This window comes from Ornithorhynchus anatinus, chromosome 2 (genome assembly GCF_004115215.2).
Source record: "Ornithorhynchus anatinus isolate Pmale09 chromosome 2, mOrnAna1.pri.v4, whole genome shotgun sequence".
In the NCBI taxonomy this organism is placed as follows: domain Eukaryota; kingdom Metazoa; phylum Chordata; class Mammalia; order Monotremata; family Ornithorhynchidae; genus Ornithorhynchus; species Ornithorhynchus anatinus.
Window position 1 is genome coordinate 136,110,277 of NC_041729.1, and position 143,603 is coordinate 136,253,879.

The 143,603-nt window shown below is 50.0% G+C and overlaps 2 protein-coding genes and 2 non-coding genes across 6 annotated transcripts; 1 reads left to right on the plus strand and 3 right to left on the minus strand.

Annotated features, from left to right (window-relative positions):
• Nucleotides 1-668: 668 nt before the first annotated feature.
• On the minus strand, nucleotides 669-66,042 carry SEPTIN10 (septin 10). 3 transcript variants are annotated; one of them, XM_029055599.2, is made up of 12 exons: nucleotides 65,978-66,042; nucleotides 53,787-53,852; nucleotides 49,810-49,927; nucleotides 48,652-48,847; nucleotides 44,417-44,603; nucleotides 36,382-36,543; nucleotides 36,108-36,204; nucleotides 34,753-34,921; nucleotides 14,023-14,155; nucleotides 7,815-8,005; nucleotides 7,441-7,534; nucleotides 669-1,746 (listed from the first exon to the last, which is right to left on the minus strand). In XM_029055599.2, the coding sequence occupies exons 2-12, from the start codon at nucleotides 53,835-53,837 to the stop codon at nucleotides 1,669-1,671; spliced, it is 1,476 nt and encodes a 491-aa protein (XP_028911432.1). In that variant the 5' UTR covers nucleotides 53,838-53,852; nucleotides 65,978-66,042; the 3' UTR covers nucleotides 669-1,668. The 3 variants fall into 3 exon arrangements, with proteins under 3 accessions (XP_028911432.1, XP_039767142.1, XP_039767143.1); XM_039911208.1 differs by having other exon boundaries at nucleotides 7,383-7,534; XM_039911209.1 differs by lacking the exon at nucleotides 7,441-7,534 and having other exon boundaries at nucleotides 65,978-65,996.
• Nucleotides 17,042-17,179, minus strand: LOC114809322. The gene has a single exon (XR_003757109.1). It is a non-coding gene; the product is annotated as a small nucleolar RNA SNORA7 (small nucleolar RNA).
• Nucleotides 33,474-33,611, minus strand: LOC114809694. The gene has a single exon (XR_003757471.1). It is a non-coding gene; the product is annotated as a small nucleolar RNA SNORA7 (small nucleolar RNA).
• A 23,467-nt stretch (nucleotides 66,043-89,509) lies between the features above and the next one.
• Nucleotides 89,510-90,358, plus strand: SOWAHC (sosondowah ankyrin repeat domain family member C). The gene is made up of 2 exons (XM_029046579.1): nucleotides 89,510-89,591; nucleotides 89,673-90,358. The coding sequence occupies exons 1-2, from the start codon at nucleotides 89,510-89,512 to the stop codon at nucleotides 90,356-90,358; spliced, it is 768 nt and encodes a 255-aa protein (XP_028902412.1).
• Nucleotides 90,359-143,603: the final 53,245 nt, after the last annotated feature.

Genomic DNA, 143,603 nt, shown 5'->3' on the forward strand with positions numbered 1-143,603 from the left:
CCCAGAGGAGGACTGCCCCTTCCCTTTCCATCTCGACACTTGGGAAGGAATGGGAAAAGTTAAGATTGAAGTTCCCAATCACAGATGAGAAATTAAAAGCGATTTAGACATTAGAGTAAGTGGGAATATATATCTATAATAATAATAATAATAATAATGTACTTGTTAAGCGCTTACTAGGTGCCAAGCATTGTGCTAAGCTCTGGGGTAGATACAAGGTGATCAGGTTGTCCCACGTGGGGCTCACAGTCTTAATTCCCCCCTTTCCCTCTGCTGCTGCCCCCTCCCTTCCCCTCCCTTCAGCACTGTGCTCTTCCGCTCATTTGTATATATTTTTATTACCCTATTTATTTTGTTAATGAGATGTACATCACCTTGATTCTATTTATTGCTATTGTTTTAAGGAGATGTCCATCCCCTCGATTCTATTTATTGCTACTGTTTTCGTCTGTCCGTCTCCCCCGATTAGACTGTAAGCCCGTCAATGGGCAGGGACTGTATCTGTTGCCGATTTGTCCATTCCAAGCGCTTAGTACAGTGCTCTGCACATAGCAAGCACTCAATAAATACTATTGAATGAATGAATGAATTCCCATTTTCCAGTTGAGCTAACTGAGGCACAGAGAAGTGAAGTGACTTGCCCAAGGTCACACAGCAGACAATACATATATACATACATATATTTTTATTCAAGAGCTAAGTGTCATCTTTATTTCAAAAATATTCAAGTACAAAATAATGGGAAAATTACATCCTCCGAGGAACGCTTATTTAAGGAGAATTAGAAATCATTCAATCATTGGAATACTTCGAAGTAGAAAAAGCCCAAAATTAGGACTTGGGTTCAAGTTTTCTAGACTTCTATAATACTAAGGCATCGGTGCGCTTTAAAGTTTACCTGTGGAGGACTGATTGACGGGGGCGGAAAGAGCTACAGACGACATTTGAGGTGGTGCCTCCCAAAGGAATGATCATGGGCAGCTTCCAGGGGGACACAGTCACCAGCAAACGTGGCTTGCGTAGATTGGTGCGATTTCTTTTTTCCTTTTTGATTCGATCTTGTTATGTTTAGTTACAGAGATACTAGTTAGTAAAAAAATACAAGTAGCACAAAAGCAAACTATGATTGATATACTTCTATTACAAAAGCCTTGGGTTATGTCCCCTAGTTGGATAAACCTTCGATAAAAATACATTAAATATTGTTAATGATACTAATACAAGGTAAAAAACTCAGATATTTAATGTTTTTCCGGTATTTAGGAAATTCCAATCATGCTCCGGACGTGACATTAAATGGCATTTAGAGCGTTCAGCCAACGAAACGCGTCCGTCTTCAGAATCGTTTTCGTTCACAGTCTCTTGAATACGGAATATAATTCAGCGACCAAACCGTGAATGAGGGCTGGGTATTAATGGCACGGCGATTTCTCTTTGGTACGATGAGCTTCGGAGTGCCGGTAAATTCTTGAGGCCCTTAGATGATCGAAGAGCAACTCAAAGCAACGGTTTTAAAGAAACATCCATTAAAACGGAAAAGGCTAAGATCAGGAACTTACAACATCGGTGTTGACCTCTGAATGCATTTTTCCATAATTGGCAGCAGTAGATGGCCATGCACCAGAGAAAAATAGCACTCCCCCCCACAAAAAAAATCAAAGCATACTCTTAAATTTTTAATAACTTGCTAGTAATAACCATCGATGCTACATATATCTGGAACGTGTGTATTACATAAAGCCGGAACTGAAAGAGAAAAAAAAGCTGTTGGTTGTTTTGCACAGAGATGAAAAAAAAAACCAAAAAAAAATCACAAGAGGCTAAACACTACGTTTCATAAGATTTTGACACACAAATCAATTTTTGGAATTTTACAGGACTACAGAGGTTGACGAAGGTGTGTGACGGCCCGGCAGGCTACGCTCTGCACATAGGTAATGGGAAATGTCAGGAAATTTCTAAAGCAGGAAAACAACTCACTCCCAACGGCCCTCCCAGAAGGAAAGTTCTTTGGTGGGGCCCAAAATTACACTTCCAAATGCTGTCTGCCCAAGTACTGGGCCGGACAAACGGTTTCAAAATTACCAAAAGTGAAAGAAACTCCCCTTATTGCTCCTCTATGTTTACTGAAGCCGTTTTCACATTAGATGTGTTTGCACTCTACAGACTGCTCTCTGTACCTGGGTTCTGCAATCTACTCTCTGATATATATATATATGTAATAATGTTGGTATTTGTTAAGCGCTTACTATGTGCAGAGCACTGTTCTAAGCGCTGGGGTAGATCCAGGGTCATCAGGTTGTCCCACGTGAGGCTCACAGTTGATCCCCGTTTTCCAGATGAGGTAACTGAGGCACAGAGAAGCGAAGTGACTCGCCCACAGTCACACAGCTGACAAGTGGCAGAGCCGGGAGTCGAACCCATCACCTCTGACTCCGAAACCCGGGCTCTTTCCACTGAGCCACGCTGCTTCCCCTATGTGTGTGTGTGCATAGATATAAGCATATATAGATATATTTATATCTATCTATATATGCATATATATAGATAGATATACGTATATAATCATATATAGATAGATATAAATATATTTATCTATAAATACATATAAAGATAGATATCCGTATATCTATCTATATATGCATATATAGATAGATATAAATATATTTACCTATATATATGTAACTATATACATATATATCTAAATACATTCTGTGGTGACAACTAGTGGTCGTTTCTGATGTTTCTTGGTCGCATTTGAATAATAGTAGCAGGAAGAGTATTTCTTAATAATAATGACATTGGTGGCATTTGTTAAGCGTTTACTATATGTGCCAGGCACTGTACTAAGCGCTGGGATCTAGACAAGCAAATCAGGTTGGCTAAGGGCCCACTGTGGGCAGATCGCTGAACTAAGCGCTGAGAGAGAGAGTGCCGGATGAGAAGGAGCACGGCCTGGCGGAAACAGCTCAGGCCTGGAAGTCACAGGACCGGCCGGCTCTGCCGCTTAACTGTTGTGGGATCTTGGGCAAGTCACTTCACTGCTCTGTGCCTCAGTTTCCCCATCTGCTAAATGGGGATTCGATACCTGTTCTCTCTCCTATTTACTCTGTGATCCTCAGGTGGAACCTGATTAGATTCCTCCCCCGATTAGACCGTAAGCCCGTCAATGGGCAGGGACTGTCTCTATCTGTACATTTGTCCATTCCAAGCGCTTAGTACAGTGCTCTGCATGTAGTAAGCGCTCAATAAATACCGCTGAATGAATGAATGAATGATTCTGGAATGAATGATTGTCCCGTATCTGCCCCACCCCTGAGTACAGTGCTTGGTACATAGTGACTAACCATTACCACAGCTGTTAATTAGCTATGGCCCCGGCCCCTCGTCAGAAGCCCAGCAGAAGCCCCAAGGTGCTACAGTCTACGTCGATTTACGGTCGGCGCAGGGGTTCTCGCGGGGCTCCCATATCTAGTGTGGGCCGAGCCGGACCCTGGGGTCCGCCGTTACCATCCCACCATTCTTGGATTTGGCTCCTCCGAGGGTCTGGGAATCATTCATTCATTCAATCGTATTCATTGAGTGCTTACTATGTGCAGAGCACTGTACTAAGCGCTTGGAACGTACAAATCGGTAACGGATAGAGACGGTCCCTGCCCTTCGACGGGCTTACGGTCTAATCGGGGGAGACGGACAGACGAGTCATGGTTCTTCAGCTAGCCAGTCCCCACAGCCCAGGGGCTGTCTCCTAAACACTTCCTGGTCTGTGCTTTTTCCGCTAGGCCATACTGCTTCCCGAGGTTGATGTGGGAAAGCTTCGGGGACGGTTGATTTGGAATTTATTGGGGGACTTGATGTGAAAAATGGTGTAATATTGAATGAGGAGTGAAAACGTATGATTAGGTAGTGGAAAATAAAAAGTGAAATGAGAACAGCAGCAAACACTGATGGTATTGATGCCTGACTATATGTTTTGTTGTCTGTCTCCCCCTTTTAGACTGTGAGCCCGCCGTTGGGCAGCTATTGTCTCCATCTGGTGCCGAATCGTACCTTCCAAGCGCTTAGTACAGTGGTCTGCACACGGTAAGTGCTCAATAAATAGGAATGCATGAATGAATAAAGGTTTAAATACGCGTGCCATCCCCTGCCCTTGATAGCGAGCCTTCGAGTGACCAAGTTCCCTCACTGTTAACAGTCACCGGTTACAAACCAATACCTAGAATTTTCTTCGTTAAAAGGTACCTGTGACACTCTAGTTCCTGAGATGCAGCGTGGCCTAGGGGATGGAGCCCGGGCCTGGGAGTCGGAAGGACCAGGGTTCTAATCCCGGCTCCGCCACTTGCCCGCTGTGTGACCTCGGGCAAGTCGCTTTACCTCTCTGTGCCTCGGTTCCCTCATCTGGAAAATGGGGATTAAGACTGTGAGCCAACCTGATTACCTTGTATCTACCCCAGCATTTAGAACAGTGCCCTGGCACACAGTAAGCGCTTAGCAAATACCATTAAAAACTACAGATAGAGAAAAATAATATAGTAATTTTAATAGCATTTTTTAAGTGCTGACAATGTGCCAAGCACTGGGGAAATGTATCTGCACGTAGCTTAGTGGACAGAGAACAGGCCTAGGAGTCAGAAGGACTTGGGTTCTAATCCCAGCTCCGCCACATGTCTACTGTGTGACTTTGGGTAAGTCGCTTCACTTCTCTGGGCCAGTTCCCTCATCTGTAAAATGGGGATTAAGACTGTGAGCCCCAGGTGGGACGGGGTCCGTGTCCAACCTGTCTAACTGGTATCTACCCCAGCGCTTAGACCAGTGCATGGCACATAGTAAGCGCTTAACAAGTACCATAATTATTACGCTGATTCTGTTGGATCGGGCTCTCCTAGATGCTCAGTGCAGTGCGCTGCACATAGTAAGCGCTCAAAACACCACTGACTGAGTGATCATCAGGTGAGACGCCGACCCTGTCCCACAGTCTGCGAGAACAGAACAGTGTGCTCAGTGGAAAGAGCACGGGCTTTGGAGTCAGAGGTCATGGGTTCAAATCCCGGCTCGGCCGTTTGTCAGCTGTGTGGCTTTGGGCAGGTCACTTAACTTCTCAGTGCCTCAGTTACCTCATCTGTAAAATGGGGATGAAGACTGTGAGCCCCACGTGGGACAACCTGATTCCCTTGTGTCTACCCCAGCGCTTAGAACGGTGCTCGGCACATAGTAAGCGCTTAACAAATACCAACATTATTATTATTACTATTATTATTACACACCGAAGCTCAAATTAGGTCCAGGAATAAATTTCCGGCCCTCGGCCCTAATTTACAACCGGGGGCTGGAGCCGCCATGACCTCGCTGACTGCTCTACTTCCATGGGTAGGTCTCCTGGGGCCCGACCGGGCCCACCCCTGGTAATTCCCCAGGTGGAATGAGAATCAGTCTTCACGGCCTCCTGAATAGAGCACAGGCCTGGGAGTCAGAAGGACCTGGGTTCCAATCTGGACCCCGCCATCTGTCCGCCATGTGACCTCGGACAAGTCACTTCACTTCTTTCATCTGGAAAATGGGGCTTGAGATCAGGAGGACCTGGGTTCCAATCTGGACCCCGCCACTTGTCCGCCGTGTGACCTCAGACAAGTCGCTTCTCTCATCTGGGAAATGGGGATTGAGATCGTGAGCCCCACGTGGGACAGGGACTGTGTCCAACTTGATTAACTTGTATCCACCCCAGCGCTTAGTACAGTGCCTGGCACACAGTAAGCGCTCAACAAATGCCACAGGCTTAGTGGCAAGAGCCCGGGCTTGGTCGTGGGTTCTAATCCCGGCTCCGCCACCTGTCAGCTGTGTGACTTTGGGCAAGTCACTTCACTTCTCAGTGCCTCAGTTACCTCAACTGTAAAATGGGGATTAAGACCGTGAGCCCTTTGTGGGACAGGGACTGTGTCCAACTTGATTAACTTGTATCCACCCCAGCGCTTAGTACAGTGCCTGGCACACAGTAAGCGCTCAACTAATGCCACAGGCTTAGTGGCAAGAGCCCGGGCTTGGTCTTGGGTTCTAATCCCGGCTCCGCCACCTGTCAGCTGTGTGACTTTGGGCAAGTCACTTCACTTCTCAGTTACCTTAACTGTAAAATGGGGATGAAGACTGTGAGCCCCACGTGGGATAACCTGATGACCTTGTATCCACCCCAGCGCTTAGAACAGTGCTCGGCACCTAGTAAGCGCTTAACAAATACCAATATTATTATTATTCCCAGCGGACCCCAGCTTCCCCTGTCTGGATCCTCTCTCCTCCCGGGCACCTCCCTGGCTCTCTCCCTTTCCGGTTGTGCTCCAGTTGAAGACACCAGGTGAATAACTGACATCCTAAACCAGAGAACTTTCCCCGGGGGGAGGACGTGGGGAGAAATTTCCGCTTCAACTCTGGGCCGGCTAACCTGCTGTTCCGTCACCAGGCGAGAGAAGGAAAGTGCTCTCGGACTCGGAAAGAACTCTCACTCACACAATATGGACAGATGAACTGTGCCTTTCATTTTAAAACGAAACCGAGTGCGAAACGCCTACGTTCCGTAAATAAAATACGACTTCTGTTTCATTCACGTAGCGAACGTGATGCGAACCAACAGGGACGGAAACAAAAAGGCCTTTCGTTACAATCTGCACACAGGCCGTCAATAAATATCACCCCGCTGATTGACGACAAGATGATATCAATTTTCTGTTGCAATGCATTAACGGCACCCGTTGCTAAGGTGACAATCCGAATAATTAAACCTTTTCTTTTTTAAAATGAAAGGTCTTGGAATTCGCGATGCATATTGTACGCTCCCAAGTACAGTGCTTTGAACATAGTAAATGCTCAATCAATACGACTGAATGATGAACGGTATTAAACGTACGCTTTTAAAATTCCACGTCAGAATAAACCATCTGTAATCACTCCCTCCCCTCTAAAAATACTCAAAGGTTTTGAAAGCCAGGAGACGAACGATGGATATTCAAATATGCCAGTGGCCCATCCCACTTAAGGCGAGAACTGGGGAATCTTTTTTTAAGTGCATTTAGTTCAAACTCTTGGGATTTTAAGCAATCTCTCAGGAGAGAGAGATTCCCCCGGGGCCGAGGCTCAGCGGCTGAGGACGGAGAGCCTGGGTTCCCGGCTGGAGTACGTTTCGGCGGGGTAGGGTTGGCACAGATCCGGACGGGGAATGGATAGGCGCGTAACGAAATCGGGGCACTACAGTCTTCCAGAAGAAGCACAGAGGCAGACGCACGGGAAGAGCGAAAGAGACGACAGAAGGAAGCCTTAATCTACACAGAGAAGGTAGCTAATTTCATTCTATAACACTGGAAACTCAGTGGTAACATACCCAAACCGCTAAGCCTCACCAGTTTCCTCCAAATGCTACTCCTGGCCGCCCCCAAATGAGACTCTGGCCCTCTCTACCTTCTCTTTCTCTGCCTCTTTATGTCCGTGAATGTCCACCATTTCACAGGCTCTGACATCAAAGCACAGGAGTTCGAATCGAAAGCCCGGATCCCTTATTGGAATAAAAAACAACCTCAGAGATTTAGTGACAGCAGACTCTAACGAGACTCTACGGTTAATCTTAAAACTACTAACGACTCTATACGGGTAATTTCGGATTCCTAAAAGCCCCGGCCATCAACGAGGTCTTCAGCCGGAACACCGGGTCAACTGGCGGTCTCGGGAGGCCGCGGTTTTCACAGAGCAACGCTCTCGAGGAGAGCTTGGGGCTCCCTGACCCGTTTCATCGACCGATAGCTACGCTACGTCTTCAGACCGAACTCCATACTTACTTCTTACGGTCTTTGTCCTTCTTTATACTGGCATTGGGAGTGCACGTAAAACTCTGGGCATGAAGCATTTCGGAGGCAGCTTTCTTTTTACTAAAGGCAAGGAGTTCGTCTTCCAGAAGTTTTCTTTTTTCCTCCAGCTTCATTCTTTCTTCTTGGTGGCGCCTCTTAAGATGCTCAAATTTGGCCTGTAGCTGTAAGACAAACCACACGAGAGCCTGCGCAAAGCCATTCGGCCTGAGATCTGACGGGGGCCACGACACACACGGGATAGAGCCCGGGGCCTGGGAGTCGGAAGGACCCGGGTTCTAGTCCCATCTCTGTCTGCTGTGTGACCTTGGACAAGTCACTTCACTTCTCTGGGCCTCAGTTAACTCCTCTGGAAAGTGGGGATTAAGTCTGTGAGCCCCCTGTGGGACAGGGACTGTGTCCGACTCAATTACCTTGTATTTGCCCCAGTGCTTAGTTCAGGGCCTGGCACACAGTAAGCGCTTAACAAATATGACAGTTATTATTATTATTATAGTTATTATTACTGTTATTATCATTACTTGGAGGCACTGGGGGAGGACTCTGCTCTCCTGTGGCCATCGATTGCCCCGTCTGTCCCGTCTCCATCATTGAATCGATCAATACTATGTATTGAACAGTACGTACTGAATGCAGAAGCAGCGTGGCTCAGTGGAAAGAGCCTGGGCTTCGGAGTCAGAGGTCATGGGTTCGACTCCCGGCTCTGCCACTTGTCAGCTGTGTGACTGTGGGCGAGTCACTTCACTTCTCTGTGCCTCAGTTACCTCGTCTGGAAAATGGGGATTAACTGTGAGCCTCACGTGGGACAACCCGATTACCCTGTATCTACCCCAGCGCTTAGAACAGTGCTCTGCACACAGTAAGCGCTTAACAAATACCAACGTCATCATTGAACGCTTCCTGTGTGGAGGGCATTCTACTGAGCACTTGCGAGAGAACAATGCTTAGACTGTGAGCCTGTTGTTGGGCAGGGGTTGTCTCTATCTGTTCCCGAATTGTACATTCCAAACGCTTAGTACAGTGCTCTGCACATAGTAAGCGCTCAAAAAACGCAATTGAGGAATGAACAATGCAACGAATTTGATAGACACGTTCCCAGCCCACAAGGAGCTTACAGCCTAGACGGGTTCCCGCCAGGAATCACTTAAGGGCTTCTCTCAGCATGGCCTAGTGGAAAAAGAGCGTGGGCCCGGGAGTCAGAGGCCCTGGGCTCTAAGCCCGGCTCTGTCTCTTGTCCGCTGTGTGACCTTGGGCAAGTCACTTAACATCCCTGTGCCTCGGTTCCCTCATCTGTCAAATGGGGATTAAGACTGTGAACCCCACATGGGGCTGTGTCCTACCTGATTACTCGGCATCTACCCCAGTGCTTAAGTAAAATGCCTGGCACATAGTAAATGCTTAACAAATACCATTTTTTAAAAACCAACACCAATCTGCTCCCCGGACTGACATTACCCGCCTCACAAATTCCCATCAGTCAGTGGTATTTACTGCGTGCCTACTGTGTACAAAACACTGTACTAGACGCTTGGGAAAGTACACTACGAGAGTTTCAACAATCTCTGTCCATATGTAGAGCAGTTTTTGTCAGCCGTAAGCCAATGTGAAGAAGCATTTCATTTGTTTTGAAACTACGACTTTCGAGCACTGACGGGTGTCTGCTCTGCCCTGCTGTGGGACTGGGTGAGCAACCATTTTGTTTATGACCTTAAGTTATTTTAATGTCTGCCTTCCCCCGCAGACGGTACCTCCTCGTGGACAGGGAACACGTCTACCCACTCTACTGGAATAATAAGAATGTTGGTATTTGTTAAGCGCTTACTATGTGCAGAGCACTGTTCTAAGTGCTGGGGTGGATACCGGGTCATCGGGTCGTCCCACGTGAGGCTCACAGTTAATCCCCATTTTACAGATGAGGTCATGGAGGCACAGAGAAGTGAAGTGACTTGCCCACAGCCACCCAGCTGACAAATGGCAGAGCGGGGATTCGAACCCATGACCTCTGACTCCCAACCCCGGGCTCTTTCCACTGAGCCACGCTGCTTCTCTACTTTCCCAAGAGGTCTGAACACAGCAAGCGCTCACTAAATATCTATCCCTGGGCAGTTAAGTGACTCGCCCACAGTCACACAGCTGACGAGTGGCAGAGCCGGGAGTCGAACTCATGACCTCTGACTCCGAAGCCCAGGCTCCGCCACTCGTCAGCTGTGTCTGTGGGCAAGTCACTTCACTTCTCTGGGCCTCAGTTCCCTCATCTGGAAAGTGGGGATGAAGGCTGTGAGCCCCACGTGGGACAACCTGATTCCCCTGTATCTACCCCAGCGCTGAGCACAGTGCTCGGCACATAGTAGGCGCTTAACAAATACCAACATTATTAATTACCACCGCTCGACTGATTGTCCATACACACACCGTCCCTGATTCTGTCCACGGCAATCAGCCTGCATCTTTCAGTGAGCTTTGCGGTGCAGTTCTCACAACTGACAGAAGATGCTATCCTAACCTAAGGAAAATCTACGCCTCAGGAAGAATTCCCTTTTTACCATTCAGTTACCCACCGGAATACCGGGAGTGTTCTCCTTGCCAAGACCAATTCAGTCGTCTCTATTGAGCGCTTACCGGGTGCAAAGCACTGTATTAAACGCTCAGCCTAGACCCTCCCCCTCCCCCACACCTTCACTACAATTCTAACAACCCACTCCTCAAAACGCAGCACCCGACCAGCGCTCGCCCGGCTAAAACCACCTTTAGTTTTCAGACGATGCCACCGGGCTTTTCAGATTCAATAGTGTTTAACTGAGCGCTTACTGTGTGCAGGGCAGTGTACTAAGTGCTTGGGGGAGTATGACGGAAGAGAGAAGCAGCGTGGCTTGGTGGAAAGAGCACGGGCTTGGGAGTCGGAGGACACGGGTTCCAGTCCCAGCTCTGCCATTCGTCTGCTGCGTGACTTTGGGCAAACCACTTTACTTCCCTGTGCCTCAGTTACCTCATCTGGAAAATGGGGATTGAGACTGCGAGCCCCACGGGGGACAACCTGATGACCTTGTATCTACCGCACCGCTTAGAACAGCGCTTGGCACATAGTAAGCACTTAAGAAATACCTTAATATTAATAATAATTATTATTATCATTATTATTAACAACTAACAGACACACTGCTGCCCACAATGAGCTCACAGTCTACAGGGGGATCGAAATGGATGTAGATTCTCTCTGCCTCTTCTGAGGGAGCGGTTTGCCATCACCTGAGAGGAGCATGCAATGGATTTGATCCCCACACCCTCGTGGTTGCTCTGCCGTCGTTCGGATTCTCCCTGGCAGAATCCCCCTTCCTTCATGATGGGATCTTGCTGTAATCCTTCCCCGTCCCCCCAAATTTAGAAATAATAATAATAATAATGTTGGTATTTGTTAAGCGCTTACTAGGTGCCGAGCACTGATCTAAGCGCTGGGGGAGATACAGGGTAATCAGGTCGTCCCACGTGAGGCTCACAGTTAATCCCCATTTTACAGATGAGATAACTGAGGCACAGAGAAGTGAAGTGAAATAATAATGATGGCGTTCGTTAAGCGCTTACTATGTGCGAAGCACTGTTCTAAGCTCTGGGGGGGGATACAAGGTGATCAGGTTGTCCCTCGTGGGGCTCACAGTCTTCATCCCCATTTGACAGAGGAGGTCACTGAGGCCCAGAGGAGTGAAACGACTTGCCCAAGGTCACACAGCTGACAAACGGCGGAGCCGGCATTAGAACCCATGACCTCCGACTCCCAAGCCCGGGCTCTTTCCACTGAGCCACGATTTTTAGAGATGCCATGCCATTTCTTCTTGTGTCAACTTTTGGGTCCCGTTACGCTAGAGCGCATTCGTGCTGGGGGCAAGAACGTTCCCCAATTCTCCCATCTTGTTATAGCCCCATCGTGTAATGAAAAACATACGGGCAAAATAAGGCCAGTGCTTCTATAACACCCATGTCTTCCCCTTGAAGAATCCTGAATTAAGGAAAATTCTTGTTTTAATAATATTAATAATAATTATGGTATCTGTTGAGCGCTTACTATGCGCCAAGCACTCACCCCATGTCTGGAGTCGCACACAAGCAGTGTTTCCCACACTTGCGCATCTCCTCTCACCCTCCCCCTTCATTGGCCATCGCCCCAGGAAACCCTGTCGACTCTAAGTTTCTTACAGGCAGGGATCGTGCCCACCAAATCTACCATATTATACTTTCCCAAGGATTCAGTACGAGCACCCTGACCCTCTCGACCGTAAGCTCGTTGTGGACAGGGAATGTGTCTGTTTCTTGTTGTGCTGTACTCTCCCGAGCGCTTAATCCAGTGTTCCGCCCGCAGGAAGCACTCAATAAATCTGACTGAACGACCGAACTAAAGGTTCACTAAATACGATTGTTTCGTTAGTCCCCTCCCAAGCCTCTGCCTCCTCCCTGGCCCCGATCTCAGCTTTGCCGGGGACGGGTAGGTGAAGGGGGAGGAGAGGAGATGGAGGGTGGTACTGCTGAGGTTAAGATTTAAATTTAAAAGTAAAACAGACTGCAAAATGAAAAGGGAAGGTGGTGGGGGGACCGGAGAAGCTGGGGTCAAAGGGGCTGCAAATTCTGGGCGCAGGAAAGCCGCTGGGGAAGAAGGAGCAGAATGAGAAGAACTTTACAGTAATATTTTGATTTACCTGTAGCATTCGGCAGTCATGTAGGAGCTGGTTCTGGATTGAATCCTAATCAACAATATTTACTTCTCTGGCCAAACATACCCCCGGGTACAACCATCCCCTTCAAAGCCCTGAGACACAAAACCCAGTTGTTCTGTGGACTGTGCCCGTACAATAAATATTTTTAGGAAGCACTTCAACGCTTTTTTTTTTTTTTAAGCAGAAATCTGGACTTTACACTTTGTAGAACAGCCACCTACAGTGAGGAACCTCAGAGAGACCTGAGGCTTTCTCTTTTAGGCGCCGAAAACCCAGTAAGATCGCTAAGGTCGGGGGCACTGACTCCAAGGGCTCAGTGGGGGCCATCGTGCCCCCCCCCCCACCCCAGGGGGGTACGCATGGCGCACTGGGCCTGGAAGTCAGCAGGTCATGGGTTCTAATCCCGGCTCTGCCACTTGTCTGCTCTGTGACCTGGGTCAACTCACTTACCTCCTTTGTGTTTCAGTTCCCTCCTCTGTAAAATGGGGAGCGAGACTGTGAGCCCCACGGGGGACAGGGATTGTGTCCGACCCAATTTGCTTGTATCCACCCAGCGCTTAGTACAGGGCCTGGCACATAGTAAGCGCTTAACAAAGACCACGATAGTGATTATTATTAGAAACGGGGATTACCCACGTTGTCTCTCTCTCGGAGTCAGAGAGAAGGCGGAGCTGGCCCAGGGCCCCAGACTTTGGCTAAGTCTTAACTTCAGCCTCAACCTGGAAAGAGGCACAGAGGGCCACCGCCCTGATCAGCACGTGCGTGTGAGTGTGTGCACTCATGCGCACAAGGCTGTTTCTGCGGATTTGCCTGACGAACATACACATTGGGGGGCAGGCTCCCCCCGAGTGCATGTGCTCAGGAAAAGCCGCGTGGCTTAGTGGCAAGAGCCCGGGCTTGGGAGTCAGAGGTGGTGGGTTCTAATCCTAGCTCCGCCACTGATCAGCTGTGTGACTTTGGGCAAGCCACTTCACTTCTCTGTGCCTCAGTTCCCTCATCTGGAAAATGGGGAGTAAGACCATGAGCCCCACATGGGACAACCTAATTACCTTGTATCTACCCTAGCGCTTAGAACAGTGTTCGGCACATAGTAAGCGCTTAACAAATATCATCATTCCTCCCCGTTCCCTGAGAACTCCCACTCCAACTCTACTTCGACCAGGGAGTCCTCCAAGTTCACCCTCAGGCTCAAAGTGAGGACATGGGTTCTAATCCCGGCTCCGCCACTTGTCTACTGTGTGACCTCAGGCAAGTCATTTAACTTCTCTGTGCCTCAGTTACCTCATCTGTAAAATGAGGATTAAAAGTGAGAGCCTCGCAAGGGACAATCTGATTACCCTGTATCTACCCCAGCACTTAGAACAGCGCTTAGCACATAACAAACCCATAATACCATAATTATTATTATTATTATTATTATTAAAAGCAGCAGACTGGAATAAAGCCACATGGAAGAGAACCAGAGCAGCCCGACTTACCTCTCTTTCAGCTTCTTTCAGTATTGCTTCTTTCTCCTTTACTCGCTGCACAAACATCTGCTTCATCTCCTCTTCCTTCCTCTGTCGCTCACCAAAGAACTCATGTCTCTTGGCTTGGTAGGTTTCCTGGAGACTAAACGATTTACAGTACGAAAACACGAAAATTAGAAAATTTTACTCTAAAATGAAAATATACGAAAACCAGTAAATTCCACCATAATGAGTACGCTATGAATCAGTATCCTTAAAGAAATAGAAGAATGCAATTGTGATCTATTGATGCCTATCTACTTGTTTAGTTTTGTTGTCTGTCTCCCCTCTTCTAGACCGTGGGTCCGTTGTTGGGTAGGGATTGTCTCTATCTGTTGCCGAATTGTACTTTCCAAGCGCTTAGTACGGTGTTCTGCACACAGTAAGCGCTCAATAAATACGATTGAATGAATGAATGTACTTCTCTGTGCCTCAGTTACCTCATCTGTAAAATGGGGGTGAAGACTGTGAGCTCCACTTGGGACACATACTTTGTATCTATTCCAGCGCTTAGACAGTGCCTGGCACATGTTAGCACTTAACAAATACCCTAAAAAAATCATATTAAAGGATTGAGGTTAGCAGAATGACTGAGGAGTGGACCGGACAGGTTCTAAAAGTCCTGTCACTGCTCAGTTGAAACTTGGGCAGCTAAAAGCATTTTGTGAAAATTTTGCATTCACTCTTTCCACTTGGCCACATTACTTCCCTCAGCTTAATATTTACATGTATTAAGTTTTTCTTTATCATAGATCACAATGTTTTATCTTGGTTTGGAGGCCCCAGCTTAGTTTACCCAAATACACCATCTTCCAAAATGCTGTCTTTAAGTAGCGTCCCCCATATCCCTAGTGTGGCTCTTGGGAATTCCTAACAGCTTCCTAAACGATGGTTTAAGAATCACGGAAAATACATCAAATCTTTATTAGGCTCAAACTGCATAATATGAATTGACTCACTGAATATTTCTGAGCCCAAAGGAGGTAAAATAGACTGGCTAGAACAGAAAAGATTATAGACTCAGAAAAATACATAAAAAGTTGGCTCACAAGTGAACTAAAAATGGAGGCCAGCTCTGAAAGCTGGGAGCCTCCTGTGGGCCAGGGACTATGTCCAATCTGATTAACTTATATCCCAGCGCTTGGAACAGTGTCTTTTTCCCCTGTAAGCTCCTTGTAGACGGAGAGTGTGTCTAGTAACTCTGTTATATTGTACTTTCCCAATTTTGGAGGAAATTACACCAGAATGGTCTCTGGAAGGCCAAATGACTCGACTGAAATTAGTATATTTTGGACACATAATCAGGAGGACTAATTCTCTGGAGAAGACACGAATGCTAGGAAAAGTCCAGAGAAAAGGTGGAAGAGGCGGATCGGCAGCTAGATGGATAGAGACCGTAACGACGATAACGGAAGGACTGTTAGGCTGAGGATTATGGCAGAGGACAGGACGTTCTCTGGAGAAAGTACATCCACGGAGTCACTATCTTGATGGCACTTAACAATAATAATAACAAGCCCTTAGAACAGACTCTGCACACAATAAGCGATCAGTCAATAGGATTGGTTGATTGTCCTTTAACACACCCTTAAACCTTTTGAAAAGCATACTTAGAACAGCTAAGGCGGTTGATTAAAAACAGATTATGTCTAAGCGATTAAAATCACCACACTCAGTGACCTCCACTGATGTTAAGTCTCGTGACCATTTTGATCGTAAGTAGATATTCTTGTGCTATGGGATCAAGCTGTCGATAGCAAAACCAGCCCTAAAATGTGAGAACGTCTTGAGAGGAAAAGTCACTGAACCAGAATTCCTATATCCATTCATTCAATCGTATTTATTGGGCGCTTACTGTCTGCAAAGTACTGTACTAAGCACTTGGGAGAGTAAGGTTTTGAAAGATCAAGTAGCCATTCTGGGGGCAACGGGACCCTGGAGATCTGCACAGCCTGAGAAAACAAACAGGAGGTCAGGACGTACCACAGAGCATGGCATCAGTGGAAAATGAGCAACTACTGTGTGCAGAACACTATATTCAGCGCTTCCATTCAGTGGAGCTGGTAGACGTGTTCTCTGTCCACATCGAGAAGCAGCCTGGCCGAGTGGAAAGAGCAGGGGCCTGGGAGGCAGAGGATCTGGCTTCTAATCCTGGTTTTGCCAATTGCTTTGTGTGTGACCTTGGTTAAGTCACTTACCTTCTCTGTGACTCACCTACCTCAACTGAAAAATGGGGATTAAATCCTCTTTCTTCCTACTTTGAGCCCCTCGTGGGGCAGGGACTGAGTCCAACCTAGTTATCTTGTACCCACCCCGGCATTTAGAATAATGTTTGATACACAGTAAGCAATTAGAAATGCCATAAAACAATAAAACAACTAAACAGCCCAGTTTACAACCTAGTGTTCAGGAAGAATGGGCAACCAGAGAGCCTGACTTCCTTTCTTCCTTCTCCTGAGGCCTGGAGGTACGACTGGTGTTGCAGAAACACCAGGGCAGCTGGGAGTTGGTTCACTTATTCTGAGAAGCCAAGATTACCTGGCCTCCCGACACACTTGGGGGTGGTCCCAGGACCCACACCGGGACCCCAACCTGAGTGGGCCAGAATCCTTAGCACCAACCACAGCTGGGATTGGTGCAGACAGCAGTTGACACACGCTCTGGAACCCCTTGGAGTTTGAGGGAAGTGGGACACCGATGTCCGTGGCAGACCCGCAGACTCTAAAATTGGAATTTGCCACTGGCCATGGGCTGAGACAATTGGCCTTGTCTTAAGCTTTCGCGTCGTCTCCGACCCACAGCGACTCCATGGCCACGTCTCTCCCAGAACACCCCACCTCCATCCGCAATCCTTCTGGTAGTGGATTCGGAGAGTTCTCTTGGTAAAAATGGGGAAGCGGTTCACCGTGGCCTCCTTCCGTGCAGTCAACTTGATTCTCCGCTCCCGACTCTCTCCCGTGCCGCTGCTGCTCAGCAGAGGTGAGCTTTGACTTGCAGCAGATTGTCTTCCGCTCGCTAGCCACTGGCCAAGCTAGGAAGGGAACGGGCAGGCCTCTGCTTGACCCTCCCTCTCGTAGTCGAGACTGGTAGAGGACTGGAAGCTCTCCAGGTACGACGCCGAGAGGGGAAACAATCGGCCTATGGGATGTTTTTTTCTTTGTGATAAAATAAGGCCTTTTAAGTGGACTTTTGAGGGGGGACAAAACGAGTTGGTTTGGGGGGGCGCTTTTAGAGAAGGTGACGTGATAACAGGACACAGACTTCAGAACGGCTGGTCTGCCTGCAAATTCTAGCAGGGGCCTCAATTTCTTTTTCTTTCAATAATCTCTGATCCCCCCCCGACTTCCTTTCTCTTCATGCTGCTCTCTTTTCTAGTCCCAGAGAGACCGATCAGGTGGACGGCGCTAGAACCCGGCAACAGACTGTCGGCGTGACCATCTGCCCTTCTCCCTCAAGTAATCTGACCCCGCTCTCTTCTGCCAGTCTTCACGGGCCACAGCGATAAGTTACGAATGGTTGAGCGTGAGACCCAATGATCCTGGTCCAACGAGCTTACCCTCGACACCAAGCAGGGTGTTGGGTGGAGGGTGAATGGCTAGGACTCATTCTGACACTTGGGTGGAGGGTGAATGGCTAGGACTCATTATGACACTTTCACTTTGCTGACTGCGAAGCCATCAATCAATGGTATTTCTCTACTGAGCACTTACTGTGTGCGCAGCACTGTATTAAGCGCTTGGGAGAATAAAACAGAGTAGGCTAAACGTGTTCCAATTTACAGCCTAGAAAGGAGTCAGACATTAATATAATAATTAATAATTTACAGATATATGCGCAGGTGCTGCGGAACTGGGGTTGGGGCAAAGACTAAATGCCTAAAGGTCACAGAACCAAGTGCATAAACAACAGAGTGGCCATCGTAGTCATTTTTTCATTCCTTCCTAATTTAATCCAGAGGAGTAGTTACACGTTAGGGTAAAGTGAGTTTAAAGAGATCCAAGAGGTGAGCGACAAAGCCAGTCTAAAGGATGACCAGGAAACAGAGTTCCACACCAACAAGGAAGGAGGGATTCAAATCTATCGACAGGCCCGCACGCTTTGTTCCTCTAGCTCAGCTTGCTCAGTGCCCTGATCTCGTCTATCTCGCTGCCGACCATTCCCACATCTCCCTCCTCCTCCATATAAACCAGACCACCACTCTGCCCATCTTCAAAGCCTTAGTGACACCACATCTCCTCCGAGAGGCCTTCCCTGACTAAGCCTTCTTTTCCCTGACACTCTCTCCCTCCTGCGTCATCTCCGAACTTAAATCTGCGTGCTTCGCGTTCACCCCACGCTCGGGCCCTCAGCACTTATTTATTCCGTAATATATTATATATAAAGGTCTGCCTCCCCCGATGACTCTAAGCTCACGGCGGGCATGGTACGTGTCTATCAACTCTGTTGTACTCTCCCAAACGCTCAGTACAGTGTTCTGCACAGAGTAAGGGCTCAATAAATACAATTGACCGATCTGGTGGGTCACTTACTGCAGCTCCAGCTCCATTTCCCTCTGCTGAAAGAGACTGAGGAAGACGTGAAGGAAGGGAATCTTAGCGGAGTGAAGAAGGTACCCTAGCGTGCTTCGCCTCTTCTGGGTCGGGCCCGCTTGGGCGCTCCGAAACCTCGTCACCATCCGCTGACCGCCATGGAGCGGAAGGGATAGGAGGGGGAGTGGATCCTCTAGACTGTAAGTTCACTGTGGGCAGGGAACATGGCTCAGTGGAAAGAGCCTGGGCTTCGGAGTCGGAGGTCATGGGTTCGACTCCCGGCTCTGCCACTTGGCAGCTGTGTGACTGTGGGCGAGTCACTTCACTTCTCTGTGCCTCAGTTCCCTCATCTGGAAAATGGGGATTAACTGTGAGCCTCACGTGGGACAACCTGATGACCCTGTATCTACCCCAGCGCTCAGAACAGTGGTCTGCACATAGTAAGCGCTTAACAAATACCAACATTATTATTATTACTGTTGTGTGTTGAACTCTCCCAAGTGCTTAGTACAGTGCTCGACACACAGTAAGCGCTCAACAGATGATTGATTGAATCTGTGAAAAACATAGAACATTGGGGATTTTTTTTCCATTTCCCGGATTAGAGTGAAGGGGGAAAAGGAAGGCGGGTAGCGCTGAGCGGTCTTGCCGACTAACGCTGGTTTAAACGTTTAATGTCGGACCGTTTCCACGTTCATCTTTTCTCTAAGACTGAGAGGCTCCTCGGGGGACTGTTCACTCCTTTTCCTCAATCCACCAAAAAATGGTGGTATTTGTTTAGCGCTTACTAGGTGCAAAGCACTGTTCTAAGCGCTGGTGGATACAAGGAGATCAGGTTGTCCCACGTGGGGCTCACAGTTTTAATCCCCATTTTACAGATGAGGTAACTGAGGCACAGAGAAGTGACTTGCCCAACACCATGTTCTCAGAACCCTAGTACAACGTCTTCCCGAGTGACGATGGAGGAATCTCTCTTCACGAACGACAGACAGGCGCGCCTTGATCCTGAGACCTCAGGACTGAGAGCGTGAGCAGAGCGTTGTTCATAATCTGGTGGCCCTCGCACTCTCTCGCCCCTGTCATTCAGTCAATCGTACTTATTGAGCGCGGACTGGGTGCGGAGCACTGTGGTAAGCGCCCGGGAGAGTACAATATAACGACAGACACATTCCAGTCGCGTTCCCGCTGGGATACAGATTGTCCCGAGCAAGTAATTCCCCCTGGGAGACGGATTGTCCAGAGCAAGTGAGCACGCAGGGGTGCAAACTCGGGCACGTACGTGCTAAGGAATTTTACAAGCAGGAGCTTTTCAATGTCGATATGTATACAGCGGGTATTGTTGCTGCTAAGGAATCTGTGAGGCTTGAGGGAAAAAGTAAAAAAAAAATCAAGGCTTGGGTACCTTCAGATGATTGTGATTCAAGAAGTACCCTGTGTTGGCATTCGGCCGACTCTCTCAATCAATCAGTGGCACTTTCTGAGCACTTACTGTGTGCGGAGCACTGTACTAAGTGATAAAAATGATCATGACGGTAAAGCAGCGTGGCTTAGTGGAAGGAGTACGGGCTCGGGAGCCAGAGGATGTGGGTTCTGATCCCAGCTCCGCCATTTGGGAAGCAGCGTGGAAAGAGCACGGGCTTGGGAGTCCGAGGTCATGGGTTCGAATCCCTGCTCTGCCACTTGGCAGCTGTGTGACTGTGGGCAAGTCACTTCACTTCTCTGGGCCTCAGTTCCCTCATCTGTAAAATGGGGATTAAGACTGTGAGCCTCGCGTGGGACAATCTGATTACCCTGTATTTACCCCAGTGCTTAGAACAGTGCTCTGCACATAGTAAGCGCTTAACAAATACCAGCATTATTATTATTATTTGTCTGCTGTGTGACTTTGGGCAAACCACTTCACCTCTCTGGGCCTCAGCCACCTCATCTGTAAAATGGGGATTAAGACCGTGAGCCCAACCTGATTACCTGGTATCTACCCCAGTGCTTACCACAGTGCCTGGCACATAGTAAGCGCTTAGCAAATACCATAATGATTATGATTATTATTTAAGTGCTTACTACGGTCTACGCATTGTACTAAGTGCTGGGTAGGTTACATGCAAATCAAATTGGATACAGTCCCCATCCCATGTGGAGCTCACAATCTCAATCCCCATTTTGCAGAGGAGGTGACTGAAGCCTAGAGAAGTGAAGTGACTTGCCCAAGGTCACACAGAGAGACAAGTGGCGGAGCCGGAATTAGAACCCATGACTTTCTGACTCCCAGGCGCTTTGGGAAAGTACAGTACAATAGAGTTGGTAGATGTGATCCCTGCCCACTAGAAGCTTATTTGGGAAGCAGCACAACCTAGTGGAAAGAGCACAGGCCTGGGAGTCAGAGGACCTGGGTTCTAATTCCGCCTCCAACACTTACCTGCTGTGCGACCTTGAGCAAATCTCTTCTCTGCGCCTCAGTTCCCTCATCTGCAAAACGGGGATCCAATACCTGCTGATACCGTGAGGCCCACGTGGGTCTTGATTATCTCGTATCTACCCCAGCGCTTAGTACAGTGCTTGGCACATAGTTAGTGCTTAACAAATACCATCATAATTACTATTATTGGATGCCCAGTATGATTCTAAGCACCTGGGAGGGTAAAATCGAGGAGGTAGCCCTCGAGGAGCTTACGACTGGGTAGGGACACGCCTACATACCCCCAGGTAATAGCAGGAAGACATTTTAACCTCAGGGCCAAACATTTTACCTAATCAGACAGCATTTGGATTCCACAGGCAACCCATCTTCCCTCGTTTTCCACTAGCGTGTGTTCCCCATTCATTTATTCCCTTTAGGGACACTGTTTAATGCCTCATTTCACTTTGGCCTCTCTGCTAGAGGTGCTCCGCGATTGTTAGTGATGCTGATGATCTAGAACAGCCCCCCGGAACTTTCCAGAAGCCCGGTGCCCTATTTCAGGTAAATGGTCACGGCAGGAGTAGCTTAGTAACTTAGAGAAGGGGGATGTGGCGGGGGAGAACAGAACCCCCTTTGCGTGGCTCAGTGGAAAGAGCCCGAGCTTGGGAGTCAGAGGTCATGGGTTCGAATCCCAGCTCCGCCACTTGTCAGCTGTGTGATTGTGGGCAAGTCACTTCACTTCTCTGGGCCTAAGTTCCCTCATCTGTAAAATGGGGATTAACTGTGAGCCTCATGTGGCACAACTTGATTACCCTGTATCTGCCTCAGCGCTTGGAACAGTGCTCTGCACATAGTAAATGCTTAACAAATACCAGCATCATTATTATTATTATTGTTACATTGTCATCAGCTCTAGTGCTCCCTTGGGCATGACTACTGCTAGTCGAGGAGGAAGAGGAGGAGGAAAAGGAAGTGGAGGAGGAAGAAGAGGAGGAAAAGGAGGAGGAGAAAGAAGAGGAGGAGTTGGAAATAGTTCCACCTCCAGGTTCAGCCCAGTAACCCTGACGCCAGCCCGTCAACTGACAGACAGCATTTTGGCCCCGTCTTTTTCCTCTCCTGGAGGCCGGCAGGATGCCCAGATCCTCTGGACTGTGAACTCCTTGTGGGCTACCAATTCTGTCATGTTGGACTCTCCCAAGCGCTTACTAAATACACAATTGATCGATTCTTCAACTCGATTGCTAACCTTATCCGCTGTACCGTAAGCTCCTCAAGGGCAGGCTCCTTTTCCACCACGGTACTGTACCCTCCCAAGTGCTTAGGACAGTGCTCTGCACATTTGGAGAAGCAGCGTGGCTCAGTGGAGAGAGCACGGGCTTTGGAGTCAGAGGTCATGGGTTCAAATCCCGTCTCTGCCACTTGTCAGCTGTGTGACCGTGGGCAAGTCACTTAACTTCTCTGTGCCTCAGTTACCTCCTCTGTAAAATGGGGATGAAGACTGTGAGCCCCACGTGGGACAACCTGATTCCCCTGTGTCAACTCCAGCGCTTAGAACAGTGCTCTGCACATAGTAAGCGCTTAAAAAATACCAACATTATTAAGGTAAGGGCTCAATGAATACCACTGGTTGACGGGTTGATTGTTTGGACGCCTTCGAGTCTGAGCAGACTGTCAGGGGGATATAGGGACCGGTACCGAGCTGTATATCGCTGTCAAGATGCCAGACCGTGACAGCCACCAAGAAGAGTCCGGGCCAAGGGAGCTCTTCCTGGGCAGGCAACAGTCCTAACGACTCTGTCCTATTGTTATAATGTACTTTCCCAAGCGTTTAGTACAGTGCTCTGCACACAGTAAGGGCTCAATAAATACAACTGAATGATTGCGGGAGCACAAGAATGGAATCTTGCAGGCACCTCAAATGTTATTCGGTCCTTGCTTCGGAACAGGTGGATCTTACTTTGTTCTGGAGGGTTTCTTCTCTTTTTACTCCCCAGTTTTTTCCTTTGGTAATAAAGCTATATTCCTTAACAGAAGTCAGTGAATCCTATTTATTGAGTGCTCTACTGTGTGCAGAGCACTGTACTGAGTGGTTGGGAGAGCATAATACAAAAAAGTTGGTAGACAGGGTCTCTGCCCACAAGGAGCTTGCAGTCTAAGGGAACGTTATGATGGGAACGTTAGAATATTACTTTAATATTAGGATAACTGGGAACATAGCCTTCTTTGATTCAAGTCAAACATCCTTTTGAATTTCCTTTCTTTTACGAAAACTTTCAGTAATACCCTACTGAAGGATTCTCCAAATGACAAAGTAGTGAGGAAAGACTGGCTTTGCATCTTCCCCGATGGTATTTTTAATATTTAAATGGTTAAGCAATTATGAAGTACCATTTGTATTTTGTACCTTGAGTACATTGTTGATTTTTAAACCAATCCATGTCACTAGTACAATGTTTAGTTAAGGGAGGCAGCACTGAATCCCAAACAAGCTCCACGTTTGCTGGGTTTTCAGAGTTTATTCTGTAGTTATTTTTGACTGTGTTTGCTTATAATGTACTTGCTTTTTTAAACAAGACCATGACTGCTGCATTAAAAATCTAGGTGCTGCCATCTTGGAATGATCACCAAAATAACCACAATCAGGAAGATTAATTTAAGCTTATAAGAACAGTGTTTTGTTTTTAATTAATGATGGTTATGATCTTAATGATGGTGTTTGTTAAGGGCTTACTATGTGTCGAGCACTGTTCTAAGCGCTGGGGTAGATACAAGGTAAGTAGATTGTCCCACGTGGGGCTCACAGTCTTAATCTCCATTTTACAGATGAGGGAACTGAGCTGCAGAGACGTTAAGTGACTTGCCCAAAGTCACACAGCTGACAAGTGGTGGAGTGGGATTAGAGCCCACTACCTCTGACTCCCAAGCCCGGGCTCTTTCCACTAAGCCACGCTGCTTCACATAAACAGTACTTGGGGGAAAAAAGGCATTTCAAAAAAAGAAAAGGGGGGATGCTGGAATATTTTTGTTTTTAATTTTCCTACATTTCAATATTTTTCTAAAAAAGCCATTTCATACAAAAAAAGTAAAGGGGAGGAGAGCTGGAATACATCTCTTTTTGGTTTTAATTTTCTTGCAATAGAATCTTTTTCTGTCAAAAGATAGGTGTGAGCTCTTTTCTGTAATAAGAAAAAGATGTAATACTTTTAGCAACTGGATATTAGGTTGGTCCCAAGAATGTCAGGGACAGTACGGAAGAACAAGAAGTTTCATAATAATAATAATAATAATGTTGGTATTTGTTAAGCGCTTACTATGTGCAGAGCACTGTTCTAAGCGCTGGGGGAGATACAGGGTAATCGGGTTGTCCCACGTGAGGCTCACAGTTAATCCCTATTTTACAGATGAGGTCACTGAGGCCCAGAGAAGTGAAGTGACTCGCCCACAGTCACACAGCTGACAAATGGCAGAGCTGGGATTCGAACTCATGACCTCTGACTCCCAAGCCCGGGTTCTTGCCACTGAGCCATGCTGCTTCTCATACCATCGGGAGTAGCACTTTCCTCTAAACAGTGAATCAAAAAGGCGACAAGAGAAATCTAGAGCTAAAAACATACAACATACACCAGGCACAAAAAAATTTAAGACACTTAAACCTGTCAGGTTTTAAGTTCTTAAATGACTGCTACTTCCAAAGATTGTTACCATTCAAGCTTACCTGTAGAGGAGAGGTATGAAAAACTCACTTGACATGTTTATCCAGTCATTTCTCACTAAGTGGTGAAATGGGTAAGCATGGGAGGGCCACTGACTGATTAGGCTAAATAGGCACTATTAACCAGGTGAAGGGCTTCAAGGAAATCATTTAAATGAGCAGCACGCTACATAAAATGAATTTCCAAGGTCTTAAAACTACAGTTTACATTAGTGTTTATCAATCCTTAATCTATCAGCTGTTCCATGGCAGCAAATTTAAGTTAAAAAATATTCACTTTCAAGGAAGATAAATATTGACAAGTCCATTTAAACCTCTAAGTGCAGAGGACTCCGGGAGCACAGAACAGAAGAGAGACAGGGAGGGAGGGAAGACTATCTGATTCTGAACCAATGTCCTACCACATGTCTTCACCACCCAACTAGAGGTAATCTGAGTGGGACAGATTTCTTGATTTGGACAATGCCGGCCCCAAAGCCTTTTCATCGCCTGGAATTAGGCGAAAAAGGGAAGAGAAGAAAAAGACAAGGACAATCTCACACACACACCCAAAATTGATTTCCTCTGATAGCTTGAATCTCCTCCATGATTAAATCTAAAAAGGGCTTATAACGAGTGGAATGCAATGACCCTTACCCTGTTCCCCCTTTGGTAAAGTCCCAAGAACCAGCGTAAAAGGTAAGAACGACAGAAGAATAGAAGGGGAGAAAAAGATGCCAAAGTTTGCTGTCTGTAACCTCTCGTGCAGAAGAGTACCCCAGCCAAAAACAACGACAACAAAACCTTTGATGAGTTGGTGTACAAAAAATCAATTGTACAAAATAAATCCATATTCAATTAATCCTTATAAAGTTTTCTTTTTTCTGGTATTTGTTAAGCATTTATTATGTGCCAGGCACTGTTATAAGTGCTGGGGTAATCAGATTGGACACAGTCCCTGTCCCACATGGGGCTCACAGTCTTAATTCCTATTTTACACATGAGGTAACTGAGGCACAGAGAAGTGAAGTAACTTTCTTCTTCGTGGAGGTGTAATTATGAAATAATAATAATAATAATAATAATGGTATTTGTTAAGTGCTTATTCTATGCCAGGGACTGTTCTAAGTGCTGGGATAGATACGAGGTTATCAGGTTGCCCCATGTGAGGCTCACAGTTTTAATCCCCATTTTATAGGTGAGGGAACTGAGGCACAGAGAAGTTAGTGACTTGCCCAAAGTCACACAGCTGACAGGTGGCAGGGTCAGGACCAGAACTCACATCCTCTGACTCCTAAACCCATGCTCTTTCCACTCAGCCAAGGTGACAGGGAAAGAGGAAAGGACGATGGGGAGCGCTCAAGGAGAGTGTGGGGGAACAGAGGAAGGAAAGAGGCAGGATTTGGGTAGGAAGCGCTTAGTACAGTGCTCTGCACACAGTAAGCACTTAATATCGATGAATGAATGAAGAGGGAGAAGTGTGGGGAGAAAAGGGAGGAGGGAGAGAGGTTAGGGGGAGAGAGGGAGAGAGAGAAACAGGTCCTGTTTTTTTTTCCCTCTCTTATTTGGGAAGGTCACAGACAGGTGTCACAGCTACAAAAGAATCATGTTTCCACATTAAATAAAACCGTTAAAGGTGTTAGGGGTAAATATGCAAAACCTCTGCTGGCACTCGGCTAGAGGGGGAATAATAATAATGTTGGTATTTATTAAGCGCTTACTATGTGCAGAGCCCTGTTCTAAGTACTGGGGTAGATACAGGGTAATCAGGTTGTCCCACATGAGGAAGAGGAGGGGGAAAGGGAAACATGGAAAAGAACAGGCTCAGGGGAGTACGTTTCAGAGAGGACGAGACCAGATAAATCCCAGGAGGGCTGCTTGTGATCAGTCTATGAATTGTAGTTATTAAGCCCTCACTCTGTGCAGAGTCCTGTAAATGGGGGATTGAGGGGAGGGCGAAGGAAGGGAGAGAGGTAACTACTTGGAATGAAATGCTTCCTTCCCCTCACTGGGGAACTGCACAATTCTCGCCGCTGCTGTAGGCCTCACAGCCTGTTAGGCCCCATTTTAGCATCCTGGCCTCAGGAAGGCAGGGGGATAAGGGAAGAGAGGGGCGTTTGGGGGGGCAGCGGCCTTGGGGACGCCAAGAAGATGGGCAGTTTTCAGCTCTCCGGCTCTTCCTGGGCTACTGCAGGCCAGGATGAGGGCCGAGACTTCCTCCTTTTTCGTCCTTGGGGTGACACCTGACCTGGGGCTGCTCTTGACTCCAACCTGGGCGTCCGGGTGGGTGAACCAGTCCCTTCCCTGTCCAACTTGACGGGCCCATAGCGTACCTGATAGGGAAGCAGCATGGTGTAATGAATAGAGCATGGGCCTGGGAGTCAGAAGGTCATGGGTTCTAATCCCAGCTCCGCCACTTGGCTGCTATGTGACCTTGGGCAAGTCAATTCACTTCTCTGGCCCTCAGCTACTTCATCTGTAAAATGGGGATCGAGACCGTGAGCCCCACGTGGGACAGGGACTGTGTCCAACCCGATTTGCTTGTATCCATCCTAATGCTTAGTACAGTGCCTGGCACATAGTAAGCGCTCAATAAATATCATAACTAAGATGAATACAAATGAATAAATTATGCCTGTGAATATAACTGCGGTGGGGCTGAGGGTGGGGGGAACTAAAGTATTCAAAGCATACAGCTCTAAGTGCATAGGTGATGCAGGAGGGAGAATTGGAGATTCATTCCTTCATTCAATAGTATTTATTGAGCGCTTACTATGTGCAGAGCACTGTACTAAGCGCTTGGAATGTACAAATCGGTAACAGATACAGTCCCTGCCCTTTGATGGGCTTACAGTCTAATCGGGGGAGATGGACAGACAAGAACAACAGCAATAAATAGAATCCAGGGGATGAACGTCTCATTAAAACAATAGCAAATAAATAGAATCTAGGTGATGTACATCTCATTAACAAAATAAATAGGGTAATGAAAATATATACAGTTGAGCGGAAGAGTACAGTGCTGAGGGGAGGGGAAGGAAGAGGAGGAGGAGCGGAGGGAAAGGGGGGAAAAGAGGGCTTAACTGAGGAGAGGTCGGGGGGGGGGGTAGAGGGGAAGCAGAGGGAGCAGAGGGAAAAGGGGAGCTCAGTGTGGGAAGGCCTCTTGGAGGAGGTGAGCTTTAGGTAGGGTTTTGAAGAGGGGAAGAGAATTAATTTGGCGGAGGTGAGGAGGGAGGGCGTTCCAGGACCACGGGAGAATGTGGCCCAGGGGTCGACGGCGGGATAGGTGATAGGAGATGAACAGGACTGGCCTATTGCCCGGATTAATGTCCACAGCGTGAGCAGAGGAAGCGTCTGGGGTGGTGAGGAGAAATTCCCGATATTCCAGCTGGGTTGCGATTGTCTTAGAACCTGCTGATCTCGTTCCCCAGTAAAGCTGAGGACGAAATGTCCTGTCCTACGATTCCTGGGAACCAGCTCAAGGCGCCTCTTTATCCCAAGAAATATAAATCATGGGGATGGAGGCTCCCCCTTCCCTCCTACTGCCCACTGTTGTTTGACAAGAGCCCGCACTGACCCATCTGGGAGGCAGGGAGGGAGCCAAGAAAGAGAATCTGGTTAATTAATTAGTAAGACCATTTCACTGAACCCTACATTCCTGGTGGGGCTTTTGGTTAAGGAATTTTAGCTATTCTCCCTAATCTCTCAGGATTTAAATTAGCTGTGATCTTTTTATTAGCTCTCGCAGTCTTAAAGTTGTTTTTCTAGGAAACATTCCTCGTTTCCTAAGACTCCCTCCCTCGCCTTCTCCTCCCTGTGAAAATCCGTTCCACCTAAGACCTCACCGATTAATCGCCAACACCTCGAATCTTATCACTCCTCCCCATAGGACTTAGGTGTTTATTCTCAGCCCGATGTACCTCCGGTTTTACATTCAGTTATTTATGCTGCTTTTCTATCATGGCATATTTGTTCGGTTTCTTTCCTGATCATTGTTCTCCCTGCTGTTCCCAGGATTGGCGAATATTTGGCCTGTCCGTCTCCCTCAGACTGCAGGCTTCTTGTTGCAAGGAACGTGTCTTTATGCTTCTGTCACACTTTCCCATGTCCTTCGTCCCGTGAAGGCATTTTCCTTCACTTCTTTTTCTCTCTTTTAACCCCGCATTCGGTCAGTCACCAAATTCTGGTGGTTCTTTCTCGGCGACATCTCCAGAATCCATCCCTTCTTCTTCGATACAAACTGTTTCACCATGCAAGTCCAAGCTCTCGTCGTACCCTGACTCACCTACCGCATCAGCCTCTTGGCAGACTTCCCTATCTCTAGTCTCACCCCTCTTTCATTCGATCGCCCATATCATAGTACTAAGCACTGAGGTGGATAAAAGCAAATCGGGTTGGACACAGTCCCTGTCCCATGTGGGGCTCACAGTCTCAATTCTCAATTTACTTCCTGTGGCCCAAGAGAAGTGACTTGTCCAAGGTCACTAAGCAGACAAGTGCAGAGCTGGAATTAGAACCCATGACCTTCTGACTCCCAGGCCCGTGCTCTATCCACTATGCCAAGGTACTTCTCGTGTAATGACTGATTTGTCATGTAATGTCAACTAATGTCTGACTTCCCCTCTAGACAAGTTCCTTGTGAGCAAAGAACGTGTCTACCAACTCTGTTATGCTGTACTCTCCCAAGTGTTTAGTACAGTGCTCTGTACCCAGTAAGAGCTAAATACCACTCACTGCCCTCTCCTCTGATCAGGAACACAATTTCCCCTCCCTTACTGACCCCCATGCCCACTACCTGCCACGTCTCTTTTACCCTTAGAACTCCCTCCTTAAACCCTCAGTGCCCCCATGCCCTTCCTCAGCCCTAATTCATTCATTCAATAGTATTTATTGAGTGCTTACTATGTGCACAGCACTGTACAAAGCTCTTGGAATGTACAATTCGGCAACAGAGAGAGACAATCCCTGCCCATTTATGGGCTTACAGTCTAACTGGGGGAGACAGACGGACGTAAACAAGACAACTTAAACAAGATAAATAGAATCAAGGGGGTGTACAGCTCATTAACAAAATAAATAGGGTAATAAGGCACCAACAGGTGTGAACTCCCCCAGATCTTCCCCTCACCTCCCTGGCTCCCTCTTACTCTCTTGACCCCCACTCTCTCATCCTTCCCGGCCGTCTTAAAAAACCTCCCAAAAGGTTTCAAAATCTACCTCACCCTCCCATGCCTCCGACCCCATCTCTCTGCCCCTTAACTCAAACAACTGGGGCTACCCTTTTTCCCTCCCTGACCATCATCTTTAAGAGTTCATTCTGATGGCTCCTTCCCCACTGCTTTCAAACATGCCCACGTGTCCCGTAGCCTGACAAAAAAAACAACCCACTTTACACTCCATCATGCCATCCAGCTACTGCCCCCATTTCTCATCTACAATTCCGGTCCGAGCTCCTCGAATGGGTTCTTTGCACCAGTTGCCTCCAATTCCTCTCCCTTCAACTCCCTCGTTGACGATCTATAATCCGGCTTCCACACCTTCCACTCTAGTAAAACTGCTCTCTCAAAATTTGCCAATGAACTCCTCCTCGCCAAATCTAACAGATTCTACTTCATCCTAATCCTCCTTGACCGCTCAGTGACCCTCTGGCTCAGTGAACCAGACTTTTCTCCTGGAAAACCCATCTAACCTTAGTTTCTCTGACACTGTCCTCGTTCTCCTCCCAGCATTTTGGCCAATCCTTCTCAGCCTCTCACCAACTCTTCCTCTGCCTCCCACTCCTTAACTTGTTAGGTCTGGGTTCCCTTCTTACGAGAAGCAGCGTGGCTCAGTGGAAAGAGCACGATCTTAGGAGTCAGAGGTCGTGGGTTCTAATCCTGGCTCAGCCCCTTGTCAGCTGTGTGACTGTGGGCAAGTCACTTAACTTCTCTGTGCCTCAGTTACCTCATCTGGAAAATGGGGATTAAGACTATGAGTCCTGCATGGGACCTGATTACCCTGTATCTACCCCAGTGCTTAGAACAGTGCTCGGCACATAGTAAGCGCTTAACAAATACCTTCTATTTTACATCTCCACCCATTTCCTTGTGGAGTTCCTTCACTCTCTCACAGCTTCAACCACCACCTCTCCACAGATGACTCCCATATCCACCTCCCTAGGCCCGACCTCTGTCCTCCTCTGCAATTTCACACCTTCTCCTGCCTCCAGGACATCTCTCCGTGGATGTCCCACCGACACCCGCCAGCTCAACAGGTCCAAAACCCAACTCACCTTCCCTCCCATCACTGTTGAAAACACTGCTGTCCTCCCCTGTCTCTCATGCCTGCCACTTTAGCATTATCCTTCACTTCCTTCTCTCAGAAGCAGCGTGGCTCAGTGGAAAGAGCCCAGGTTTGGGAGTCAGAGGTTGTGGGTGCTAATCCCGTCTCCACCACTTGTCAGCTGTGTGACTTTGGTCAAGTCACTTAACTTCTCTGTGCCTCAGATACCTCATCTGGAAAATGGGGATTAAGACTGTGAGTCCCACATGGGACAATCTGATTACCTTGTATGCCTCCCCCCATTGGTGCTTAGAACAGTGCTTGGCACATAGTAAGCGCTTAACAAATGTCATTATTTTTTTTAACCCCATATTCAGTCAGTCACCAAATCCTGGCAGTGCTTTCTTGGCAACATCTCCAGAATCCATCCCTTCCTCTTCGATACAAACTGTTTTACCATGCTAGTCCAAGCTCTCGTCGTACTCTGACTCAACTACCTCATCAGCTCCTTGGCAGACTTCCCTACCTCTAGTCTCTCCCTTCTTTCATCCAATAGCCCATATCGTTTTTCTAAAACATCGTTTTGCGCGTGTCTCTCCATCCCTCAGAAACCTCCAGCGGTCGCCCATTCCTCTCCGCATGAAGCAGAAACTCCGCACCACTGGCTTTAAGGCAGTGACCGGCTCTCTCCCCACTACTTACCCCCGCTCTCTCTCACTGCACTCCAGCTGGCTTGCTTTGCTCTTCTCACGCCAAACAACACACTATGTCTCATTTGTACCTCTCATCGCGACCCTTTTGCTCACACCCTCCCTTCCGTCTGGAACTCCCTGCTCCTTCACATCCAGCAGACTTTAGCTCTTCCCGTTTTCAAGGCCCTTCTGAAATCACCTCTCTTCCAGAAGGCCTCTGTGAATAATCTCTCATCCCCCTCCAATTGCCGCTTCATCACTTCCATGTCACCTGAGCACCTGTGAACTCACCCCTTAGCAGCCCCCTAATAATAATATTGGTATTTGTTAAGCACTTACTACGTGCAGAGCACCGTTCTAAGCGCTGGGGTAGATACAGGGTAATCAGGTTGTCCCACGTGAGGCTCGCAGTCTTAATCCCCATTTTACAGATGAGGTCACTGAGGCACAGAAAAGTGAAGTGACTTGCCCAAGGTCACAGAGCTGACAAGTGGCAGATCTGGGACTCGAATCCATGACCTCTGACTCCGAAGCTCAGTGCTGTTTCCACTGAGCCACGCTGCTTCTCTACAGTACATATCATTAAAATCTTTTGCATCCCCTCTCCTGTGAATTTTAGTGCCCAATTCCCCCTTGGATTGTAAATTCCTTGAGGACTGAGATGTGCACATCAACTCTCCTGTACTTGCCCAAGCAGTGTGGCCTAGTGGGTAGAGCACCGGCCTGGAAGTCAGAAAGACCTGGGTACTAATCCCGGCTCCTCCACTTGTTCACTGTGTGGCCTCGGGCAAATTACTTAGCTTCTCTGTACCTCCGTTATCTCCACTGTAAAACTGGGATTAAGACTGTGACCTCTATGTGGGATAAGGTCTGTGTCCAGCCCGATTACCTTGTATCTACCCCAGCATTTAGTACAGTGTCTCACACATAGTAAGCGCTTAACAAATATCATCAAAAAATTGGTATCGTGCTGTGTACAGAGTAAGCATACTATAAATACTGCTAATAGGTTGATTTGGATCCTACAATTACTGCCATCACCTCACGCAAGAGTCTAGATTATTCTCAATTTTTCCAGTCTACTTGGTCAAAGTTGCAGGAGGATTCAATACTTAGTTGGAGTTGAGCTCACCCACACCTGAAGAGAGACAACGACAGAAGAATGTCACTGTTCATTGGTGTATTGTACTTTCCCAAGTGCCTAGTAGAAGCAGCGTGGCTCAGTGGAAAGCGCCCGGGCTTGGGAGTCAGAGGTCATGGGTTCGAATCCCAGCTCTGCCATTTGTCAGCTGTGTAACTGTGGGAAAGTCACTTCACTTCTCTGGGCCTCAGTTACCTCATCTGTAAAATGGGGATTAAGATTGTGAGCCTCACGTGGGACAACCTGATTACCCTGTATCTACCCCAGTGCTTAGAACAGTGCTCTGCACGTAGTAAGCGCTTAACAAATACCAACATTATTATTAGTGGTAGTAGTACAGTGTTCTGCACCCAGTAAGCACTCAATAAATATGACCAAATGAACAAATGAATACAACACGCCACTTGATTTTGGTGACTTCTTACAGGACATAAAGCAGTCCTACACAACTATATATTCTGCCCGCCCAGCTTTAGCAAGGATTTTGTGAGGCCTAGCAGGGAGGCGGTGGCAAGAAAAGGAAGAGTCTTGGTGCTTTAGTAATCTTATCTTATCTAACGTCAGGCCACGGACACATCCGTCCCACAACGCCCCGTTCTCCACCTGCAATTGTTCTGGTAGTGTACCCGTAGAGTTTTCTTGGTAAAAATATAGAAGTGGTTTACCATCGCCGCCTTCCGCCGCTGCCGCCCAGCACGGGTGAGTTTTGACTTGTAGGAGATTGCCTTCCACTCACTAGCCACTGGCCAAGCTAGGAATGGAATGGACAGGCCTCTCCTTGACTCTCCCTCCCGCAGCCGAGACTGGTAGAGGACTGGAAACTCTCCAAGTGTGACCCTGAGAGGAGCGCTTTAGTAGTAGTGATAATAATTGTGGTATTTATTAAGCGCCACATTGCCCTGACTTGCTCCCTTTGCTCTTTCCCCCTCCCAGCCCCACAGCACTTATGTACATATCTGTCATTTTATTGATTTGTATTGATGTCTGTCTCCCCGGCTCTCGACTGTAAGCTCCAAGTGGATGGGGAACGTCACTGTTCATTGATATCACTGTTCACTGTTCTGCACCCAGTAAGCACGCAATAAAAATGACCGAATGAACGAATGAATACAAGTAAATCGGGTTGGACACAATCCCTAACCCACATGCGGCTCATAGTCTCAAGTCCCATTTTACAGATGAGGTAACCGAGGCCCAGAGGAAAGGAAGTGACTTGCTCAAGGTCACACAGCAGACAGGTGGTGGAGCCGGGCTTAGAACCCATTACCTTCTGACTTTTAGACTGTGATACTGTTGTTGGGCAGGGGTTGCCTCTATCTGTTGCCGAAGTGTACATTCCAAGTTCTTCGTAGAGTGCTCTGCACACAGTAAGCGCTCAATAAATGCGATTGAATGAATGAATGAATGACTCCCGGGCCCGTGCTCTACCCACTACACCACACTGCTTCTGACACTGCTAGTAGATGAAAGCTTTGGATACACCAAACTCCCCCCATTGCTTCACAGGTGGAAATGAGGGGCCCGGGAGTCAGAGGACTTGGGTTCTAAACTTGGCTCTGCCACTTACCCGCTGTGTGACCTTGGGTAAGTCGCTTCACTGGGCCTCAGCTCCCTCATCTGAAAAATGGGGATTCAAAACCTGTTCTCCCTCTTACTTAGACTGCAAGTCCCATGTGGGTCCTGATTATCTTGAATCTACCCTAGCGCTTACTGCAGGGCTTGGCACAGAGTAAGAGCTTAACAAATTCATTCAATAGTATTTATTGAGTGCTATGTGCAGAGCACTGTACTAAGCGCTTGGAATGTACAAATTGGAAACTGATAGAGACAAATGTCACAGTAATTATTATTATTATATAGAGACGCCAATGGAGGGGGCGACCGTTTTCTCCACTGCCATTTCCTGATTCAACTGGCATGGGACTGAGGCTCCGTGGAGAGAGCAGTGAAATCTTTCTTGCACGTTCCTAGAGAAAGGGGCGTCTTACCTGACTGGTTTGTTCTCTGGACCTAGGTCTTTGAAGCCCATCTCCTCCAGTTTGCAGCGCCTGTAGAGCTCATAATGCCGAGCGTGTGTTTGTTCTCGCAGATCTTCCATATTGGTGCAGATGAGCATTTCCCGGAGCTTTACAAAGTCACAATGGTTTTCATTTTCCACTAGTCCCAAAAAAGAAAAACATGTGAGGAGAGGGGCCGCCAATACACAGAGGAGAAAGAGAAACAGCGGGTCCTAGTGGAAAGAGCATGAGCCTGGGAGTCAGAGAACCTGGGTTCTAATCCCGGCTTGTCTGCTGTGTGATCTTGGGCAGTCACTTCACTTCTCTGAGCCTCATTTCCCTCATCTGTAAAAGGGGGATGAAGACTGTGAGCCCCATGTAGGATAGGCACAGTATCTGACCTGAATACCTTGTATCTACCCCAGCACTTTGTACAGTGTACATTTAAGCACATCGTAAGGGCTTAAATACCATTTAAAAAATAATAAAAATGACCATTCTCTCAATGTACATCAGAAATGGACTGCTCGTTTTCCAGTTGCTAAGCAACCAGCGGACTCGTTTCTGAATTACAGCAACATACTCTACCTATATAAAAACATGCCCTTCCAGGCCTGCTCAGCTACATCCGGCTTCTTCAATGCCCTACGTGGAGGGACTTGTGAATTTAGTCAGACCAACCAGCAGGCATTCTCAAGCTCCATGAACTCTGCATTGAAATGAAAAGGTCCATGGCCAGCTTCAAAAGCACCACGCCGAATACGCGAGGGTGTACATTAGGGCCATCTTAAGTCAGACGCCTCTGGAAAACGACCCCGAGCCGGGATCCAGCCTAAATTCCTCTTGTTAAAATGGCAGCAAGGGCATCGTTCAGTGCCGGGGTGGTCACATAGTCAGCGGCAGCAATCTCTGCCCTCCCCTCAAACATCTCCGACCACTAGGAATGTACCCTCGAGGCGCTGGCCAGACTTGCAATGCCCACAGTCCCTCTGCAGGACGATGTACACAACTCTTAATGCACTCACGTTTCCCTCACAGAGAACTCTCACAAAGTTTTGAACCCGTCTCTTCTGACGGCACATGGTAGGATGTGTTCAGAGCTAGCTACAAATCGCAATAAACATCATCTCAAGTGAAAACAGAAATGGGGTTCTGATTTTCCCCTGACAGTTACTCAGGTCGGGCACTGGGGGAGATGGGAGGAAAAATGGAAAAGGTTCATTCGCAGTCACAAATGGCTTCCATGAAAACGACTGAATGGAAGTGAGGTGCTTGGTTTCCAGCGGATACACTGGAGGTAAAACAATCGTTCACTTGCTTGTGAAAAATCCTTGACCAACGCTTACCTTGAACGATGCCCCAAGGATACTGACGTGCTTTCACCATTTTATTTCCAATTTTTACCTCCTCCATGCAGCCCACAACTGCAAATGGCAAGTGTCCCTGGAAAGTAACCAAACAATCATTCCAACCACCAGAAAAGCACATACTCTGTCAAAATTCCCAAATGATAATAGGTGCGAGTCAAAGACTATTACGACTGCCCCTCCTTGAGGGAACATTTTAAAATCCAGTGCTTATTCCAACTGCCTTTGCTCAGACAAAACGGTAAAACCTTACATTCATCGAGGAGTTGATTTTGGAAATAGTTTCATCATCCGTTGGGAACTGGTATATCTGGACTCCATTGTTAACCAATTCGCTCATGAGCTTGATCTTAAACTTCTGCAATTCCGTTTTTGAAATGGTGTCGGCTTTGGCAATCACTGGGATAATATTGACCTGTTGACAATTGATGCCATAAAATACATTTGCCGTTAATCCCGGGCCTGTGGTTTCATATCCAAAAAGCCAGCCAGCCGCAATGCTAACAAAAGTACATATCCCAGATGATGGGTGATCCTTAATAAAATAACTTCTTGGGGTGATATCTTGTAGCAAATCACTGCTTCCTGCAAAGTCCTCTCAGTTGTTCTTGAAAAAGAACTGGAGCTCCCCACCTAAGGCTCAGTGTTGTTACCTGAAGAAGTCTATTTTTTGGTTCAGAGAAGGAAAATCAAAACAGTAATGGGGTTGGAGAAGTGTCCATGTGCTTACTCAGGTGTGACCTTGGGCAAGTCACTATATTTCTCCATACCTCAGTTACCTCATCTAAAAAGTTCGTGAGCCCCTTGTGGGACGTGGATGGTGTCCAACTAAGTCCCAGCACTTAGTACATTGCCTGACAGTAAGCACTTACACCACTAAAAGAAGAAAATAATGAGGAGACTGAAAATATGAAGTCCCTGCAATCTAGAAAGTCAAAAGTTATGCCCTTTTCATAATAAAAATAATAATTATATTAATAATGATATTTATTAAGCACTTACTATGTGCAAAACACGGCACTAAGCCGTGCACTGGGTTTGGTACACTATAAGCAGATTGGATTTGGCCTCTGTCATAATCTAAGAGGAAGAGAGAACAGGCATTGAATTCTCATTTTACAGATGAGGTAACAGGCCCAGAGAAGTTAAGTGACTTGCCCAAGGTCGCACAAACAGCAAGTGGCAGACCCAGGTGCTCTGGCTCCCAGGCCTGTGCTCTATCCATCAGGCCAGACTGCTTCTCCTGGCAACATGGATCTCAAATCCCAAAGCCTCAGGGTAAGAGGGCCCCCACTGAAGCCTGAGGTCGGGAGGTTCAAATCAAACAGGGGAAAAACCTCTTCACACAAGAAGTTGTGCATCCCGTTGGAAGAAGGGTTTGGAGGAAAAAAAAAAACATACATAAGAGGTCCACAAGGGGTTTGAGAGGGGACTTTAGAAGCCTCAGTGACAGTTTAGATGGATTCACAGATGAATCCTCTAAAGGTTACCAGAGGAGAAAGTTAAGGATAGTAGATTCAAAATGATCAGTGAATTTCAAGGAGGGCAATGTTTGGACTCTTCATTCTAGCTTCCTTTAATGGGGTGGTTAGAGATAGATCATTAGAGTGGGAATATCGATGATCTGATCCCACATGGCAAGACGTAAACTTGGTATCTGGAGTCCGATTTTTAAACAGTTTCCGTTTAAGGTTAGCACAAACCTCACATCCCGTACCCTTCCCCCCGAATCAGAGGCAAAACTGGAAATGTTGGCTTTAGCTTGGCAGGTACAGAAGTAGCCTTCTCCTTTTTTGTTCATCTTGCCAGAATGTTTGTTCAAATAAAAACTTGGGCCCAGCAGATTCTAATTTCACCGTCAAGAGCACTACTATCACTTGCTAGACACAATTCTGGGAATGCAAATCAGGACAACTGTTACTATTCTTGGTTCCTCGCAACTACTGATTTATTTGAGGCTTTGAATTAGTTCACATCTCTGTGCCTCGATAATGATAGTAAAATGGTATTTACTGTGTGCAGCCTTGGTGCCATCTGCTCTCTCAATCACCCCACATATCCAATCCGTCACCAAAGCCTGCCGGTCTCACCTTCACAACATCGCCAAGATCGGCCCTTTCCTCTCCATCCAAACTGCTATCGTGTTAGTACAATCACTCATCCTATCCTGACTGGATTACTGCATCAGCTTCTTTTCTGACCCCCCAACCTCCTGTCTTTCCCCACTTCAGTCATTACTTCACTCTGCTGCCCGGATTCTCTTTCGATAGGTACGTTCTGGGCGTGTCACTTCCCTCCTCAAAAGTCTCGTGGTTGCCTATTAACCTTATCAAGCAAAAACTCCTCACTATTGGCTTCAAAGCTCTCCATCTCCTTGGTCCCCTCCTACCTCACCTTCCTTCTCTCCCTCTACATCCCAGCTCACACACTCCACTCCTCTGGTGCGAACCTTCTCACTGGGCCTCGTTCTCACCTGTCCCGCTGTCGACCCCTGGCCCACGTCCTACCTCTGACCTGGAACGTCCTCCCTCCTCAAATCCGCCAAACAATTACATGTCCCCCCTTCAGAGCCCTACGGAAGACTCACCTCCTCCAAGAGGCCTTTCCAGCTAAGGCCCCCTTTTCTTCAGCTCCCCCTTCCCTCTCCATCGCCCTGACTCGCTCCCTTTGCTCTACCCTCCTCCCTGCCCACAGCACTTGGGTACATATGTACATATCTATAATTCTATTTATGTATATTAATGCCTGTTTACTTGTTTTGATGAGTATATGTTTGTAATTATATTTATATTGATGCTACTGATGCCCGTTTAATTGTTTTGATGTCCGTCTCCCCCCTTCTAGACTGTGAGCCTGTTGCTGGGCAGGGATTGTCTCTACTGCTGAACTGCACTTTGCAAGTGCTTAGTACAGTGCTCAATAAATACGATTAAATGAATGAATGAACTAAGCACTTGGGAGAGAATGATATAACGTAGTTAGTAGATACCATCCCTGAGGTAATTGAGGCACAGAGAAGTTAAGTGACTTGCCCAAAGTCACACAGCAGACAAGTGGTAGAGATGGGATTAGAACCCAGGTCCTTCTGACTTCCAGGCCCAGGGTGTATCCACTAGGCCATGCTGCTTCTCTCAGGACCGCGCTAAGTAAGGCGCCTGGCATACAGGAAGCACTTAACAAATACTATAAAAATACAACAGATAGAAAAATCGATCCGTTTCAAAGTTCAGATTCCATATTATTCCACTCCCAAGTCCTTTTAAGTTGACTTGTAAAATCTTGTGTGCTTTTCACAAGGCTAAAGAGGGGGAAAGATGCAGCCACGGACTGGCAATCATGGGAACTGCTGCAGCCTGGAGCGAGTGTTTCGGCTTGCACGAAACCACTCTTATTTTGTTTAAAAAACGAAAGTCAATTACTGTCTGGGCACCACCTCCAAACCAAACAGAAGGCAAAGAGGCAAACCAGACAACAACTACTTCCAGACGTTGATATCACTTTCCTAAGCTATGTGCTCTCCTTTTGCCCACTTTCCTCCAACCTATAATTCCGATTTTAGAATTACACAGAGTTGCACTCTCACTGGGGCTTATTTAATCCTACCTCTTCTCTTTTATCAGTGACCTGCCAGGGTTTATTTTTGACATTTTCAGGTAGTATAATTCAAATTCAAAATTTAAATAATATACATTGTCAGATCAGAGAAAAAGGTTAAACACAACTAAGCTTAAAACTAGTAGTGTTTAAAACGGTGCTTGACAAAATGAGCCCTTAAATACCACTGTAATAATAATGATAATACTAATAATGAGTGTAGTATTTCTTAAGCGCTTACTATGAGCCAAGCACTGTGCTGGAGTACAGAAGATAACCAGGTCCCTTATGGGGATCACAGTCTAAGAAGGAGGGAGAACAGGTATTCAATCCCCGTTTTAGAGATAACGACATTAGAGAAAATCCAAACCAGAGGAAATCAGCTTGGCCTAGTTCATAGAGCACGGGCCTGGGAGTCAACAGACCTGGGTTCTAATCAATCAATTGTATTTATTGAGCGCTTACTGTGTGCAGAGCACCATACAAAGAGCTTGGAAGAGTATAACACGATATAACAGACACATTCCCTGCCCACGACGAGTTTACGGTCTTAAATCCTGGCTCCGCCATATGTCTGTATTGTGACTTTAGGTTGGTCACTTAACTTCTCTGTGCTTCATCCGGTAATTTAGACTGTGAGTCCTACATGGGACACAGACTGTAACCCACCTGATTAGCTTGCGTCTATCCGAGCACTTAGTAATAATAATAATAATTGTGGTATTTGTTAAGTGCTTATTATGTGCCAGACACTGTACTAAGCCCTGGGGTAGATAGAAGGTAATCAGGGCTGTACACAGTCAGTGGTCTGGTGCATAATAAATGCTTAACAAACACCACTTAAAAAAAAAAAGGCTCAGTTCTGGGTCCTTTCTATTGTCCATCTACACCCGCCTACTCCCTCGGAGAACTCATTCGCTCCCATGGCTTCTACCACCTTCTCTAGGCAGATGACTCCCAAATCGACCATTCCAGCCCCGGTCCCTCCACTTCTCTGCAATCTCTCACATCCTCCTGCCTTCGAGACATCTCTACTTGAACATTCCACTGACACCACAAGCTTAACATGCTGATCCAGGCACTTCTCATATCCTGCCTCGACTATTACTTCCTCGCTGACTTCCCCGCCTCTTATCTTTCTCCGAAGCCAGTCTGTACTTCCCCCTCGGCTGCCCGGATCACCGTCCTAAATAACCGCTCAGTTCACCTCTCCCCTCTCCTCAAAAACCTCCAATGGCTATCCGCCTTCACTGCCGCAAACCAAAACTCCTTCCAATCTGATTTAAAGCACTCTCCCCCAGACTCAGTCCCACAGCACTTATGTACAGATCTGTATACACAGCACGAGACTGGGAGGCAAAAGGACCTGTGATCTAATCCCGGTTCGGCCACTTGTCTGCTGTGTGACCTTGGACAAGTCACCATTTCTCTGTGCCTTGGTTACCTCATCGGTAGAATGGGGATTAAGACTGTGAGTCTTGTGTGGGACAGGGACTATGTCCAACGTGATAAACTTGTATATAAGCTAGTGCTTAGTACAGTGGCCGGCATAAAGTGAGCGCTTAACAAATACTATTAAAAAACCAACCAAAAAAAACAATCCCTTAAACATGGGCAGAAGTAGAAACCTGTCGACCCTGGGCAATAAAGAGAAACACGCACAGTGGGAAACATTCCCCACAAAATGGATCAGCTGAAGTAGGAGAATTATATGAAACCGAAGTACTTAAATCTCTTGATTTCTCTTCTAAAATGTAACCCGATTCTGAAGATATGAGAACAGAAATTTACTTTGTTAATCAGTGGTATTCATTGAGCGCTTACTATGTGCAGAGCACTGTACTGAGGGCTTGGGAGAGTACAACAGAGCAAAATTAGCAGACACGTTCCCTGCCCATAACGAGTTTACAGTAGATCTAATGAGCCACAAGAAGACTAAAACTTTGCCTGAACAGTTGTAACAATTGCAATCCAACTACCGAAACTGAATTGCTTCATCTGGGGCTGAAGTGGCTGTGAGGCCCTTTGGGAGTGGGAGAAGCCCAAACACCATGAGATTAAATCAGCAGGGCGAGGGACCAAGAAAAACACGGCAGTGACTACAAGAATTGTCTTCTAAAATCCCTTTGGCGCTCTGGGGTTCACGCAGATCAGCCAGGATCAGCCCTGCTGCTTCCCACCGGGTGATGCTAATTCCAATTAATAATTTTGGTACTAGTCAAGCGCTTACTATTTGCCAGGCACTGTAGTAAGCATCCGGAAGGATACAAGAAAATGAATTCTTTCATTCATTCAGTTGTATTTATCGACTGTGTGCAAAGCACCATACTAAGCGCTTGGGAGAGGACAATATAACAACAAACAGACATATTTGCTGCCCATAATGAGCTCACAGTCTAGAGGGGGCATCAGAGATTAATATACATATATAAATAAAGAAATAACCAACATAGATCTATAGACATGTAATGTGGAGCTGGGAGGGAGGATCAGGGAAGGGAGCAAGTCAGGGCAATGCAGAAGGGAGTGGAAGAAGAAGAGAGGAGGGTTTAATCAGGGAAGACTTCTTGGAGGAGATGTGCCTTCAATAAGGCTTTGCAGTGGGGGAGAGCAATTATCTGCCTGATAGGAGGGGGGGGGGGGTTCCAGCCAGACGTAGGATGTGGGCCAGAGGTCCGCAGCGAGTTAGACGAGACAGAGGTACAATGAGAAGGGTACCATTAGAGGAGGGAAGTGTGGGGGCTGGCGAAGGAGAGTAGCGAGGCGAGGTAAGAGGGACAGGGTGAGTAAGTGCTTTAAAGCCAATGGTGAGGAGTTTTTGTTTGATGTGGAGGTGGATGGGCAACCACTTGAGTTTCTTGAGGAGTGGGGAAGATGGTCTGAACATTTTTGAGGGAAAATGATCTGGGCAGCAGAATGGAGTATAGACTGGAGTGGGAGAGACAGGAGGCAGGGAGGTCAGCAAGGAGGCCGATATAAAAATCAAGGCAGGACAGGATAAGCGTTTGTACTAATGTGATAGCAGTTTGGATGGAGAGGAAGGGGTGGATTTCAGCATGTTGTGAAGGTAGAACTGAAAGGGCTTAGTGATGGCTTGAATACGTGGGTTGAACGAGAGAGAGGAGTCAAAGATAATGCCAAGGTTAGGGGCTCGTAAGACAGGAAGGATGGTGGTGTCATCAACAGTGACGGGAAAGTGAGCGGGAAGACAGGGTTTGGGTGGGAAGATGAGAAGTTCAGTTTCAGCCATATAAAGTTTGAGGTGACGGGAGGACATCCAAGTAGAGATGTCTTGAAGGCAGGAGGAGATGTGAACTGCGGCGAGGAAGAGAGACCAGGGCTGGAGGTGTAGATTTAGATGTCATCGGCACAGAGGCGGTAGTTGAAGCCAAGGGAGCGAATGAGTTTTCCAGGTGTAGATGGAGAAAATAAGGGGATCCAGAACTGAACGCTGAGGGACCCCCACAGTTAGGGGACGGGAGGCAAAGGACGAACGCTTGAAGGAGACTAGGCCACACTGCTTCCCTATACTGATCTACCACTCTTAAAAAAGAAACAAATTGAGATGGCAGCCTAATTTATGACTCAAGATCATTTAGTATGACCCAAAGTGATTTTTTTTCTTGATTATTCTTTGCCGAATGCCAGACCTGATCCTATACAAGTCTAATTCCACCACAAACCTCCTCCTCCTCGTTGAAAGTGGTGGAAAGTGAGAGTTGCGATCACCCTCGAGCACACGACCCATGTGAACAGCTTTCCTCTCCCACCCATTCCAATCTCCAATAAGTTGCCAACTCCTTCACTCACTTTAAGTAATGGCAAGAAGTCATCTGGAAATCAAACCTTAACTGCTTAAAGGAATCCAAGAATTAACACTCTTCCACCTCCCCCATCCCTACTCCATATGCTTTTAAGGATTAAAGTTCTTTTAAATATGCTTCTCAAAAGAGGAGGTCATGGTTGATACTTAACCAAGTTTAGGAGATATCTTATCACTGGGGAAGAAAACAAAAGAATGAGAAGCAGCGTGGCTTAGTGGAAAGAGCCCGGGCTTGGGAGTCAGAGGTCGTGGGTTCTAATCCCGGCTCTGCCACTCGTCAGCTGTGTGACTTTGGGCAAGTCACATCACTTCTCTGTGCCTCAGTGACCTCATCTGTAAAATGGGGATGAAGACTGTGAGCTCCACGTGGGACAACCTGGCTACCTTGTATCTCCCCCAGCGCTTAGAACAATGCTTGGCACATAGTAAGCGCTTAACAAATACCATCGTTATTATTATTGGCTAAATATAGCATTGCATTGACTTACTATTAGAAGACATTCATAATGAAAACTGTAGAAATGCAAACACTTGCACAGGAAGGAGCTTGGCCCAGTGGAAAGAGCACGGTCCCGGGAGGCAGAGGACCTGGGTTCTAATCCCGGCTCCGCCACTTGCTTGTGTGATCTTGGGCAAGTCACTTCACTGTACCTCAGTTTCCTCCACTGCAAAGCGAGGATTCAAACCCTGATCCTCCCTCCTACTTATGCTCTGAACCCCATGTCAGGCAGGGACTGTGTCCAACCTGATGAACGTGTATCTACCCCAGAGTTTAGAACAGAGTTGGACACAGAGTGAGAGCTTAATGCGATTAAAAAAAAATAAAGCAAGAAACAGAGTGGCCAACCACTTTTCTTCTTCCAAGTCTTACCTTGCTGTCAAGAGCCTTCATGGTTAAGAGATCAAGTGTCTTAAGAGAATGGCCAGTAGGTGAAAGAAAGTAAAGGCAGGCATGGATGCGTGTATCGTGGTAGTTATAAAGAGATCGCTTAATCTTCAGTTCTTCTTGCAGGTAGGCCTCAAACTGTGCATCTATGTAGTCAACTATCGGCAGATAGCTGGCAAAAAGAGAGAAGAGAATTGCTCAGCGACAAATACAACACAGGGAGTCTACTTCATTAGAGAAAGACAATTTAACTTGGACTTCTACGCATGGCAAAGCAATTTACCAAGAGGTAGAAAATCCAAGTCTCCATGCTGCAACAGCGAAGAGAGGAAAATTGCCTTCTAGATCGTAAGCTCGTTATGGGCAGGGAATGTGTCTGGTGTACTGTACTCTCCCAAGTGCTTAGTACAGTGCTCTGCACACGGTAAGCACTCGATAGATGCAGGTGATTGACTGAATATGAAATAGACCACTGAAGAATAGGTGATGCAGACAAAGACTTTTGCAGGGAGTCCGCTCCTTGGAGCTACCCTGAACTGAGGCAGAGTCTGGGGGTGCCTCCGCGACAGTTGTAGGCATGGAATGTGTCTGTTTATTGTTATATTCTACTCTCCCAAGTACTTAATACAGTGCTCTGTACATAATAAGCGTTCAATAAACACGATCCAATGAATGACAGCTCCTTCATGTGTTCCCTAAAGCTGGAGTACTGCGAACTTATTCTCCCACTTTAACTCTTCCCCTAAGTAGCCTTAAATTCAGCCTTAACCACATCGGCAATTTATTTTTAATGGTATTTGTTAAGCGCTTACTATGTGTTAAGCGCTTACTATGTGCCAGGCGCTGTACTGAATGCTGGGGTAGATACCATCTAATCATGTTCATGTTCCACGTGGGGCTCACAGTCTTAGTCCCAATTTTACAGATGAGGAACTGAGGAACAGAGAAGTGAAATGAGTTGTCAAGTTCACACAGCGGACAAGTGGCGGACCCGTGATTAGAACCCAAGCCCTCTGACTCCCAGGCCTGTGTTCTAAGCACCAGGCCACAATGCTTCCCGCAATGTCAAAAGCCACAGAAAGCACTGGATGCATGTGTCTTCTGCAGGCAGCCCCATCCTTCCCTCGCACCTGCTCCTCTTGTACCCAAGTCTACAAGCAGCGTGGCTCAGTGGAAAGTGCACGGGCTTGGGAGTCAGAGGTCATGAGTTCGAATCCCAGCTCTGCCACTTGTCAGCTGTGTGATGGTGGGCAAGTCACTTCACTTCTCTGGGCCTCAGTTCCCTCATCTGTAAAATGGGGATTAAGACTGTGAGCCTCATGTGGGACAACCTGATTACCCTGTATCTACCCCAGCGCTTAGAACAGTGCTCTGCACATAGTAAGCACTTAACAAATACCAACATTATTATTATTATTATTATTACATGTTTACAAGTTTACATTTTTTCAAATGGTATTTGTTAAGCACTTACTATATATCAAGTGATGTTCTAAGCCCTGGGGTAAAAACATGTCTATCTGGGCAGATACAGTCCCCGTCCCACATGGGGAGCGTGGCTCAGTGGAAAGAGCACAGGCTTCGGAGTCAGAGGTCATGGGTTTGAATCCCGGCTCTGCCACTTGGCAGCTGTGTGACTGTGGGCAAGTCACTTCACTTCTCTGTGCCTCAGTTCCCTCATCTGGAAAATGGGGATTAAGACTGTGAGCCTCACGTGGGACAACCTGATGACCCTGTATCTCCCCCAGCGCTTAAACAGTGCTCTGCACATAGTAATAAAAATAATAATAATAATAATGTTGGTATTTGTTAAGCGCTTACTATGTGCCAAGCACTGTTCTAAGCGCTGGGGTAGACATAGGGGAATCAGGTCGTCCCACGTGGGGCTCACAGTCTTAATCCCCATTTTACAGATGAGGGAACTGAGGCACGGAGAAGTTAAGTGACTTGCCCACAGTCACACAGCCGACAAGTGGCAGAGCTGGGATTCGAACTCATGAGCCCTGACTCCAAAGCCCGTGCTCTTTCCACTGAGCCACGCTGAGTAAGTGCTTAACAAATACCAACATTATTATTATTATTATTAATTCCCATTTTACAGATAAGGGAACCGAGGGACAGAGAAGTTAAGTGACTCAACCGAGATCACAGAGCAGACAAGTGGCAGAGGCAGAATTAAAACCTTGATTCTATTTATTGCTATTGTTTTTGTCTGTCTGTCTCCCCTGAGTAGACTGTAAGCCCGGCAAAGGGCAGGGACTGTCTCTGTTACTGATTTGTATATTCCATAACAAATACCAACATTATTATTATTATGGGGCTCCCAATCTACGTAGGAGGAAGAGCGGGGATTAAATCCCCGTTTTACAGATGAGGCAACAGAGGCCCGAGACGTGCAGTGAATTGCCCGAGGTCACATGGCAGGCCAAGTGGCAGATCCAGGATTAGAACTCAGGTCCTCTGACTCCCAGGCCCACGCCACTAGGCCATGTTGTTTCCCCTAAAATTCTTCGGCATCCTAGAATTATGATGCAACCCGGCCCTGCTACTCCGTGGTCCGATGGGAACTCCATCAGCAGGGATGTTGGCAAAGACCAATGCGGCATTATCAGAATTCTGGAACTAGCGGCGAGGTCTAGTGGATAAAACACGGGCCTGGAAGTCAGAAGACCCGACTCCCAGAAGTCCCAAGCTGTGTGTCAGGGACAGGGATTATATCCAAACTGATCATCTTGTATCTAACTGAGCACTTAATGCAGTGTTTGGACACAGTAAGAGCTTAACAAATGTAAAAATAATAATAATATAGTATTTGTTAAGCGCTTACTGCGTGTCGAGCACTGTTCTTAGCGCTGGGACTTGTATCACCCAAGGTCACACGGCAGGCTGTATCTCCCCCAGCGCTTAGAACAGTGCTCTGCACATAGTAAGCGCTTAACAAATACCAACATTATTATTATTATTATTATTATTAATCCCATTTTACAGATAAGGGAACTGAGGGACAGAGAAGTTAAGTGACTCACCCGAGATCACAGAGCAGACAAGTGGCAGAGGCAGGATTAAAACCTTGGTTCTATTTATTGTTATTGTTGTTGTCTGTCCGTCTCCCCCGATTAGACCGTAAGCCCGTCAAAGGGCAGGGACTGTCTCTATCTGTTACCGATTTGTACATTCCAAACGCTTAGTACAGTGCTCTGCACATAGTAGGCGCTCAATAAACACTACTGAATGAATGAATGAATGAATGATTAAAACCCAGGTCCTTCTGACACCCAAGCCCGAGCTCCATCCACTAGGCCGTGCTGCTTAACAACAGAGCTAACGATCAGAGAGGATGTACACAGAGGGTAGAAAATCTTTTCACACAGAACTGAAAGAATAAGCCAAAATGAGCACCAACAAGCTGATGACAAAGACCCCGGGGTGCTGTGTACTGCAGTGTAAGTCTAAATAAAGATATTTCCACGTTTAACTTAATGACTTGATACCCAATCATTTATAAATGAGGAATTTTATCAACCTGCAACTCACGCTGTATAATTGACTTCTCTCATCTAGTGAGATTGTGACTCTACTGTTCAAAGAAACAAATCCTCGTTCCAAACTGTGCCCTCTTGAAAATGGTTCATTTCTGAATTAACTTTCACAAAGTAACTTTTCAAACTACAGTGACTCCTCCAATTTAGAAAGCTAATTTATGAAAAAAAAATCTTATTCACAGATTAAACATTTTCAGGAAAGCAGTATGAGACATGAATTTCTTTTTCATTTTAAAACAGTTTTATCTAAATCTTACATTTATTAGTTGAAGAAAGTTATAAGATTCTAGACGATCACTCCTTTTAGGAAATAAACTGTAACTTAAAACCTAGTGTGAGACCAGATAGACCTTTTTTCCTGGTAAGTAGAGCATTACCTTGAGTAAATTTTTACAGGTAGATTAGCAGAAAAACTTAGTGATTCCTGTATTAGTTGGAAGTGGAATCCCACTGGATTAACTGAAGAATACGGCAGAGGATTTGGTAAAAACACCAGAATGTGAACAAAGTAATTTTCTTAATGAGAATAAAACCATTATTTGAAGGAATAAATCAGTCAAAGCATGGGACGGAGGGAGAGCAATGGAAATCAGATAGAAGTCACATTGTAGTTCATAAGAAATGGGAGAAGGAAACTGTTCCAAACAAGAAAAAATACTTGACAACCAGCTAACTAACCTATGTCCTTTGTTGATCTGGTCACCGAATCCCACCGTATTCACAACTGTCAGTTTCAACCGAACGCTGCTTTCCTGCAGTTCGTATGTCTGAGCCTGAAGTTTTACATTTGGGTGAAAGTGTGAGGATTCACGGTCATCAAAATTGGTGTTGAACAATGTGTCTATCAATGTCGACTTTCCAATTCCAGTTTCCCCTAAAATCAGGGGAAAAAAGTTTCAATTGCTTGCATTTCAGCCAAATACACACAAATCCAAACCAATTCAGAAAATATTGAATATTTTAGCCTGAGGTTTCAATCTTGATTATAAAAAGGAATGACTGTTTTCTGTTCCCCAAAAATCCAAACATTGGTTTAAAATCAAGGTCTTTAAAGTAAAGGTAAAGCAGCTAAAGAAACAACTATCACATATTCTAAAATCATATGAAAACAAATGAAGTCTTGCCTACACGGACAATTACCATGACCCAATTTCTAGGTCTTGTAACTGCATTTCTTTTTATACAAATCTTGATTCCACTGTTTATAGAAGGATAATTATCATATCCCTTAACAAATGGAAGTGGCCTGCACTCAAACTAAACAGATTTTTTTTTAAAAAAAAGCACCAAATCATGCCACTTTTCACTTCATCTTATATAATCACTCTCAATACACAAACTCGGTGACCTGTCCTTTACTCTTACTAGCTCACTAAATATTTGGAAAAATATGTTTGTAGCACTGCAAAACACTTGGGGAAAATTACTCCAGAACCACAACACAAGAAAGTTTTTTTCTGGACTATATTTAGCAAGGAAGAGTGAAGAACTATTGAAAATTCGATATTTAACAGATCGCAAATAGATCGCAAACAGAGCGCCTCTTTCTCACACCCCTAACAAAATGCCTTATTATGAAAAAAGAAATTGAGACGCTCTCTGAGAGGAGGTTGGCTCAGAGGCAGACGCTTCTGTATCGATTCTCTGGGAGCGAAGAAAAGGAAGAGAAAAACATGTTGGGGTGAGATTTTAAAGAGTCAGCGGCGGCTTCAGATGCATCAGGTCTTACCTCTGTCGAAACGCTGTTGAAGACGGGTATCGGAAGAACACTCTTATGTTCCTCGTTTGGGGTTTAAGGGAAAGGCTGAGGAGAGGAAAAACCATGCTGACACTTACCAATGCAGAGGATGTTAAAACAGAACCCCTGGTGAATGGATCTATTGACCAGCTGATCGGGTAAACTTTCAAAACCAGCATGACCAGTCATAGATAAGGAGCGGTAATTTTCATTTTGCTGCGGAGAGATAACTTGAATGAGTTCAAGAAGTAAGCGCGGTGACGGAATTCCGGCTGCAGTTTGGCAGGTAAACCGGTGACATCGCGTTATCTTACCGCCCCGAGATGCACCGATTCCCCGGAAGAGAGACAGCCCCTTGGAGACTCATCTAAAATCAGGCACCAAGGCAAAGCCATCTAGCAGCCTTCCCCGACGCGGATCCCAAGAGAAAGTGGCTCCGCCACTTTGCTGTGTGACCTTGGACAAGGCACTTCACTTCTCTGTGCCTCGGTTACCTCATCCATAAAATGGGAATTGCAAGGGGGACTGGGTCATTCATTCATTCAATAGTATTTATTGAGCGCTTACTCTGTGCAGAGCACTGTACTAAGCGCTTGGAATGTACAAATCGGCAACAGATAGAGACAGTCCCTGCCCTTTGACGGGCTTACGGTCTAATCGGGGGAGACGGACAGACACCAACCTGATTACCTTGTATCTACCCTAGCGCTTAGAACAGTGCCTGGCATATAGTACGTGCTTAACAAACAGCATTCAAAAAATACTCTGGCGTAACCCAGAATGTAAAAACATTCTGTAATTACAGACCAGAATAGAAAGAGTGATTTAAAAAGGCACTGATTATTCTGACTTCAAAGGGATTCTAATTTTGACTCTGCTTCTCCCCCTCTAGTCCATAAGCTCAATGTCGGCAGGAAACGTGACTATCAATTCTGCTATACTGTACTCTTCCAAGCGCATAATACAGTGCTCTGCACAAATTAAGCACTCAATAAATATGCATAAATCCTACTTAGACTGTGAGCGCCATGTGGGATAGGGACTGTGTCCACCCTAATTAACTTGTACCTACCCCAGCACTTGGAACAATGCTGGACACACAGTATGTGCTTCACAAATACCCTAAATAAGTCAAATCTCCATTCTGGGTTGGGTGAAGCCATCTGGGAAAGGAACCGAGTCAAGACTGCAGGTGGAGTCAAGGTTGAAGGTGGTAATGTTAAAACACGACTTCTTGTGCTTCTGTTGCATTTTCCACAAGGTTAGTACAGAGCACTGCATTCATTAGGTGCTCAAAAAAAATACCTTTACAATCCTACTTTCATCTCAGCACTTTTTCACTCACACCCTCTGGCCTCACGTTTGTACGTATTCATTTATATATCCTTCTAGTTAAGCTCTTGTTTCTCTAATTTGGTGGTTTTACACCTATTTTTCCATTGCTGTAGTAGTCCCTTATCAGGAGGGACTATATTTTCCACCCCCCATACTCTCCCAGGCACGCAGTACAGTGTTCTGCACACAGTGAGGTCTCGATAAATATATCTGGTTGCCTGCATGAGCTGCGGAAGCTAGTCTTGGAAGAGGGCATATGAATTATCTAAGTGAGATGAGTGATGAGGCTCACATGTGCAAATGGGAGAAGGAAAAACACTTCAAGCTGGAGATTTTCAAAAAAAAATTTGCACTACCAGATAAGGGTCAAGGCCCAACTATGCAGTGTGAGTTAGGGTCAAATCACCGAAGGTGACGTTTGCTTATACCAGGGTAAAGAAGGTGTTTGTTACATTTCATTCATTCATTTGGATTTATTGAGCACTTACTGTGTGCAGAGCACTGTACTAAGCTGGCTGGAATTTTGCTGTTCACACTCCACTTCCATTACTTTCAATCTTTACAGTCCACAGCCTGTCCGTTCCCCATCACTCTCTTAAAAGAGTATTCCCAAATTCTATCCCTACTCTCTTCTCCACATTAGCTAACTTCCACTAGTTTTGCAACAAGGTGAAATAACTTCAGACACTAACCTTAGTGGGTTACTTGTAGAACTCTTAATGGGGTCTTGACATTCACTTGAACATCCTAATGCTAAAGACATCATTTGGATTTAAAAAAAAAACGGATTCAACTTTTAAGATGCCGAAGTGGTTGATTCGGCTTTCTCCTAAGAGCTGATTCAACCGCCTTACTTCTATTCTATGAACTTCTATCTTACAGAAGTTGAATGCAATTGTCCAGGGAAGTGAAATTAGCATTAACTTTTAAAGCATTGAGAAAAATAAGGAGGGGAGAAAAGAAAAGCGAAGAAAAACTCTTTGATGTCATTCGTTCATTCATTATTATTTATTGAGCTCCTGTGCGCACAGCTTGAAAGATTACGAGGAAAAAAAAACAAAGTCCTGTCTTCATGCAACTTACACTCTAACGGGCAGGCATACATCGTGCACTGTAGAAGCACAGGGAATCACCTGGTAACAGTAGTGTTTGGCACATAGTAAGCGCTTAACAAATGCCATCATTATTATTATTATTAGAGTATGAAAAAAATATGAAAACTAAAGGATGTAAATTGAAGAGACGCTGCTCGGATGACCTGATGAGGGTCAGCTGGAGAATGCCTCCTGGAGGAAGTCCCGACAGAGAGATGGAGGGTCAGAGACGGGGGAGTCATTCATTCTATCTGAATGAATCGTTATTTATTGAGCGCTTATTGTGTGCAGAGCACTGTACTAAGCTCTTGGGAGAGTGCAACACGACAAAAGAGAGACAACCCAAAATGAGCTCACAAGGAGCCCAGAGAAGATTAGTTTGAGGAAGCCGAGGGTGGGAGCTAGAGTGCTTTGTGCCAAGAGAGTAAGAGAGTGGATATGTGAAAAGGAGCAAGCTGGAGGAGAGGGCTTGAAGCCAATGGCCAGGAGCTTCGATTTTCGGTGGAAGGGGGAGGAGGAGGGATGGGAGACAGTTGGGGTTTTTGAGGAGTGTGGAGTGATGCATTCTGAAAGACATTTAAGGAAGACGATCTGGGCAGCAGAGTGTACGTCCGGTTGAAGAGGGGACAGTGAGACAGCTGATAGCGGGAAGAGGGAGAGAGCGTGAACTAGGGAAGGGGCTTTCGGAGAGAAGAGGAAGTGCCATGTCCAGGAAATGTTGGAAGAAGATAATCAGCAAGCTTTACAGGCAGACAGAATGTGAGCTGTAAAAGACAGAGAGGAGTCAAAGATGAAACCAAGCTAGCCAGCTTCTGGGTCAGGGAGGATTTGACCCTCATTTTTGGTGAGGTAAACTGTGATGGGAAATTTAGGAGGAGTGGATTCGGTGGGGGGGAGGGGAAGGGATGAGTTTGGTTTGGGGCACACTGAGTTCAGGTGGCCAGCAGGCCATCCATGGGGGGTGTTCAGGAAACGAGAGCAAGTTCAAGACTTGTAAAGCAGGTCAAGAGGGAGGGGCTGATGAGAGAGATTTGAGAGTCATTTGTCCCAAAGTGGAAATCATGTGAGTGGACAATCTCTCTGAGAATGAGATTTTATTGCAAATACAGTACAGAATCCAGAACAGGGCCTGTGGCACACCCACAGTGAACTAACAGTTGAGAAGCAGAGGAAGAGTCAGCAAAGGAGACAAGCAATTAGAAAGTTAAAATAATGAGAACCAAGCCATTACCATATCATCAAATCCAAGGTCAGTCTAGAGTTTCCAGGAGGCTGGAATGATTCTCTGGGTTGAAGGCAGCTTTGAGGTCAAAGAGGTATCTAAAGCAGCACCCAAAATGACCGGCCTTCAACTATTAAATCCTTTCCTTCGGATTATTATAATTTGGGGCATCTTAAACTTCTCAGTACACAAACATAGCCAACTAGGCAACACGGGCAAAGTATTAATTATCAGCCATATTTATTGAGCACTGACGGCAAACAGAAAATTGTACTAAGCGCTTGGAAGAGCACGATAGCATAGTCAAAGTACTAGCCTCCGTTTCACCAATTTCAGTCAGGCCTGACAGTTTGTAAAAGGGAACACAGAGACCAAATTTTAAAACATAGCATGCAAACAGTTACTATTTGGGAAATACACTCACTTTTCCATCTTTATTTCCTTGTGTGGAAGAATATGGAGTTCTCATTCCCATATTAGACTGATAGTGCTGAAAATTAAAAAAGAAAAATTTAAGTTAATGGATGCATCTAAAAACCAAACACCTCCACCAGAGGTTTGAAGATCTACAGGTGAGATCACAAAGGAATCGCGCTGGGTTGTTCCATTTTCCTTTCCCATTGGTGCAATTTCAAAATGGTCCTCTCTTCAAAAGATTTCAATACAACTATATAATAATAATAATGTTGGTATTTGTTAAGCGCTTACTATGTGCCGAGCACTGTTCTAAGCGCTGGGGTAGACACAGGGGAATCAGGTTGTCCCACATGGGGCTCACAGTCTTAATCCCCATTTTACAGATGAGGGAACTGAGGCACAGAGAAGTTAAGTGACTTGCCCACAGTCACACAGCTATATCTATTTTAACGACTTTATCTGTCAATAAACATTCACTGAATAATAATAGGATGTACATGAGGCACCTGGAGTAAAGATTAAGATCTAGTCCCTGCCCTCCAGGATCTTACAAACTAATAAAAGAGGGACCGTGGACAAACATATGAAAAGTCCATAAGTGTGTCAACAGTTCCGATTGCAAGAATCTGCATAGGAAGGGAAATAAAATCATGTGAAGAGAGAGAAGCGACGTAGCCTAATGGGGGTAGGGCAGGGGACTGGGAATCAGGAGGACATTCATTCATTCATTCAATCGTATTTATTGAGCACTTACTATGTGCAGAGCACTGTACTGAATGCTTGGAACATACAATTCGGCAACAGACAGAGACAATCCCTGCCCAACATTGGGCTCACAGGGAGACAGACAACAAAACAAAACAAGTAGTCTGGCATCAATATCATCAAGATGAATAGAATCATAGATATATACACATCATTAACAAAATAGGGTAATAAATAATATATACAAATATGCACAGTGCTGTGGGAAAGGGGAAAAGCAGAGGGCAGGAGAAGGGGGGACGGGGAAGGGACGAGGAGCAGAGGGAAAGGGGGAAGCTCAGTCTGGGAAGGCCTCCTGGAGGAGATGAGCTCTCAGTAGGGCTTTGAAGAGGGGAAGAGTTAGTTTGGCGGATGTGAGGAGGAAGGACACGGATTCTAATCCCAGCTCTGCCACTTGTTTGCTGTGTGACCTTAAGCAAGTCACTTCACTTCTCTGGGCCTTAGTTACCTCATCTGTAAAATGGGGATTAAAACTGTGAGCCCAAGTGGGACAGGGACTGTGTCCAACCTGATTAGCTTGTATCTACCCCTGTGCTTAGTACAGTGTCTGACACATAGTAAGCGTTTAACAAACGCCATTACAAAAAAGAGTTAAGCACAAGAAGAATAGGGGATCCAGGACCGAGACTTGCAGGTCACCCACAATGAGGGCATGAAAAATGGAAGAAGTGCAGGCTTAGACCGTGAGATCCATGTGCGACAGGGCTTGGCACATAGTAAGTGCTTAAAAAATATTACAATTATTATTACTACTATGCTGTTTTAATAATGATGGTATCTGATCAGCGCTTACTACGGGCCAAGCACTGTTCTAAGCGCTGGGGCACATACAGGATAATCGAGTTGTCCCACGTGGGGCTCACGCTTTTAATCCCCATTTTTCAGATGAGGTAACTGAGGCACAGAGAAGTTAGGTGACTTGCCCAAGATCACACAGCAAACAAGAGGTGGAGCTGCGATTAGAACCCATGTCCTCCGACTCCCAAACCCGGGCTCTTTCCACTAAACCTCGCTGCTTCTTTAGCTCGTGAGCCCCTTGAGGGCTAGGAACCGTATCTGATTCTATGCTCTGTACTTTTTCCCAGTGCTAATCAGTGCTCCACATACAATAAGCACTTAATTCTACTATGATTTCAATCAATGCTGAATAAATATTACCACTACTATGCAGCAGGCGAAGGACCGAGGGGCGGAGAAGCAGGAGGGAAATAGGGACGCACTGTACCAGCGAAAACTAAGATCAGAGAGCGTAACCAAGGAGGGCACGGGAGTCAATAATGCCAAAAGAGGCTGGGCGGCGGTCAGTGAATATTGGGACTGAGTAGAGTCCCTTGGATCTGGTTAGGAGGAGGTCAGTGGTGACTTTGGAGAGCGTGGGTTCAGTGGAGTCCAGATTGCAGTGGGTCAAGTGAGTTGGTGGACAGACTGTAAAGAGTTTGGGTAGGAGGGGAGCGGGGAGGTGGGGCAACAGCTGAAGTGAGCTGAAAGATTCAGTGCTGAAACAGGATTGTCTTAAGTGCGTTTGAAGGCAAAGGAGAAAGAATTTTCCGAGTGAGGGGGAAAAAAGGTTTTTTTAAGTTAAAAATCTTAAAGTTCCGAGTGCTTTACAGAGGTGAGAAAGGGTGGGGGCTAAAGGCACAAGTGAAGGGGATTAATTTGGAGGGCAGGAGGGAGATTTCCTGAGAGACAGGAAAGAAGGGGAAAATGGATGGAGGCGGGTGGGGATTAAAAGGATAAGGAAGCGATGGAAGAACGTTATTTTGCCAGTGATATTTCTTAAGTGCTTATCATGTTCCAGGCAATATCCTAAGTGCTGGAGTTAGATGTAAACTAATCGGACTGGACACAGTCCGGGTCCCACATGGGGCTCACAGTCTTAATCCCCATTTGACAGATGAGGTAGCTGAGGAGCAGAGAAGCCAAGTGACTTGCCCAAGTTTGCCCAGCAGTTCAAGCGGCAGGGACGGGATTAGAACCCAAGTTGTCCGACTCCCAGGCCTGTGCCCTTACCACTGGGCCACGCTAGGAATTTAGGGAAGCTGGTAACTAATGGTTTTTATTTCATCAGCAAAGTTGTTGGCCAGGTCGTGGGGGGTTTGGAGGTGGAGGGTGAGGAACTGGAGGCTCGAGGATTTGGAATTACAGGTGGGGGGACTGTGGACGTGTAAATCTATGAAGGAGAAGCAGAGGAAAAGCATGAGTTGTAGCAGATAAGGGTGAACTTGACTGGACGCCCACCAAGCCTCCTGGACCGCACGACTGCAGGAGAGATCCAGGACTGGAGAAGAGTGGCGTGAGAATAAAAGAGGGATGAGGGTTGAGAGAGTCAAGGTGGTTTGGAGGGTATGGACTTCAGCATCTAAGAAGGGGAGGGTTGGAAGGAAGTGAGGGCTGGGAACAGTCAGAGCAGGTCAGAGTTCGGAGGTTGGGAACAGTCAGGCCAGGACCGAGTTCACAGGTCACAGAGGGGGGCAGAGGGTGAGGGGGTGAGGATGGTCTGAGGAGGTGTTGGGATGTGAGGAAGGTCATGGTTCAAGAGTGACATGTCACAGCGAGTGACACTAGAGAAGGGGTAATGTCTGGAGGTGATGAAGTCTCACGTGGGCCATGATGATGCGTGGTCCAAATAAAGTGGGCCCCAAGGTCAGCAGAGTTGCCTAATGTGAGGCAGCAAGTTATCGCAGGATTTGTACAATCATCAACACTAGAAGCCTGGAGGAAACTATTTTTCTTCCCTCACTGATGCCCATGCCCATCACCCCCACCAACTGTTCCAAACTTTAAACTCTCCTCAGGCCCCCTGTTCCTCCCCCTCCTTCATTCCTCACCAGCAATGATCTGGCCACCTACTTCACACAAAAATTAACACCATCAGGTCTGAGCTCCCTAAAGTCACCCCTCCATCTTCTCCATCCCCCCCCCCAACCCTCTCCCCTATTTTCCCATCCTTCTCTGCAATATCCTCAGAGGAGATCTCCTCCCTCCTCGCAAGTGCCACCCCCTCCACCTGGGCTTCGGACCCCATTCCGGCTCACCTTATAAAAACTATCGCCCCTTCCCTCCTCCCCTCCTTAACTTCCATCTTTAACCGCTCACTCTCCTACGGCTTCTTCCCCTCTGCCTTCAAACATGCCCATGTCTCCGCTATCCTAAAAAAAACCTCTCTTGACCCTTCCCCTTCCAGTTATCATCCTATCTCCTTCCTGTCCTTCCTTTCCAAACTCCTAGAACGTGTCATCTACACTCGCTGCCTTGAATTCCTCAACTCCAACTCTCTCCCGGACCCCCTCCGATCTGGCTTCCATCCCCTCCACTCCACTGAAACTGCCTTCTCAAAGATCACCAATGACTTCCTTCTTGCCAAATCCAATGGCTCCTACTCTATCCTAATCCTCCTCGACCTCTCAGCTGCCTTTGACACTGTCGACCATCCCCTTCTCCTCCACATTCTATCCAACCTCGGCTTCAGGGACTCCGTCCTCTCCCGGTTCTCCTCTCATCTCTCTGGTCGTTCATTCTCGGTCTCCTTCGCGGGCTCCTCCTCCCCCTTCCATCTCCTAACTGTAGGGGTTCCGAGAAGGGTCAGTTCTCGGCCCTCTTCTGTTCTCCATCTACACTCACTCCCTTGGTGAACTCATTCGCTCCCTCGGCTTCAACTATCTTCTCTACACAGATGACACCCAAATCTCCATCTCCTCCCCTGTTCTCTCCCCCCTCCCTCCAGGCTCGTATCTCCTCCTGCCTTCAGGACGTCTCCACCTGAATGTCTGCCCGCCACCTAAAACTCAACATGTCCAAGACTGAGCTCCTCATCTTCCCTCCCAAACCCTGTCCTCTCCCTGACTTCCCCATCACCGTGGACGGCACCACCATCCTTCCCGTCTCACAGGCCCGCAACCTTGGTGTCGTCCTTGACTCAGCTCTGTCATTCACCCCACACATCCAATCCGTCACCAAAACCTGTAGGTCTCACCTTCACAATATTGCCAAGATCAACCCTTTCCTCTCCATCCAAACTGCTACCTTGCTGGTACAAGCTCTCATAATATCCTGGCTGGATTATTGTGTCAGTCTCCTCTCTGATCTCCCATCCTCCTGCCTCTCCCCGCTCTAGTCTATTCTTCATTCCGCTGCCGGGTTCATCTTTCTACACAAATGCTCTGGGCATGTCACCCCCTTCCTCAAAAACCTCCAGTGGTTGTCCACCAACCTTCGCATGAAACAAAAACTCCTCACTCTGGGCTTCAAAGTTTTCCATCCTCTTGCCGCCCACCCCCACCCTCACCTCCCTTCTCTCCTTCTACAGCCCATCTCATACACTTCGCTCCTCTGCCGCTCACCTCCTCACGATCCCTCATTCGCACCTGTCCCGCCGTCGACTCCTGGCCCACGTCCTACCGCTGACCTGGAACACCCTTCCTCCTCACATCCACCAAACTCTCTTCCCCTCTTCAAAACCCCACTGAGAGCTCACCTCCTCCAGGAGGCCTTCCCAGACTGAGCCCTCCCTTTCCCTCTGCTCCTCCTCCCCTCCCCATTCCCTTCACCCGCTCTCTGCTCTTCCCCCTTCCCCTCCCCACAGCACTGTGCATATCTTTCATTCAATAGTATTTATTGAGCGCTTACTATGTGCAGAGCACTGTACTAAGCGCTTGGGATGAACAAGTCGGCAACAGATAGAGACAGTCCCTGCCGTTTGACGGGCTTACAGTCTAATCGGGGGAGACGGACAGACAAGAACAATGGCAATAAACAACGTCAAGGGGAAGAACATCTCGTAAAAACAATGGCAACTAAATAGAATCGAGGCGATGTACAATTCATTAACAAAATAAATAGGGTAACGAAAATATATACAGTTGAGCGGACGGGTACAGTGCTGTGGGGATGGGAAGGGAGAGGTGGAGGAGCAGAGGGAAAAGGGGAAAATGAGGCTTTAGCTGCGGAGAGGTAAAGGGGGGATGGCAGAGGGAGTAGAGGGGGAAGAGGAGCTCAGTCTGGGAAGGCCTCTTGGAGGAGGTGATTTTTAAGTAAGGTTTTGAAGAGGGAAAGAGAATCAGTTTGGCGGAGGTGAGGAGGGAGGGGGTTCCAGGACCGCGGGAGGACGTGACCCAGGGGTCGACGGCGGGATAGGCGAGACCGAGGGACGGCAAGGAGGTGGGCGGCGGAGGAGCGGAGCGTGCGGGGTGGGCGGTAGAAAGAGAGAAGGGAGGAGAGGTAGGAAGGGGCAAGGTGATGGAGAGCCTTGAAGCCTAGAGTGAGGAGTTTTTGTTTGGAGCGGAGGTCGATAGGCAACCACTGGAGTTGTTTAAGAAGGGGAGTGACATGCCCAGATCGTTTCTGCAGGAAGATGAGCCGGGCAGCGGAGTGAAGAATAGACCGGAGCGGGGCGAGAGAGGAGGAAGGGAGGTCAGAGAGAAGGCTGACACAGTAGTCTAGCCGGGATATAACGAGAGCCCGTAATAGTGAGGTAGCTGTTTGGGTGGAGAGGAAAGGGCGGATCTTGGCGATATTGTAGAGGTGAAACCGGCAGGTCTCGGTAACGGATAGGATGTGTGGGGTGAACGAGAGGGACGAGTCAAGGATGACACCGAGATTGCGGGCCTGCGGGACGGGAAGGATGGTCGTGCCATCCACGGTGATGGAGAAGTCTGGGAGCAGACCGGGCTTGGGTCTGTATCTGTATATTATTAATATCTGTATATTATTCATCACTCTATTTATTTTGTTAATGATGTGTATGTATCTATGATTCTATTTATCTTGATGATATTTACACCAGATTACTTGTTTGGTTTTGTTCTGTTTTGTTTTGTCTGTCTGCCCCATTTAGGTTGTGAGCCTGTTGTTGGGCAGGGATTGTCTCTATCAGTTGTCGAACTGTACATTCCAAGCGCTTAGAACAGCGCTCTGCACATAGTAAGCGCTCAATAAATACAACAATGAATGAATGAAGAGCCCAGGCCTGGGAGTTAGAGGAGCTGGGATCTAATCCCAGCTCCACCACTTGCTCGCTGTGTAATCTTGGGGAAGTCACTGCCTTCTCTGTGCTTCATTTCCCTCAGCTATTAAATGGGGATTCAGTAACTGTTCTCCCTCCTACTTAGACTGTTGAGCCCCATGTGGGACCTGATTTTCTTGTATCTTCCCTAACCCTTAGTAAAGTGCTTGGCACGTAGCGCGTAACAAATAGCACAATTATTAACATGTTCACTGTGCACAGAGAACGTGCCTACAAACTCTGTTATATTGTACTCGCCCAAGTGGACTAAACACTATTTAATCCAGTGCTCTGCGCACAGTAAGTGCTCGATAAATACCATTGATTGATTGAGAGGTTGTTGAAGTCCCTAAAAATCAGTGAAGGAGAGGGGAGAGTAGGAAGGAAAGAAAGGGGGCGAAGTCACTCAGAAAGTAAAGCTGGGAGCCTGTTGTTGGGCAGGGATTGTCTCTAACTGTTGCCGAATTGTACATTAGTACAGTGTTCTGCACATTGTAAGTGCTCAATAAATATGGCAATGAATAAACGAAAAACAGTGAAGATGGAGGTGACTAGACTGTCTAACTCCTCCACCCTTCCCCAAGGGTCAGGGAGAGGTGGAGAAGGTGCAGCCATTTCAGGAGAGAACAGCAGGGAACGCGATATCATCAGATGAAAGCCGGGTCTCGGGGGGTGGGCCGGGGGGAGTGAAAGGATCGGGAAGAGGTCCAGGGGGAAGGGGAGTCTGCTCGCAACGGTGGGATGCTTTTTGGGAGGGAAGATAAAGGGTGAGGAGTAAGAGCCAATCAATCAATCGTAGTTATTGAGCACTTTGCTGTGGGCAAAGCACTGTACTAAGCAAGCATTTGGAGGAGCACAATAGAAGAGTTAGGAGACGCAATCCCTGCCCACAAGGTTTACAGGGGATGCAGATGGTAAAATAAATTACGGTTAAGGAAAACAGGAGAGTGCAAGGATATTTTCATAAGCGCTGTGGGGCTGGGGTGAACATCAGAGGGCTTTAAGGAGTAAGTACACAACTAAACTCGTTGTGCACAGGGAACGTGTTTGCTTACTGTTATACTGTTCTCTCCCAAATGCTTAGTACAGTGCTTTGCACACGGTAAGCACTCCATAAAGACAACTGAATGAATGAAGTCAACGCGGAGAGGGGTAGACAGATGGGGAAATGAGGGCTTTAGGGAAGGCCTCGAAGGAGATGTGATTTTTCAGAGGGTTCTGAAGGTGGGGCGAGCGGTGGCCTGTTGTATTTGGAGGGGGAGGGAGGTCCAGGCCTGAAGGAGGATGTGAGCGAGAGATTGCCAGGGAGATAGACGAGATCGAGGTACGGAGGGTAGGTTGGAGGTTTAGAGGCGCGGAGTACGCGGATTGGAAAGAGTGGGATAACTGTGAGGTGTCGGCGGGTGATCAACAGAAAGGTCACAGGCTGGCAAAGGACAGGCTAGCCCACCAGAATACGATCAATCAATCAGTGATATGTATTGAGTACTTCCTGTGTGCAGAATGCTGTGCTAAGCGCTTGGGAGAGTACAAGAGAGTTGGTAGACACACTCCCTGCCGACATGGAGCTTACAGTCTAGAGGGGGAGGCAGACATTGAAATAAATTACGTGTTGTGGGGCTGAGAGTGGGGTGAATATCATGTGCTTAAGCCTACAGATCCAAGAGCTTGGGCGACGCAAAAGGGAGAGGGAGTAGGGGAAATCATCTGGGTTCGAATTTCCAGCCCCGCTACTTGTCTCCCAAACCACTTCGGGCAAAGCACTTAACTTCTCCGTGCCTCAGTTGCCTCATCTGTAAAATGGGGATTAACTCCGAGCCTCGCGCGGGACAGGGACTGCTTCCAACCTAATTAGCTTATATCTACACCACGTAGTTCAGTGCCTGGCACATCGTAAGTGCTTAATAACTACCACCAACAAAAAATGAGGGCTTAGTCAGGGAATGGAACATTCTGGGAAGAGGCTGGTCCCTCTGCCAAGAATGGAAAAGCTCCACCTGCCTGGGCGAGGAGCCAAGTTCCCCTGAGGACAGAGTGAAGGGAAGTGAGACAGTGGGAGCTTCCCGTCAGCTGGGATACGTACTCCTGCGGAGCCCCAGGCAGAACAAATCTTCCATCACCGCGGCAGGGCAGAGTAAAGCAGAGGACCAGGGTGGTCTAGTGGATAGAGCACGGGCCCTGGGAGTCAGAAGGACTTAGTTTCCAATCCGGGCTCCACCACTTGTCAGCTCTGTGACCTTGGGCAAGTCACTCCCTTCTCTGTTGCCTCAGTTCCCTCATCTGCAAATGGGGATTAAGACCGCGAGCTCTACGTGGGACATGGACTGTGTCCCACCTGTTTAGCTTGTATCGAACCCAGCGCTTAGTACAGCGCCTGGAACATAAAAGTGCTTAACAAATACCATAAAAAAAGAAGCCACCACATGACACCACCTTCACAAAACCTCGGGATGGCTGTGGCGGGTGTGACTACAGAGCCTGAATTCTGCTGCCTCCGCCACAGCGCCCTGCCGATTTTTGTTTTTGTCTTCAGTACTGTTTCCTCTCTCCTCATACACCTGTCGCCAGTCCCCATCTCCCCTTTCCATTTTTTGATTGTGAGCTCCAGTGTATCCTTTCCCAGCGCTTAGTACAGTGCTTTCATCCATTCAATTCTATTTATTGAACACTTACTGTGTGCAGAGCACTGTACTAAGTGCTTCGGGGAGAACAATATAACAATAAAGAGACATTCCGGTAGGGATTGTCTCTATCTGTTGCCGAATTGTTCTTTCCAAGCGCTTAGTACAGTGCTCTGCACAGAGTAAGCGCTCAATAAATAGATACCATTACTACTGCTGCTGTGGTAATGTATTTCTCTTAAACAAAACCTGACCTGAAAAGGGAGATCGGATCAATTTGGTCATTAACCTAATGTGAGGCGCACTTTAAACCACACTTCCTTTCCCGGCCTTTTCCTCAGACCCAAAGCCACCACGACTGACTTCCGTTCCTCGAATCCTCGGCTTGGCCCTAACCATCTTCGGTGGTTTTAAGTATGATCTGGCAAACCTCAATTTTAGTCTGTTCTGTGGTGATTTGGCAGTGGGAACCGAGAAACGGATAGTCTGGGGCGATGCTGCAGAACGGAGCTGAACGGTGCTGCGATGTTGCGTCCGATCCGAGCGCAGAGGAAGGAACGAGGTAGAGAATTCAGTCCTACCAACCTGACTCTGCCAGTGGGAAGGGCAGGACTGTTCGGCAAAACAAAGCCCGTCTTGAAGGGGACGGTGGACAGGACTGTGGCTGGGAAGGGATAAGAATTCACTGAGATTCCCCTGACCCTTTCCTGTGCACCTCCTCTGGGTTCTTCCCATGGACAGAGAGAAAACAGTTAACCTCCAGTTCATCGGTTCATGTCAGCTACAGACCCATGGAGGACTGAATGATCACCAACCAAACCAGATGGAAAAATCCAATCTCTAATAATAATAATAACAATGGTATTTATTAAGTGTTTACTATGTGCCAAGCACAGTTCTAAGCACTGAGGTAGACACAAGGTAATCAGGTTGTACCAAGTGGGGCTCACAGTCTTCATTTTACAGATGAGGTAAATGAGGCACAGAGAAGTTAAGTGGCTTGCCCAAGGTCACACAGCAGACGAGTGGCAGATCCGGGGCTAGGACCCACGTCCTCTGACTCCCAAGGCCGGGCTCTTTCCACAGAGCCACGTGATCCCTTTGTGGGAGAGAGACTGGGTTCAGCCTGATCAGCTTGTATATAGTCCAGCACTCAGTACAGTGCTTGGCACTTAATAAGCGCTTAACACACCATAATTAGTTAACCCTCTCCTCTCACACCTTAAACAAACAGGTCAAATCTAGCCAGAACTATTCATTCATTCATTCAATTATATCTGAGTACTCACTGTGTTCAGAGCACTGTACTAAGCACCTGGGACAGTACAATATACCAAAAACCAGACACAGTTTCTGCCCACAATGAGTTTATGGTCTAAAGGCGGGGAAATAGACATTAATATAAATAAATGACAGGTTATAAGTCATAAGTGTTATAGGTTATAGGTCATAAGTGTTGTGAGGCTGGGAGGGGGGAAGAACACTGGGAGCAAGTCAGTGCCACGCAGAATAATAATGTTGGTATTTGTTAAGCGCTTACTATGTGCAGAGCACTGTTCTAAGTGCTGGGGTAGATACAGGGTCATCAGGTTGTCCCACATGAGGCTCACAGTCTTAATCCCCATTTTCCAGATGAGGGAACTGAGGCACAGAGAAGTGAAGTGACTTGCCCACAGTCACACAGCTGATGAGTGGCGGAGCCGGGATTCGAACCCATGACCTCTGACTCCCAAACCCGTGCTCTTTCCACTGCGCCATGCTGCTTCTCTAATGGGGTGACATGTCCTGAACGTTTTTGTAGAAAAATGACCCGGGCAGCAGAGTGAAATACGGCCTGGAGGCGGGAGAAGTAGGAAGCTGGGAGGTCAGAAAGGAGGCTGATGCAGTAATCCAGGCGGGACAAGATGAGTGATTGTAGCCACGTGAGAGTGGTTTAGATTGAAAGGAAAGGGTGGATTTTGGCGCTGTTGTGAAGGTGGGACCGACAGCGTTCAGTGATGGAGTGAATATGTGAGTTGAATGACAGAGAGGAGTCAAGGATAACACCAAGGTTACTGGTCTGTGAGACAGGAAGGATGGAAGTGTTGCCTACAGTGATGGGAAAGTCAGGGGGACGGACAGGGTTTGGGTGGAAAGATAAGGAGTTCTGTTTTGGACATGTTAAGCTTGAGGTGACGGGAGGACATCCAGGTAGAGATGTCTTGAAGGAAGGAGGAGATGCGAGACTGCACAGAGGGAGAGAGATCAGGGCTGGAGATGGAGATTTGGGTAGCATCCGCATAGAGGTGGTAATGGAAACCAGGGGAGCGAATGAGTTCTTCAAGGGAGTGGGTGGAGATGGAGAAGAGACAGAGATCCAGAACAGAACCTCGAAGGACCCCCATATTTAAGAGAGGGGAGGCAGAGGAGGAGCCGGCGAAGCAGACTGCGAATCAACGGCCAGAGAGGCAAGAAGAGAACCAGGAGAGGACAGAATCAGTGGAGCCAAGGTTGGATAATGTTTCCAGAAGAGGGGGTGGTCCCCAATGTTGAAGGCAGCTGAGTGGTCAAGGAGCATTAGGATGGAGTAGATTTGGATTTGGAAAGGAGGAGGTCACTGGTGACCTTTGAGAGGGTGGTTTCTTTGAAGGGGACAGAAGCCAGATTGGAGCGGGTCAAGGAGAGAACTGGGGCAGAGGAAGAACCAAGTATTACTCCACTTAAATACCGCAAACAGCAGTCATTCTGGTTAACTGGAAATTCCACCACTGGATTTTGGGACGGCCAATCTGAGTCTCTTGGGTACATTAAACACCTCCTTAGATGACCTACCTGGAAACGATGCTTTTCATTTTGATGATGATAGCCGAATATACCATTGTTCGATACTCCAAATTACTCAGTGACATTCCAACTAGTAAAAAAAAAATTATGCTCGGAAGACCGGCAGACATGCAACAGGATGTCATCCTGAAGTAAAGATCTATTCTAGTGGTGTTGGCGTTAAGATTTTGCTGGGCTATCAAATTCATATCAACCACCCACATTTGTTTTTTCAATTTCCCGTTCTTCCTGAGCACGTGGCTAAGAGATTACTTAGAATACCTTGTGGATAAGTGTTTTGATCAGGAAGCCTGAGTGACTCATTTAACATATGACAAAAGATAATCGTTCAAGCATTATCCAGGTTTGGGATGAACATTTTTTTTTAAAAAAAGTAATGTCAGACCTTCCCATGTAAAGCATACATCCTCCTCCTTCAATCAGTCAGTGGTAATTAATATTTAACACTTACGGTGTGTGGAGCACTGTACTAAGCACTTGGGACAGCACAAGATTCTTTTAATACCCCAACATCCAGTTTGCCACCAAATCTATGCGCAATGTGGTCTAATAAAAGCCGCATGGGCCTAGGAATCGAAGGAATGAGTTTTAATTCCAGCTCCGCCACTTGCCTTCTGTGTGACCTTGACCAGGTCACTTAACTTCTCTGAGTCTCAGTTTCCTCATCTGTAAACTGGGGATCCAAGACGTCATCTCCCTCTTCCATAGGCTTGTGAGCCCCATGTGGGACAAGGACTGTGTCTCATCTGATTAAACTGTATCTACCCCAGCTCTTAGAACAGAGCTTGCCGCACAGTAGGTGCTTAAATACAATCATTATTAGTTATATTATATTATATATATATATTATTAATATAATAGTAATAATGATGATGGTATTTTAAGTGCTTACTATGTGCCAAGCACTGTTCTAAGCGCTGTGTTAGATACAAGGTTATCCGATTGTCCCACGTGGGGCTCACAGTCTTAATCCCCATTTTTCAGATGAGGTAACTGAGAGAAGTTGTGACTTGTCCCAAGTCACAGAGCTGACAAGTGGCGGTGTCAGGATTAGAACTCACAACCTCTGATTCCCAAGCCCGGGTTCCTTCCACCGAGCCATGCTGCTTCTCATAATATATAATATAATAAAGTATAATATTATACAGCATATACTTACATATCATACATTTTAATATATGATTAGTAATTAGTAATATAATATAATACATTACTATATTATTATTAAATCCAGTTGGTTATTCCTCCACAACATTTTCAGAATCCGAACCTCCCTCCCCATCGAAACCGTCACCACGCTGGCTCAATAATAACAATAATTATGGTATTTCATTCATTCAATAGTATTTATTGAGCGCTATGTGCAGAGCACTGTACTAAGCGCTTGGAATGAACAAATCGGCAACAGATAGAGACGGTCCCTGCCTTTTGACGGGCTTACGGTCTAATCGGGGTATTTAAGCGCTTACTATGTGCCGAGCACCGTCCTAAGCGCCGGGGTGGATCCAAGGTAATCAGGATGTCCCAAGTGAGGCTCACAGTTTTAATCCCCATTTTACAGATGAGGTCACTGAGGCACAGAGAAGTTAAGCGGCTTGCCCAAGGTCACACAGCAGACAAGTGGCAGAGCCGGGATTAGAACCCGTGTCCTCTGACTCCCAAGACCGGGTTCTTTCTGCTCTGACATATGCTGACTTCTCCACTGAGAGAGCTTCCCTGCTGATCGCTCTGCCTCCAGGCTCTCCCCCACTCTGTGAGAAGCAGCAAGGCCCCGTGGAAAGAACACGGGCTGGGAGTCGGAGGACCTGGGTTCTTAGCCTGGCCTTGCCAACTGCTTGCTGGGTGACCTTGGAGACAAGTCACGTAACCTCTCCGTGCCTCCGTTTCCTCAACTTTAAAATGGGAATTAAATCCTACCCCCTCCTACTTAGACTGTGAGCCCCATGTGGGACGTGAACCGTGTCCAACCTGATAAACTTGTATCGTTTGACACAGAGTAAGCACTTAACAAATACCATAAAAGAAGTTGTACTACACACACCTCTCCTCTCAAAACGTCCAATGATTGCCCATTTACCTCCATGTCAGCCAAAACCCCTGACCACTGGCTTTAAATCACTCAATTCGCTCTTTTCCTCATCTCTCCCACCACACCCCAGCTCACAATCTTCGTTCCTCTCAAGCTAAACTGATTGTGTGTCATTCTCAATTATCCCACCATCGACCTCTTCCTCATGTCTTCCTTCCTGCCCGGGAACATCCCCCAACTAATTTATGGCATTTGCATTAAGCGCTAGGGTAGATGCAAGCTAATCTGGTTGGACAAAATCCGTGTCCCACATGGGGCTCGTGTTTATAATCCCCGTTTTCCAGATGAGGTAACTGAGGCACAGAGAAATCAAGGGGCTTGCCTGAGGTCTGACCTCTGACCTCTTAATAACGATGATGGTATTTGTTAAGCGCTTACTATGTTTCCAGCACTGTTCTAAGCACTGGGGTGTTACAAGCACAAAGTAATCAGGTCGTCCCACGTGGGGCTCACGGTCTTCATCCCCATTTTGCAGATGAGGGAACTGAGGCGCAGAGAAGCTGAGTGACTTGCTCACAGCTGACAAGCGGCGGAGCCGAGATTAGAACCCATGACCTCTGACTCTCAAGCCCGGGCTCTTTCCACTAAGCCACGCTGCTTCTCAGCTTCCACCTCACCCAAGCCTTCTTGCCCCCTATCTGGACTTCCTACCCGACCTCCTCTCTCTTGATGCGTAAGTCCATCCCGTCAACTTCCCTCTCTCTGCCACACTCCAGCCCCTTGCTTGCCTTTCCCTCTGTCCATCTCACACCACCAACCTCCATTCCTGGATCATCTCCACACTGGATCTCATGGTGTGTAGTGTACTGTTGGTGAAAATCCAAGGCACGAGGCTGACCTTGTTCACGTCCAATTTATCCTACCCCGCTATAACCCGCGCATTCAGTCCATCACTAAATCCTGCCGGTCCCACCTTCACGACATCGCCAAAATCCGTCCTTTCCTCTCCATCCAGACTGCTACTGCATAAATACAATCCTATGCCGCCTGGATTACTGCATCAGCCTCCTTGCTGACCTCCCGGCCTCCTGTCTCTCCCCACTCCTGTCCACACTTCACTCTGTTGCCCGGGTCATTTTTCTACAAAAACGTTCAGGACATGTCACCCCTCTCCTCAAGAACCTCCAGCGGTTGCCCTTCCACCTCTGCATCAAACAGAAACTCCGCAGCATTGGATTTAAAGCGGCCCATCACCTTGCCCCCTCCTACCTCACCTCGTTTCTCTCTCTGTACAACCCAGCCCTGGCACTTCACTCTTCTAGCGCTAACCTTCTCTCACCGTGCCTCGATTTCACCTCTCTCGCTGCCGACCCCCGGCCCCCATCCCGCCTCTGGCCTGGAACGCCCTCCCTCCACAGACCCGCCAGACAATTACTCTCCCCCCATTTCAAAGCCTTACTGAAGGCACACCTCCTCCGAGAAGCCTTCCCAGACTAAACCTCCCCCTTCCTCTTCTCTCAGTCCCTTCTGCTTCACCCTGACTCACTCCCTTTGTTCTTCCCCCCTTTCCAGCCCCACAGCTCTTACGTACATACCTGTAATTTATTTGTATTGATGTCTGTCTCCCCCCTCTAGACTGTAAGCTCTTGTGGGCAGGGAATGTGTCCTTCTATTGTTCATTCATTCATTCATTCAATAGTATTTATTGAGTGCTTACTATGTGCAGAGCACTGTACTAAGCGCTTGGGATGAACAAGTCGGCAACAGATAGAGACGGTCCCTGCCGTCTGACGGGCTCACGGTCTGATCGGGGGAGACGGACGGACGAGAACGATGGCGATAAATAGAGTCGAGGGGAAGAACATCTCGTAAAAACCGATGGCGACTAAATAGAATCGAGGCGATGTACAATTCATTAACAAAATAAATAGGGTAACGGAAATATATATAGTCGAGCGGACGAGTACGGTGCCGTGGGGATGGGAAGGGAGAGGTGGAGGAGCAGAGGGAAAAGGGGAAAAAGAGGGTTTAGCTGCGGAGAGGTAAGGGGGGGTGGCAGAGGGAGTAGAGGGAGAAGAGGAGCTCGGTCTGGGAAGGCCTCTCGGAGGAGGTGAGTTTGAAGTAGGGTTTTGAAGAGGGGAAGAGAATCGGTTTGGCGGAGGCGAGGAGGGAGGGCGTTCCGGGACCGCGGGAGGACGCGGCCCGGGGGTCGACGGCGGGACGGGCGAGACCGAGGGACGGCGAGGAGGTGGGCGGCGGAGGAGCGGAGCGTGCGGGGTGGGTGGTGGAAAGAGAGAAGGGAGGAGAGGTGGGGGGGGCAAGGCGACGTAGAGCCTCGAAGCCTAGAGTGAAGAGTTTTTGTTCGGAGCGGAGGTCGATGGGCAACCACTGGAGGTGTTTAAGAAGGGGAGTGACAGGCCCAGATCGTTTCTGCGGGAAGATGAGCCGGGCGGCGGAGTGAAGAATAGACCGGAGCGGGGCGAGAGAGGAGGAAGGGAGGTCAGAGAGAAGGCTGACACAGTAGTCTAGCCGGGATATAATGAGAGCCTGTAGCAGTAAGGTAGCCGTTGTTGTGTCGTACTCTCCCAAGTGCTCAGTACAGTGCTCTGCACACAGTAAATACTCAATAAATACAATTGAATAAATGAACCCTGCTCCCTTACAGTTCAGCAACTGTATTTCTCCTCCCTCACGTCCACTGCCCTTCCCAACTATTCCAGACTTAATTCCCTCACACCCCCAGGCACCCTTCCTCTCTCCCTCAACCCTGAGGGGCAGCCTGACTGAGTGGAAAGGTCGAGGGCCTGGGAATCCAAGGACCTAGGTTCTAATCCCGGCTTCCACGTTAATACAGTCACTCACCTAACCCGCCTGGATTACTGCATCAGCCTCCTTGCTGACCTCCCAGCCTCCTGTCTTACCTGACCTGCTTGTGTGACTTTGGGTAAGTCACTTAACTTCCCTGTGCCTCAGTTTTCTCATCTGTAAAAAAGGCTGTTCTCCCTTCTCAACTGTGTCTCACCTGATTACCTACCCCAGTGCTTAGAACAGTGCTAGGCACCTAGTGCGTGCTTACCAAATACATAATTATCATCCTTTCCATCTCTGTAAATTAGCATCTTCTCCTGCCTCCAAGACAAGTCCATGTAGACTGGCCCGCCAACCCCAACATTGTCCAAATCTGGACTCTTGACCTTCCCTCTCCAGCCCTTCATTCATTCAATCGTACTTATTGAGCGCTTACTGTGTGCAGAGCTGTACTAAGTACAATTTGGCAACATGGAGAGACAATCCCTACCCAACAAGCTCCACCTAAATTTCCCATCGCTGTTGATCACACCCCCATCCTCCCCGTAGACCGTAAACTCGCTGGGAGCAGGGATCATAACTCCCCTGTGTTGTACTTTCCCAAGCCCTTAGCACAGTGTTCTGCACACGGGATGAGCTCTACAAATACCACTGTTTATTCGATTAAGCGACGCCGGAAGGAGCAAGGCTTAGTGGATAGAATACGGGCCTGGGTGTTAAAAGAACCCAGTTTCTAATCCCAACTCCACCATACGTCTGCTGTGTAACCTCGGGCAAGTCACTTGACTTCTCTGTGCCTCAGTTACCTCATCTGTAAAATGGGGATTGAGACTGTGAAACCCACGGGGTCCAACCTGATTACCCGGTATCCACCCCAGCGCTTAGTACAGTGCCTGGCACATAGTGAGCACTTAACAAACACCACCATTATTATTATTATTATGTGGGACAGGAACTGAGTCCAAAGTGGTTAACTTGTATCTCCCCCAGTGCTTAGAACAGTGCTTGGCACATAGAAAGAGCCTACCAAGAATGAAGCAGCAAAACCTAACGGCAAGAGCACAGGCTTGGGAGTCAGAAGACGTGGGTTTTAATCCCAGCTCCGTCACTCTGTGTGATCTTGGGCAAGCCGCCTAACTTCTCTGTGCCTCAATTACCTCATCTGTAAAAATGGGGATTAAGGCTGCGAGGCCCACATGGGGCAACCTGATTACCTCGAATCTACCCCAGTGCTCAGTAGCGTGCTTGGCACATAATAAGTGCTTAACAAATACTATATTTATTATTATTTATTATTAACAGGTACCATGATCATTTGATTGAGAACTAAACTCTCTCCCTAGGGTCCTGAGGAACTTGTCCAGCTGCTCAAGGCTCTGGACTCTCAAGCTCATCCCTCCCCCAAAACCCCACTGGCCCTTCCTGCTCCTCCCTGTGCCGTCCCTCTCTGCCCCTGCTACAATTCAGGCTCCAACCCTTCCCAGTTGCCCGGGAGGATGCCCTGCGCTGCCCCAAAGGAGAACAACTTCTACTTCAGAGACAGATAAGAAAGAATGAATTGTTTTTCCTGGGAGAAGAAACAATGGTACATTTCTCTGGTGTTCAAACATTCTTCTCCACTATGTAAGTCACAAGCAGGTCAAAAATAATCTTTAAACATAAAAAATAATTCAGATTTCAACGCTGCTCGTTATTCGGTCTGCTACACTTCACATAGCAATCGAGAAAGTAAACCTTTTCAATCTGATGTTACTTTATTCATTCATTCAACGGTATTTACTGAGCGCTTACTATGTGCAGAGGACTGTACTAAGCGCTTGGAACGGACAATTCGGCGACAGATAGAGACAATCCCTGCCCAATGTCGGGCTTTATACAAAAGGGTGTGTAATTTGGAAAAAAACCCTGCTATTTTTATGACCAACCCCGATTTCTCTTTAAAATATCAAATAATCCAGATTTGGTTAATATAAAATTCCAATTTTGTCCAACCCTGGCATTTTGAATTTATCAAGTTTTACTAAGAGGTACTGTAACAACAAATCACTGCATACCCCCAGTAGACAATCAGACATACACCAAACATTTTAGAGCCAAATCTCCATTTCTGTGAATGACTGGACTTACCCAGCACCTCTGCTTTAATTACTGAAAACTAGCCTGTCGCATCTGTTTGTCACTATTAAAAATAACTAACTCCGAAGTGACCCGTACCTACCCAGCTACTGGCTGGTGTGTGTGAAAGAGAGCTGTATGCTATTATATTCCTTTTGATAATTAAAAAGTAAAATGGGAAAGCTTTATAGTTGCTCCTTCTATATTTTAAAAAAAGTTATTTAAACCTTTGATGCTATTACATTCCTTTTGATAATTAAAAAGCAAAATGGGAAAGCTTTATAGTTGCTCCTTCTATATTTTTAAAAAAATGTTATTTAAACTTCTTAGAGATATGCTTGAGATCAAATACTCCATTTCGCCCCCAGAGCCAGAATAAAACTAGATCCTTTTCAATACTTCCCACGGCATGGAACATGATGATAATTATGGTATTTGTTAAGCGCTTACTATGTGCAGAGCACTGTTCTAAGCGCTGGGGCAGATACAGGGTAGTCAGATTGTCCCACGTGCGGCTCACACTTCTTAATCCCCATTTTTACAGATGAGGTAACTGAGGCCCAGAGAAGGTAAGTGACTTGCCCAAGGTCACACAGCAGAGAAGTGGCAGAGCTGGGATTCGAACCCACGACCTCTGACTCCCAAGCCCCTGCTCTTTCCACTAAGCCACGCTGCTTCCCAATATAGCCTAGGAGACTAGCTGTAAATGAAAATGTCTGAAAGGAAGAAGGGAGGGAGGGAATAAAAATCCAAGCTCTCTCTGCAAGCCCCCCAAAACCCAGAGACTTAATATTACACAGGGCCAAACTCCCTAATTATTTAATCCACATCCGTGTGATAGGTCAAGGACGCAGAGACAACTCCCCAAACATCAAACGAGAGACGTGTAAAATTGAGTATTTCCACTATGTTCCCATAACGAGGCGATGTTTTTGAACAGTATGAAGAGGGACATGTTCGGACGGGTCTTTTCCAGAGTTGGGGGGCGGAAACCACCGCGTGTTTGCAGTTAGTTGGTCAAAGCGGAGGGAGTGGGAATTCAAAAACTGCGTGGTTGTTGAAAAGGAAAGGAATTTGGCACACCCGGATGGAGAGGGAGGGAATGGGATAACCGAACGAAAACAAAGAGAAGTTGCCCTTCGATTGGAGGAAATGACTAGTAGCAAATTCCGTCGGCCTATGCAGACGCCGACGGAGGTCCGTCCTTAAAACTGGGCTGTTCCACCACAATCCTTAACTTCTCTGGGCCTCAGTTGCCTCATCTGTAAAATGGGGATTAAGACTGTTGGCCCTGAATGGGACAGGGACTGTGTCCAACCCGGTTATCTTCTATTCCCTCCAGCACTCAGTCCAGTGCCGGGCACAGAGTAAGCACTTCACAAATGCCGTTAGAAAAAAGAAAAATCCTGGGACTTGGGAGTTGAGGCTGGTCTGAGTTTCCTCTGGGATTTGCTGCAAGTAGTAATTAATTAATGTTGGTAATGTTGGTTTGTTTAGCGTTTACTATGTGCAGAGCACTGTTCTAAGCGTGGGGTAGATACAGGGTAATCAGGTTGCCCCATGTGGGCCTCGCAGCCTTAATCCCCATTTTTACAGATGAGGTAACTGAGGCACAGAGAAGTTAGTTGTCTTGCCCAAGATCACACAGCAGACGAGTGACGGAGCCGGGATTAAAACCCACGTCTTCTCGACTCCCAAGACTGTGCTCTTGCCCTTGGGCTACGCTGCTTCACTCTTGGTAGGCTCTTTCTACGAGCAGAGCACTGTTCTAAGCGCTGGGGGAGACACAGGGTCATCAGGTTGGCTGACATGAGGCTCACAGTCTACATCCCCATTTTACAGATGAGGTCACTGAGGCACAGAGAAGTGACGTGACTTGCTCACAGTCACACAGCTGACAGGTGGCAGAGCCGGGTTTCGAATCCATGACCTCTGACTCCCAAGCCCGGGCTCTTGCCCCTGAGCCACGTGGCTTCTCTATGGGATCTGAATCTGCAGGGAAGAGTCTCCCGGGCTTCATTCTGATAACCAGGGAGGAGGACGGAAATGTTAGAATAGGTCCTCGTTCATTCATTCAATCCTATTTATTGATCGTTTACCGTGTGCGGAGCGCCGTACTAAGTACTTGGCGGCGTACAATACGACAGTAAATAGTACACATTTCCGGCCTACGAGGAGCTTACAGTAACTCGTACAACTTGTGTACTGTACATTCGAAGTGCTTGGAAAAGCAACGTGGCTCAGTGGCAAGAGCCCGGGCTTGGGAGTCAGAGGAGACATGGGTTCTAATCCCGGCTCCGCCACTTGTCTGCTGTGTGATCTTGGGCAAGCTGCTTCACTTCTCTGGGCCTCAATTCCCCCATCTGGAAAATGGGGATTAAGACTGCGAGCCCCACGTGGGACAATCTGATTACCTGGTATCTACCCCAGCGCTTAAAACAGTACTTGGCACGTTGTAAGCGCTTAACAGGCACCATAATAACAATAATAACAATAAAAATCTAGTGGCAGAGCCAGGAATGGAACCCGTGACCCTCTGACTACCGGGGCCGTGCTCTATCCACTACGCCATGCTGCTTCTGTGTCTTAGCTACCCTACAGGGGACCCCTGTGACCCTCAAATGGGCCCAGCACAGGGAAGACGAGGCCGCGGTCAAGGGTGGCTTTGGAGCTGGGCGATCCGATCCCCGAGTTCCCGGGCCCCCAAGTTCCCGCTTGGCCAGAATTCCACCGAAGGAGCTCCAGGGTCACACCCTCTTGTCGCTCTGTCATGAAACGCCCTACGAGATCCCAATGCTAACTGTGTCCTATCCTCCATTAAAATCATTCCAACACAAAGCCTGTTTCAGCGTGGGCAGGGGCTTCGGAGTCAGGAGGTGCTGGGTTCTAATCCAGGCTGTGTAACCTGGGGCCAATCGCTTCACTTCTCTGTGCCTCAGTCCCCTCACCTGAAAAGAATGGGGAGCCCCACGGAGGCCAGGGGCTGTGTCCAACTGGATTGGCTTGCATCTAAACGAGCCCTTAGAACAGTGCCTGGCAAGTAGTAATAATAATAATAATAATGTTGGTATTTGTTAAGCGCTTACTATGTGCAGAGCACTGTCCTAAGCGCTGGGGGAGACACAGGGGAATCAGGTTGTCCCACGTGGGGCTCACAGTCTTAATCCCCATTTTACAGAAGAGGTAACTGAGGCACAGAGAAGTGAAGTGACTCGCCCACGGCCACACAGCTGACAAGTGGCAGAGCCGGGATTCGAACCCACGACTTCTGACTCCAGAGCCCGTGCTCCTTCCACAAATACCACAAAAAATTGCACTGATATCCAATGCACACGAGTAGAGGCAGCATCTTTGAAGTTGGAGGATCCAAAAAATGACATACGAGTAAATTAAGCCTCTCAATCAATCAATGGTACCGAATGGGTGTTGACCTTGGAATATGCGCACATTTACACAGGGAGACAGACCCACTCCACTGTAAATAAACGGATTTTGAAAGCTTTCGTAGCAACTAAATCACCACGGCCTCCTCCCCCAACAATAATCTAAATCGGTGAGGTTTTACAAAAACGGCCAAATCACGCGGCTACTGATTGAAAATGATCTTTCTAGAGTTTTCCAGAATGAAGCATCACCGTCAAGTTTCTTTCGGCATTTACACTAGCAGTGAAAATGTCAATGTATGGCTCTTTTTCACACAACGGGCTCTCTGTTGCTATTAGACAGTCAGACTATCATCTCAAAACAGAGAGCTTCTTCTAGGAATGAGCCATGACACAATGGGGGGATGACTTCAGTTGAAATTGATGGGTCAAGAAGGCAAATTAGCTGCTTTTTTTTTTTTTTTTCAGTATTTGTAAAGCTCTTACTATGTGCCAGGCACGGTACTAAGCGCTGGGGTAGATACAAGATAATCAGATTGGGCACAGCGCACGTCCGATCCCACGAGGGGGGTCGCAGTCTTAATCCCCATTTGACAGATGAGGTAACTGAGGCCCAGAGAAGTGACTTGCCCAAGGTCACCCGGCAGTACGGGAATGGTACGGGAAATCACCGCAAAGATTTCAAGAGGTGCAAAACCCTAGAGATTAGTGATCCGTGATTTTGGAAAGGCTATCATGGCTTTCGTGAGACTTGCTAATGATATCACAGAGCAACAGAGGACGGAATCAAAGCGCAAACAAGACTCATCTGAACTTCAATCAATCAATCAATGGCATTTATTGGGTGTTTATTATGTGCGGGGGGTCTATACCAAGCATTCGGGAGTGTTCAATATAACGGAGTCGTTCGACAGTTTCCCTGCCCGCAAGGAGCTTAGAATCTAGAGGGGGAAGGACAGAGGGAAATTCTTGGGGTTCTCAGAAATCAGGGATTGCAAGCTGAAAAACTGAACATTACGCAAAACCGGTTACAAGGGTCAATATTTTCCTCCCCTTTCAAGAGCAGGAATCCAAACTTTCACTGCTGCAGCAAAATAAATTCATCCGGTCGCATTTACCGAGCGCAGCGGGGCTCAGTGGAAAGAGCCCCGGCTTGGGAGTCAGAAGTTGTGGGTTCTAATCCCGTCATCGGCCACTTATCAGCTGTGTGACTTTGGGCAAGTCACTTAACTGCTCTGTGCCCCAGTAACCTCACCTGGAAAATGGGGATTAAGACTGTGAGCCCCACGCGGGACAACCTGATTACCTTGTACCTATCCAGTGCTTAGAAAAGTGCTTGGCACATAGTAAGCGCTTAACCAATACCAAAATTATTTTTGAGAAGCAGCGTGGCTCGGTGGAAATAGCCCGGGCTTGGGAGTCAGAGGTGATGGGTTCGAATCCCGGCTCCGCCACTTGTAAGCTGTGTGACTGTGGGCAAGCCGCTTAAATTCTCTGTGCCTCAGTTACCTCGTCTGTAGAATGGGGATGAAGACTGTGAGCCTCACGAGGGACAACCTGATCACCCTGTATCTACCCCAGCGTTTAGAACAGTGCTCTGCACGTAGTAAGCAAGTAACAAACACCAACATTATTATTATTACTGAGCACTGTATTGAACACTTGAGAGAGTACACTATAACGTTAACCAGACACATTCCCAACGAGTAAAGGATAGTTGAATTCTTCCTTTCTGTTCCTTTGTCATCTAAGGATTTTCCGGTGTTCCATTATGAGCCGCTCGCCGGGTCTAATTCCCACCTTTCCCAGTGCTCAGTACAGTGTTCTGCCCACAGAAAGTACTTAAGACCATTACCACCACATACGCACGAAATCAAATGCGTGCAGAACATCCTGTGCTCTTGCTAGCGTCACAAGTGTCAGCAGGCTGCAGAGGCACCCCGCACCATCTCGGCTGCTCTTTCCTCCCTCCCACGCTGTCTCCGCCGGGCCTTGTCCCCTGGGGCCCCTCCTTTCCCGTTCCACGGATGCCCCTCCATCATTACATCAGCGGGAGAAGAGGAGAGAGGGCACAGGTCCAAAGCCAGTGACTGGATCCGCTCTCTTCCCTCCGCCGGACGTTCAGTGCGGGGGCCGAAGGAGGCCGAATTAACGGAGACTGGCACACGCAGGACGCCGCGCTGGGCATCAGGGACACAGAGAGGGGACTCGGAGGAATTCTAACTTGGTCCCAGTCACATCCCGTTCCACGCCCCATTCCCCTTCCCTCAGGCCGCCATGGAAGTGGGGGTCGGCGGGGAGGACGCCGCTCCTGGGACTCGAGGTCCCGGACTGTTTCTGGCCCATCAGGGAGAGGTCCAGCTCCGCCCTCACTCCCTGGTCGGTGGCCTGCAGCAGCCGAGAGGCCAGAGGCCTCGGCAACGGGTAACGGGAAGCTCGGGATGAAGACGGGTGTTGGCCCGGCCCGGGAATCGCCTCGGGATGCCAACGGCCAGCCTGGCGCCGGCTGGGGATTAGACCGAGTCACGAGGAACAAGGCCGTCTCGCCCCAGGAGCAAGACTGGTAAATTCCACCACTGAGTGTTAAACCCACTCCTGAAAATTAGCCTGGCACGTTACCTCTCCCTTGGGGCAAACAAAAGGAAGATCCCTGCCGCCTCCTGACAAGTTCGAGCCCAAGAACGACGACTCCAGCCAGACTATTTGTAGTCTTCAAGAAGGAAAAAAAAAGATATTCCTAAAAGTGAATCCCTACCCCCTAAAAAGGGGGATTACCAAACGCTGGTTCAGCTAACACTAACGTAACGGTTCCTGGAAAAGGCATTATTGGAGCTCAATTTTCCCCATCTAACTATATACTTCCTGCTTGTAAACTGGGCGTCCTGTGAGGATCATTAACAGGGACCATTTTGTTCATTTATTGCTCCTGCAGTTCCAATCAATCAGTCAGTCATATTTATTGGGTGCTTACTGTGTGCAGGGCGCTGTACTAAGCACTTGGGAGAGAACCGACTTTCACTTGAAGAATCTCCTTATTTCAAGTCCAGCTCTTTCATGCTCATCCCGTACTTAAAATCCCCGGCCCACAGCTTTGCTCTCTTCACGGAAAGGGAATCCAACTGTCATTTTAAAAGCACAGGATGATGAGCTAAAAACAGTTGGAAGTCTCCAGGCTTCGGCAGAACTCAAATGTCTTTCTCCCAACTAAATGCAGTTTATTCAGCCATCTCTTGCGACATCATTTTATGGTGTCAAATATAACCAGAAGCTAGTGACGGAACCTTAACATCACTAGACCCCGCAGCGGTGGACTTTGGCAGCTTTTTAAAAAGGTTTGCTTGTCCAGGTCCGAGGTAGAGGAACAGCACGTATGAACCTAAGTACGTATTTGTAAATTGATTTATTCATATGCATGTCTGTCTCCCCCTCTAATAATAATCACGATGGTATTTGTTAAGCGCTTACTCGGTGCCAAGCACCGTTTTAAGCACTGGGATAGATGCGAGGTAATCAGGTTGTCCCACGTGGGGCTCGCAGTCTTAATCTCCATTTTACAGACGAGGTCACTGAGGCCCAGAGAAGGACAAGGACACCCAGGACAAGGACTCCGGTGGCGGAGAACGCACGCCCTCTGACTCCTGAGCCCGTGCTCTTGCCATTAGACCGCGTCGCTTCTCAACTGTAGGCTCGTCGTGTCTTCCGAGCGCTTAGTACAGAGTAAGCGCTCGATAGATACGACGACCGAATGAATGACTGGGTAGAGGTTACCTCATTATGGCCCGATATCTGGTATTACTCTCTCAATATCAAACAGGAAGAGAAGATCGCGTTGCGGGACGGGAACGTGCCTACCAATTCTAACGTTCTCTCCCAAACGCTCGATACAGCGCTCCGCGCAGTCCGCAGTCACTCGGTCGTCTCTCCTGAGCACTTCCTGGGGGGCAGAGCACTGTACTAAGCGCTGGGGAGAGTCCAAGAGAATACAGCAGGCGCGCTCCCCGCCCACATCGAGCTTACGGTCTAGAGGGGGAGACTCGATCCATCGATCGCGTCCAAGGAAGTTCTGAAACGGAGTCAGTCTCCTAGCGTGGAAGCTATGCTCATCCCGATCCAGTTACGAGGAGAAGGAACGACAGCAGGATACCCCGGCAGCTGCTGGGAAACCGAAAGCAACGGAGGAAATGTTCTAAGGATCCCGTAAAACTCCGACAATGCTCCGTCCCAGAGGGAAACAGGGAGTCAGTTGCTGGGGAGAGGCCAGAGGGGTGAATTTCTATGGACAGAGGAGGGGTCGCCTATGAGTCGCAACGTCATAAGGAACGGGACGCACGGAGGCACGAGAGAAAAGAGCCTGCGAAGTTAAAATGTGACGACGCGAGAGACGACAGCCTGTCCGCGGGAGCGGTGCGGGCTGGACCCAAGCGCGCAGCGCAGTGCTCTGCACACCGGAAGCGCCCAATAAATACGATTGAATGAATGGACTCTGAGTCCCACGAGGGCCTTCTCAGTCACACGTACACTCGCAGACGAGCTTCGCCCTCAGTGCTGTCTTCTTCGACTATTTTTACGTGTGTGTGGTGTGAGACATAAAATCAATCGCATTTGGTGAGTGCTTACTATGTGCAGAGCACTGTAGTAAGGGCTTGGGAGAGTACGGTACAGTCGAGTTGGTAGATACATTCCCTGCCCACAGTGAGCTTACAGTCCAGAGGATACACCTATACGTATGATTAGGGGAAGCAGCGTGGCTCAGTGGAAAGAGCCCGGGCCTCGGAGTCAGAGGTCATGGGTTCGACTCTCGGCTCTGCCGCTTGTCAGCTGTGCGACTGTGGGCGAGTCACTTCACTTCTCTGGGCCTCAGTTACCTCATCGGTAAAATGGGGATTAACTGGGAGCCTCACGTGGGACCACCTGATGACCCTTAGAACAGTGCTCTGCACCTAGTAAGTGCTTAACAAATGCCAACGTTATTATATAAATAGATATAGACTCTGATTTTAGCCTATTAATATGTAATTGCTGGTAACTGTTTTTGAAGTGCCTACAAAAAAAATATTGCAGAGACGATGGGCCACTTTATAGACTGCACATAGTACTATGAGCGGAATAAACTCGAGGAATAACCCACATCAAATAACCTTGGGCCGAGAAACCCGAAATAGAGCGGGACCAAAAGTTTCCGCCGAACCGCGATACGCGGTCAAGACCGCGCGCAACAATACACTGAAATATTAGTACAGCGCCTGGCACGGAGTAAGCGCTTAACAGATCCCGTCAATTATTATTAAATATAAAGGCATCCTAAATCAAATCAAGAAACCCAGCGTGTTTTACAAAGCGCTTGAAAACAGTACCGAGGAAAAAACCAAAGGTCTAGGCTAAGCTCACCATCCTCCGGCTGTGAGACGGACCTCACAACCGATTTCTCGAAGGGTTTCGTTCCCCACTCACGAAGCTCTCTCTGAATAATGAAGTGAAAAGTCAAAATGTGAAACCGTAAAGTCGCCGTGGGCAGGGGAAGCGTCTGCCGTCTCCGTTATAATTGTACCCTCCACACAGTACAGTGCTCCCACACAGTAAATGCTCGAGAAACAGTGCTCCCACACAGTAAGTGCTCGAGAAAGACGACCGATGGATCGTCAGCACCGGAGGGTAGCCTGTTTCCCTTCACGAGTTCCACCCAAACAAGGGGAAAACGTATTCATTCACATATATGTCGGCGGAATTACGTTGGATGGATGACAAAATACAACAAAGGAGCCTGAAACCAAAGAAAGGGATTTTTCGCCAAGGTCCCCAGTTTCCGAAACACTGGTCCGGGATCAGGAGAGAAGGGGACTCGCGGGAATGTAGCAAAATGTAGACATTGTATCCAGCTCTTCCCCGGGGCACGACCCTGAATTTTTCTCAAGGGGATGTACAGAGCGTGGATCGATCCCAAATCCTCAACCTCGGGGAGATTGCAAACGAGGCGGTTTTACGAAGAGTGTAATTTTGAGGGGAAGAAATCGGCGGTGGAATTCGAGAAGAGGAAGGTTCATCCGTGGCAGAAAACATTAAAATACAAACAGGACCCTGGGGTGAGGAGGGGAGGGTGTCGACACGACGCAGGTGGGTAAGTCGGGGGGCGCGAAGAATCATTCCCCGGGACAAGACTGGTGCGAATTTGAGGACGCGAGCCTGAACGGGACCAATCTGCAATCGATCCACGGTATTTATGGAGCGCATCCTCGGGGCGAAGCACTGTAGTACACGCTTGGGAGATCGATAATAATTACCGGTATCTTACATCCCGCTAAGCGCCCGAGCGGATACGGTTGGACACAGTCCCTCTCCCACGTGGGGCCCGGAGGAGTGAAGTGACTTGCTCAAGGTCACCCAGCAGGCAAGTGGCAGAGCCGGGATTAGAACCCGGGCCCGTGCTCTAACCACTAGGCCACGTTGCTACAAGCGGACGGAATTGGTAGACGCGTGTTTCCGGAAAGGCCGGTGGGGACAAATCCCTGAGCTCGGGGGTTTGGGGGAGTCCGGGCCTCGGGAGGGACGTGGGGCGACCTCTGCCTCCGTGGCCCTCCTCTATCTCCCGCTCTAGACTGTCAGCTCCTTGCGGGAGGCAATTTCATTCATTCGATAGTATTTACCGAATGCTTGCCGTGTGCAAAACACTGTCCTGAGCGCTTGGGAGAGTACAAGAGAACAAATGGACACCTTCCTGCCCACAATGAGCTCCCAGCCTAGAGAGGGAGACCAACCTTAATTTAGATAGATAGATAGATAGATAGATAGATAGATAGATAGATAGATAGATAGATAGATAGATAGATATAGATCAGAGAAGCAGCATGGCTCAGTGGAAGAGCACGGGTTTTGGAGTCAGAGGTCATGAGTTCGAATCCCAGCTCTGCCACTTAGCTGTGTGACTGTGGGCGAGTCACTTCACTTCTCTGGGCCTCAGTTCCCTCATCTGGAAAATGGGGATTAAGACTGGGAGCCCCACGTGGGACATCCTGATTCCCCTGTGTTCCCCTGTGTCTACCCCAGTACTTAGAACAGTGCTCTGCACACAGTAAGCACTTAATACCAACATTATTATTATAGATAGATGGATGTCTCTGTCTGTGGCCAAATTGTACATTCCAAGCGCTTAGTACAGTGCTCTGCACATAGTAAGTGCTCAATAAATACTACTGAATGAATGGAGAGAAAGATAGATTAGATAGATAGATAGATAGATAGATAGATAGATAGATAGATAGATAGATAGATGATAGATAGATAGATAGATAGATAGATAGATAGATAGATAGATAGATAGATAGAGATAGATAGATAGATAGATAGATAGATAGATAGATAGATGTCTGTGGCCAAATTGTACATTCCAAGCGCTTAGTACAGTGCTCTGCACATGGTAAGTGCTCAATAAATACTACTGAATGAATAGATAGAAAGATAGATAGATAGATAGATAGATAGATAGATATAGATAGATAGATAGATAGATAGATAGATAGATAGATAGATGATAGATAGATGTCTGTGGCCAAATTGTACATTCCAAGCGCTTAGTACAGTGCTCTGCACATAGTAAGCGCTCAATAAATACTATTGAATGAATAGATTAGATAGAGAGAGAGAGAGAGAGAGAGAGAGAGAGAGAGAGATAGAGAGATAGATAGATGATAGATAGGTAAATGAGAGAAGCAGCGTGGCTCAGTGGAAAGAGCCCGGGTTTAGGAGTTAGGGGTCATGGGTTCTAATCCCGGCTCCGCCACCTGTCAGCTGAGTGACTTTGGGCAAATCACTTCACTTCTCTGGGCCTCAGTTCCCTCATCTGTCAATCGGGGATGAAGACTGTGAACCTCACGTGGGTCAAGCCGATGACCCCGTATCTCCCCCAGCGCTCAGAACGGTGCTCGGCACATAGTAAGCGCTCAACAGATACCAACGTTATTATTATCCAGATCTATACCTAGGGGGCTGAGGGGCTGGGAGGGAGGATGAACGAAGGAGCGAGTGAGAGCGGCGCAGAAGGGAGCGGGAGAAGAGGAGAGGAGGGCGCAGGCAGGGAGGGCTTCTTGGAGGAGGTGGGCCTGCACTAGGGTTTTGAAGTGGGGGAAGGGGCAATTAACTATCAGGAATGTGCCCATCCCGTTGTTCCACCGCCCTCTCCCAAGCGCTCAGCCCAGTCCCTCGCACACCGTAGGCGCTCGATAAATGCGACCGACCGAGAGAAGGAATCAACCTCCTGGGCTGAGGCGGGGGCCCTCCCGCGCGCTCAGCACAGTGCCCCGCGCGGAGTTCCAACAGTGCCTGGCACAGACCGTTGTGGGCAGGGGCTGCCTCTACTTGTTGCCGAATGGGGCTTTCCCAAGCGCTCAGCACAGTGGCCCGCGCATGGTAAGCGCTCGAAATGTAGGACCGAACGAACGGTATGAATGACACGGTGAATAACGACCCAACGAAGCAGCGTGGCTTAGCGGAAAGAGCTCGGGCTTGGGAGTCAGAGGTCGTGGGTTCTAATCCCCACGCCGCCGCTCCTCTGCTGCGTGACCTTGGGCAAGTCATTTAGCGTCCCTGGGCCTCAGTTACCTTTTAGGTAAAAACGGGGATTAAAAAATGTGAGCCCCACCGGGGACAATCTGATGACCCTGGATCTACCCTGGTTCTTAGAAAAGTGCCCAGCACATAGGAAGCGCTTAACAGATACCATCATTGTTAGTAAGTGCTTAACCGATGCCGTCATCATCATCATCATTATTAGTATCGTTATTATTATTATTATTGTTAAGCACCGTGTAAAGGGCAGGGCATCGATGAGGGGGAAATAAATACTATCATTATTAATATGCGTTTAACCAATGCCATCTTCATCATTATTAGTCTTATTAGTATTAAGCGCCATGTAAAGGGCAGGGGATCGATGGAGGGGAGAAGGAAGGGGGAACAGATACCATCATTATTAATAAGCGCTTAACAAATGTCATTAATATTATTATTATTATTATCATTAAGCGCCGTGTAAAGGGCAGGGGATCGACGGAGGGGGAGAAGGAAGGGGGGAACAGATGCCATCATTATTAATAAGTGCTTAACAAATGCCATTAATTATTATTATTATTATTATTAGGCACCGGGTAAAGGGCAGGGGATCGATGGAGGGGGAGAAGGAAGGGGGGAACAGATACCATCATTATTAATAAGCGCTTAACAAATGCCATCATTATTAATAAGCGCTTAACAAATGCCATTAATTATTATTATTATTATTAGGCGCCGGGTAAAGGGCAGGGGATCGACGGAGGGGGAGAAGGAAGGGGGGAACAGATGCCATCATTATTAATAAGCGCTTAACAAATGTCATTAATTATTATTATTATTATTATTATTAAGCGCCGGGTGAAGGGCAGGGGATCGACGGAGGGGGAGAAGGAAGGGGGGAACAGATGCCATCATTATTAATAAGCGCTTAACAAATGCCATTATTCTCATTAGCATCGTTATTGTTATTATTATCATCATTAAGCGCCGCGTAGAGGGCAGGGGATGGGCTGGAGGGGGAGAGGCAGCCGGGGGGGCCCCCCGCCCCGGGGAAAGGAAAGGGAGCCAAGACGGGGGGTGGGCGGTCTTGGGGCGGGGCGGGGCGGAGCCCCCTGTGCTAGGCGCTGGGGCGAGGGGGAGCAGGGGCAGGGGGACCGACCAGCTGGCGGGAGACCTCGGCGGCGGCGGCGGCGGCGGGAGGCAGCGGGGACAGAGCCGGGGCGGCCATCGCGGGGCTGGGCGGCGAAGGCGGCGGCGGCGGGAGGAGGAAGGAAGGGGAGGAGGAAGGGGAGGAGCGGGGCGGGGGCGGCCGTTGGAGGGCGGAGGGGCGGGAGGGGCCAAGGAGGAGGGAAGGGGAAAGGGGAAAGGGGAAAGGGGAGCGGGGGCGGGGCTTAGAGGGGTGGGCGGGGCTATGGAGAGCCGGGGGGCGGGGCTTAGAGGGCTGGGCGGGGCGAGTGGGAGGGGCTTTGGAGAACCGGGGGAGGGGCTTCGGGGGGCGACTGGGCGGGGCGGAGAGGGACGGGCCGGTGGGTGGGTGGGCGGGGCTTAGAAGGAAAGGGGAGAGTGGGAGGGGCTTTGGGTGAGTGGGCGGGGCTTCGAGGGATGGGCGGGGCTTCGGGGTGTTGGGCGGGGCTTTGGGCGAGTGGGAGGGGCTTAGAGGCGTAGGCGGGGCTTCGGGGAGAGGGCGGGTAGCGGGATTTAGAGGGATGGGCGGGGCTTCGGGGAGAGTGGGCGGGGGGGCTGCAGGGGTGGGCGGGGCTTCGAGGGACGGGCGGGGTTTCGGGGCGGGTGGGCGGGGCTTCGCGGAAACGGGGGTCCTGGGCGGGGCTTCGGGGTGAGCCGGCGGGGCTAGGGAGCGCCGGGGGAGGGGCTTAGGGGGGAGTGGGCGGGGCTAAGGAAGGGTGGGCGGGGCTTCGGGGAGAGGGAAGCGGAGTGGACGGGGGTTCTGGGGGAGGTGTGAAAAGTGGGCGGGGCTTCGGGGGAGATGGGGATTGGGCGGGACATCGGGCAGTGGGCGGGGCTTCGAAGGGGAGGTAGGGGATTGGGCGGGGCTTCGGGCAGTGGGCGGGGCTTCGAAGGGGAGGTAGGGGATTGGGCGGGGCTTCGGGCAGTGGGCGGGGCTTCGGCGGAGGTGGGGATTGGGCGGGACTACGCACCTTGGCTCAGTGGAAAGAGCCCGGGCTTGGGAGTCGGTGGTCATGGGTTCGAATCCCGGCTCTGCTACTTGTCAGCTGGGTGACTGTGGGCAAGTCACTTCACTTCTCTGGGGCCTCAGTGACCTCATCTGGAAAATGGGGATGAAGACTGGGAGCCCCGCGGGGGACAACCTGATTCCCCTGCGTCTCCCCCAGCGCTTAGAACGGTGCTCTGCACATAGTAAGCTCTTAACGAATACCAACATTATCATTATTACTAAGGCGGGCGGGGGCGAGGCTTCGGGGGAAGCGAGGGAGAGCGGAACAGCGCGGCTCTGTGGAAAGAGCCCGGGCTCGGGAGTCAGAGGTCGTGGGTTCGAATCCCACCTCTTATCTGCTGGGTGAATTTGGGCAAGTCCTTTCACTTCTCGCTTCACTTCACTGCCTCAGTGACCTCATCTGAAAAATGGGGATGAAGACTGGGAGCCTCATGTGAGACAACCTGATGACCCTCTATCTACCCCAGCGCCTAGAACAGTGCTCTGCTTAGTAAGCGCTTAAATACCAACATTATTATTATTATTATACCAGCTTGGCTCATAGTAAGCGCTTAGCAAATACCATTATTGTTGTTATCGTTATTATTATTATTATTATTATTCAGGACAAGGGGTGAGAGGGCGGGGCTAAGGAAGGCGGGGGCGGGGCCTCCAGGGGTAGGGGAGGGGCTGCGCTGGAGGGGGCGTGGCCAGGGCGGGTGGAGCACAGGGATTGGAGGGCGAGAGGCGGGGGCGTGGCCTCGGACGAGAGGGGCGGGGCCTGGAACGAAGGAGCGCAGGGAATGGATGGCGAGAGGTGGGGCGTGGCCTAGGAGAAAGGGGCGGAAGGAGCACAGAGATTGGAGGGTGCGAAGAGGGGGCGTGGCCTGGTCGGAAGGAGCGCAGGGATTGGAGGGCGAGGGGAGGGAGGCGTGGCCTGGTCGGAAGCAGCGTAGGGATTGGAGGGCGAGGGGAGGGAGGCGTGGCCTGGGCGGAAGGAGCGCAGGGATTGGTGGGCGCGGTGCGGGGGCGTGGCCGTTGAGGAGGGGGCGTGACCCGGGCGAAAGGAGAGCGAGGATTGGAGAGAGAGAAGCGCGGGGCGTGGCCTCGGGGGAGGGGCGAGGCCCGTGGAGGGGGCGAGGAGCGGGAGGCGTGGTCTTAGAGGAGGGGCGTGGCCCGTGAGGAAGGAGCGCGGGGATTGAAGGACGAGAGGAGGGGGCGTGACCAGTGGGGAGTGGAGAGGGCGAGGGGAGGGGCGTGGCTTCGGGGAAGGGGCGTGTCCCGGTCGGAAGGAACGCGGTGATTGGAGGACGAGCCGCGGGAGGGCGTGGCCCGGGAGGAGAGTAAGAGGGCGAGAGGCGGGGGGCGTGGCCTGGGGAGGGGGCGTGTCCCGGGCGGCAGGGGCGCGGGGATTGGAGGACGAGAGGAGGGGGCGTGGCCCGGGGGGAGAGCAGAGAGGGCGAGAGGCGGGGGCGTGGCTTCGGGGGAGGGGCGTGGACCCGGCACCAGGAGCGCGGGGATTGGAGGACGAGCAGCGAGAGGCGTGAGCAGCGAGAGGGGTAGAGTAGAGAGGGCGAGAGGCGGCTTGGCCTCGGGGAGGGGGCGTGTCCCGGGCGGCAGGCGCGCGGGGATTGGAGGGCGGGGGGGCGGGGGCGTGTCCTCGGGGAGGGGGCGTGGCCCGTTCGGAAGGAACGCGGTGATTGGAGGAGGAGTCGGGGGCGTGGCCCGGGGGAGAGTAAGAGGGCGAGTAGCGGGGACGTGGCCTCTAGGGAGGGGCGTGGCCCGGTCGGAAGGAACGCGGTGATTGGAGGAGGAGCCGGGGGCGTGGCCCGGGGGAGAGTAAGAGGGCGAGTGGCGGGGGGCGTGGCTTCGGGGCTGGGGGCGTGGCCCTGGCGGCAGGAACGCGGTGATTGGAGGAGTCGGGGGGGGCGTGCCCCGGGGAGAGTAAGCGGGCGGGGGGCGTGGCCTCGGGGAGGGGCGTGTCCCGGGCGGCAGGAACGCGGTGATTGGAGGAGGAGCCGGGGGGCGTGCCCCGGGGGAGAGTAAGAGGGCGAGAGGCGGGGGGCGTGGCCCGGGGAGGGGGCGTGTCCCGGTCAACAGGGGCGCGGTGATTGGAGGAGTCGTCGGGGCGTGCCCCGGGGGAGAGGAAGAGGGCGAGAGGAGGGGGGCGGGGCCTCGGGGAGGGGGCGTGTCCCGGGCGGCGGGGGGGCGGGGATTGGAGGAGGAGTCGGGGGCGCGGCCCGGGGGAGAGTAAGGGGGCGGGGGGCGGGGCCTCGGCGAGGGGGCGCGTCCCGGGCGTCGGGGGCGCGGGCATTGGAGGGCGAGAGGCGAGGGGCGTGGCTTCGGCGGAGGGGGGCGTGTCCCGGGGAAAGGGAGCGCGGGGATTGGAGGAGGCGGCGCGGGGGGCGTGTCCTCGGGGGAGCCGCCCGACGGCCCCGGGGAGCGGCGGCCGCGGCGTCCCGGCGGCGGGGATGTCGGAGCCGGGCGAGGAGGAGGCGGCGGCGGCGGCGGCGGGGCGGGAGCGCGGCAAGCGTCCGGGCAAGAAGAAGGGCCGCGAGGACGGGCCGGGCGGCGGCGAGGAGGAGGAGGGCGGGGGCGGCGGGGCCCCGGGGGCGGCGGCGGCGGCGGGGGCGGGGGCGGCGGCCGCCCTGGACCCGCTGGAGCACGCCTGGATGCTGTCGGCGGCGTCCGGGCGGTGGGCCGGCCTGGAGGGCCTGCTGGCCTGCGAGCCGGCCCTGCTGGCCAAGAGGGACTTCGTCACCGGCTTCACCTGCCTGCACTGGGCCGCCAAGCACGGGCGCCACGAGGTGCTGGCCACCCTCGTGCACTTCGCCGCCCGCCGCGGCCTGGCCGTCGACGTCAACGCCAGGACCAGCGGCGGCTACACCGCCCTGCACCTGGCCGCCCTGCACGGCCACCTGGAGGTGGTGAAGCTGCTGGTCGGGGCCTGCGACGCCGACGTGGACATCAGGGACTACAGCGGCAGGAAGGCCTCGCACTACCTCGACCGCGCCGCCGCCGAAGGCGTCAAGGGCCTGGTCGGCGACGAGGGCGACGAGGCCGACGCCGCGCCGGACGCCGGGCCGCGGCGCTGGAGGCTGTCCAGGATGCTGCCCTCGCACCCCGCGGCCCACAGGCCGCCGCGCCCGCCGGCCGCCGGCAGGCCCGGGGAGCCCGCCGACCGCGGGGCGTCCAAGCCCAGGCTCGGGAGGCTCCGCTTCCGCGCCCAGCCCGCCCGCCCCGGGGAGCCCGGGCCCCGACCGCCCGAGGACGGGGACGAGGAGGCCGACGGGACCGGCGGGGCCGGCGTCTCCGGCTAGGACCCGGGGCCCCCGTCCGAATCCCGAGCCCGGAGCGGGGTCGGGGCGCCGGGCCCGGGCGGGGAGGGGAGGTGTGGGGGGTCTCCTAGCCGTCCGGCCACCCCGTCCGGCGAGGCCCCGACGGCCCGGCCCCGGCCCCCGTCCCCCGTCCCTCGCCCGGTCGGTCGGCCCGAGCCGAATGCCCCCGCTCGGGAGATCCCCCGGAGGCCGGGCGCGGCGGTCGAAAGGGAACAACCGGGGAGTTGGCGGTGGTTCCCGGGTGGTTTACTCGGCCCGACCCTTCCCGGCTTCTCCCCGGGACGGTTCGCTCGGTCCGACCCTTCCCGGCTTCTGCCCGGGGTGTTTCGCTCGGTCCGACCCTTCCCGGTTTCTGCCCGGGGTGTTTCGCTCGGTCTGACCCTTCCCGGCTTCTCCCCGGGATGATTTACTCGGTCTGACCCTTCCCGGCTTCTCCCCGGGATGATTTACTCGGTCTGACCCTTCCCGGCCTCTCCCCGGGGTGTCTCGCTCGATCCGACCCTTCCCGGCCTCTCCCCGGGATGGTTCGCTCGGTCCTACCCTTCCCGGCCTCTCCCCGGGGTGTCTCGCTCGATCCGACCCTTCCCGGCCTCTCCCCGGGGTGTCTCGCTCGATCCGACACTTCCCGGCCTCTCCCCGGGGTGTCTCGCTCGATCCGACACTTCCCGGCCTCTCCCCGGGGTGTCTCGCTCGATCCGACGCTTCCCGGCCTCTCCCCGGGACGGTTCGCTCGGTCCGACCCTTCCCGGCCTCTCCCCGGGGTGTTTCGCTCGATCCCACCCTTCCCGGCTTCTCTCCTTGACCCGTGATTTTGAGCCTCCTCCTGCTGAGGGAAATCGCAGCCCCTGAGGAGAGGCGGGGATGGCCATCGCGGAGAACCCGGCGGGAGAGGGTCGAGGGAGTCCGGGCCAAACTCGGCGTCGGCCGGCTACGGCGACTGGGAGAGCGCCGGTTTCCGCGGGAGAAGCCACCGCCGGAGGGGGAGGGAGGTGGAACGGGAGACGTCGCTTGAAGAGTCGGGTGAACTTCTGGTCTCAAAAGCAATTGCCATTTATAATCACTGTGAAACTCGAAGGGAAGGGTACGGGAACCCGAGCCGCTTCTCCGGGTTAACTCCCGAGGGGATGGCGCTCGGGATTGAGGTACGCTCGGGTCTGAGGCCGATTTAGTGACCGGGCAGCATCAGCCCAGAGATGCTGTCGTACGGAATCGTCAGCCCGTAACTGAGGCTCGAGAACGCTCCCCGTTCCGAACCTTACCACCGTAGGCGGGGGTATGGTCCGCGAGCTTCAAGACGGATGGTTTCTCGGTGTCTTGAAGTCTGTTGCCAAACTGAAGTTTTTGAGCTCCGTTACAGTCCGAGGGTTTGGGTCGGGGGGGGGAGGGGGTCCAAAAAAGAAAAAAACAGAATCCTTTTGGGCTTGACCTTGTCCGGTTTTGCCCGGGAGAGGTTCGTGGAATGGAACCCAGATGTAAGATACCTGAATGGAATTGGCAGACTTGAGCTTGTGCTATTGAAGAAATCATTGAGAGTAGCCGATCATTTCCATTAGATGACTTGCACTTAGGGGACAGTGCTCGAACAGAGCTCCCGCTGAAACTTAGTCTGAACTACCCGAGTCTCCCCCGATCATTACCCTCGGCTCCTTTCTGACCGTCACTGGACCACCCTATTGAGGAGGTTGCAGAAACTAGGTGAGTACGCCGAGTTTCAAAGGGCGCTTTTCTCCTTTTCTGGAAAAAAGGGTAGGGGGCCGGTCCCCGATCTCTAACGCTGCTGTGGTCGTGAATCCCCTCTGTGCGGGAGTGCCAATGAAAATTCGGGATTTCAGCGGGGCGGGGATGATTGCCGCCTTACATTTCCTCCAGATACACTCGCTGAGGGTAGATGACTTTGTACGCCAAGAGCATCTCGCTCAGACCCCCGAGAAAATCCGTACGTCGCAGGGACCGGTTCGGGGGGAGAGGAGGGAGGCCGACACGACCGCGGTACTCTCGATGCGATTCGATCCGTTTCTCGTGTCCGGAGACTACGCGGTCGGTGTTTTGGGGGGTGGTTCAGTTACCCGCCCCTTCCGCCCCCGGGAGCGCAGGCAGAGGTGAGCGGACTGCCAGTTTCACCACTCTCTATATCGAATGCACTTAGCAGCTCCTCTGTTTGCAGTAAATAAATCTGTCGTCGTCATGTGTTGATAAAAAGCAGTGATCAACTTAGTGTCCCGTTGATGGCTTAGGTGGAGAACGTTGTAGAGAAGGACAGATCATTTTCTAAAACGTAAACTATACCGTACATTCCGCGTGCCTTCACTTTAGTCGGCTAGAAGACAGTGGGAAAATCCGTGCTTGGGGAGATTCTCAAAGGGGGGGGGGGAGAGAGAGCTCTATCGGGCCGCGCCACGATAACCTGGAGAAGAGTGCCTCAGAAACACGATGCCGACAAAAGGTCCGAGGGCTTGAAAGAGACGGAAGAGATTTCCCGGGGCGAGGACGGGACCCTCGGAGGACAGCGCTACCGGAAAGATTGCCCCTAGGCTTTGGATCGTTTCGGCTTTTCACGAATATCTAAGGATTAACATTTCGGTTGGCGGGCTTCGGGAAGTTGCCGGGGTATGTTCTGTGGGGGCTTGTCCAAGTTGTGATTTGCTAGCGTGAGAAGTAACTGTGCCGGATCTCCGTTTTCGACGTAGACCGTCTTGGATTTTTACACTCAGTCTTTGTTGGAATCCTCAGCTCGGCCTGCCTTTTCTGTTCATTTTTCTTTTTAAATTTCAACTCGCCCATAAAATATGCCTAATCGCCCCGTGCCCTCCGGTCATCCCAGCCATATTTCTGTTCAATTATTTACGGGCTCCAAAGAAGTAACTTGTTTTTTTCCAGTTTTTGACTCATTCCATTCCTTTCTACAAAGCCAGATGAAAGGAAATGTGACAGCGGATAAATGGCTGGTAACATTCATGCTTGAAGTATTCAGAGAACTGTGCTCACTACTAACTCCTGAAATGTGGAAACAGGGGAAAAATAGGGAAAATGGGCCCTGCTTCTGTATGAGGTATTAAAGCTGAAGCTCTCCCCCCATACACACACACACACACACCTTCCCCCCCCCCCCCCCCCCCCGTGTTTCTCATTTGTCCAGATTGTGATGATTGAATCTGTGGGTCTTAATTGTGTTCCCTCTGTACGGTACTTTTGATGCAGCTAGCCTGTAGAACTTGAAGGTCAAATACCACTTTATTGTGTCTTACGCCTGATGTACTTAACTCGTGGCCTGGTCGCCTCTGTGAAAAGCTTGGGCTGCTGGTTTATGTCCACCCGAATCCAAATTTGGGATCCTAAGAGGAAAACGTGCTCTGTGTAAAGGAGATGAACTCTGGTTTGGTCAAAATAAACGGTACGCTCTGGAGTTCTACTTAGCGTCGTCTTGAAGGTGGTGAATCCTTTGCTGTTTGTACAGATCTATTTTTGTATATTAAAATGGTAAAACCGGCACAGTATGTCTGTCTGATGTAACTGAACGGGGAGAAGTTCTGCGTTTCCTTTTCATCGGTAGCGTTTCTTCTCCTTAAAAGACCGGCTCTCGGAAAAAGCTGTTTTAAGCCGTTGGCTTGGAAGGTAACGCGCAAGCTCTCGAAGTCGTTCCCTGTGGGAGAAACAAAGTCCTCTCTAATCCCAAACGTTTACTTCCTTTAAAACTTCTGAACCATCCCAGCCGCACAAGCAAATACCCTTCGTGACCGGCACCGGTACCCTCTGCTAACCGCCTCGCCCCTGAGGCCTCCGGCGGGGCACACGCGGCTCTGAAATCCGGCCCGAGAGCTCTGGTCCGAAGCCAAGAGAAAAACAAAACCCGAGAAAACGACAACCCACCCCACGCGTTTTCTCCGCGGGGAAGATTCCCGGACTCCCGGAGGGAGTCCACACTGTGTGAAAAAGAACATGTGGCCGATGGCAAATTTGCCCGTAACCAGAAATCGGTGACGCTTATCGAGCGTTTGTGGGGCAGAGCACTGTACCGAATGCTTGGGAGAGGAGAGTATAATACACAATCGCTGCCAGCAAGGAGGGAGGGTGAAATAATTCCCCCTGCCCCCCCCCCCCGATTAGGAATATTAAGGCACCAATGAATTAGAGGCCTTCACCCCCCCACCCCCCCCTTCCTACCCACATCCCAGGCCAGAGCAGGGTGAGGAGGAAAAGATGGAACCGTGGGGGCTTCAGCGGCTAAGATGAAGGATGCGGTAGCTGCCTTAAGAAGACCCAGTAAGAGCCCCCCATCCCCTAAGGCCAAATTCCCAGAAGGGCAGGAGAGGCGCTTCAGCCTTTTCCCTCTGGCCTGGCGTCATCCCAGGGCGCTTTGGCGCTCACGGAGTCGAGGGAGTTAAATGAACGTGAAGTTAGGCAGAAATCTTCCTCAGGGAGAGAGAGCGGAGAAAGCACGGTGGGGCGGGTTGTCGCTTTCTCGGGTTTTGTTTTTCTCTTGGCTTCAGACCAGAGCTTTCGGGCCGGATTTCAGAGCCGCGTGTGCCCTGCCGGAGGCCTCAGGGGCGAAGCAGGCAGCGGAGGGTACCGGGACTTTAGTCACGGTATCAAAACGGGGGAGTCCTGCGGAGATCAAGCGTGTGAAGTGAAAAAGAGCCAGGGGAGCCTGAAGCAAAGCCAGGCCTCTGACTTTTTCCCTAGACGAGATTTTCATCTGCGTCTCCGGCGGGGCCCAGCTCCCGGACCTTCCCCGTTGGGCAGTCAAATCGTCCTATGCTTTAGCTCCGCCCAGGAAACACCTCCAGATAAGGCAAATCTTGTTCACTTTTTCGTGGATCGTTTCCCTAGATGGACCGGAGCTGCCAGGAAGTGAAAAGTCCCTTCGCCTCAGTCAGGAATCGTCCAAACAGAGAGCAGAATTGCAGGTCTGTGCCTTGAATACATTAAACAAAAGCTACAACGAATCTTAGGAACAAGGATGATTTTAGGAATATAAACCACCTTCGGTAGGCCGACGGTGCAACCCGAAGCGGCGTGGCTCAGTGGAAAGGGAGTCAGAGGTCGCGGGTTCTAATCCCAGCTCCGTCCCTTGTCTGCTGCGTGACCGTGGGCGAGTCGCTCTACTTCTCTGGGCCTCATTGACCTCCTCTGTAAAATGGGGACCAAGACCGTGAGCCCCACGTGGGACCACCTGATAACCTTGTATCTCCCCCAGCGCTTAGAACAGTGCTTGGCACATAGTAAGCGCTTAATAAATGCCATCATCGTTACTGTTGTCATTATCACTAGCAGAAAGTGAAGAAGATCTGAAGGGCTTATGATTAAAAGTTAAGGAACAGAATAAAAAGACGGGCCTATATTTAAAAATCAAGAAAACATCATGACAACTAGAAGTTTTACAACATTTGTAGCGGGCGGAGAGAAGAGTGAAATAGTTGACAGTTTTTCCCTCCTGGGATCGATAATCAATAATACAGGAACTGATAGCCAAGGAATCTGCCAAAGATTAATGTTAGGATGACTGGCTGTGAAGAGCCTGGAAAAAGTCATGCAATGTGCTGATGTAACGAGTGCCACAAAAATACACATTGTCAACTCTCTGGTGTTTCCAGTGTATAGCGTACTCTCCCAAGCGCTTAGTACAGTGCTTTGCCCGCAGTAAGCGCTCAATAAATACGATTGAATGAATGAAGAAAGGCAGTGAGACGAATCCTGAGCTGTTTGTGTGGAGGATGGCAGAGTTGAGAGAACGAAAGGGCAGGACCGTTCTGACCGAAGGGCATGCGCCCCGGCCCCTACACGAAACAGCCGACTAAGGGTGTCCATCTCCCTCAGAGACCCCACCCTGTTGCTCTTAATCGTAATAATAATAATAATAATAATAATGTTGGTATTTGTTAAGCGCTCACTATGTGCCGAGCACCGTTCTAAGCGCTGGAGGAGCTACAGGGTACTCAGGTTGTCCCACGTGAGGCTCACACTCTTAATCCCCATTTTACAGATGAGGGAACTGAGGCACCGAGAAGTGAAGCGACTTGCCCAAGCTGACAGGTGGCAGGGCGGGGATTAGAACCCATGACCTCCGACTCCTAAGGCCGGGCTCTTTCCACTGAGCCACGGCTCTTCCTTGAGCACATCCATCCCTACTATTTATTAATTAATAATATGATTTTGTATGGTATTTGCAAAGTGCTCACTGTGCAGCAAGCACTGTACCCAGCGCCAAAGTAGATCAAGCAATCGACCAATCAATCAGTGGTATTTAGTACGTGCCTAGTGTATGCAGAGCACGGTACAAGATAGAAAGTAATCAGGTTGGACACAATCTCTGTCCCACACAGGGATCACGGTCTAAGTAGGAGTTAAGAACGGATATTGAATCCCCATTTTAATAATAATAATAATAATAATAATGATGTCGTTTGTTAAGCGCTTACTATATGCGAAACACTGTTCTAAGCACTGGGGAGGATACAAGGTGATCAGGTTGTCCCACGTGGGGCTCACAGTCTTCATCCCCATTTGACGGATGAGGGAACTGAGGCATAGAGAAGTGAAGTGACTCGCCCAAAGTCACACAGCTGACAAACGGCTGAGCCGGGATCGGAACCCACGACCTCTGACTCCCAAGCCCGGGCTCTTTCCACTGAGCCACGCTGCTTCTCTTTTTACACGAGAAATGCTCATCATTTTACGGATGAGGGAACCGAGGCGCAAAGAGGCGAAGTGACTTGCCCAGGGTCACACAGCTGCAAGGGGTGGAGCGGGGATTAGAATCCGAATCTGATTCCCGGGCTCGTGCTCTTTCCATCAGGCCACGCTGCCTCTTACCTGTTCAGAATTGCAGGACACCTTTGGGAAAATCCCTTCGTTCCCTTTTTATTTAATTACCTCACATTTTATTTCACTTTAAAATAGAAGTCAATTTTTTTTTTCTCGCATCCCCTACGAGTATATCCCTTGCTCCCTTCACCCCGCCCAAACACTAGCTGAAAACCGGCCAAACTTGGAAAGCAGCATGGCCTAGTGGAAAGAGCCCGGGCCTGGGAGTCAGAGGACCTGGGTTCTAATCCCGGCTCCACCACTCGCTTTCTGTGTGACCTAAGGCAAGTCACTTCTCTGTGCCTCAGTTTCTCTCAACTGTAAAATGGGGATTCAATACCTGTTCTCTCTCCTACCTCGACTGTGATTCCCCGCGGGACAGGGACTATGCCCAACCTCATAAACACGAATCTACCCCAGCGCTTAGAACAGCAGAATGCGCTTCATACTAGAGAAGCAGCCCGGGCTTGGGAGTCAGAGGTCGTGGGTTCTAATCCCGCCTCCACCACTTGTCAGCTGTGTGACTTTGGGCAAGTCCCTTAACTTCTCTGGGCCCCAGTGACCTCACCTGCAAAATGGGGATAAAATTGTGGTACTATGTGCCAAGCGCTGTTCTAAGCGCTGGGGGATACAAGGTGATCAGGTTGTCCCACGTGGGGCTCACACTTTTCTTTTAATCCCCATTTGACAGATGAGGTAACTGAGGCACAGAGAAGTTAAGCGACTTGCCCAAGGTCACAGAGCTGACTAGCGGCGGAGCCGGGATTAGAACCCGTGACCTCTTGAAGACCGGGAGCCCCACCTGGGCCCACCTGATTACCTTGTACCCACACTCAGCGCTTAGAACAGTGCTTGGCACATAGGAAGTGCTTAACGAATATCATCGTCATCATTATTATTATTGATTAATAAATAAATGACCTCTACTTACGCCGCTGAGCCGTTAATCGTATCTCCGGCAGTGAGTTGTCAGAAGCAGTGAGAAGCAGCATGGCCAAGCGGACGGAGCAGAGGCCTAAGAGAAGGACCTGGGTTCTAATCCAGCTCCACCACCTTGCGACCTTGGGCAAGTCACTTCACTCCTCTGTGCCTCAGTTCCCTCACCAGGAAAATAGAGGTTAAGACTGTGAGCCCCATGTGGGACATGGACGGTGTCCCACTTGATTAGCTTTTATCTGCACCGGAACCTGACGCAAAAGAAGCACTCAACATATACCATTTTAAAAAAACCCCACAATGCACATAATAATAATAATGTTGGTATTTGTTAAGCGCTCACTATGTGCAGAGCACTGTTCTAAGCGCCGGGGGAGATGCAGGGTCATCAGGGTGTCCCACGTGAGGCTCACGGTTCATCCCCATTTGACAGATGAGGAAACCGAGGCACAGAGAAGTTAAGCGACTTGCCCTGTCACACAGCAGGGAGTGGAGCTAGCACCAGGCTTGGAATGGAGACATTAAAGGATATTACAATCACCAGTTGCCGTCTCCTGATCCATCAGTCAAGCAGTGGCATTTATCGAGCGCTTACTGTGTGCGGAGCACTGTACTAAGCGCTTGGGAGAGAACAATACAACAGAGGTGGTAGGCACGCACCCTGTCCCCCAGGTCCCTACAGTTCAGAATAAGCTGATCGTGCATCCGTGCAGAATTGCAGGACCCCACTGGAAAATCCCTTAGCTCCCTTCGTCATTTAGTTTATATTTTATGTTTCCGTACGACAATCAAACACCTCGTCTTTCATTTCACTCTAAAACTGACGTCCGTTTTTTCAGCCAATTCCCTGTGATTCCTCCCTGTCCCCCTCCTCTACACGAGCAGCCCTGAAGCCTGAAAAATAAATCTTGGAAATATTTTACCGGCGTTTGGTGAGCGCTCACCATTTTTCAAGGACTGCTCTAAGCGCCGGGGTAGCTATAAGTTTATCAGACGGGAATACAGTCCCTGCCCCACGTGGAGCTCCCGGTCTAAGTAGGAAGGAGGACAGACGTTGAATCCCCCTTGGCAGACGGGGGGAACCGAGGCACAGAGAGGTGAAGTGACTTGCCTGACGCTACGCAGCAGGCAAGCGGCAGAGTCAGGACTCAAACCCAGGTCCTCGGGCTCCGCGGCCTGCGCTCCATCCACCGGACCACGATGCCGCCTTATTTGGCTCTAGAAGGGCCACGGAGGAGGCTGAAAAACAGTTAGCGCACCACAGCCGAGCTACAGCGTATCTATAATTAAATACTTTTCCTTCCCGGCCTCTTGAACCGATCCTTTCGCTTGTTCCCCAAGGGTGGATCTTCTTCCATTACTGTCTTTTTAAATATTCGCTCCTTTAAAGTACAAGGTTAATAACTGAGATGATTACGCACGGCCCGAGGATCACACCCCTTAGAAATAGCTGATATACTCCACGTTTACTCTCTACCGAGCGCAAATGGGCTCAGCGGGTGTGTCTTAAAGCCGGTTTCTACCTCTAGCACAAAGATCGGGCATTCCTTATCCTTGGTTGGCGACGGGAATTCATCGTTTGGCATTTTCATCTGGGCGTTATCTCCCGGGAGAGGCCGATCATGAATTCACGATTCCAAAAGTTAAGGTTTAAACGTAGATTTCATCCTCCTCCCGCAAAATCATTATTCCCGGAATCTGGCGTTCGATTCTGTCTCTTGAGAGCGAGCACCCCTCTCAGGACGGCACCTGGAGAGTTTCCAGTCCTCTACCGGTCTCGGCTACGGGAGGGAGAGTCCAGCAGAGGCCTGTCCCTTCCCTTCCTAGCTCGGGCAGTGGCTAGCGAGCGGAAGGCAACTCACACGAGTCAAGGCTCACCCGCGGCGGCACGGGGGAGAGTCGAGGGGGGAGACTCAAGTTTACCGCGTGGAAGGAGGCAACGGTAAACCACTTCCGTATTTTGACCAAGAAAACTCTACGGATCCACTACCAGAGCAATCGCAGGTGGAGGCGGGGCGTTCGGGGACAGGAGTGTCCGTGGCGTCGCTGTGGGTCAGAGACGACTCGACGGCATAAGACAAGACATTGAGAGCGCGGGGTGGGCGGAACGCTGTCCTAGATTCAAGATGTGATGTTTGATAATAATAATGACAATAAATAATAATGTGGGTATCTGTTAAGCGCTTACTATGCGCCGAGCACCGTTCTAAGCGCCGGGGGAGATCCAGGGTCATCGGGTCGTCCCACGTGAGGCTCACGGTTAATCCCCATTTTCCAGATGAGGGAACTGAGGCCCAGAGAAGTGAAGTGACTTGCCCCCGGTCACACAGCTGCCAAGAGGCGGAGCCGGATTTCGAACCCATGACCTCTGGCTCCCAAGCCCGGGCTCTTTCCACTGAGCCACGCTGCTTCGCTTACTGTGTGCAGAGCACTGTACTGAGCGCTTGGGATGTACAATTCGGCAACAGATAGAGACAATCCCTGCCCGACGACGAGCTCTGAGTCTCTGCGGTATTTGTTAAGCGCTTACTACGTACCAGGCACTGTACTAAGCACTGAGGTAGATAAAAGATGATAAGGTTGGACACCGTTCGTGACCCACATCGGGTTTCCAGTCTTACCCATTCTGTAGATGGTAACGGAGGCCCAGAGAAGTGAAGTGACTTGCCCACGGTCACTCAGCAGACAAGTGGCGGAGCCGGGATTAGAACCCAGGTCCTTCCGACTCCCAGGCGAGCGCTCTATCCGTTAGGCCACGCTGCTTCTCATTATCATCACCACCACTCTGTGCCAAGCGCTGGGGTAGGTACAGGATAATCAGGTCCCATATGGCTCACGGGCTCAGTAGGAGAGAGGACGGGTATTGAATCCCCATTTTGCACACGAGGGAATTAAGACACTGAGAAGCAGCGTGGCTCAGTGGAAAGAGCACAGGCTTGGGAGTCAGAGGTCACGGGTTCTAATCCCGGCTCCACCGCCCGGCGGCTGTGTGACTTTGAGCAAGTCACTTCGCTTCTCGGTGCCTCAGTTACCTCATCTGGAAAATGGGGATGAAGACTGGGAGCCTCACGTGGGACAACCGGACGACCCCGTATCTACCCCAGAGCTTAGAACGGTGCTCTGCACATAGTAAGCGCTTACCAAGTACCCACGTTACTAAAGTGACCTGCCCAAAGTCAAACGGCGGGTACTTGGTGTTGTTTAGAACCCAGATCCTCTGACTCCACTAGGTCACGCCGCTTCTCTGTCCTCAAGGACCCCTTAACCTCTGCCCTGCGGGTTAAGGGAGACGGAAATAAAGCCCAGGTCGCGAGTAGACGTAAAGAGTCCGTGCCTGTGGTGTCTCGGAGCACGAAAAATCGCCTCGGCTCCGTAAGCGACCCGCTTCCCCCTCGCCCAGCCCGGCGCGTGAAATCGGAAACCCCCGTGTTCCGGTTGGCCTCTGCGACCTTGGGAAAGTCATCTGTTACCTCCGCTGGGTCGCCCGCCCCCTCTGCAGCGTGCGCGTGTGTGTGTGTGTGTGTGTTTGTGTTGTAGATCAGCTGACGCTTGGGTCCGGTGGTGACACGGTTGCACGAGAGGAATTCAGGCTGAGCGGCAACTCTACCTTCTCCCAGGTCGACGCCAAAGCCGGTCTGGTGAGCTTGCAGTGGCTCCAAGACGAAACGGCCTAAATGAAGCCCGCAGACCCACGCGGGGGTCTTCTCCCCCCGCCCGGTGGTACGTGGTCTGTGGGAGTCTCTCAAAGTTTGGGACAGGGACTGTCTCCAACTCCATTTGCTTGTATCCGCCCCGGCGCTTAGAGTCCGGCACACGGTAAGCGCTTAACAACTACCATCGTTATCACCGTTCGTTCAGTCGTATTTATTGAGCGCCGACTGTGTGCGGAGCACCGGACCGAGCTCTTGGAAAATACAGTGCGGCAACAGATAGAGACAATCCCTGCCCAACGACGGGCTCAGGGTCTAGAAGGGGGAGACGGACAACAAAACAAGTAGACAGGCGTCACTACCATCAAGATAAAGAGAACCACAGATGAATGAGCATCCTTAATAAAATAAACAGAGCAATAAATATGTACAAATGCTGAGGGGAGGGGAAGGGGGAAGAGCAGAGGGTGGGGGTCAGTCTGGGAAGGCCTCTCGGAGGAGGTGAGCTCTCGGGAGGGCTCGGAAGAGGGGAAGAGAGTGAGTTTGGCAGAGGTGAGGAGGGAGGGCCTTCCGGGACCCCGGGAGGACGTGGCCCGGGGGACGACGGCGGGAGAGGCGGGAACGGGGGACGACGAGGAGGCGGGCGGCGGAGGAGCGGAGCGCGCGGGGTGGCTGGTAGAAAGAGGGAAGGGAGGAGAGGTAGGAGGGGGCGAGGGGGTGGACAGCCTCGAAGCCCAGAGTGAGAGGTTTTTGCTTCGTGCGGAGGTCGACGGGCAACCACCGGAGGGTTTTGAGAAGGGACGTGACGTGCCCAGAGCGTTTCTGCAGAAAGATAATCCCGGCAGCAGAGTGAAGTATAAATATTGTGATCATTAAGGTTCCGTTCTGGGTCCCCTCTACTGACCCAGAAAGGACCCGAAAAGTGAACGGATACCATCCCCTCTGGCCAGGGATGGTGTCTGTCTATTGTTGTAGTGTCCTCTCCCAAACGCTTAGTGCAGTGCTCTGCGCCCAGTGAGCACTCAGTATGACTGAATGAATACGTACGATCGAATGAACGAATGAATGAACTGGGTACACTGCCACCGCAGAAATGACGGCAGAACTTCCGCTTCGCCACTCACCTCAGAGCCTCCGATCCGCGTGGATCCGGTCCATCAGTCGGTCGTATTTACTGAGCGCTTATTGGGTGCAGAGCACCGAACTAAGCGCTTGGGAGAGGACAATATAACAATAGACACATTCCCTGCCCACAGCGAGCTTACCGTCTAGAGGGGGAGACGGACATTAATAGAAATAAATAAATGACGGGAATGTACCCGTCCGCTGTGTGACTTTGGGCAAGTCACTTCACTTCTCGGGGCCTCAGTTACCTCCTCGGTAAAACGGGGATTGAGACCGTGAGCCTCACGGGGGACAATCTGATGACCCTGTATCTCCCCCAGCGCTTAGAACGGTGCTCGGTACATAGTAAGCGCTTGACAAATACCAACATTATCCGCTTAGACCGTGAGCCCGTCAGTGGGCAGGGATCGTCTCTATTTGTCGCCGAATTGTCCGTTCCAAGCGCTTAGTACAGTGGTCTGCACAGAGTAAGCGCTCACTAAATACTACTGAATGAATATTTGAGGGTGTAGGTGGATGTTGTGAGAAAGTGTAGATGTGGGAGTGAATGTAGGTGAGCATCTGGGTTTAGGCATCCAGTGAGTATCTGTGTGGGTGAGTCCAAGAGTGTAAAAATAATAATAATAATGACGCCATTTAAGCGCTTACTATGTACCGAGCACCGCTCTAAGCGCTGGGGGAGATACAGGGTCATCAGATTGTCCCTCGTGAGGCTCACGGTCTTCATCCGCATTTTACAGATGAGGCAACTGAGGCCCAGAGAAGTGAAGTGACTCGCCCACGGTCACACAGCTGACAAGTGGCAGAGCTGGGATGCGAACCCACGACCTCCGACTCCCAAGCCCGGGCTCTTTCCACTGAGCCGCGCTAAGCGCTTGCTATGTGCCAGACACTGTACTAAGTGCTGGGTATCTGAGTGTTTACGGTGGTGTGGGTAGATGCATGTGTCAGTGTGATGTAGGAGCATTCATGTCGGTGTTGTAAGATCATTATCATTATCAATCATTCTTAAGCACTTCCTCTGTGCCAGGCTCTGTTCTAAGCAAATCGGGTCGGACGCAGTCCCAGTCCCACGTGGGGCTCACGGTCTCAATTCCCATTTGACAGATGAGGGAACTGAGGTCCGGAGAAGCGAAGTGACTTGCCGAAGATCACACAACGGACTAAGGGGAAGAGCCGGGATTAGAACCCATGACCTTCCGACTCCCCGACACGTGCTCTATCCACTGCTCCACTCGTAGGAGTGTTTGTGTTGGTGTGCGTAGATGGGGGTGTGAGTTTATGAGCATTCATCTCAGGGCTGTGAGAGGTCGTGTGTGTGAGTAGAGGAGTGTTTACGGTGGTGTGTGTAGATGTGTGTGAGTTTGTTGTGGTGTTAGGTGAGGAGTCATTCAATATTCATTTAATAGTATTTACTGAGCGCTTACTATGTGCAGAGCACTGTTCTAAGCACTTGGAATGGACAAATCGGCAACAGATGTGTGATGTGTGAGGACGTGTGAGTTTATGAATGTTTATTGTGGTGTTATGTGTGAATGTATGAGGGTTTGGGGGAATTGCGAGAGACCGTATAGTAATAATGATAATAATAATGTTGGTATTTGTTAAGCGCTCAGTATGCGCAGAACACTGTTCTAAGCGCTGGGGTAGATACAGGGTCATCGGGTTGTCCCACGTGAGGCTCCCCGTCTTCATCCCCATTTTACAGATGAGGGAACTGAGGCCCAGAGAAGTGAAGTGACTTGCCCACAGTCACGCAGCTGCCAGGTGGCAGAGCTGGGATGTGAGGACGTGTGAGTTTATGAACGTTTACTGTGGTGTTATGTGTGAATGTATGACGGTTTGCGGGAATTGTGAGAGACCGTATAGTAACAACAACAGTGACGTTGGTATTTGTTAAGCGCTTACTGTGTGCGGAGCACTGATCTAAGAGCTGGGGGAGATACAGGGCAATCAGGTTGTCCCACGTGGGGCTCCCATTCTTCATCCCCGTTTTCCAGATGAGGTAACTGGGGCCCAGAGAAGTGAAGTGACTTGCCCCCGGTCACACAGCTGCCAAGAGGCAGAGCCGGGATTCGATCCCATGACCCCCGACACCCAAGCCCCGGCTCTTTCCACTGCTAGTGTGGATGGGAGCTCCTGAGTGTCGACGTCGGCGTCGTGCGAGGATACGTGTGCGGGTGGAGGAGCGTTGCCGCGTGATCTGGGTGAGAGAGTATGAGAGTCTTAAATGGGGATGAAGACTGTGAGCCCCACGTGGGACGACCTGATTCCCCTGCGTCTCCCCCAGCGCTTAGAACAGTGCTCGGACAGAGTAAGCGCTTAACAAATACCAACGTTATTATTATTATTACGGTGCGGGAGTGGACGTGGCACGCACGGGGCAGGCGTTGCCTCTCGGGGCGGGCCGGGCCACACCAGGCCCGGCACGTGGCCCCGTGGCCACCCAGCAGAATCCTCCCTCCCTGCTCCCTTCCCATCTGGGTGGCCTCTCGATAGTTGACCGACAGGCTCGACGGGGCCCAGACTTCCTGACTCACCGGACAAAAATGAGAGACGTTCCCCTGCCGGGATTTGCACCCTGACCCACGGAAAGGGGCACGGTCGACGTCCTCTTCCTCCCCACATTTCAACACACGCGGAGACCTTTGCCCCGGACGGAACCGCCCCGGCCTGTTGACTCTATTCATCGCCATCGTTCTCGTCCGTCCGTCTCCCCCGATCAGACCGCGAGCCCGTCAGACGGCAGGGACCGTCTCTATCTGTTGTCGACTTGTTCATTCCAAGCGCTTAGTACGGTGCTCTGCACATAGGAAGCGCTCGATAAATACTACTGAATGAATGAATGAAAGGTTTCGGGCCCGGGGGGGATTCTCTGAGCGTTACCCATTTGTCCATTCCAAGCGCTTAGTCCAGTGCTCTGCACACGGTAAGCGCTCAATAGATACTATTGAATGAATGAATGTAGGAGAGGGTGACGTCTAATAAAAGAGCGATTCTCACATCTCCCCACCGCCCCAGCTCAAACCGCCCGCCGGGGGGTGGCCCAGGGCCGGGGAGTCTCCCGGAAGGAGGCCTGGAAAAGCCCGAGCGGCTCCAAACCTCCGAGGTGCCCCTCCGTATGTTGGTTGTTGGCCTGGGAAGAAATGTGGCTCAGTGGAAAGAGCCCGGGCTTGGGAGTCCGAGGTCGTGGGTTCGAATCCTTGTCAGTTGTGTGACTGTGGGCAAATCACTTCTCGGCGCCTCCGTTCCCTCATCTGGAAAATGGGGATTAACCGTGAGCCTCACGTGGGACCACCTGACGACCCTGGATCTCCCCCAGCGCTTAGAACGGTGCTCTGCGCATAGCAAGCGCTTAACCAGCGCCAACGTTATTATTATTATCCAAAAATCACCCACTAGCTGAATAGCTTATCGATCAATCAGTCGCCCGATCGACCGATTGACCGGGGAAGCAGCGTGGCCTAGTGGAAAGAGCACGGACCTGGAAGTCGGCAGGTCCCGGGCTCTAATACCGGCTCCGCCTGCTCGTCTGCTGGGTGACCTTGGGCAAGTCGCTTCGATTCTCTGGGCCTCGGTTATCTCATCTGTAAAATGGGAAAGGCGACTGCGAGCCCGAGTCAGAGGTCATGAGTTCGACTCCCGGCTCTGCCACCTGTCAGCTGTGTGACCGTGGGCAAGCCACTTGGCTTCTCTGGGCCTCAGTTACCTCATCTGGAAAATGGGGATGAAGACTGGGAGCCTCACGTGGGACCGCCTGATCACCCCGTATCCACCCCAGCGCTTAGAACAGTGCGCTGCACATAGTAAGCGCTTAACAAATACCCACATTATTATTGCGGGACAGGGAGCGACTCCAACCCGATCGCTTTTATCCATTCTGGCTTTTAGGATGGCACATAGTAAGTGCCACAATTAAATCAATTAAATTAATCAGTCAATGCCACTCATCCTCTGGGCTGTAAGCTCATTGTGGGCAGAGAATGTGACTGTTTATCGTTGTACTGTCCTCTCCTAAACGCTTAGAACAGTGCTCCGCACACAGTAAGTGCTCAAAAATACAATTAAATGATTTGAGCACTTAGAGGAGCAGCATACTGGAGAGAGCACGGGGCTGGGAGTCGGAAGGTCGCGGGTTCTAATCCTGACTCCGCCACGTGTCTGCTGTGTGGCCTCGGTTAAGTCACTTCACTTTTCCGTGCCTCAGTTACCTCATCTGCCAAATGGGGATGGAGACTGTGAGCCCCTCGTGGGACAGGGACTGTGTCCAACTCGATTTGCTTGTATAATAATAATGTTGGTATTTATTAAGCGCTTACTACGTGCAGAGCACCGTTCTAAGCGCTGGGGGAGATACGGGGTCATCAGGTTGTCCCACGTGAGGCTCACGGTTAATCCCCATTTTACAGATGAGGGAACTGAGGCACAGAGAAGTGAAGTGACTTAATAATAATAATGTTGGTATTTGTTAAGGGCTTACTGTGTTCAGAGCACCGTTCTAAGCGCTGGGGGAGATACAGGGTAATCAGGTTGTCCCCCGTGAAGCTCACAGTTAATCCCCATTTTACAGATTGGGTCACTGAGGCCCAGAGAAGTGAAGTGACTCGCCCACAGTCACACAGCTGACAAGCGGCAGAGCCGGGAGTCGAACCCGTGACGTCTGACTCCGAAGCCCAGTCTCTTTCCACTGAGCCACGCTGCTTCCCCACAGTCACACAGCTGACAAGTGGCAGGGCCGGGATTTGAACCCATGACCTCTGACTCCAAAGCCCAGGATCTTTCCACTGAGCCACACACCTTCTCTATCCACCCTAGTGTTTCGTGCAGTGCTTGGTACATAGTAAGGGCTTATAAATATCATTCTTCTGCTTATTATAATAACGTTGGTATTTGTTAAGCGCTTACTATGTGCAGAGCACTGTTCTAGGCGCTGGGGTAGTCACAGGGGAATCAGGTTGTCCCACGTGGGGCTCACAGTCTCAATCCCCATTTTACAGATGAGGTAACTGAGGCACAGAGAAGTGAAGTGACTTGCCCATTTTCAGCACTTGCTTCGAATTATTATTCTAAGCAATATAACAGACTTGGTAGACACATTCCCTGCTCACGATGAGTTTCAGTGCTAGAAGGGGAGACAGACGTTAATACAAATAAGTAAATTATGGCTATATCAATAAATTGGGGATATATAAATGAATTACAGATAGGATACTTTCCTCCGGGAGAACAGGGGCCAAAAACAGACCTAACCTTACAGCGTTATATCTCTGGGTCCACAGGATATGGAATCGGCTCTTTCTTCTGCTAGTTCATTTATCCCCTCAGGACTAGATGAAAACTATTGATTGGTGACGTCAATCAATCAGTTAATTCACTGCCTAAGGGGTACATTATTATAATAATTAGTATTATTTTGTTATTCATTAATAAACTAAATAAATTAATGAATAAATAAAAATTTTATTTTGTTAATGAAATGTACTTCGCCTTGATTCTATTTATTTGCTATTGTTTTAATGAGATGCTCATCCCCTCGCTTCTATTTACCGTCATCCTTCTCGTCCGTCCGTCTCCCCCGATTAGACCGTGAGCCCGTCAAAGGGCAGGGACCGTCTCTATCTGTTACCGATCTGTCCATTCCAAGCGCTTAGTACAGTGCTCTGCACATAGTAAGCGCTCAATAAATACTATTGAATGAATGAATGAATATTATTATCATTATGATATTTAAGTGATCATTAGGTGTTAAACGCTGCACTGAGTGCTGGGGTGGATACAAATTAATCAGACTGGACACAGTCCCTGTCGGTGTGGCCTAATGGACAGGCCATGGGTCTGGGGGGGCAGGAGGACCTGGGTTCTAATCCCAACTCCGCCCCTTACCTGCCGTATGACCTTGGGCAACTCCCTTCACTTCTCCGTGCCTCGGTTACCTCATCTGTAAAATGGGGATTGAGACCGTGAGCCCTATGCGGGACAGAGACTGTGACCGCCCTGATTAGCTCGTATCCACCCCAGCGCTTAGTTCAGTGGCTGGCACGTAGTAAGCGCTTAGCGGATACCATAAAAAAAATTCTGGTTTACGCTCAAACCCAAATCTAATCAGCTCGGGACTATCTCCGACAGCGGCGGGTCAATCAATCAATCAATCGGTGGTATTTACTGAGCGCTCTCTAGGTGCAGAGAGCTGTACTAAGTGCTTTGAAGGTAAACAGAATTAGCAGACGTTCTCTACCTGTAACGAGTTTACAGTCTAAAGGGAGCTTCTGACCTAAAATCTCCTGAGTTGAAAATTTCCTATAGTTCACAATTGTAATAATTATGATAATTACGTCCCTCGCTAAACGCTCCTTGTTCTAAGTGCTGGGCAGATACAAGTTTATCAGGTTGGACACGGTCTCACATCCAGCACTTACTACAGTACCAGTGCTTAGTATGGTGCCTTGCTCAGAGTAAGCGCTTAATAAATAATAATAGTAATAATGTTGGTATTGGTTAAGCGCTTACTCTGTGCGGAGCACTGTTCTAAGCGCTGGGGTATACACAGGGTAATCAGGTTGTCCCACATGGGGCTCACAGTCCTAATCCCCATTTTCCAGATGAGGTAACTGAGGCCCAGAGAAGTGAAGTGACTTGCCCAAAGTCACACAGCTGACAAGTGGCAGAGGAGGGATTAGAACCCATGACCTCTGGCTCCCAAGCCCGGGCTCTCTCCACTGAGCCACGCTGCTTCTCTAATAATAATGATGGTATTTGTTGGCGCTTACTACGTGCCGAGCACTGTTCTAAGCGCCGGGGGAGATACAAGGTCATCAGATTGTCCCACGTGGGGCTCACAGTCTTGGCACATAGTAAGCGCTTAACAAATATCATCATTATTACTACGAGCAAATTGGGTTGGACACAGTCCCTGTCCCACAGTGAGGTGACTGAGGCTCAGAGAAGTTCATTCATTCATTCATTCAGTAGTATTTATTGAGCGTTTACTATGTGCAGAGCACTGTACTAAGCGCTCGGAATGGACAAATCGGTAACAGAGAGAGACAGTCCTGCCCTTTGACGGGCTCACGGTCTAATCGGGGGAGGCGGACGGACGAGAACGATGGCGATGAATAGAATCGAGGGGATGATCGTCTCATTGAAACAACAGCAAATAAATAGAATCAAGGCGAGGTACAGCTCATTAACAAAATAAATAGGGTGATGAAGATATATACAGTCGAGCGGACGAGCACGGTGCTGAGGGGAGGGGAATGGGGGGGAAGGAGCAGAGGGAAAGTTGGGGAAAAGGAGGCTTAGCTGAGGGGAGGTGAAGAGGGGGGTAGAGAGAGGGCAGGGGGAGGTCACACAGCAGACAAGTGGCAGAGCCGGGATTAGAACCCACGTCCTCCGACTCCCAAGCCCGTGTCCTTTCCTCCGAGCCCTACGGTAGGATCAAGTTAATTGGGTCAGACACAGTCCCTTGCCTGCCTGGGGTTCAAGTAGAAGGGAGAACCGGTATTTAACCGCATGGCCGGTGGCCAGAGCCCCGGCTTGGGCGGCAGAGGTCATGGGTTCTAATCCCTCCTCTGCCCATCTGTCTGCTGTGTGACCTTGGCCGAGTCCACTTCACTTCTCCGTGCCTCAGTTACCTCATCTGAGAAATGGGGATCGAGACCGTGAGCCCCACGTGGGACAACCCGATCACCTCGCATCCACCCCGGCGCTTAGAGCAGGACTCGGCACGTAGTAAGCGCTTATCGACGATCTAGAGTCGAGGAAACCGAGGCACAGCGAGCTTAGCGACTTGCCCAAGGACGAGCAAGTAGAGACGCTGGGATTAGAATCCAGGATCTTGAACTCCCAGGCCTGTGCTCTTCCCACGGGGTCACGCGGCCTCTCGGTGTGATTGATCGCTGAGGGTTTCCTTGGCAACCATTTCGGGGGACTAAAGGATGGAGAGGAGCGGAGGGGCTCTGAAAATGCCAAACCGAATAGGCTCCTTGAACCTGAACTCTGAGGAACGCAGGGACCCCCGACTGGGGGCAAAGACATCCACCTGCATCCACCCTAGCGCTTAGTACAGCGTCTGGCACACGCTAAGTGCTTAACAAAGACCGCAGTTACTGAGGGACGGCGTCCGGGACTAATTCCCACCGGTGTACTCTTTCGCAGTGCTTAATCCAGTGCTCCGCGCGCAGTGATCCCCCCCGGTGTACTCTTTCACAGTGCTTAGTCCAGTGCTCCGCACCCAGTAAGAGCTTAATAAACTGACCACTCCTTCCCACTACATCTGATGCATCCAACAGAGTCGACCTTTCTGCCTCGTTCCTAAACTCCTCCGTCTGAAATCCCGAGAAACGCGGGAAGAAAGGAGGAGGATTTGTATCAAAATGGTCCCCTAGGGATCAGCGTGGCTCAGTGGAAAGGGCCCGGGCTTGGGAGCCGGAGGTCGCGGGTTCGAATCGCCCCACTCTGCCACCTGTCCGCTTTGTGACTGTGGGCAAGTCACTTCACTTCTCTGGGCCTCAGTTCCCTCATCTGTATAATGTGGATGAAGACCGTGAGCCTCACGTGGGACAACCTGATGACCCTGTATCTACCCCAGTGCTTAGAGCAGTGCTCTGCACATGGTAAGCGCTTAACAAATACCGATATTATTATTAATTTAGAAAACTTTTTAGTTTATACCTACAAGGATCTCCCAGAGAGCCACTTCTTCCTACTATCCATCAAGGGCTAAGGTCCTTCCCTTCTGACACCTCGTTGTTAGGAAGCTAGCAACCTTTGCTGTCTCTCCCTCAGCGCTTAGAACAGTGCTCTGCACATAGTAAGCGTTTAACAAATACCAACATCGTTATCGTTATTATTATTATCATCCCTTATCAGTAGGCAAGGAATGTGTCTATTTATTGTTATATCATACTGTCCCAGAGCTCAGTACAATGCTTTGCACTCAGTAAATGCTCAGTAAATACAAATGATCACTTTTTTACTGGAGATTGAAGTCCCTTCACTTACTCTGTGCCGAGCGCTGTTCTAAGCACTGGGGTAGAGGCAAGTTAATGGGGTTGCATTAACTTCCAAGTGGGACTGACGCTCTCAATCCCCATTTTACAGTTGAGGTAACTGAGGCCCGGAGAAACGATGTGATTTGCCCAAGGTCACACAGCTAGACAAGAACGGCGCTCGGCACACAGCGAGCACCTAGCCGATACCATCATCATCGTCATTATTACGTGGCGGAGCCGAGATGAGAATCCAGGTTCTTCTGATTCCCGGGCCCTCGCTCTAGCCACTAGACAACGCCGCCCCGAAGACTCTCATCGTCCCCACGCTGCCCGCGAGGTGCTTGGTCCGACCCCTTTGAACCCTGATCTCCTCCCACTCCCACCCCCACCTTCAGCAGTCCGCATCCCTCCCCTCCCGTCAAGCACCCCCTAAAAACCTAACTCTTCCAGGGCGCCTTCCCTGATTAATCCTTTCATTTTCTCCTGAGGTCTTCAGCGGTTGGATCGTGGCATCTCTCTGGCCCTGTCCGACCAGGAAATCCACGATCACATGCTCATAGGCTTAATCGATAGATTTAATTGATAGAAGCAGCGCGGCTCAGTGTCCCGGCTCTGCCGCCTGTCACAGCTGGGTGACCGTGGGCAAGTCACTTCACTGGGCCTCAGTGACCTCATCTGTCAAATGGGGATTAAAACTGCGAACCTCACGTGGGACAACCTGAAGACCCTGTATCTACCCCAGCGCTTAGAACGGTGCTCGGCACATAGTAAGCGCTTAGCGAATACCAACATTATTGTTATTAAATACCACGATCATTATTATTATGAAACTCTAATTGGTCCCACCTGCCGATTACAGTGCTCTGCCCCCAGTAAGCTCTCAAACCGTGAGCTCGTTGTGGGCGGGAACGTGTCTGTTAGTTGTTATATTGTACTCTCCCAAGCGCCTAGTACGGTGCGCCGCTCAGTAAAGCTCTATAAATACGATCGAAGGAATAAATACCACCGCTTGATTTTGCAGATGAGGAAACCGAGGCCCAGAGAGGGTGATTTGCCCTCAATAAATCCCCAGGACGACGAAGGCGACGATCGTCTCATCAGCCGCTCGCCAACAGGAGAAACGAGCCGAATGCCGCTCTCGGGGAAACTCTGAGGGAGGCCGCGCAATGTGTTTGAGGGTTTCTGTCCTCCTCTCGCCTTCGTCCCTCTCCCCTCTCCCCCCAGGAATGAGAGAGCTCCGGGCTGAAGGCCCGCGCTTTGTCTTCGCCTAGTGCCCAAGGGGACAATGGGCCCATTCACGATCCAGCCGCTTTGGAAATGTCAGCGCACCCCGGCCACGAGGTCCCTTTCACCGCGACGCCTCAATCCTTCGCCTGGCAGAGGGCACCAAGCTATTCCAAACATATCTGCGGGCAGGGATTGTCACTCTTTATTGCTCTACTGTACTCTCCCGAGTTCTTGATCCAGTGCTCTGCACGCAGTAAGCGCTTAATAAATACGACTGAAAGAATGAACTGCCCTGACTCAATGCATAAAACGCATGGCAGATTCTCTGCAGTTGCAATACCGGTCGAACGGTGCAGGAGGAGGTGGGCGGCAGGGAGGATTCGCTCAAAATGTTCATTTACATGTAGAAAAAGGGTTTGATATTTCATGGGCATTTTTTTCATTCGTTCATTCAATCATTTATTGAGCGCTCACTGTGTGCAAAGCACCTGCAACAACAGAGAGATTCCGGGCCACATCGAGCTCACGGTCTTTTCTTTTTTTTAATGTGTATCTTTTACACTCTTGCTATGTGCCAAGGACTGTATAAAGGTCTAGGATAAATGCAAGTTCGTCAGGTTGGACACGGTCCATCTCCCTCGTGGGGCTTAAGTTCTTAATTCCCGTTTTCAGATGAGGGAACCGAGGCGTAGAGAAATGAAATGACTTGCCCAAGGTGGCGGACAAGTGGCGGAGCAGAGGTAAGAATCCAGGTCCTCCTGACGCCCAGGCCTGGGTTCTATCGCCTCGCTATACTTCCAGACTATGTACTTTTGCAGAAAATAAGGTTTATGTAATCCATCTTTTGGGGGTTTTTTTAATGGTATTTGCTAAGCGCTTCCTATGTGCCAGATACTGTTCTAAGGGCTGGAGGAGATCCAAGCTAATCAGGTTGGACACTCCCTGTCCCACCCAGGGCTCCCAGTCTTCATCCCCAATTCACAGATGAGGTAACTGAGGCCCAGAGAAGTGGAGTCACTCGCCCAAGGTCACACAGCAGACACCTGGTGAAGCCGAGATTAGAACCCAGGTCCTTCTGACTCCACTCTCTCCACTAGTCCACGCTGCTTCTGTCTTTGAGCTGCTGTCTTCGTAAAGTTCCCGAGTGTTCGTTCATTCGTTCAGTCATATTTATTAATAATAACAATAATAATGTTGGTAGTTGTTAACCGCTTACTAGGTGCAGAGCACTGTTCTAAGTGCTGGGTAGATAAAAGGTAATCAGGTTGTCCCACGTGAGGCTCACACTCTTAATCCCCATTTCACAGATGAGGGAACTGAGGCCCAGAGAAGTGAAGTGACTTGCCCACAGTCACACAGCTGACAGGTGGCAGAGCCGGCATTTGAACCCATGACCTCTGACTCCCAAGCCCGGGCTCTTTCCACCGAGCCGCGATTTACTGAGTGCTTACTGTGTGCAGAGCACTGTACTAAGCGCTTGGAAAGTACAATTCGGTAACAGATAGAGACAATCCCATTTATTCATACGTACATTCATTCATACCGTATTTATTAAGCGCTTACTGTGTGTAGAGCGCTCTAAGCGCCCAGGAGAGTAGAGTACAACAATAAACGGTGACATTTCCTGCCCACAACAAGCTCGCAGTCTACCGGGGGAGGGGGAGACAGATATCGATACAAATAAATGAGATTTCAGATATGTACAAAAGCGCCGTGGGGCTGGGAGGCGGGAAGAGAAGAGCAAAGGGAGCAAGTGACGCAGAAGGGAGTGGGAGATGAGGAAAATAAGGTTCCGTGTCGGGTACGCAGCGGAAGCCCTTCTCTGTGTTTTAAGAACAGGGAAATTAGGTCTTCCTGGAAGCTGCTTAATAATATCGGTATTTGTTAAGCGCTTACTATGTGCGGACCACTGTTCTAAGCGCCGGGGGAGATACAGGGTGATCGGGTCGTCCCACGTGAGGCTCGCAGTGAATCTCCATTTTACAGATGAGGTTACTGAGGCCCAGAGAAGTCAAGTGACCTGCCCACGGTCACACAGCTGACAAGTGGCAGAGCCGGGACTCGAACCCACGACCTCTGACTCCGAAGCTCAGGGTCTTTCCACTGAGCCACGCTGCTTGTCGAATGTCCTCACTGGTAGCCCAGACGATCATGGCTAACAGATCACTTGTGTACCCGTGAGACTTAGCCCCAAGGGCAATCAATCGATCGATAATCATAACTAACAATTATGGTACTTGCGCGCTTACCAGACAGTGTTCTAAACTGCTCTGCACACAGTAAGCGCTCAAAAAATACGATTGAATGAACTCTGGAGTAGGTACAAGTTAACCAGGTTGGACACGGTCTCTGCCCCGCATGGGGCTCATATTCTTAATCCCCATTCTACAGCTGAGGTAACTGAGGCCCAGAGAAGTGATCTACCCAATGTCACACAGCAGACATGTGGCAGAGCTGGGATTAGAACTCAGGTCCTTCTGACTCCCAGGTCCGTGCTCTACCCACTAGGCCATGCAATAGTACAGTGCTCTGCACACAGTAGGCGCTCAATAAATGCGATTGAATGAATAGTTTTTATTAAGTGCTTACTCTGTGTAGAGCACTGCACTGAGCGCTTGGGAGAATACAATACCTCAGAGTTCAAAACCGAGCTCCTCATCTTCCCACCCAAGCCGGGTCCTCCCCCACACTTCCCTATCACCGCGGACGGCACGACCGTCCTTCCCGTCTCTCGGGCCCGCGACCTCGGTGTCATCTTTGACTCGTCTCTCTCGTTCACCCCACGCATCCGAGCCGTTACCGAGACCTGCCGGTCTCACCTCTACGATATCGCCGAGATCCGCCCTTTCCTCTCCACCCGAACGGCTACCTTACCGCTACGGGCTCTCGTTATATCCCAGCTGGACTACCGTGTCGGCCTTCTCTCCGACCTCCCTTCCTCCTCTCTCGCCCCGCTCCGGTCTATCCTTCACTCCGCCGCCCGGCTCATCTTCCCGCAGAAACGCTCTGGGCCCGTCACCCCCCCTTCTTAAACAACTCCAGCGGTCGCCCATCGACCTCCGCACGAAACAAAAACTCCTCACTCTGGGCTTCGAGGCTCTCCGTCGCCTCGCCCCTTCCTACCTCTCCTCCCTTCTCTCTTTCCACTGCCCACCCCGCGCGAGACGGTCCCTGCCGTTCGACGGGCTCACGGTCTAACCGGGGGAGACGGACGGACAAGAACAATGGCAATAAATAGAGTCGAGGGGAAGAACATCTCATTAAAACAATAGCAAATAAATAGAATCAATGGGATGTACAGCTCATTAACGAAACAAATAGGGTAATGAAGATATATACAGTAGCAATCAGTACAGTGCTCTGCACATAGTAAGCACTCAATAAATACTACTGAGTGAATAAAGGGAAGACAGGGCAGTAACTCAGGCCCCATAAAGATTTCATTCCCCTTCTCCCCCCCGCCGGCACCCCTCCACTCTCCCTGTCCCACCTTCTAGACCGCGAGCCCGCTGTTGGGTAGGGATTGTCTCAATCTGTTGCCGAACTGTACCTTCCAAGCGCTCAGTACGGTGTTCTGCACTCGGTAAGCGCTCAGTAAATACGACTGGATGAATGATTTGCATCAAACTGGCCCGGAGTGAATCACGGCCACCCGTTTTCCCAAGCCAGACCCAGGAAGCCGTCGCAGCCGGCAAGGGGAAGCCCACCGCGGCAGCTGGATGCCGGGAGCCGGAGCGGGCCGCTTCCCTCCGCACGGAATAAGCGCCACCCCCCCGCCCCCGGCTTTTTTATGATACCCGTTAAGCGCTTACGACGCATCAAAGCACTGTTCTAAGCACCGGGCTAGATACGGAGTTCATCGGGTTGGACACCGTCCCTGTCCCACGTGGGGCTCGGGGTCGAAACAGGAGAGCAGAGGATTTAATCCCTCTTTTATAGTTGAGGAAACTGAGGCACAGAGAATTTAAGTGACTTGTCCACATTCACACGGCACCCCTTCTCTTCGCATCCCACCTCTCCAGCCCCCGACTCCCAATAATCTGGGATCTCTTTTGCGGCCCATCCTTAGAAAGAGACTCTAGGTTGGGACTCCAGGGAATGTCACTGTTTATTGTTGTGTTGTACTTTCCCAAACGCTCGGTACAGTGCTCTGCACATAGTAAGCGCTCAATAAATATGACAAGGAATGAATGAATTTAACCCCCGCATTCTAAAAGAACGTACCGCCCCCCCGTAGGCACACGGACACATCTGGGGCCGACTCCAGTCCTCCCCCTACCCACTGCCATCGTCGTCGATGGTATTTACTGAGCGCTCACTCTACGCAGAGCACTGTACTAAGCCCTTGGGAGAGTACAGTTCGACAGAGTTGGCAGATCCGTTCCCTCCCGGCAAGGAGCTGCCGTTCCCTCCGTCCCACGCCACCCGAACCCCCTTCCTGACGGCGTAAACGTGGCGAAGCAAGCGAGCGTTCTAGAAAACGTCGGCTGAAGGGGAGAGCCGGACAGTTAGAGAGTCCCACTGGTCCCCCGAGACCAGGTCTCAGAGCAGCGTGGCTTAGTAACTAGAGCACGGGCCTGAGGGTCGCGAAGACCTGGGTTCTAATCCCGGCTCTGCCATTTGTCTGCTGTGTGACCTTGGCTGAGTCACTTCACTTCTCTGGGCCTCAGTTCCCTCACCTGTAAAATGCGGATTAAGACTGTGAGCCCTTTGTGGGACAGGGACTGTGTCCAACTCAACTTGTACCTACCTCAGTGCTTAGAGCAGTGCTTGGCACATATTGCTGTTATTATTATTATGCATTCATTCATTCATTCAATAGTATTTATCGAGCGCTTACTATGTGCAGAGCACTGTACTAAGCGCTTGGAATGAACAAGTCGGCAACAGATAGAGACGGTCCCTGCCGTTTGACGGGCTTACGGTCCGATCGGGGGAGACGGACGGACGAGAGCAATGGCAATAAAATTATTATTATTAATTCTACCAGCTGGATTTCCAAATAATAAAAATAATAATAATAATAAACGTGATATCTGTTAAGCGTTTACTACGTGTCAAGCACCGTACTAAGTGCTGGGGCAAATGCAAGATAATAATTATGGTATTTGTTAAGTGCTCACTATGTGCAGAGCACTGTTCTAAGCGCTGGGGTAGATCCAGGGTAATCAGATTGTCCCACGTGAGGCTCACATTTTTTAATCCCCATTTTTACAGATGAGGTCACTGAGGCCCAGAGAAGTGAAGTGACTTGCCCAAGGTCACACAGCAGACAAGTGGCAGAGCCGGGAGTCGAACCCATGACCTCTGACTCCGAAGCCCGGGCTCTTTCCACTGAGCCACGCTCTTTCCCCACTGGTAGCATATGGGACCTGATCATACATAAGCAGTGTGGCTTAGTGGAAAGAGCAGGGGCTTTGGGAGTCAGAGGTCGTGGTTTCTAATCCCGACTCTGCCACTTGTCAGCTGTGTGACAGTGGGCAAGTCACTTAACTTCTCTGTGCCTCAGTTCCCTCATCTGTAAAATGGGGATTAACTGTGAGCCTCACGTGGGACAACCTGATGACCCTGTATCTACCCCAGCGCTTAGAACAGCGCTCTGCACATAGTAAGCGCTTAACAAATACCAATATTATTGTTGTTATGGGGCTCACTGTCTATGTAGGAGAAACAACACCTTTTGAATCCGGAGGAGGGAACCGAGGCACAGAAGAGGGAAATGACTTGCCCAAGATCACCCAGCTGACAAGTGGCAGGGCTGAGAGGAGGTCTTCCCAGCCTGAGCCCTCCCTTTCCCTCTGCCCCTCCTCCCCTCCCCATTCCCCCTCCTCCCTCCCTCTGCTCTCCCCCCTTTCCCTCCCCACAGCACGTGTGCATATTTCTATATATTATTTATTACTCTATTTTATTAATGAAGTGTATAAATCTATGATTCTATTTCTCTTGATGGTATTGATGCCCGACTACTTGTTTTGTTGTCTGTCTCCCCCATTTAGACTGTGAGCCCGTCGTTGGGCAGAGATGGTCTCTCTCTGTTGCCGAACTGTACATTCCCAGGTGCTTAGTACAGCGCTCTGCACACAGTAAGCGCTCAATAAATCCGATTGAATGAATGAACCCCAGCATCCAACACGGAGTGAGCTGATCCACGTTCCTTTTAAGTTCCTACAGCTGAGCGTTCCGTGCCTGGTAATGCTAACCCCAACACAGCATCAGCCTCCTCGCTGATCTCCCTGCCTCCTGTCTTTCCCCTCTCCAATCCTCACTTCATTCTGCTGCCCAGATCATTTTTCTACTTAAATTTTCAGTCCACGTTACCCCGCTCCTCAAGAACTTCCAGCGGTTGCCCATCCACCTCCGCTTCAAGCAAAAACTCCTCAGCCTTGGCTTTAAAACACTCATTCGCTTTAACAAATACCTACATTATTATTATTATTTTCCCCCTCCTACCTTTCCTGTTTCCTACTACAACCCAACCTGCCCTTTCTCTCCTCTAATTCCAACCAACTCACCCTACCCCAATCTCGTCTAATAAGAGTGGTATTTGTTAAGCTTTTACGTAGGTCCGGCACCGTATTAAGCGCCGGGGGCGGATACAGGCAAATCAGGTTGGACACGGTCCCGGTCCCATGTGGGGCTCACAGTCTCTATCCCCATTTTACAGATGAGGGAACTGAGGTCCGGAGCAGTGAAGTGACTTGCCCAGAGTCACACGGCAGACCGGGGCGGAGCCGGGATTAGAACTCACGACCTTCTGGCTCCCAGGCCCGTGCTCCGTTCACTATGCCGTGCAGCGTCTCCGTATTTATCGCTACTGTTCTTGTCTGTTCGTCTCCCCCGATTAGACCGTAAGCCCGTCGAAGGGCAGGGACTGTCTCTGTTACCGATTTGTCCATTCCAAGCACTTAGTATAGTGCTCTGCACATAGTAAGCGCCCGATAAATACTATTGAATGAATGAATGTTATGGTAATAATCCATATTTTATAGTAGTCTACGCTACGCTGCTTCTCTATATTTTATGATAATAGCACCTTCACCCCGCTTGAATGTGGTCGCCCTTATAAACTCCCAGGGTTTTAAAGCCCTATCCACCCTTTCCGCAATCTGCCCCGGACGCGTCCAAATCCTCCCCGCTTTTCAAGCCTAAAACAGCTTTTGACAAAATAAAGGGAGGCAGCAGACCATCTCTCAGTGAAGGCCTTCGGTCCCCACTGTAACGTTGCCATTCTTCCCGGAGCCCTACGTCTTCATCATCATCATCATAATAATAATAATAATGTTGGTATTTGTTAAGTGCTTACTATGTGCCGAGCACTGTTCCAAGTGCTGGGGTAGACATAGGGGAATCAGGTTGTCCCACGTGGGGCTCACAGTCTTAATCCCCATTTTACAGATGAGGGAACTGAGGCCCAGAGAAGTGAAGTGACTTGCCCACAGTCACACAGCCGACAAGTGGCAGAGCCGGGATTCGAACTCATGAGCCCTGACTCCAAAGCCCGTGCTCTTTCCACTGAGCCACGCTGCTTCTCCAGTAATGGTATTTATTGAGCACTTACTGTGGACAGAGCACTGTACTTAGCGGTTGGGAAAATACAACACTAACCTTGGGAGACTCTGTGTGTGTGTGTGAGAGAGAGAGAGAGAGAGAGGACAAGGAATTCTGGAAGAAACATGGGAGTAAGAGTTCGGAGTTTCTAGGCCCAGCCCTCTAACTAGCCTGCTGGGAGACCTTGGCCAAGTCACTTTAACCTCTCTGTCCTTCAATTTCCTCATCTGTAAAACGGGGATAAGAAATTTACCTTCCGTACTTCTTTGGCTGTGGAACCCACACGGGGCGGGGACGGGATCTGACGATCTGATTTCTAATTCCGGAGTTCAGCATAGAGCTCGGCACCCAGGAAAGGCTGAGTAAGATTAGTCTGGGAGGTGGGGAGGGAAGATACCTGAAAGAAACCTCGGACGTTTTGCCAGGGGATTTGCCAGGGTAATTCCCAGCCGGGGCGGGACACGGTGAGGGACGCAGAGGCTGGAGAGGTGAGCTTGGGAGGGGCAGCGGGTGAAAGACGCTGGTTAGTAAATTGGGGAAAGCTGTCAGGGGGCCTTAACCCTAATTAATGCTCAGGAGTTTTTGCTGGGTGGAGGAAAACAAGCAGCCATTTCCAGCCACCCACAGAGCGCTAGGTCCTAAATGGGCAGCCAAGAGGCTGGTGACCAGAAAGGGAAGGCGAGGAGAGCGATGATTGTGGACAGTGAAGGGCGGCTGACTGTAAACTGTTTATGAGCAGGGAACGTGTCTGCTAATTCCACTGTATTGTAGTCTTCCAATGGCGCAGTGAAAGCACGAAGCCTGGGAGTCAGAAGGACCCAGCTTCTAATTCTGACTCCCACTTTTATCTGCTGTGCGGCCTTGGGCAAATCACTCCTCTTCTCTGCCCCTCAGTTACCTCAGCTGTAAAATGGGGATTAAGACTGTGAGCCCCATGTGGGACATGAACTCTGTCCAACCTGATTAGCGGGGACCTACCCCAGTGCTCAGTACAGAGCCTGGCACATAGTAAGCTCCTAAAATGCCATTAAAATAAAGAATCATATTAATATAATTCCTTGATATATATCGATGCCGCTAGGACTCTCGCGCTCTAGCCCGGAAAGGACTCCAAAACCTGCAGCTGAAGACAACTTTTCAGCTTTTCGAGCAAGGAGGAAGTCGGGGTTGCAACTGCAGGGGTGCCTTTGGCTTGGATAGAACTGTAAGAAGGCTAAACCTCTGCTGAATATCGATATCTGTTGCTGAATTGTACATTCCAAGCGCTTAGTACAGTGCTCTGCACATAGTAAGCGCTCAATAAATACTGTTGAATGAATATCCCTCTCCCCCTCCAGTCTGCTCACTGCCTTTTTATTATCTTATCGCACTCTTCCAAGTTCTTAGTACAGTGCTATGCCCATAATAAAGCACTCAGTAAATATGACTTACTGACTGACCGATTGCTCCTCTAGCCATGATGCCCGGCTTTTCTTGTCACATCTATCTTCATTCTCTTCTCTTAGAGTTTCTGCTTTCATCTTTCCCTTTGTGTCCGCACTAGGATCCCCCTAACTCTTACAGTCCTCCAGACTGTAAGCTCCCTGTGGGAGGGAACATGTCTGTTGGGTTGTGAGTGATTGACTAGAGGGGTCTGCCCACAAAGTGCTCAGTCAATACATTTGATCAGTTGATTATATCACGAGCTACTGGGGGCCAGGGACTATCATATGTATCTCATTCATATACCCTTTTTTTTCAGCATTTAATACAGTGCTCTGCACAGTGGTGTCTCGAGAAATACGACTGATTGGGATGAGAGAGCCCCTGTGTCCCTAGTGGGAGAAGCTGTCTGATGATCCCAGAGGCCTTCCCAGACTGAGCCGCTCACCTCCTCACCGTCCCCCGTTCACGCCTAGCCCGCCGTCGAACCCCGGGCCACGTCCTCCCGCTGTCCTGGAACGCCCGCCCTCCTCACCTCCGCCAAACTAACTCTCTTCCCCTCTTCAAAACTTTTACTGAGAGCTCACCTCCTCCACGAGGCCTTTCCAGACTGAGCCCTTCCTTTCCCTCTGCTCCCCTTCCGCCCTCTGCTCCTCCCCCTTCCCCCTTCACCTCCCCTCAGCTAAGCCCCCTTTCCCTCTGTTCCTCCCCCCTCCCCTAAGCACTGTGCTCATTTGTATATATTATTTATTACCCTATTTATTTTGTTAATCAGGTGTACATCCCCTTGATTCTACTTATCGCGATAACGTTCTCTTGTTTTTGTTTCGTTCTGTTTTGCTCTGCTGTCCGTCTCCCCCGATTAGACTGTGAGCCCATCACTGGGCAGGGATGGTCTCTATCTGTTGCCCAATTGTCCATTCCAAGCGCTTAGTCCAGTGCTCTGCACATAGTAAGCGCTCAATAAATACTATTGAATGAATGAATGAGTGGATCCCCCTCCCCTGGAGTCAGCGCATCTTGTAGGGGCCGTTCTGAAATCAGTAATCCCCAGGAGAACTCACTCCATCTTTACCGGGCCCTACCTCACAAGACTATTTGTAAAAGGTGTCGTAGGTAATTAGAGAAGCACTTATCAAATTAGCCCATTTTATGACACTTGGTAAAATAAATAGAATAAATGATGGCATTTGTTAAGCGCTTACTATGTGCCAAGCACAGTTCTAAGCACTGGGGTAGAAACAAGGTAACCAGGTTGTCTCACATGGGGCTACCGGTCTAAATCCCCATATGACAGACGAGGCACAGAGACTTGCCCAAAGTCACACAGCTGACAGAGGGCAGAGCCAGGATTAGAACCCAAGATCTCTGACTCCCAAGCCCGCGCTCTTGTCACTAAGCCACGCCGCCTCTCGGTGATTAGCCGGGATGGCAGCCCCTTGGCCTGGAAGATGAACGAGCGAAACGGGGACGCGAGTGAGGTTGGGGATCGGGAGCAGGAGGAGTTGGCCTCTGGTGCTGGTGGGGACTCGGAGGAATTCGCGCAAACAGAGGGAAGAAATTAAGACCAGCTTTGCACTCCAGGAGAGAGTGAAAAGTACTGACGCTGAGCCGGAGATCGAGAGAGGGAGAAAGAGAAAAAGAGAGAGAGAAAGTAAGAGAGATCAGGAAAGAGTGAGAGAAATAAAGCAAAAGAAAGAGATCTATGAGAGAGATAAAGAGCGCGAGAGAGATCTCAAGACCGAATGAGACAAAGAGACGAAGAGGGAGAAAGAAAGCAAGAGAGAGAAAGTGAAGGAGCAAGAGAGATTGAAGTTGAGGTGAAGGGCCTTTGGAAGTCCCACAGAGGATTTGTTTGATGTCGCTAGATCATTCCTGCATCAAAGGCAAGTTAGAAACTGGGATCTTTCCCGGGGAGAATGAGCCCAGCATAGACGCGGCTTGGAAGGAGAAGCCGGAGCCACAGAGTCGGGGGCCAGCCAGATGCTCCAGGAAACCGCCAGCTGACCTCTGCCCGGCCCTGCCCTCTCCCAACAGACACAAACCCCTCTGGGCAATTTCAACGTCCGATTAACTTCCAACTGTTCCATTCCTTTTCCAAACCGGATGGGCCAAGCAGAATTTCTTTCGAAACAAGAGGGAGATAATTAATTCACCGGAGGAAATTGAGGCTGTCCATCACCTCGCCCCTTCCTACCTCTCCTCCCTTCTCTCTTTCCACCGCCCACCCCGCACGCTCCGCTCCTCCGCCGCCCTCCTCCTCACCGTCCCCCGTTCTCGCCTCTCCCGCCGTCGACCCCTTGGCCACGTCCTCCCGTGGTCCCGGAACGCCCTCCCTCCTCACCTCCGCCAAACTGATTCTCTTCTCCTCTTCAAAACCCTACTGAGAGCTCACCTCCTCCAAGAGGCCTTCCCAGACTGAGCTCCCCTTCTCCCTCTACTCCCTCTACCGCCCCCCCTTCACCTCTCCGCAGCTTAACCCTCTTTTCCCCCCATCTCCCTCTGCTCCTCCCCCTCTCCCTTCCCATCCCCTCGGCACCGTACTCGTCCGCTCGACTGTATATATTTTCATCACCCTATTTATTTTGTTAATGAATTGTACATCGCCTCGATTCCATTTAGTCACCATCGGTTTTTACGAGACGTTCTTCCCCTCGACTCTATTCATCTCCATCGTTCTCGTCCGCCCGTCTCCCCCGATTAGACCGTAAGCCCGTCGAACGGCAGGGACCGCCTCTATCTGTTGCCGACTTGTTCGTTCCAAGCGCTTAGTACAGTGCTCTGCACATAGTAAGCGCTCAATAAATACGAATGAATGAATGAATGAATGAATGAATGAATGAATGAATGAGTCTGGTTCAAAGCTGGAGGCAGAGGTTTCGGCTGGCTTCGACAAGGGGAAACGCGAGATGGAGTTTCCGCCTCGAGGTCGCCATTCAATCGATCAATGGTATTTATTGAGCGTTCACTGTGTGCAGAGCACTGTGCTAAGCACAGCGTGATGTAATGGATAGAGCACGGGCCTGGGAGTCGGAAGGTCAAGGGTTCTAATCCCGGCTCTGTCACTTGTCTGCTGGGTGACCTTGGGGAAGTCACTTCACTTCTCTGGGCCTGTTATCTCATCTATAAAATGGGGATTAAGACTGTGAGCCCCATGAGGAACAGGGACTGTGTCCAACCCGATTCGCCTCTATCCGCCCCAGCGCTTAGAACAGTGTCTGACACAAAGTAAGCATTTAACAAATGCCATAGTGAAGATAATAATAATAATCCAAACTAGATCCAGATGGAATACAGTACCCTAATCCTTGTTTGCCCAGTCTTCAGCCATTAAGATTGCCCAGAAAAATAAAATCGCCGCCTCCCAGGAGATGCGGAAGGGATTAAAGAAAGCTGAAATTCCCGGTCAATCGTTGGTACTGAGGGCGCTTACTGTGTGCAGAGCACTGGTCTGATCCACCCGGCAGCCTTGGAAGGACACGGAAACTCTGGGCTCAAGCTGCGGACTTTGTCAAAGGTTTTGGGGTGGCCCAGGATTTGGGGATTTTTCCCAAAGTGCTGAACGTCACTGGCACTCGTTACTTCGGAGAAGAGGAGGAGGAAGAATCGACTCTCCCCGGAACGGGAATGGGGATGCTGAGGTCGTTGGGTGAGAGTGGGAATTCGTTCACTCATTCACTCATTTAGTTGTATTTATTGAGCACTTAATGTGTGCAGACCACTGTACAGAGTGCTTGGGAAAGTACGACACAGCAATAAAGAGTCACAGTCCCTGCCCACAGGGAGCTCCAGTCTAGAGGAGGGGGAGACAGACATCAGGACAGATAAGCAGACATCAACGTAAATAAATAAAATTACAGATATTTACATCGGTGCTTTGGGGCTGAGAGAGGGGGGAAGAGCAAAGGGAGCGGGTCAGGGTGACGCAGAAAGGAGTGGGAGATGAGGAAAAGTGGGGCTTAGTCTGGGAAGGCCTCTTGGAGGAGATGGGCCTTCGGGAAGGCTTTGGACCGGGGGGAGAGTCATTGTCTGGTGGATTTGAGGAGGGAGGGCTTTCCCTGATTAAGCCCTCTCTTCCCCAGCTCCCTCTCCCTTCTGCCTTATCTCTGTACTAGGATCTGTGACCTTTGGAAATGGGATAGTCACCCCAACCCCGCAGCACTTATGTACATAGACGAGAAGCGGCGTGGCTTAATGGATGGAGCACGGGCCCGGGGTCTGAAGGACGTGAGTTCTTCTTCCGGCTCTGCCACCTGTCTGCTGTGTGAGCTTGGGTAAGTCACTTAACTTCTCGGTGCCTCAATCACTTCATCTGTAAAATGGGGATTGAGAGTGCGAGCGTGGCATGGGACAGGGACTGTGTCCAATTAGTGTCTACCCCAGCACTTAGAACAGGGCTTGGCACACAGTAAGTGCTTAACAGGTACAATGATAATAATCTTTAAATTAGATATGTGCTTAGCACAGTGCTCGGCACATAGTAAACGCTCATAATAAGAATGAATGAATAAATTACTCGTTTATCCTTACTGACGCTGTCTCCCCCTCCGGACCGTAAATTCGTTATGGGCAAGGAACATGCCTGTTAAATAGAGAAGCAGCGTCGCTCGGTGGAAAGAGCACGGGTTTTGGAGTCGGGGGTCATGGGTTCGAATCCCGGCTCTGCCGCTCGGCAGCTGGGTGACTGTGGGCAAGTCACTTCACTTCTCTGCGCCTCAGTTACCTCATCTGGAAAATGGGGATTAAGACTGTGAGCCCCACGTGGGACAACCCGATTCCCCTGTGTCTACCCCAGCGCTTAGAACAGTGCTCTGCACATAGTAAGCGCTTAACAAATGCCAAAATGCCAACGTTATTAAATATGTTGTATCGTACTCTACCAAGCACTCAGTACTGTGCTCTGCACATAGTAAGCGCTCAATCAATAGTAGTCAAGGGGCGTTTTGAACGGAAGGAGGAGAGGACTCAAGCCTCCTTAGGGTGAAGTGGTTTCCTGGTGCTCCTTGCGAGAGCTAGAGCCAGGAATCCGGACTTCATTCTTACTGCGATGGTGTCTGTTAAGCTCCTCCTATGTATCAAGCACCATTCTAAGTGCTGAGGTAGATACAAGTCCACGAGGTTGGCCCCGGTCCCCGTCTCACCCCGGGCTCACATCCTAAGGAGGAGGGAGAACGGGGGTCGAATCCCCATTTTACAGACGGGGAAAGCGAAGCCCAGATTTGTCGAGTGACTTGCCCGAGGTCACACGGCAGGCAGGCGGCGGGGGTGGGATTAGAACCCAGGCCGTCCGCCTCCCAGGCCTGGGCTCTTTCCGCCAAGCCACGCTTCTCCTCTAAGGCAGGCCAACCCTCTCGACTGTTCGCCACCCCAGAGAGGGAACCAGAAAACGGGTCCGCGGGGCTCCCATCGGGGCTCCGAATCACCCACGGATTCCCCTCCCGTCCCGCACCGTCCCCGCCTCGGCAGGGTGCGGGCTCGCGGGGCTGACGCTCTCCAGCAGGTTTCCGGGGAATCCGATCCCGGTCCCGTGCCGTGCTCACATTCTTAATCCCCATTTTGCAGATGTAGTAACCGAGGCACAGAGAAGTGAAGTGACTTACCCGAGGTCACACAGCAGACAGGCGGCGGAGCCGGGATGAGAATCGTTCGTCGCTTCGTTTCCTTCTGGAAAACTCCGAGGTTGCTTTTCCCGGGAAGGCGGGGGTGGCGTTCGTGACAACCGGTGTTCCGAAGCAGTCCGTCGGAGGCCGCTGAGGCTGCTCCTCAGTCTCTCGCTGGGCGTCTAGCACACAGTAGGAGTGGTGGTGGTGATGACGGTAGAAGCAGTAGGAGGGTTAGTGGTAATAGTAATTACAGTAGTCATGGGCTTGGGAGTCAGAGGTCCTGGGTTCTAATCCCGGCTCCGCCACCTGTCAACTGCGTGACTTCAGGCAAGACGCTTAACTAATCGGTGCCTCAGTCCCCTCATCTGAAAAATGGGGATGAAGACTGTGCGCCTCACGTGGGTAAAATAAATTTAGCAAAGGGTGTGTGTTTGAGTGAGTGTGTATGTTGTGTGTGCGTGTAGAGCAGCTGGTAATTCAGTAGTATTTATTGAGCGCTTACTATGTGCAGAGCACTGTACTAAGCGCTTGGAATGGACAATTCGGCAACAGATAGAGACGATCCCTGCCCGTTGACGGGCTCACAGTCTGGTGGGGGTCTGCCAGCAGGAGTGTGGCCTGGTGGAAAGAGCACAGGCCTGGGAGGTAGAGGACCTGGGCTGGTGATGATGGTATGTCTTAAGCGCTTACCGTGTGCCAAGCACTGTTCTGAGCGCTGGGGTAGATACAAGGTAATCAGATTACCCCACGTGGGGCTCACGGTCTTCATCCTCATTTTCCAGATGAGGTAACTGAGTCACAGAGAAGTCGTGGGCTTGCCCGAGGTCACACGGCAGACGAGTGGCAGGGCCGAGACTCGAACCCACGTCCTCCGACTCCCAAGCCCGGGCTCCGTCCACTAAGCCGTGCTGCTTCTAATTCCGGCTCCGCCACGGGTCCGCCGTGTGACCTTGGGTAAGTGGCTTCGCCTCTCTGGACCTCAGTTACCTCATCTGTAAAACGGGGATTAAAACTGGGAGTGCCGTGTGGGACAGGGCCCGGGTCCAACCTGACTAGCTCGTATCTACCCCGGCACTTAATATGGCGTCTAGCACATGGTAAGTGCTTAACAAATACCCTAAATAAACGAACGTCGGAGAGCAGGGCCGCGCTCAGGGGCTTTGAGGGAGTTTCCCTGAGGGCTGCGGAGCCAGCGTCTCAGCCGGAAGGCAAATGGGGGGCGAGTGGGTGGAAGCAGCGTGGCTCAGTGGAGAGAGCCCGGGCCGGGGCGTCGGAGGTCAGGGGTTCGAATCCCGGCTCGGCCACTCGGCAGCTGTGTGACTGTGGGCGAGTCACTTCACTTCTCTGGGCCTCAGTTCCCTCGTCTGTAAAATGGGGATTGACTGTGAGCCTCACGTGGGACGACCCGATGACCCTGCATCTCCCCCAGCGCTTAGAACAGTGCTCTGTGCTTAGTAAGGGCTTAACAAATACCAACGTTATTATCTCGGTTTGGGGGGTGAGGAATCTGCAGGCGCTGAGGCGCTGCCCATCGCCACAATCCCCATCGGTCATCCCCGGGTGCCCAGCGGTCCGCAGAGGAGCCGAAGAGAAATCAGGCAGCGGGAATGTTCATTCAATAGTATTTCTTGAGCGCTTACTATGTGCAGAGCACTATACTAAGCGCTTGGAATGGACAAATCGGCAACAGATAGAGACAGTCCCTGCCCACTGACAGGCTTACAGTCTAATCGAATGATTAGAGAAGCAGCGTGGCTCAGTGGAAAGAGCCCGGGCTTGGGAGTCAGAGGTCATGGGTTCGACTCCCGGCTCTGCCCCTTGGCAGCCGTGTGACTGGGGGCGAGTCACTTCACTTCTCCGGGCCTCAGTGACCTCATCTGGAAAATGGGGGTTAACTGTGAGCCTCACGTGGGACCACCTGATGACCCTGGATCTCCCCCGGCGCTTAGAACGGTGCTCTGCACATGGTAAGCGCTTAACAAATACCAACATTATTAATCGGACGTGGCCGGGTAAACCCCGGGCCTCCCCTCTCTTCGACCCCCCAGCCAGCCTCACCCCACCCCCAGCGACCTCGCCGGCCGTGCCCTTTGACCCCGCTCTCTGGAAGTTCTGCCCGGCGACCCGGAATTCTGGGCCATCCAACCCCACGCCCTCCAGGTTGGGAATCATCCGGTCGGGGCCTCCAGGATGTGCGCGTTCAGGTCTCCCCTGCTACCCGGGACTTCGACCTTCAGACTCGGGAGGGATCGCGGGCAGGGAGGGACGATAACCGACAGTCCTCCTGACTCAACAGGCCCGGCTAGGCCAGTTTTGACGTCGCCGGGGCGACGTCACCCCAGCCGCCCTTTCCGCCCGGGCCGGCAGCTGGTACAACGTGATCTAACACGATCAGCTCTGTTTTCTGCCCGGAATGCGGGGCCGCCGACGTATCGTTTTCCGGGAAAACTATTGCCGTCAAGCCCCGTAATCAATGCGTCATCTCACCAGAGTCGCCTCCTGCAGGCGGTCTCCCCTGATTAATTAGCCGATCGATCAGTGCCGTTAAATAATAAGAAGAATAATAATGTTGGTATTTGTTAAGCGCTTACTGTGTGCAGAGCACCGTTCTAAGCGCTGGGGTGGACACAGGGGAATCAGGTGGTCCCACGCGGGGCTCACAGTCTTCATCCCCATTTTACAGATGAGGTCACCGAGGCGCAGAGAAGTGAAGTGACTCGCCCACAGTCACACAGCTGCCGAGTGGCAGAGCCGGGATTCGAACCCATGACCTCTGACTCCAAAGCCCGGGCTCTTTCCACTGAGCCACGCTGTAATAATAATTGTCGCATTTGTTAAGTGCCGACAAGGTGTCAGGCTCTGTTCTAGGCTCTGGGGTAGATACAAGATAATCAGGTTGGACACGGTCCCCGTCCCACATGGGGCTCACATTCTTAATTCTCATTTTATATATATTTATATTATATATATATTTTCTATAGAGAAGCAGCGTGGCTCAGTGGAAAGAGCCCGGGCTTGGGAGCCAGAGGTCATGGGTTCACATCCCGCCTCGGCCTCTTGCCAGCTGTGTGACCTTGCGCAAGTCACTTAACTTCTCTGTGCCTCAGTTACCCCATCTGTAAAATGGGGATTAAGGCTGTGAGTCCCATGTGGGACCAACTGGTTACCTTGTATCTCCCCCAGCGCATAGAACAGTGCTTGGCACATAGTAAGCGCTTCACAAATACCAACATTATTATTATTACAGAGGAGGGAACCGAGGCACAGGGAAGTGAAGTGACTTGCTCCAGGTCTGACAGCACCAGAATTAGAACCCATGACCTTCTGACTCCCAGGCCCGTGCTCTATCTACTAGACAGCGTGGCTCAGTGGAAAGAGCCCGGGCTTGGGAGTCAGAGGTCACGGGTTCGAATTCCGGCTCCGCCACTCGGCAGCTGTGTGACTGTGGGCGAGTCACTTCACTTCTCCGGGCCTCAGTTCCCTCATCTGTAAAATGGGGATTGACTGTGAGCCTCACGTGGGACGACCCGATTAGCCCGTATCTCCCCCAGCGCTTAGAACAGTGCTCTGCACATAGTAAGCGCTTAACAAATGCCAACGTTATCGTTATTAGACCAAACTGCGCCTCAATTGAGCATCTACTGTGTGCAAAGCATTGTACTAAGCATTTGGGAGACAGCACCAGAGTAAGTAGACACGGCCCCTGTCCTCCAGGAGCTTAGAGTCTAGAGGAGGAGACAGACGCTAAAAGAAATTACAGATGGGGAAGGAGCAGAGTTTAAGGAGAGGAACCTAAGGAGCTGCATGGCCTAGTGGCTAGAGCCCGGGCTTGGGAGTCAGAGGTCATGGGTTCGAATCCCGGCTCTGCCACTTGGCAGATGTGGCTTCACTTCTCCGTGCCTCAGTTCCCTCATCTGTAAAATGGGGATGAAGGCTGTGAGCCCCAAGTGGGACAACCTTTTTACCTTGCATCTACCCCAGCGCTTAGCATAGTAAGCTCTTAAATATCATCGTTAGTGTTGTTATTATTATTATTGTGAAGGAGAGGTGGCGGAGTTGAGAGGAAGGATGGCCATTGGCGACGGAGGAGGGGGAGAAGGGAGGAGGGGACTCCTGGGTCCAAGAGGTGGGAGAAACAGCCCAGAACTCAGGTGTGGGACCCCAGGCGCGGCAGCGCCTGATCCTGGAATGGGGGGCACCTCCTTCCGCCCACCCCCACCCCTGGGCCGTTCGGAGACTGTGGCTTCTCCACCGCCTCTCGGCCTCAGGGCCTCAGGGCCGGGGCAGTTGTGAAGACCGGCCTGAGCCAAGCCCGCTGCCGTTCAAGCAGGAACCTCCCCACTACGAAGACTCGTTTCAGCTCCGAAACACAGACGATCCCGACAACGGTCTAGAGTCGATGACGATGACGGTGTCTGTTAAGTGCTTACTATGTACCCAGCACCGTTCCAAGCCCTGGGGGAGACGCAAGGTGATCAGGTTGTCCCCGGTGGGGCTCGCAGACTTAATCCCCATTTTCCAGATGAGGTCACTGAGGCACAGAGAAGTTATGACTTGCCCATAGTCACACAGCTGGCAAGTGGCGGAGCCGGGATTCGAACCCACGACCGGTTCGCCTCCCTACTCTCCTATTACGACGCAGCCCGCACACCTGGTTCCTCTAACGCTCGCCTTCTCACTGTACCTCCATCTCGTCTATCTCACCCACATCCTACCTCTGGCCTGGAACGCCCTCCCTCTCTCATCGTATCAGACAGATGATTGTTCTCCCCCACCTCAAAGCCTTATTAATAATGTTGGTATTTGTCAAGCGCTTACTACGTGCGGAGCACTGTTCTAAGCGCTGGGGTAGATACAGCGTAATCAGGTGGTCCCGCGTGAGGCTCACAGTTAATCCCCATTTTACAGAGGAGGAAACTGAGGCACAGAGAAGTGAAGTGACTTGCCCACAGTCACACAGCTGCCAAGTGGCGGAGCCGAAATTCGAACGCATGACCTCTGACTCCCAAGCCCGGGCTCTTTCCACTGAGCCACGCCGCTTCGTGGCTGCTTACCTCCTCCAAGAAGCCTTCCCTGACTAAGCCCTCCTCGCCTCTCCTCCCACTCCCTTCTGCATCGCCCTGACTTGCTCCCTTCATTCGTCCTCCCTCCCAGCGCCACGGCTCGTGGGTCTATAATCTGTCATTTATTTATTTCTGTCTTCATTTCTGTATGTATTTATGCATTCAAATGTCATTTATTTATTTCTGTATTTATGTATGTAGTTATTTATGCATATAAATGTCTGTCTAGACTGTGAGCTCGTTGTGGGGGAGGCAATGTGTCTGTTGTTATACTGCACTCTCCCAAGCGCTTAGTACGGTGCTTTGCACACAGTAAGCGCTCCAGAAACACGATCGAGAAGGTGAAGACAGCGGGGGACTGAGCAGAGGCTAGACCCTGTGCGGGGAGGAGACCGGATGGGGCAGGCAGACTGCAGAGAGCCATCCAGTTGGGAAAATCTAATCTGGGACACTTTCAGCCCCTGTTTTTTTTTTCTTTAATGGTATTTACTTAGCACTTACTAGACGCCAAGCCCTGTCCTAAACACTGGGCTAGAGTTCTCCCCCGATTAGACTGTAAACCCGTCAATGGGCAGAGATTTCTCGATCCGTTGCCCAATTGTACATTCCGAGCGCTTAGTACAGTGCTCTGCACACAGTAAGTGCTCAATAAATACTACTGAATGAATGAATATAATAATAATAATGTTGGTATTTGTTAATAATAATGTTGGTATTTGTTAAGTGCTTACTACGTGCCGAGCACTGTTCTAAGCGCTGGGGTAGATACAGGGTAATCAGGTGGTCCCACGTGAGGCTCACAGTTAATCCCCATTTTACAGAGGAGGGAACTGAGGCACAGAAAAGTGAAGTGACTCGCCCACAGTCACACAGCTGACAAGAGGCGGAGCCGGGATTCGAACCCATGACCTCTGACTCCCAAGCCCGGGCTCTTTCCACTGATCCATGCTGCTTCTCTGAGCTAATCAGGCTGGACACAGTCCATGTCCCACCATAGGCTCGTAGTTTTAGTCCCCATTCTTTTCAGATGAGGTAACTGAGGCTCAGAGAAGCGAAGTGACTTGCCCGAGCTCACACAGCAGACAAGTGGCGGAGCCGGGATTAGAACCCAGGTCCCTCTGATTCCCAGGCCCGGGCTCTACCCACTAGGCCACGCTGCTTCTCTAGGCCACCCTGCTTCTCTGGGAAACTCTTGGACCTTGTCAGAGACCCAAGACGAGCAAAGTTGGCAGTCTGGCCCTCAGGAGCCCCAGAGCGACGGCTCTGCTCCACAGCTAGAAAAATAATTATAATAACATTTGTAAACCAATTACTATATAATGTTGGTATTTGTTAAGCGCTTACTATGTGCCGAGCACTGTTCTAAGCGCTGGGGTAGACACGGGGGAATCAGGATGTCCCACGTGGGGCTCACACTCTTAATCCCCATTTTACAGAGGAGGTAACTGAGGCACAGAGAAGTGAAGTGACTCGCCCACAGTCACACAGCTGACAAGTGGCAGAGCTGGGATTCGAACTCATGACCTCTGACTCCAAAGCCCGGGCTCTTTCCACTGAGCCACAAGGACTGTACTAAACACTACCCAATTTAGGAAGCGGCATGGGGTAGTGAATAGAGCAGGGGCCTGGGAGTCAGAAGGTCATGGGTTCTAATCCCAGCTCCGCCACTTGTCTGCTGGGTGACCTTGGACAAGTCACTTCACCTCTCTGGGCCTCAGTTACTTCATCTGTAAACTGGGGGTTGAGACAGTGAGACCCACGTGGGATTGGGTCCAACCCGATCTTGTAATCAGGGAAGCAGCGTAGCTCAGTGGAAAGAGACCGGGCTTGGGAGTCAGAGGTCGTGGGGTCGAATCCCGGCTCCGCCGCTTGGCAGCTGTGTGGACCTGGGCAAGTCATTTCACTTCTCTGGGCCTCAGTTACCTCAGCTGTAAAATGGGGATGAAGACTGTGAGGCCCGCGTGGGACAACCCGATCACCTTGTATCTCCCCCGGGGCTTGGAACAGTGCTTCGCACACAGTAAGAGCTTAAATGCCATCATTATTATTATTAACCACCCCAACACTTACAACACTGCCTGGCACATAGTAAGTGCTCAACGAATACCATCATTATTACTATTATTCAGGACACTTAAGTCAAACATAGTCCCTGTCCCATATGGGTTTACAGCCGAAGGAGGAGGGAGAACAGGTATTCGATCCCCATTTACAGATGAGGAAACTGAGGCCCGGAGAAGTAATAATAGTAATAATAATGTTGGTATCTGTTAAGCGCTTACTACGTGCAGAGCACCGTTCTAAGCGCTGGGGGAGATACAGGGTCATCAGGTCATCCCACGTGAGGCTCCCAGTTAATCCCCCTTTTACAGATGAGGTAACTGAGGCCCAGAGAAGTGAAGTGACCTGCCCACAGTCACGCAGCTGCCGAGTGGCAGAGCCGGGAGTCGAACCCACGACCTCTGACTCCCAAGCCCGGGCTCTTTCCACTGAGCCACCCTGCTTCAGCAACCCGCCCAAGGTCACCCAGCAGGCAGGTGACGGAGCCAGGATTAGAACCCTGACTTCCATGCTGCGTCTCGAAGCCGGCGGGGCTGGGACACTGATCTCCATCCCTCCCGCAGAGAGAGCCGGCCTCTCCGGTCCGCGGCAAAGAACCTCCGACCTCCAGCAACCAAATAATGCAGCCGGAATGAATCAGCGATATTTCCCTTTGGCCGACACGGTCCGCTGGAGCCGGGGCCTGCTTGGAATTCCTGCTTTCTGTCTCCCGGGAAAATCTGGCAGAGGCTCAGGGACCGCAGGCCCGACAAGGGCGGGCAGAGGCCTCCCCCCACCCCATGGGGCCGGAATCCAGGGAAACCTTCGGCGTGGGGGCGGCGTGGGGTGGGGGGGGGCCGAGAAAAGACGGAGCCTGAGGAGTTAAAGGCGGCCGGTGTGTGGTGGTGGGGGGATGAGGGGCGGACATGGGTTCGGCATCCCGAACCTGGGCCCTGCCGAGCGTCAGGGGCACAGGACTGCGGGGGGTGCGGGGGTAGGGAGGTGGGCCCGAGTCCAAGATGCACGTCATCGACCTTCTCTCCCGCTCAGGGCCCACGTTCGGGATCAGCGGGCCCGTGATGGAGACAGAGGCCAGCAGGAACCCCCCAACGTCCCCGCCTGCCCCCTCCTCGGGGACGTCTCGCCATCGGCTGCTTCTTGTTAGGGACGGAGAGGCCGAGCAGAGCTTTGGATTCACCGAAAAGTCCTTTTCTTTTTTCCTTCAGGCATCCTAAGCGCTGAAAACTGCTCTGCCGAGTAGCCTCCTTCCCGGCCCCGACTCCCCATCTCCGTTTTCAGACCCTAGGCCCGGGTCTTGCCGGGAAATTTGAGCCGTATGCTTTGGATCCTTTACATTCGAGCCACGAGACCTCTGCTTTGGGTTGGGGGAGAGACTTTTGGGGGTAGGGATTACTGGGAGTCTATTTCCTCTGAATGAGGATGTGGTATTTTTCCAAGAATAAGTGGGACGGGAATGTGAAGGAGAGAAAGTTTGGAAGACACGTACGCCTACGCACACAAACGTGGTCATGGGTTCGAATCCCGGCTCTGCCACTTGGCAGCTGCGTGACTGTGGGCAAGTCATTTAACTTCTCTGTGCCTCAGTTCCCTCGTCTGGAAAATGGGGATTAACCGTGAGCCTCACGCGGGACAACCCGATGACCCTGTATCTATCCCAGCGCTTAGAACGGTGCTCTGCACACAGTAAGCGCTCAACAAATACCAACATCATCATCGTCGTCAAACACCCATCCACCCCTACTTTCCTCTTTTCCCACAGTCACGTACGCGTGGTCGAACCTGAACCCACGAAATCCCAAACCTTGCCGGATCTTTTCCGATTGCCTAGAATAAGATCAACCGATCGATGGTATTTATTGAGCGTCTGCTGAGGGCAGAGCACTGTTCTAAACACTTGGGAGAGTACACTACAGCAGAGTCGATAGGTTCCCTGCCCACAGAAGCAGCATAGCTCAGTGGAAAGAGCATGGGCCTGGGAGTCAGAGGACCCGGGTTCTAACACCGGCTTCTCCACTTGTCTGCTGTGTGACCTTGGGTAAGTCACTGAACTTCTCCGTGCTCAGTTACCTCATCTGAAAAATGGGTGTCCCAAGTTGGCCCTTTCAGCCACTGGCACTCATAGGTGAGCTTCACTTCATAATAATAATAATAATATCGGTATCTGTTGAGCGCTTACTATGTGCAGAGCACTGTTCTAAGCGCTGGGGTAGATGCAGGGGTATCAGGTTGTCCCACGTGAGGCTCACATCTTACTTCCCAATTTACAGATGAGGGAACTGAGGCACAGAGAAGTGAAGTGACTTGCCTGCAGTCACACAGCTAAGTGCCTCAGTTGCCTCACCTGTAAAATGGGGATTCAGTATCTGCACTCCCTCCAATTTAGACTGCGGGTTTCACGTGGGACATGGACTGTGTCCAATCAGATTATCTTGTATCTACCCCGGCATTTAGTACAGTGCCCGGCACCTAGTAAGTGCTTAGCAAATACTATTTAAAAAAACAAAACAACAAAAAGGAGCTTACGGTCTAGAGGGGAAGACGGACATTAACGTAAATAAGATCTTCCTATTAATAATGTGGGTATTCGTTAAGCACTTACTATGTGCCGAGCACCGTTCTAAGCCTTGGGGTAGATACAAGGTGACCAGGTTGTCCCGCGTGGGGCTCACGGTCTTCATCCCCAGTTTCCAGATGAGGTAACTGAGGCACAGAGAAGTGAAGCGACTTACCCAAAAGTCACACAGCTGACAAGCGGCAGAGACTGCAACAATAAAGAGCGACATTCCTGCCCACAACGAGCTTACAGTCTAGAGGGAGGAGGGAGACAGACATCAATAGAAATAAATAAAGTTACAGATACGTACATAAGTGCTGTGGGGCTGGGAGGGGGGAAGAGGGAAGGGAGTGAGTCATAAATACCATCGACTCATCTGTACGTATATTTTTGGGTCTACGTATTACGCACGGGCGTCCACTTCATCGCCTTCTTCTGAGCCCAGGAGTTGGCGTGAGTCTCAGCAGGGCTCAATGCCCCCCCTCTGGACTGTAAACTCGATGAGGGCAGGGAATGTGGCTCAGCAGCGTGGCGCAGTGGAAAGAGCCCGGGCTTGGGAGTCAGGGGTCATGGGTTCGAATCCCGGCTCGGCCACTTGTCAGCTGTGTGACCTTGGGCAAGTCACTTCACTTCTCTGGGCCTCAGTTACCTCATCTGGAAAATGGGGACTAAATGTGAGCCTCACCTGGAACAACCTGATGACCCTGTATCTACCCCAGCGCCTAGAACAGTGCTCGGCACGTAGTAAGCGCTTAACAAATACCAACATTATTATTACTGACTCTGATGCATTAGGCTTAGCACAGGGCTCCGCACATATTATTATTATTATTAAGTGCCCCTGAGTCGTTTCTGATTCATAGCGACTCCATGGATATACTTTCTCCGGGACGTTCCGTCCTCTGCCGTGATCCACTACCTGTCCAACGCAGAGTAAGCGCTCAGTAAACACCATCGATCGATTCCGCAGGTCACAGCTGGGAAATCCTCATGGCCGGCGGTTTGACCACAGCTGCTTTGTTTCGGGACTTGGACTCCCCGGAGCACGTCAAAACTCAGGGCGCTGATTAAAAATAGCTGGACTGATGAGAAATATTCACCACCGCCCGGACCGGAATAAATAAAGAGGATTTAAAGAGAAACGCAACCACAGTTCCGCCACGGGCCTGACCTCAGAGATTAGAGGACCGGTAGCCCAACCAACTCCCTGAGGGGTCCCGATTTGGGGTTGCCCCTCCTAATCTTCACCCCGGGAAAACTGTGGTGGGGCGTGCAGGCGGGAAGACCACTTTGATATTTTAAAGTTTAAAGCTTTATACTTTAAAACCTGAATATTAAAGCTGGCGGGAATGTAAACTTTATCTCTTCGGGCCATCCTGCGAGGGTCAGGGTCCAGCTTTATGGGAGATCAGAGGAGGAAAACCGAATGACAGCTGGGAAGAGGTTAGAGGCCTCATGAATTCCCACAACAGCAAAACTTCCCGCAGTTAGAGGTGACTGGGGGTCGTCGAATGAGGAACCAAACTCAAATCAAAGTCTTTTCTTCGCCCAGAGTACTCAAAAATATAGAATTACATATAATTACTATAATAAGGATGAGGATATTTATGAAGCACTTATTATGTGTCAAGCACCGGGGAAGATACGGCGGTATCAGATTGGACGCCGTCCCTATCCCATATGAAGCTCCCAATCTGAGAGGAGGGGGCGGAACGGGTATTTTATCCCCATTTTATAGATGAGGCAACTGAGGCACGGATAGGCTAAGTGACTTGCTCAAGGTCATACCGCAGACAAGTGAGGAGCTTGCTCTGGTGGAAAGAGCAACCGGCCTGGGAGTCAGAGGCTCTGGGTTCCAATCCCAGTTCCCCCACTTACCTGCTGCGTGACCTCGGGCAAGTCACTTAACTTCTCTTGGCAAATAATAAGTGCTTCACAAATATCTTCTACGCCTCAGTTTCTTCGTCTGTAAAATGAGGATTGCTCTCCCTTCTACTTAGACTGTGAGCCCCATGTGGGACCTGATTACCTTGTATCTACCCCAGTGTTTAGTACGGCGTGGCTCAGTGGAAAGAGCCCTGGCTTGGGAGTCCGAGGTCGTGGGTTCGTATTCCGGCTCTACCACTTGTCAGCTGTGTGACTGTGGGCAAGTCACTTCACCTCTCTGTGCCTCGGTTCCCTCGTCTGGAAAATGGGGATTAAAATTGTGAGCCTCACGTGGGACAACCTGATGACCCTGTATCTCCCCCAGCGCTTAGAACAGTGCTTGGCACATAGTAAGCGCTTAACAAATACCAACATTGTTGTTACAGCGCCTGGCATATAGTAAATCCTTAGCAAATGCTATTATCGTTATTACTGCGCGCCAGGCACTGTTCTGAGTGCTGGGGTGAATACAAGTAAATCAGGTTAGACACAGTCCCTGTCCCACCTGGGCCTCACGGTCTCAATCCCCATTTTATAGATGAGGTAACCGAGGCCCAGAGAAGTGAAGTGACTTGTCCCAGGCCACACAGCAGAAAAGTGGCAGCGTCGGGATTAGAACTCCCGCTCCTGACTCCCAAATCCATAATCTTTCCACTAGGCCGGGTTGCTTCCTATGTCTTCTCTGTAACCGGTCCCAGCTGTGAAGCCACAAGGAAAGCAGTGTCGCCCAGTGGAAAGAGCGTGAGCCCAGGAGTCAAAGATCTGGGTTCTAATCCTCTTTGTCGGTCCCTTTCACAGGCTCCTCCCATGCCTCCCCCCACCCCAAACTGTGGGAGTCCCTCAAGGTTCAGTTCTGGGTCCCCTTCTATTCAGTGGAAAGAGCCCGGGCTTGGGAGTCAGAGGTCGTGGGTTCGAATCCCGGATCTGCCCCTTGGCAGCTGTGTGACTGTGGGCAAGTCACTTCACTTCTCTGTGCCTCAGTTACCTCATCTGGAAAACGGGGATGAAGACTATGAGCCTCACGTGGGACAACGTGATTACCCTGTATCTCCCCCAGCACTAAGAACAGTGCTCTGCACATAGTAAGCGCTTAACAAATACCAACATTATTATTATTATTATTATCTACACCCACTCCCTTGGAGAAATCATTTGCTCCCATGGCTTCAACTACCACCTCTACGCGGACGTTACCCAAATCTCCATCTCCAGCCCCGATTTCTTCACCCCCCCCACCCCGCGGTCTCGTATCACCTCCTGCCTTCAAGATATCTCTGCTTGGACGTCATCCGGTCACCTCAAGTTTAACTTGTCCAAAACAGAGTTCCTTATCTTCCCACCATAACCCTGTCCTTCCCTAGACTTTCCCGTCACTGTAAACACCACCACCACCCTCCCTGACTCACAAGCCCGCGAACTCGGCGTTTTCCTCCGTTCGCCTCTCTCATTCAATCCACATGTTTAATCTGTCACCAGATCCTGTCAGCTCAACCTTCACAATATTGCTAAAATCCGCCCTTTCCTCTCCATCGCTCCAATACAATCGTTTATCCTGTCCCACCAGGATTACTGCATCAATCTCCTTGCTGACCTCCCAACCTCCTGTCCCTCCCCACTCCAGTCCGTACTTCTCTCCGCCGCCCAGATCATTTTTCTACAAAACTGTTCAGGCCGCGTTTCCCCACTCCTCGAGAACCTCCAGTGGTTGCCCATCCTCCTCCATATCAAACAGCAACTTCTTACCACGGTCTTTAAAGCCCTCAATCAGCTCTTCCCCTCCTACCTCACTTCACTGATCTCTTACAAATCCCAGCTCCGCCGCTTGTCGGCTGTGTGACTTCGGGCAAGTCACTTAACTTCTCTGTGCCTCAGTTCCCTCAACTGGAAAATAGGGATGAAGACTATGAGCCCCACGTGGGACAACCTGATGACCTTGTATCCTCCCCAGCGCTTAGAACAGTGCTTTGCACATGGTAAGCGCTTAACAGATGCCATCATTATTATTATTATTATTACTAGAACCCAGTCCATACGTTGCTCTTCTAACGCCAACCGACGCTCTGTACCTCGATCTCGTCCGTCTCGCCACCAACCTCTCATCCACGACCTGCCTCTGGCCTGGGACTCCCTCCCTCTTCATAACTGACAGACCTCTATTCCTCTCCTTCAAAGCCTTATTAAAAGCACACCTCCTCCAAGAGGCCTTCCCTGATTAAGCCCTCGCTTCCTCTTCTCCCTCTCCCTTCTGTGTCCCCCTGACAGTTGGATTTGTGCCCTTTATTCACCTTTCCCTCAGCCCCACAGAACTTACGTGCCTAGCCGTAATTTACTTTTAACATCTGTCTCCCCCCATTAAATTGTACATTCCTTGAGGGCAGGGATCCCGTCCACCCACTCTATTGTCTTGTACTCTCCCAAGCGCCTAGTAAAGTGAGTCTCCTGCCCACAATAAGCTCTCAATAAATACTACTGATTGATCGAAACAGAAGATCTGGCATTAAACTGCAAAACTGACAACGTTAGTGAGCTGCAGGGAGTGTGTCTGCTAATTTTGCCGTATTGTACTCTCCCAAGTGCTTAGGTCAGTGCTCTGCACATAATAAGCGCTCAATAAATACCACTGAGTGATAAAGACACACACAAACACAGACCATGAAGATATCACTCTAGACAGCCACATGAACAAAAAGATTTAGGACTGTAAGCTTGTAATGGGCAGAGAGTGTGTCTGCTATATTGTTATACTGTACTCTCCCAAGCGCTTAGTACAGTGTTCTGCACCCAGTAAGTGCTCGATAAATACAATCGACTGACTTAGTGACTGAGACTGAAATTTTTCTTACTGTGTTTCTCCCCTCCTAGGCTGTAAACTCCTTTTGGGTAGAGATTATGCCTACCTATTCTATTGTATTGTACTCGGAACAGTGTTCTGCACACAGTAAGCACTCGAAAAGTACCATCGATTGACCGATTAGTGGATTCAACTTTGCATGTACGTGTAACGTATGACTGTGAGAGAGGAAATGTGTGTTTGTGTGTGAGTGAGTGTTCCAAACGTTGACTTCTCGAAGTTCTCATCCCACTCATTCTTGGAATGATGCTATTTCTGTAATTTCCAAAACCCCGATCTACTGACGGTACCCAACGCTCAGCTGGAAGGTCTCCGAAACCTGCTTAATGGTCTTGGCGCTGCTCCCGGCTTGGTACCCGAAAGGCAGCCAATATCATCTCTGTCAGTCAGGCAATCATATTTATTGAGTACTTAAAAAGCACTGTCCTAAGCGGTTAGGAGAATGCACTATAACGATAAACATTCCCGGTCTTAGAGCTTAGAGAGAGCAAGTCGGGGCAATAGAGAAGGGAGTGGGAGAAGAGGCAAGGAGGCCTTAGTCAGGAAAGGCCTCTTGGAGGAGACTTGCCTTCAGTGAGGCTTTGAAGGCGGAGGAGAGTCATTGTCCGACAGATATGAGGAGGAAGAGTGTTCCAGGCCAGAGACGGGACGCGGGTGAGACGTCAGCGGCTCCGCCACGCTACGGTCTGAAGCCACTTTGCGATTCCAGGAGTGTCCAGGAGACGATATTCTCTAGAAGCTGACCCAGGAGGACTCTGAGTAGGATCTAGCCGACAGTGGGAAGCAATGAGGCGCCTCGGTCATTTTCTCAATCCGATCCTTCTCCTTTCCACTTTTCGGTGGTGATGATGGGGGCATCTTTGAGATTTTCTCACTGGCCCACAGCCAGCGTGACCTAATAGCAAGGGCCCGGGCCTGGGAGTCAGAGGACCGGACCTGGATTCTAATCCCGGCTCCTCCACCGGTCTTCTGGCAAGAGACTTGCTCTGGGCCTCGGCTTCTTCATCTGGAAAATGGAGGTTCAATATCTCTTCTCCCTCCCTCTTAGACCGTGAGCCTTACGTGGGACGGGGAGAGTATCCTACCTGATGATCTTGTAGCTGCTCCAACCTTCAGTCGTTCATTCTATCGTATTTCTCGAGCACTTACCGTGTACAGAACGCTGGGCCGAGCGCTTGGGAGAGTACAATGCGACAATAAACAGTGACAATCCTGGTCCCAAGGAGCTTACAGTCTAGAGGACTGCACTTGGCTCACAGTAGGGTGCTTAACAAATATCACAATTAGCATTATTATTTTCATCCAAATGTGGAGGAAGAGATTGTACAGGGTGACTCCCCCGTGTCTGAAGTGATGGAGGCAAGCCAACATAAATAAATCAATTATGCACTAGTTAAAAGAACATGACACGAGATAGAAAATTTAAACACGAGCAGATGAATGAATCATTGCCGGCAGCCTCCGCTCCCC

What these genes read in the sequence shown, in the direction of transcription:
- SEPTIN10 (XM_029055599.2), bottom strand. Translation starts at nt 53,837, where the DNA reads ATGGGAATGAGAACTCCATATTCTTCCACACAAGGAAATAAAGATGGA. An exon ending in TCCTTGGGGCATCGTTCAAG is followed by an intron (nt 34,922 to 36,107) that starts GTAAGCGTTGGT and finishes TTTTGGGACTAG; the next exon opens with TGGAAAATGAAAACCATTGT. An exon ending in AAGGACAAAGACCGTAAGAA is followed by an intron (nt 7,535 to 7,814) that starts GTAAGTATGGAG and finishes TATTCCAATAAG; the next exon opens with GGATCCGGGCTTTCGATTCG.
- SOWAHC (XM_029046579.1), top strand. Translation starts at nt 89,510, where the DNA reads ATGTCGGAGCCGGGCGAGGAGGAGGCGGCGGCGGCGGCGGCGGGGCGG. An exon ending in TCCGGGCAAGAAGAAGGGCC is followed by an intron (nt 89,592 to 89,672) that starts GCGAGGACGGGC and finishes CGGCGGGGGCGG; the next exon opens with GGGCGGCGGCCGCCCTGGAC.